The following is a 144,179-nucleotide window of genomic DNA, read 5'->3' on the forward strand; positions in this document are numbered from 1 at the left end:
AGGAAAAAATCTAAACCGGAAAAATGTCATAGCCCTGCTTCATTGTGTGGACAATCTAAGAAAGCTAAGAAATGAAGATATAGCAGTGGTTGAATACATTGACGAAGAACGCGTGGACAAAGTTGTACTACATCTGAAATCAAGAACTCTCAAAGAACTAATTTTAAAAGATGGAAAAGAGTTGCTGAAACGAGGCTATGAGATTCGAGAAGTCTTAAATATTCCAAAAACAGATGACAACATGAGAAATGAGCAAATACCACGTGAACAAAAAAGAGCATCAAAAACTCCAGTACCGCAAAAGGGAGCGGACAGAATACTAAAAGAAAAAACAAGAAGGGAGCACTTGAGGAATCGGTGAAAGGCGATACTAGAAAAAGAGAAAAAATAAATTGGGACAGAAAAGACAGTCTGAAAAGGAAGGTAGAGCTCCAAGAAAACTGGCTATGGTTAGCAAGTTCCCTATCCTCAGATGGAAACGACCGATAGCAAAGAAAATCGGAAACAAGAAATGAGGAATCACTGGTCTCCTGGAATACGAGGGGATTTAAGCACTTGATGACAAAGGAGAACTCACTTCTGAACAACGCCACAATAATATGTTTACAGGAGACCTGGATACGTGAACTGCCGGCATGCAGAAACTTCGAGATCGCCATGAACCCCGCAAAAAAAGAACGAGATGGGAGACCCTACGCCGGTCTAATTACATTAATAAGGAAGGGAAGTGGATGGCGGATCACGGAGAAAGGCAATGCAACCCACCTTATACAATGGACTTTGTTAGAAACCGATAGTGACTCCAAGACTATGGAAATGTCTTCACTATTAGTGATAAACGTTTATTGGAACCCAGCAGGAATAACAACCATCCAGTTCCTGCAAGCAATAACAGACATTATAGTCAAAAGAAGGGAACAAAACTCAACTTGCCAAATAATCTTATGTGGTGATCTAAACATAAAATGTCTGACAAAAAACGGGCTCCCGCGACTAGAAGAACTGCAGATGGGAAAATCAAATGCGGCCAGATGGGCACAGATGACAAAAGGTTTTAACCTGCAGATGCTAAACGGTCAAACACGTGGTGATATTCCAGGGAAACACACGTGGTCGAATGGCCAAGCATCCACAACAATAGATTACAATTGGGTCTCTCTACCCCTGATGTTGGAAATAGAATACTTTGAAATACTTCTTCAAAATGACAGTGACCATAACATCCTTAAAACATCATGGAGGAGAGAGAATAAAAAATCTAACGGGAACTGCACTAATCTAGCCTTAAATCCGTCGGCAAATCGAATAAGGCTAACAATGAAAAACATTCTTTCGCTGAAAGAGGTCTTCGTAGAACCAGAAAATAATACGACGGGATACCTCAATTACGAAATATTACTAGAAGCCTATAAAACAACGAGCTCAGGACTTAAAACCGATGCTTTAACTCACAAGCACAAATATAGCAGAGAATTAGTTGAAAGGAGGAAACAACTAAGAAAGGAAGTAAGAGTTTGTAAAAAAAGTATAAAAGACTCAAATATAGACAAACAAAGGAACATCAAAGTACTCCAAAATCAATATAAAAACTGGCTCACAGACTTTAAAACAAGACGACTTCAAGAGCAAGGGGAACTAATGCTAAAAACTCTACAAAACTCCAACACCAGAGAAACATGGGACCTAATAAATAACTGTACCCTGAACCATCAAAGTAGATTAATTTGTGGTGTATCTGAGAATGACTGGATAAAACATTACACAGAAGTCTTCGCTGCCAGGGCTGACGACGTAGACTTATCAGAAGAGATAACAACACTTCCATGGATGAAAATGATGGACGAGAAAGAAATTGAAATCGCAATTCGGAAATTAAAAGACTCCTCTGCTGCTGGCCCTGACGGGCTGACGAATATCCATCTGAAGAAAGACCCAAAATCATGGTCAGAGATAATAAACATCTTATTCAAGAGAATTGTACTACAAAGAAAGATTCCAGAAACATGGACAAAAAGCATAACAGTGCCTATATATAAAAAGGGTCAACGTGATTTGCCTATAAATTACCGACCTATTTCGTTACTAGCATCCACAGGAAAGCTTTTTGCAGCAGACTTACAGAAAAACCTGACAATATGGGCAGAGACGAATAACATCATCGACCCGCGCCAAACAGGGTTTACAAAGCGTACAGGAACGGACCTAAACCTGTTTATTATATCTATGCTAAAAACCAACGCAATAGAATACAAAAAAGAACTTCATTTGGCCTTTATTGATCTAAGCCAAGCTTTTGACACTGTAAACAGAAGAAAGCTATGGGAAAAGCTAAAATCTTGGTCTTGCCCTGCGGAATTACTGAACCCAATAAGGGCGTTACACCAAAACACAACCACCCAAATCAGAGTAAACGACCGAGGGGATTTGACGGCCAACATCAGAATCAACAAGGGAGTGAAGCAAGGTTGCCCGCTTGCAGCAACTTTGTTTAAACTGTTTATAGCCGACATTCCTGAAATAACATCATGCATAAGACATTTCAGTCCAAAAATTAACAATCAGGAAGTGGCGATTTTATGCTATGCAGACGACATAGTATTACTAGATGAAACAAGAATCGGGCTGCAAAGACTCATAAACAACCTACAAACCTACATGCAAAAAAATGATCTGGTGATCAATGTGGGAAAATCAAAGATCCTGACTATAAACGGTAAGAACAAAGCCATAATGAAAAAATTTAAATGGCATATAGCAGGAGAACCTCTTGAACGAATACAGATGATAAAATATCTAGGAGTAGGACTCAACGCCTCCACAGTGGAAAAGAGCTGGGTAGAAACTCTGCTTGTAAAAGTCAGAAATCTAAGTGCACAAGGAAGGGTCCTAGATGGCAAATACGGAAAATTTTCATTGGCACCAGTAAGATTGTTTTATGTCCAAAAAGTCCTGCCGTCCTTAGCACACGGAAGTGAAGCCGGTCTGAATCTATCACACAAAATATGGTCGAAATTGGAAAGTGCATTTTGGAAACCAGTATTGAAGCTTCCGAGGAGCACTCCGATAGTGGCAATAAGAGCGGAACTGGGCCTCGAGTCTCTTGAAGCCACAATGAAATGGAAATCTTTATGCCTGTTGAGAAAAATATGTGAAACTAGCCCGGCCGAGAGTTATAAAATACTGGCTACTAAAGGAGTAGACAAAAGCTCAACTTACCTTAATCACTGGAAAAGAGAATGGTCTCAAGTACTAACACAAATGGACTCATCCAAAGAAGAACTGCTCACAAACCCCAACAAAGTAAAAGAAAAGCTCATGAGACAGGATTGGATTGCAACAAGAGAGGCCAAAATGAAGTTAAGGAACATAACCACCATGGCAGCCGAACATAGAAAAAGAAATGTGCTTCCAGAGTATCTACTAAAATTTCCATCATACGCACATAGAGCAACATTATTAAAAATCCGGCTGGGAGTTTACCCTACAAACGAATATAAAAATAGAACGGGAGGAAGAGGTAGTAACGAGGGGCGCTGCAGGTTTTGTCAAAAAGAGTGTCAACAAGAGACTCCGATGCATCTTATGATGAACTGCACCGCCGTTTCAAAGGACAGAAAGTGCTTGTTATCAAGGTATATGTCAAATACAACACAATGTAATGATGAGGAACGATGGGACTATTTTATTCAAGGACATAATCCCCGATTCTCGTGCGCGGGTATAAACTTTTTGGACAAAATCCTCAAAGAAAAAGATGATGAACTAGCAGAGGAAAACGTGCAATCATCTGGACACATCAAGTGAACAAATAAACATATACCTTAGGAGGTGACAGTCGTAAAGATAGTCATGATGAAACGAAAGGAAAAAAAAGGAATCGAATTGAAACGGAAAGTGTGATAAAGGTTTAAATGTAAACTAAAATACTACACTTTAATAAAAAAAAAAAAAAAAAAAAAAAAAACTGCTTAGCTGTAGATATTATTTCGCTTCAATGACCCAAGGCTAAGAAACATGTTGAAACATTACACTGGAAAGCCAGACAGAAATGCCCGATTCCCTCCCTCACATATCCTTGAAGGCAGGGAGCAAGGCATTTTAATCAGTACACGAATGCCAGCGAGTCTCCTGAAAGAATAGCAATGTATGAAACTAGCATTTAAAGAGTTGAATTATGTTCTTCTTTACGGCCCCCCTTTCTGAGCACAGTGAGGCCCCGGAGAGCGGGCTGACCTCTAGAGCGAGAATCGAAACTAAGAGATAGTGAGGCCTGGTAAGTGCCAGTCTCCTACGCGCAGCTTGCCCATGAAAATAGAAATGCTGTGTTCTCGCAAATAAAGAATGGTGTCTGTAAAATTGGAGATTGCAACCCGTTACTAGATATGGTGGTCTAAGGTGTCATATTTGTCACAATGGTCAATCATCGCCTCTAATTCAAAGGGAAATGAATTGGGGGCGGCATTGAATGTGTCAGACTGTGTCATTGCTGATTGAAAGGTGCTCTTTTTGTATATATGTAACTGATGTATGTCTCTCACTCACTTGCGTCTCCGAGGTCTGTTAGACACACGTCGCGGGGCGTGGGACCATTTGGCTAACTGGGACTAATTTTGTATTGCAATAAACCCTAGATTTTGGGAACAGAACCTTGTGTCTGGCGTATCCATTCGTGTGTGGTGATTGTGCCTTGTTTCCACATCCGAGGGTCCCTCAGGGGCCCCTTCGATACAGTTCTATTTAATGATAGCCTTTGTTCAGGTCTAGGCGAGAGAACATTTTAGCACCATTGAGGAGGTGCATCATGTCGGTGATGTGCAGGGACTGTTGGTTTTCTCTGAGTATGGCCTGATTGGGCACCTGCATTTCTACGCACAGTCTTATTTGCCCTTCTGGAACCTCCCTCTGGTGCTGCATTGTGCAGATGTAGGGCTCGAAATATCATTTGTTCAACTCCCCTTGGGCTAGTATATAGGCATATCTGCCACTATCCCTCACTCCCAGGGCTTGATGTGGTACCTTATGACAGTCGCATGACTTAACTCCTCTCACTCAGGTAGGCTGTTCTTCACACAGGAAAATACCATCCCTTTCACAGGTGCTCCGGGTCGATTGGGCTCATCAGATGCAGGCAGGTGCAGTAGGCTGCGTTATGCAACTTGTATGCGCCCCTGCCGGAGAAAGACAAAGCAGTCACTTCGTTCTCACCTCGAGACCCCGCTCACTGCAGGAGAAGTCACCCCCTGCCGGGAGTGCAACGGTCGGGAGTGCAAGCAGGCAGCTGGGCTCGACTTCGTCGCAAGTGTACGATACCAGCTTGGTTCCTGATATGCCTTGAGTTGCTACCAGAAATAATACACACAGCCACACAGGTCAACGGTACAAATCAGACAGCTTTATTTGCGCGCCTTGCATGGTCACATTAACATTGGTCATGTGACTAAGAACTGGGGCGCTACACGCATGTCCCTGGGATCAGGTGACTGCGCGTGACGCCACACTACCAACTAATATACACAATATTTATAGATAAATCTGCTGCATGCCATTGCGTGAAGGCATTATGCTTCTGAGGATATTGCAGAAGTGTGGCATAACATCTGGGCGGTTACAATGATAACTGCACTGCATGATAACACCACATTTGCAGTCCAATAGAGAGGTTTACAGAGGGTGATTATCTGCTTACAAATATATTCACAATTTCAAATTCATTGTACATATACAACTAGAGTATTGCAGCAGATGGGTGCATTAAAAAGGTCTAACACAATGTATGGGTGGTACAGTCTGTGCTGGATGGTGCTGAAATGTGGGTATTTAAATGCTGAAGATGGGTGGGGAGCCTTCCTCCTGAACCCCTACCAAATTCATGACAAGGAAGAAAGCCGGAAAACACTGCAATCACCAATTCTATTTTGGACGAATTCCCAGAGAACCCATGATTGACATGTACGTCGAGAGGTAACCCCTCAGCCAGCCATACCGACCAAGGGACATACAGATCTATCCATGCGTGGATTAAGAGCACAGGCCATGATCAGAGACACCTGTATGGACAGCTTGCACTAAACACCAAGAAGCCATGTTGCTGACATTGTTAGAGACACCACGACATAGCAGTGTTAGACATGAAGCACATGTGCCATCCACACTTTGGGACACAAACACACACTCGAATACATGAAGAGCACAAGCGTACAGTTCTATAGTCAGAGGACAGATACATATACATACTGTCATTGCTTTTATTATTTTTGCCATTAGCCAACTGCACCAACGCGGAAACCGCAAGGCGCAAGAGATCCCGAGCAGAGCTTGCAGGAATAACCCTATGAAACTGCAGGAGCACCTATAGGACCTGACAGAGCCAAGTGTGACTAACCTATGGAAATGTCACATAGCATGAACACTGTAGAAACCGCATTATAAGGTTTAGGAACACTAGAGCAGGCCTCTGAGCAAGAGACGAGCTGAGCTAATTCAGGCTGGACAGAGAGCAAGACGTGTAAGACAGGACCTGCATCAAGGTCAAGAGATTCGGGTGACATTCCAATCCTCAGACGACAAAGGGACCAGCTGCAGAAAATACTAATAAATCCTCATAATTCAGAGCTGCACAGCTCAAATTCGTGGTCATTGAACACGTGACGCGGCCGAAGCAGGCAATGGACAGTGAACAATGGTGGGAAAGAGAGCCGCTCCCAGCTGAAAAAAAGCACAGACGGCAACATTTATTGCAATGCTGAGGCACATTCTCATGAGCGAAAGGTGGTAAACACAACTTACAATGCAAACACATAGCCATTCCCATCACCTTGAAGAGGTGCACAGGGTTCTGTGAGCTAGTTCAAGTCCCAGGCCTGGGGACGACAGCACTGATCAATCACAGTTTAGTATCCAGGGGTGGATTTAAGGGGGACAGGGGCCAATGATGAGACTATTACTCTGCAACAATGTAGAAGATAAACATCATGGGGACGGGACAGGCCAGCCACCTGAAATGCGAGGGCCAGTAGAATAACATATATAATGTCCTATATAGGTAATAGAATACTCAATACCCAATCTCTTGGCTCGATAGCTTTTCTGGAGAGAGGCCCAAGTTGTGACGGAGTGCTGACGCCATTTGGAAATAAAACCGGCCTGTGAGCCGAGGAAGAGCGAGATGTGCATGGATATTTTCTGTTCCTGTGCTGGGTTTTGTCTGTAATAAACCGCAGTTTGAACTTGCCATTGACTGAATCCTCCATGTATCCTGGGGAAGGGTGTTGGGCCCTCCAAGTCCGCGGACTTCCAGTGTCCCTCTGGCATACCTGGAGGGACGTCCCCAACAATGCTCTTAAGTATGCCCAGGTCACTTCCAATAGAAAGTTTTTGTAACAATTGCAAACGCTAAAAATTAACTCGGTACTTCGAATCACTTCATAACCGTATGCCTTAATAATGTGTATAATGCATACCAATGAACTGTCCTAAATGAGTCTATACTCACCTGCCCGTCCCGTCTGCAGGAACCCGCCAGTTATGTATTTGTTGCGCCAAAACATACCAGCGCCTAATAGTGCTTGCACCCTGTCGGTTTTTTCCAACGGGCTACGCCGACATTAAATCTGCACCCAAACGGTCGCACCGAAACATCTGGCGCCAGAACAGCCGCTCCAAAATGTCCTGCTTCGTGTCCAAATGACATAAAGCTCAATATGTTAGTTTCTTCTGCCCTCATGTGGCCAAAATTAAATAGTGCTTTATCGCCCGTTAAAATATATTGTTTAATTTGTCTCTCAGAAATGGTAATTGTGTGACCTCCTATTGCACGATTTGTAAAGTTACAAAAAGAAATGACGTCATTCAAGGCACATTTCTTTCCAATTTTTGGAATCTGCATAATTTTCCAGGGTATCATTCAAATTTGAAGAATGATCTGGGGGGAATGACACGAAATGAACAATATGTTTGTCCAATTTTGTGAGGATCCATTTTTCTGCTCTGTTTGGTTTTTTAACTCAGACCTCAAACGAGCTGGAATAGCGGCACAAAGTAGTAAATAATCAATTTGCCACCTTATGTTTAATTTTGTATTTGTGTTTGGTAACATGAGACCTGAAATATGCTGTGCAGAAAGAATAGGAACCATGTTACCTCATTATGCACCAACCCCAAATTGCGATATTGAAAGTGCACAATGAAATATTGCTGAACGCAGACACTGAATGAAAACGGTACGTATGATATGAGTTGAAGATTATTAAATAATACGGTCGGTAGAAATATATTTTTTTGAGTATTGTAAATCATGAATTGAAGGCAATAACAGTATGTGCTTATTATCAAAGGTACATTTTGAGTAGTGAGCATTGGAATGCTAAATCTGTCAGTGGCTCTTTGTTTAGGCCCACGTGCTTGAACCCCTTACCGGTCGCACATAATAGGTTACACAGAAGAAGGGCAGTTTCTAGCCAACTTGGTACCCTGGGCGAAACACTAGAATGCACCCCGACGTCCCCCCACCACCGACGAGCAGACGTCACTCCCAAACTACACCTCTGTGTCATGCAACAAAACCCCTCCTCAACATTACTAAATAATTGCTATATAAATGAAGCTGGTTTCATTACATTGTAATTGAAGTACTTTACAGAAGAAATATTATGTGAAAACACAGCTATTGCTGCCCAAGTAAATGTTATTCTCTCACCTGCTCTTATGGAAGGCCTTGCCTGAATGCAGTTTCAAATTGTCTGTACCGGCACACTGCGGTGGGACCAGCCTGCCAGGGTCTGAGGGCCCACTGGCCACTGGCCATGTGTTGCAGGCGTTCTGTTTGTACCACCTCCCTTGTATTTCGCAAGGGGCAATACTAGACTTACCATATGAACTATTTTCTGATAGAAGGTTATCATTCCAAGATGGACAGTCTGGTACAGTATTATTATACTCTTTCAAAATACATTTATGAGAGTGGGAAAGGGGGCAAATAGCACCAATGAGGGTTCCTGTATGTTTTGCATTAAATCACAGAGCATTTTAGTAATATAACAGTGATCAGAGATCTCTATATTTCATCAAACAAGTCTGTGATAAAAGGATTCTATGTGTGAATCTCTAAATTCATAACAGGCACATGGCTTGGTGATCACATCATGGTTCACAACACTCACACTAACATTCAAATGTGTGTAACCATGAACCATACATACTCATTCAGACTTAATACATCTAGGAAGGTCGGTAGGGGTTTCATAACAGAAGTCACACCACTGTGAAAAAATATTCTGCTACATTTGAAAATAACTCACTATCTAGTTTTTGAAAAATATTATTAAGAACACCTCTTTTGCATATTTCCACCCAATATTAGTCTCATGTCATTGAACTGAGTACTAACGCTGAGAAGCCACCCAGCAGTTGTTGTGCAGTTGAAAATGTCATATAACTAAACATTTCAGGATCTGGTTGACTTGGCCACAAGCCAAATAAGTGAATGTGCTGTGCTCAATACTAAAGGTGCATTTAAGGTATTTTAAAGTGGCAGATATCTTCTTGCCTAGAAAGTCATAATGTCAGCATCACCATTACCCCAATGCCCAGTCTTTGTGCTTGTATCCACTTTCCTCCATCTCCTTTTATTTAGGATGGCCTTTCTGCCAGGCCTGGGAAAAGAAAGATTTTTTTGGCTCAGGGATTTTCCCTGAAGAATCAGGGAGCAGTGACACTACAGTCTAAAAAAATGCATATGAATGCAGAAGCAAATTAAATGCTAAACAGCTCAGCATCCCACTGCCACCCAACTTTCACCAGTGGTCAATGTTAGTCATGACTGCACAAAAAGGACTAGGTTGTTGAGTGCAAACCTGGTGCCACAACTACTTGTCATTGATCTACTGCGCTGTGAAGTGGAAGATCCAAATGTGTCCCTTATGACCCCCACCCGACATGCAGCCCAAAGACAGAGAAATTAGAGATGCACATCACTCTTGGGCCCTTAATCACCATCAGTGATGTATCGCAGATGTGAGAAATGCTACTCGCTCAGACAGCCATTCAAACCATACCCGACTGACAATATGGAAGAGATACAGTGGCTATCGATTGAACAAGTCGACTGACTATAACCTTGAGAAGCGGATGGCGTCACTACGGACATCACAACGTAGATGCTTTAGACATGAAGCATATAGGCATCCATGCATGAAGCTACGAAGACATTGTTAGTTTATTGCAGATAGACATGAAAAAAATACTTATGACTCCTGGAGATAGGGACTAACACACATACCTACATATCTATCCTTTGCTAAACCGAAACAGCAGGATGCTAGGAATACATACAATTAGCTTGCTCATGCCTAATTGCGACTAAAATGGACAGCCATAAGATCAAAGATGGAAGCCATAGGTGCGTTGAAGTGAATGGTAGAAAGCAAGATGAATTTCGAATACATGGAGAACCTGACAGTCTGATTCATCTAAAGGCAGATAGACAGAGCTTCCAGCACAAACACGATGCATATCCTAGCCAAGGAAAGCAGAGATGGAAAGTTTCCAGTTTACCAGGACCACAAGGCACCTACAAGCACATTGGCCTAAAAGCCTCATAATTAAAAGCAGGAGAGCTTCCTTTCATGGTTCCTACACACGTGACCTGGAAGAACGGGACAATGTCTTTTCACTTGAGGCAGATGGAGGAAAGCTGTTCCCATCAAACCAGATGTGGAAAGATACAATTACTATACAGGTTTAAAGCTGGATGTATGTTCTCAGGGCTCAGGCGATCAGAGATAATAACTTATTGGGAACACACAGCACCCTCGTGATAGTTCCCATTGTCTTGAATAGTTTCACTCAGTCTGGTAGCTGTCTAAGGTCTCATGACTGGGAAGACCTGTTCTTGAATAGTTTCACTCAGTCAGGTAGCTGTCCAAGGTCCCATGGCTGGGAAGACCTGTTCTTGAATAGTTTCATTCAGTCTGGTAGCTGTCCAAGGTCCCATGGCTGGGAAGACCTGTTCTGCCCAATCCATAGCTACCTTTCACGTTAAGCACACAGTGTTGCAGGGGCCAATATTTTCCTTGTTAACCTGCAACTTTGTAATTGTTAGATGTGGTCCTAGGAGGAGCCACCAGATATGGCGATCCAATAACCAGACTAACCCCTATAAAGTACATATATAGTTTTCCTCTACCAACCAATGCCCATCCCTGATAGATTTTTTGGGACGTAATTTATTTTTAGGACATCACTAACCTTTAAAACAGTGTAACCCATGTTTGGAGGACGAGAGCTCTGGAAACGATATGCTATTCTAGTGTGATCCTTGTCATTTGATTGATACAGGACTGCAAGACTTGTCCTTGGCCTCAAGCCCAGGGATCGTATCTCGCCAGGACTGAAATCTCTGCACTGGTTCCCAGTGGCGGCGAGGATTAAGTTCAAAACCCTCTGAATTGTCCACAAGGCCTTCTGGGGCCTGGGGCCGCAATACCTTCAACTCTCTCTCCCTAAATATCTTCCTTCTCAAGCTCTTTGCTCATCCGCCTCCAACTCCTTCAGGGTCTGTTGCTTCTTCAAGCAACTAATTGGTGGTAGATCTCTCTCATCTGCTGGCACCTTCCTCTGGAACAGCCTTCCTGCCTCTCTGAAACTTGATGAGAACCATCTCTGGTTCTGGAAGCACCTCAAGACCTTCCTCTTTGCTTCTGCTTTCTCTCCCCTGCTCCCTTGCTGATCTCCTGGTTGAAACTGAAACTGCACTGGTTTACCTGGCTACCCTATGACCTCGGGCCCAGGTCCCCTCCCCGCCAGTTGCACAGCTGAACTGCCCCCCTGGCAACCCTTGCACTCGGGGACTGTTTCTGTATCCCTACAGCCCGCTACCAGTACTTGACACCTGATGTCTGCCCTTACCATGGCACTTGCCACCAGCTGGCTGCACTTCTTTTACTGTCCTTATTTATTTATTTATTTATTTATTTATATTTATTTATTTATTACGGTTATCTTATGTACTGCACTGCCCCTTCCCCTTTCTCCCCCATACTTCTCCCCTTGCCCCTCCCCTGCACTTGCGCGATCTCAATGTCACCTGGCCTAGTAAGATCGCTGTCTCTGTCTTTTCTCTGTTCCGCCTCCCTTGCCTCATCACGCCTTGAAACAGTTGTGTATATGCGCTTTAAAAATGCCATATCATATCATAATAAAGACAGTAAACTTTGCCCTATTGGGGCAGCGATATTGTTGGGGCCAAGCACCAGCTTGCTGGTAATTGGGATGAATGCTAAGAGTGCCCTGCTGCTCCTTTACAGCGGTAACAGACTTAGGTATGCTGCAAGGTGTATTCATTTATTGTTATTATTATTTAATTATTTGGTACTTTAGTATTTTTGTATCAGAGCACAGCATGACTTCAGGGCAAATATTGTCTCGGTAATCACTGAACACTGCAGCTGAGATTTACCTTGGAGGCTAAAATTAATAGGAGAGCAGAATCTGTGACCCGAAATATGTAACTTGGATCACTAATGCCATGCTGATTATATAATTCTGCAGCAGTATTGTAGCCTGAATAACACATCGTAACTTTCATTAAACAAATACTTCGGCGCAGCCATGCTTTAAAGAGGACGTTTTTAACCACTAAAAGATTTTTCTAGGTCTGCAGAACCCATGTAACTGAACGGGTTATCAAGTTTCATTTGCAATATGTAGCCAAAAGACCACCACAAGGTAATGCAGAAACGGAACGAGGTGGAAGGAAAGGGGCTTGAAAACTGAACTCGAGAAAATCCATTCTGTTGGCAGATTTTGGCTCTACCAAAGGCCAGACAGATTTATTTTGCAACCGTTTTGTCTGCCTTATCTGTACACAAAGGATGTTAAATGCATTGATGCATTTTAATCAGTGCAGCTTCACTTGAAAGAGTATCTCCCATTGCTAAGGATTTTACGTAGCGCGCCTTCAGACAACAGTGTATCGTTATTCTTTTCATTTCTATTGGGTGTCGTTTCACTGCCCGCCCCCCCTATAACTTCCTGAGAGGACATCCCCCATTAGCATGTCCTGACAGCGTCCCCTTGATGTATCAGTGATTGGGGGATTTGGGGGCCGGTGTCCCTTGCGCTGGTGAAAAGGTGCTAACAGCCCTTTTGTCCAGCCCTCACTGCAAGCGCCTACCAGGTACCCTGCCTATCTCCTTTGTCCGCCTTGGACTTCGACCTTCATGGCAGCTTTCTGGGTGGGCCCCTTCCTGCCCCCACCGGCATCTTCCTGCGCCCACCCCCTGAGCTCTTTAGCTCTGCGCCTTGGGCCGTCGCGCGCTCCGACCGGGCCAAGAAACAGGTCTGCACAGAACACACATTTATTTGAATTTGGGCCAAGTGACCACATGTCGGTAGGGATGAGCACTGGATACAACTCAATTATCTCTGTCTGAGATGGTCAGAAGACAGATCCCACGGTCATTGCCCCTGTTGGCCCCCACCCATGCCTCTTATCTAGCTCAACTCACGTGACTCTCAGTCATCACTAGTCACTAGCTCCCTGTAATTCTCAAAGTAAATGTAAGGGCCCAAAACGATCTCATTACTTACAGGTAATCTTCATTACTCTTCATCATCACAGTACTTGTCTGTAAAGGACTCAGCCTTGTGCCAGAAGCCTAGTCTACAATCCCTTTTCTTGTAATAACCCCTTGTCCTGGCAACTGAAGTACAAGGGTCCCTCGTTCACCAGTATTGTCTTGTTTTATACCAGAGGGGGAGATGGTGCGAATTTCAGGTTGGGAGAGGGTGGTGTCAGTGCCATCAGAAGGTTGCAGAAGTAGGATTTGGCGTATGGAAGAGTACCGATAAGTAATCAGACCATCCCCCTGACAGTCGTCTTCCTCGGCCAGTTGTTAATTAGAAGAGTAGCAAAGACGAAAGATTGTATCTGCAGAACCTCAAGAAAGAGATGCCTAAAGTTAGTGCTTCAATTCCAGTGAACTTTATTTGTTGCTGTACCAACCATGCAAGCTAGGGTGGCCTGAAGGATCCCCGTCCCTATCCAGTAATCATCTGATTCAGGGATATAAAGATGGTAGTATTGCTCCTGCCCAGGATGCTGCTGTACCTCTGTTGGATCAAGCCTGGATCCCTCCTGGAAGGGGAGTTTCTGAAATGCTGTAAGGCAGAGAGATGGTATTCCTGAAGCATCTGCAGATTAAAGGGAACAGAGCTGTTCTGCTCCTATTTGAAGCCCCAAGCGTGACAAGCATAACATGTGGAGCAGAAAGTGGCCATCTGGTAAGGTAGCTCAGCAGAGCTTGTCTTGCGTCTAGAGTCTTTCAGATTCTCTCCATTCCAATGGGGTGGATCGGTTATGGAAGAAAGAAGGATCGCCTGCGACATGTGGATCATGGACACGACTTTGGGGTTGAGGGAGGGCTTGCACAGGCAGTGATGCGAAGGGGGAGAGCAGAGGGAGCTGTACAGTTACCCTATCCAACATTCAGATGTTATTGCTAGCAGAAGAAAATATCTTCATGGTCAGCAACTTAATGTCTGCCAGAGCTAAGGGCTTGAAAGGGGGATCCTGGAGGCTCCTAAGTACCAGTGGCCTGACAGCAGGATTGGCGACGGGAGAAGCTCTTGTGTAATCAGGCAATGATGGATCCATCATCTGGCCTCCCTCCCCATGGCTCCCTTAATGCCCTGAAGTGACGGTGCCAGCCTCTGGCTTGTGAGGGCTAAATCCCTCCCAAATGGAGGAGGTTGCAAGCATCACTCTGCTGTGACAATCATCCTGGGCTCCAATCGGAAGGGGTCATACCACAAGAGCATGTAAAATGTCTCACATGGAAGAGCAAACTATTTACGTTAAAACAATAATTAATATGGGAATAACAGCAAATGTACAGAGGAAGTGGACAAAAGCCTGTCCAGGTGATATCTCTGTACGCCCTATGATGAGGCCAAAGGCTTAACTACTGGGCTCAGATGTTAGATGGCAAATGTGTCCAGTGATTAGAAATCAAACCTCCCCTGAATTGGGGTAAAAGATGTGTCTAATGGGCCAAAGGAAAGTGTAACATTTATTCGCACCTGACTGAAGGTGCTTAGCCAATCATGTGGCTGGAAATGTGGGTGAGAACTGCCATTGTACCCCCCCCCCCCACTACCTCCAGTCACTGAGCCCCTTACCCCGGTGCTGCCATCTTGTTTTCCCCAGTTCACCCCAAGGCCCGCCTTTTCCTCTCTCGCTACATCCCTTGCCCCCACCAGTCCCTCAAAACATCCCACATTAGCCCCACCCACCTCCCTCGCTTACCTTTTTGCCTGGGGCTCCTGTCCTTCTCTATTGGACCACCGTTATAGAATTTGCTATGGTGGCGGCCATCTTTTTTTCACAGGAGATTGGTCCCCTCTTTGGGGGGGCTTAAGGGATCAGTAACAGCCTTGAGCCCTCACCAAGGCACTTGTGCCTTGCGAGTTGTTACCAGCCCCGAACATCCAAAAAAGTAGGGGTAATAGCTATATTCATCCATCTGGGCTCAGAGGAAGGGGGTCGACAGGCCAATTGGTTAATGGCCCACTCCTGGGCATCTTTCAAAACTGTCATCCAGCCCCTCAAAATGATGAGGCTGGCTCCTCCACATATCCTCTGATGGCTGGCCATCGAGCACCGAGAGATGTTGTTAATGTTAATGTTAAAGGATATTTGTACCGGAGTGGTCCCCTGGCGCTAGGCGGGTCTGAAAAAAAGGGAAGGGGTTGCCAGGTGAGTTAGTGGGAATGAGCTGGAAAAGTGCAAGAGAGCAGAGATGTGCTGTTGGCAGTCTCAACCTGGTAACTCCGTTGGCTGGACTTGGGATGTTTTCTGGTCAGTAGCCATTGTGTACTGTTGTGCGAGTCTATGTGGTTTGTTTTGTTCTTGCAGTGTAGTGAAGTTTGTGCGGATTGTTGTGTTTATAAGTTTGTGGATGTTTTTGGTTCGAGTTTGAGAGGTGTATGCAGAGGGGTGAAATTGTTGGTGGTTTGGTTAATTGGCATAGCTAACATTCACATTTCTATCCAATTGTGGCACATGCTAACATTCATATTTCTATCTAGATGCAACGACTAGTGTCTAAGATTCCATCTAAGCGTGGCACATGCTAACATTCCCATTTCTATCTAGATGCGATGCAACTTAGTGTGTAAGATTCCATCTAGGCGTGGCACATGCTAACATTCCCATTTCTATCTAGATGCGATGCAACTTAGTGTGTAAGATTCCATCTAGGCGTGGCACATGCTAACATTCCCATTTCTATCTAGATGCGATGCAACTTAGTGTGTAAGATTCCATCTAAGCGTGGCACATGCTAACATTCCCATTTCTATCTAGATGCGATGCAACTTAGTGTGTAAGATTTCATCTAAGCGTGGCACATGCTAACATTCCCATTTCTATCTAGATGCGATGCAACTTAGTGTGTAAGATTCCATCTAAGCGTGGCACATGCTAACATTCCCATTTCTATCTAGATGCGATGCAACTTAGTGTGTAAGATTCCATCTAAGCGTGGCACATGCTAACATTCCCATTTCTATCTAGATGCGATGCAACTTAGTGTGTAAGATTCCATCTAAGCGTGGCACATGCTAACATTCCCATGTCTATCTAGATGCGATGCAACTTAGTGTGTAAGATTCCATCTAAGCGTGGCACATGCTAACATTCCCATTTCTATCTAGATGCGATGCAACTTAGTGTGTAAGATTCCATCTAAGCGTGGCACATGCTGATATTCACGATCCTAACTAGGTGCAGCGCAGTCTAATGTCTAAGATTCCATCTAGGTGTGACACATGCTAACAATCACATTTGTATCTAGGCGTGGCGCATGCCGTAATCAACAGTTCAATCCTGGTGTGGCACCTGCCACCATCCGCATTCCCATTTAGATGCATCTATGGCCAATGTTCACAATTCCAATTCCATGTGGCCCATGTTAGCATTCACAATATCATCTAAGTGTGGCACATGCTGATATTCACGATCCTAACTAGATGCAGCGAAGTCTAATGTCTAGGATTCCATCTAGGTGTGGCAAATGCTAACAATCACATTTCTATCATGGGTGTGGGACATGCTAACATTCACATTTTTGGTGTTGGGCATGCTAACATTCACATTTGTATCTAGATGCGATGCAGCCAAGTGTCTAAGATTCCATCTAAGTGCGACACCTGCTAACAATCACATTCCCATCTAAATGTGGTACATGCTAACAATCACAATTCCATCTAGATGCGACGCAGCTTAGTGTCTAAGAGTCCATCCAAGTGTGGCACATGCTGACATTCACAATATCAATGCTAAACACAGTTAGATTTGAGAGTCAATTGAACTGTTGAGTGCAATACTAAGCACAGCTAGATTTGAGAGTGTGGGAGGGAGGCAGTGGGAATAATCACAGTGTTTTAGATAGATTTGCTTAAGCAGCTAGGATTTGAGGATAGAGTAATTGTTCTACTCCCAACCCAAGCTGCATCCTACCGTACTGGTCATAGTAGTTGCTGGTTGACGGCTGGCTTCACTGGCTTCCCCTGCAGACACCTGCAGACACAACCTGGAGCCGCCTCTGCTGGAGCCGCCCTTTACCTCGGGTCCTTAGCCGCAGGGCTGCACGGGCAGAGGGCTACCCTGGGGAGGTCGGTTAAGACCGCCCTAGGAGCCAATCAAAGCGCAGGGGAGGCGGGAGGAGCTGGAAGAGGGAAGCCAGGGTAAGGGGGAGCATACAGGGGGCAGGAGGGCTACTAAAATGGCCGCATCTGGTTAGATCATGACCCAGGAGGGTCTGATGCTGCCCACCACTCACCTGCCTCGCCGGGGACCAGAACGAGCGAGCAGGGAACTCTTTTGTAATGTGGTACAACAAACAGGCCATAGGAGCCAATCAGAGCGCAGGGGAGGTGGGAGGAGCTGGAAGAGGGAAGCCGGGGCGAGAGGGTGCATACAGGGGCCAGGGGGCTGCTAAAATGGCCACATCTGGTCAGATTATGACTCAGAAGGGTCTGATGCTGCCCACCACTCACCTGCCTCGCCGGGAACCAAAAAGACGAGTGTACCAGATCCAGTTGGGACCCCTACCAGAGAGATTTTTTGATGTATGTGAGGTAGCACTTAAGCAGAACAACATACTTTCTTCTGTATTTCTTCTGTACCTGTCCAAGAAGGAACACCAGTTGCCTGTATACTGAGGGTGACCTTCCTGGAAAACCCACGCCTCAGGAGTTCTTACTTCTCAAGAGCCACTACTCCCAGTGGTAGTTTTCTGAGAAGAAACCTCAGATATCCCTTACCAGGGATCCTCGCTCAAGCAGGAAATGGTGTGAAAAGCCATCAGCTTCTTCTGTATGTCGGTGTGGAATTTGAGAGTTAGGGCATACAAAAAGAGAGACTGATGGCTCAGTTTGTGCAATCTAGGAGGCAAGCAACATTCGCTGTGTACAGCAGACATTGTCAGAATGTCATGCACTTTTGTGAAAGGAACTCGGTTCAGGTTCTCCAGTCTGGTATACCTTCAGTGTTAAAGTTCATCCAAGATGGCTTTCCAGTGGGCTTAGCAGTATTAACACTAAGAACACACTGACAGGCCAAATGTGCCTTTGTATTGACGGTCCAGAAAACAAGTTACTGATAACTTAATTCAGGGTTCCAAATTGAGGGTAGCTTGGTGCTATTTAGCGGCTGCTTGTAGCTTAGAAATTCCTGGTTAGCTGGACACCAACAGCTGCCAGGAGCTACATTTCACTCCGCATGCCAACTGATGCCGAACAAACACACCCATGTGAATTTAACTCTGTGCATTTTGGACAATCTATACATACACATCTAAACAACATTTAAAGCATAAGGGGTCATAAATAAAGGAAATATTAGATTTTTCCATTTTATGTGCAAGGTAGATTTGCAGAACGTAGTGTACTAGCTCCTCCCTTCCTAGTGGTAGTCCCACGTCACTATGTAATGCTGCTTATCCAATCTTACTTTCGAGCCCTGCAATTACTAAAGAGCATTTCACTATGCCTCCCATGGACCTGTGTTGTAATGTGCTGGTGCTGTGGAACCTTGAGTTGGTGGAATGTTGGTGTGGAGTGTTGTCCTTTGAGTGTTTAGATTCTAGGGGACAGTTAGACAGAGAGAGTGAGGTGAGCTATGTGGATGGGCCAGTGTGTCTTCCCTGTGTACTCAAGAACTTACCTGTACATCTGGGCACAGTAAACCTGTACACACAATAAACTACATGTAACTTACCTGGTTCCTGTTTGGTGTACGGTGGAAGGACCCCACCTTGGTTACTGACGACAAGGAATTACTTGCCAAGACCAGGACCAGGAGCTGCTGCGGGTGGAAGACACTGCCCCCAAATCTTACCCACCCATCAGCAACCCAGGTTTGGATACCCTGCAGGCCGGGCGATGCAAGGAGGTGCTGACAGGTGTCCTAGTCTGATGGTTGGCCTGAACAGAGCGGACAGTGTGAGGGACATGCTGCCTTTGTTCTGTTGGAGCAAGCAGCCTTTCCACTGCCGGTGGGAGTTGGAGAGCCCTTGGAGTTGGCAGCACTTCTGCTGTCAGTATGGAGTGGGGGATTCCTATGGAGCAAGCAAACATTCCGCTGCTTGTGTGCGTCAAAGAGCCCTTGGAGTTGGCAGCATTTTCGTTGTCACTATGGAGTGGGGGGCGTCCTGTGGCCGGGCGGTGCAGGAAGAGTGTGTCCCCTGCCTGGAGGTTATCTGCGGTCTGCAGAACAAGGAGCAGCACATTGGGGGAGTCCTGTCGCCCGGTGCCCGCCGCTGTGAGGAGGTGGCAGATTGGGCAAAGAGACATGCAGAGTCCCATGCTCTCTATGGTGAGGCGGAGGCAGACTGGCCAAGGAGATGTGCAGAGTCCAGTGCCCACATCGGTGAGGCGGGTGCCAATGCGGACTGAGAGCAGGAGTGCAGAGAGGGGACGAGGTAGCATGTTGTTCGGCTGTGATCAAGCAGCCGTCAGCTAGGAACTGGACAGAGAAGTATTCCCAGCGGCTGCTTCAAGATTAATGGTGATGTCAGAGGGACATCAAGTGGAGATGCAGTCGCGTTGGGAGGAACAGTGCATTTCAACGGCACGCAGCGCGAGTTTCACCATTGAAATGGAATGCAGTGTGCGTTCCAATGAGGAATCTCTTTGTGCTGCCGGCAATGTAAGATGTCGGGATCTGCTTTGGGACCACGGTTCTGGTAGAAAGGGGACAAAGAGGCATTGGGGACTGCAATGGAGTCTCCAGTCAGCGAGTGAGGGGCAGAACCAGAACAAAAAAGGAGTTGTCAGAGGCATGAAGAGACTGTAATGGAGTCTCCAGACTCCGGTGGGCCCCTGTGAACTGGAGGCTTTCAGCCCTTTACGATGAGTAGCAATACACTGGAGATGGATGGGGATGCAGATTTTAATCAAACATCAATAATTCAGATGACACAAATAGCTTGGCAAAGGTTTGTCTGTTTTGATGCAAGTAATTAAAACAGGGAGTACAACAAACATCAGCAATCGCTCTGTACTCAACTCTCTCTATATTTCATAAAAAACTGGGTTCTTAAACCCAAAAATGGTCATAGCTGAGGTGCTGACCTGCGTCATTACCAACATCATCCTACGTGGCAAACTACTAAAACTATCGGGAAGCGGGATTGGTTCCAAGTGAATAACTAAGCATAGGTGTTATATCTGTATAGAGTAACGGAGAGAAATAATTGGATACTTAAAATCAGGTGGGGCAACTAAGCCCTCCCTTCAAAATGGCCACTGTGAGCATCATTAAATATACGACGTCCCATTGGCTACACAAACTATAGGACCCCCAACTACGTGGTGCCCTACAATTGGTTGGCTTCTAACCCCTGTCAGTAACTTTCCACCTACGTGAGCAGCACGCAGGCCGAACAACCAGGTGCGGGTAAGCTTGCCTTGATACCAGCTTCCCACTAATTAAAAATACACTCCTACATCACCTCAATGGTTCAGTGTCAATTAGCACTTTGAAGATGGCCTTGAGTCTGTACTGTTCTCTGATAATGTTAGTATGGGTACTGTCTGGCTTCCGTGCGTAGATGTGATCTTCTCATGCGTCCAACTTCCTTCCATCACGTGACTGGACACCATGATTTGAGCCTTTTTGTGTATTTGATTTTATTCTCCAATAGTCCTCTGACGTCTTTTGTTTTTGCTTGACCTTCTTGAACAGGAGCTTCTGTTCTTTCACGTTAATTGTATTCAATGTCAGCCAATTCTAGTTCTGATAAGACCTTGGCTTTCTTGGCTCAGCCAACTCCTTAGCTGCACTATATTCTGTTTAATTCAATTGCTTTTGTAACTGTGACACTGAATTAAGGCCTTCCTCGTTGCTCAAGACTGCTTTATACGTAGTGGAACATTAATTCTTTATTCAATGCATATGTATCTATGAGGTATATGTGTGTATGTTGGCGATTGCCGTGATCTATTCACTATGGGCATGTGGCTAGCTTCATGATTGCTTTGCTGCTTGCATTTCATTGCATCTGTACAGGTTTAACCTTAACTAAATATCTTCATCTTGAACCCAAGACGTCACTTATCCATGGCACTTCTTTGTTCTTCATAAATTGTCTGCCTCTCTGATCTAGTTATCTTCTATATGGATCAACAATGGGGGGCTGTTCTGACGTATAACATTTTCTGGGGACTACTATTTGACTTGAGTAGGCCTAGGTTATTTCTATTATGTCAAGATTGTTGATCTAGTATTTCCAGCCCAGTGTTCTGCCGTAGTCGGACTATCCCTCCAGTTACCACCAATCTTCTATATGGAGTCCATTCAGTTTCGTATGACGTCACCATTCATCCTGGTCATTCAGTTTCTTTGTTTCATCAGGAATCGCGTTCAAATGGCCATCATATTGTCTTGGATGTAGGTATGGTTTCCTCAATGGTTACTTCACTTCCCATATTCTCTTAGGTATAGGTATTCTTATAGGTACTGCACCGAGTCATTGCTCTTCTTCCTGCTTTCTTATTGGTGCAGTATACGTCACATACTTTGGTTCATACTTTTCAGGTAATGTAGGCGGGGCCAGTGGAGTGGGGGTACTTAGCTCCTCCTCTACACTCCCCCTTCTGGGCGATTTATCGACCACTCTCACATCGTCTTCTATTCCTAGAAATCCTGTTCTGAAGAAGCACCTCTTAGGGACCCATGTTGTTATGACTCCCTTCAGGAATCCTGCTGATTTCACATGCTCATCCTTGTTCCATGTCATGAGCGTGCACTGTCCACTTGGACTGCAGTAGATCCATCTTCCCACATATTTTCTGTGGTCCTTTGGATACAGGAACTTTGTTCCCTCGGGGCATGGATACTAGACTTCACAAAGTCTATGAAATCTTCATCGGTCAAGTCCTTAGGCTTCCATCCTGGTTCAACATCGATCATGATCTTCATCCCTATGGCCTTCTTTGCTGTCTGCTTGCATTGTGAGATTATTACCTTGATCACACAGAATCCAAGCATCATTAATAATAGCAAAGCTCCAGGAAATGTGAACATATCTGCCATCAATTGTGGAACCCATGAGAAGAGTGATCCAATCCAGCTGTCATCAGCAATATGTTCTACTTCTTGTATCATCTGGCCATGGAGTTTCGTCGGCATGTCTATGGCCTCTGTCAAAGTTCTATTCTCGTCATCGTGAGAAGGTATAAATGTGCAACATGATTCTCCAATTTTGGCACAAACACCTCCATCCATGGCTGTGGTCATGTCCAGGACGTATCTGTTCTGGAGAGCCATTAGTCTTACAGCTCTCAGTTCTTATCTGATTGCATTGAATCCTTTTTATAATTGTGTTAATTGTTTGCAGCAATTCCCATCTGGTGATTTTTAACCACTTGGTATTTGCTCCAACCTGGATTCTTGGCATGACGATCATTGTGAACACTGATGAGGTCTGGCTGAACAGCCTGTCTTCATTCGGGATAGCATAAAAGGCTTCTATTGATTTAGCAGGGAAGTAGTTCTCTCTCTTGGTTCGATTTATCAGTTCTACTGATCTCTTCTTTCTTAGATGAGCATCTGCTTTTGGAAAACTATTTATATTCAGGTCACCTTTAGGAATCACTAAGGCAGGAACATGGACATTCACCAATGTGCAAATTCCTCCCCAATTTTTTGGCAGTCTGATGTAGGCTTTTGATCCACAAGCCCAATAGTGATCCATGATTACTGCTGTTCCATGCGTCATTCCTGGTGCATCGAATATTCGTCCACAGTTCTGATTTTCCCCCATTTTTCTTGTACCATTGTTCCTGAAGCATAATTTAGAACTTTCCAATGGTACTATCTGCAAGGGTCCTTTTCTGTCTTTGACCCATGTTAATAGTTTTGCAAGTCTTGGCCACAATGGCTTGCATAACATTTGTGTATTCTTAATTGTTTCTTTGTAGTAACCAATAATCATCCATGTTCTGCAGATCACCACTCCTTTCTCCCATCCGTCTGGTGACAGTACTGTTCCCCAAATTTGTATTTGTCCTCCGTTCTTCCATCTTTGAGTGTCTTCTGCAGATTTTCCTTTGACATCAAGTTTTTTTTGTCCACTTCCCATCTAATGCCAGCTCCTTTCAGTCCTGGTTTCTCATATCTGATCACATGATTTCTTGTATGTGCTCTGTTTCTTGTTTTTATATCTTGTATGTAGTCATCTTCATCTGGATCTGTCTTTTCAGTTGCCCATTTAAGACAAGCATCACTTCCCATAAATTGAACTCTTGTTTTGCAAAGTGCTATGTGCGAAAGGCAATGAACTGTCAAGGGATCAATTTCAATTGCTATGAAGATCTTTGACTTCCCCATGCTGTATGGCAGGAGTGCACATACGAAGCATTCTTCATCTGACGTCTTCTTCCAACTTCTTTCATGTGTTGGTACCATATCTTATTTCCCAAGCGTGCTGTGCTATCTAGATAATAATTCAGATTGTAATTGTCTTCTTGGGTGCTTCTTTTAATTCTAAAAGTCTTCATGTAGTTTTCTATAACCACATCTCTGAATACATCGGTATATCTTCTTCTGGCTGGTTGATTTTCAGGAACATCCATCTGGGTTCCCTGAGTAAAAGAAGGTTCCGCAAATCTTTCTTTATCCCTCTGTTTCTTTCTGGCAATAGCTAAAATTGGCCATATACATTCTGCTATCATCTCTGCATGCAATTTCTCTGTGGGACTTGTGCTTGGGCTTCGTGTTACTGGACCAGGTGTGTCTGCATGCATTATGTGTGTGGGCCTAACCTTTGTCAACCCCTTATTTTGCCTGCTCCACCGACCCTGTCTCCGGTGTTCAAAAGTAGGGTTTGAAACAAGTGCTCTGTGTGATGTATTACTAATAACATCCATTTCGATCTCAGGTATCTGTCCATTTTTTCTAGGGACGGGAATGACTATGAATGGCCTGGGTTGCCTTGTAGTTGCCATGTTTACCTTTTCCTTCTGCTCAGAAACATATCAGGACTCTTTGCATAATGTGCTCCCATATAAACTGCACTTCTAACTGTCAGTGAAAGCATCTGCTTCTAGGACAACTTGCTCGTCTGTCCTCTTGGGGCAACGCAAAGTTGCTGCTTTGATTCCCCATCTCGATCATTTGATGCTAAGGAAGGAAAAACACTTTTTAATGACACTGTATTTTTATATTGCTTCTGGAAACTTGTTGTCTTCTTCAGCACTCATCCTCGATCAACTAGCTGCTTTCTGGAAGCAATTCCTTCACCAGTCGCGGTGCAAATGTTCATTTATCGTGATGAAAAATGATTTCTGCGAGCTTCTATAAATTCTGCTTCATTAACCAGTTCTCAATTGATGCCTGGAATCTGCTTCAGTCCAGATGACTTTGTAGCTTCCCTGTCAGCATGAACAAAGTTTTAGGTTTTATCACTTCCTCGATCTGTCCCTCGGAGGAAATTTTCTACACAGCTCTGTGATTTCTTTCAGAATGGATTGCCACCTGGATGATGATTCCTTCCAGGATCACATTCAAATTTGCAGTATTTCTTGGGTCTCTAAGAAATGTTATCACATCAGTGTGTCTTCCAACGAGATGCGGGTAGTCTTCAATTAAACAAAAGAACACCACACTGACCAGTCTATGTGATGCTTCCAGTGATAGGGACATTTGTGTTTTCCTCACTGTACTCAGGCAATTTCAAAAACTCTTCAGTGATGATTATGAGCAATCTTCTAATGAGCTTTTTGTTATGAGAATTACCAATAAAATCTGGAATGCGGCAAGTTCTCCCCACCAGTGACGATACGAACGTAACATCAACTCAAAATACATAAGTATATGCCTAGAAAGGTCATCACTGGGTAACACCATGAGTAACACTGAATAAGAGCTCTGTATAGAAGGAATCAGGGTACTGTATGCTTTTTCAATTGCTGTGTCCACGATCAAAATTTGGCATATCCTTATTCTTGTCAAGGCTTAAGTGTGCCTCAGTCCAAAGTTAATAAACCTTTCTCACTTTTCTTGTTATCAAGGCTTAAGCATGCCTTAGTCCAAAGTCAATAACCTACTGTGGCTTTCAAGAATGCAGACCTTCTGTTACTCTGCAACTTAGGATGCACAGGGTGTTCGAATGTGTCCTTTTACCCGTTTATTTATATGCTGGAAATGGATTGTCCAAATTAAGCCACAGTCCAACTAAAAGGGTCTTCACGATTTCCACTTGTCGGGTTATGTGTCCTTCTTCTTCGTCATGGATCTTGTCTGCACGTGCTGTAGTTCTTCCCCGATGTTTGTAGCTTATTCACGGTGGGGTGTAAGCAGAGACATCTCTCTGGTGTAGATTTTAGTGTCTCGCAGGAAGATCCACGCTCGCTTACCCAACACTTTGACAGCAGATGATGGCAAGTCCTCTACAATGAAAGGACTGCAGAATCTGGGCTCGTCCCACTTTTTCCTTGTGTGATTACGAATCAGGACTTTGTCTCCTGGGTAGATTCTTGGGCGTAGAAATTCGGGAGTTTGAACTGTTGAAGCATCTCCTTCTGTGTTCTGTACTGCTTTACACCTTTGTCTCTGCAACTGTCCTGAAATCACAGAAAAACTAGATATGAAACAGTTCAAGTAGTTTTGTAATTCAAGGCCTAACATTTGTGACGTTGGCTGAGCATCACTTCTAATTTGAGATGGAGGCATTAAAGGTGTTCTCATTGGCCTGCCTGTCACAGTCTTGTGCGACGTAAAATGGTGGTCAGAACCTGGTTGGTTCCTCAATGCATACAATGCCAGTGGTAGGCAGTGCAACCACCCTTTTTCAAAGTAAGCTTCAGCTTAGCTATTCTTTCTTTTAACAGGCCGTTGAGTTTTTCACCGATATCGTTCCCTTGCGGATGATAAGCTGAATAAAACTATATATATATATATATATATATATTATACCAAGCAGCGAGGTGATCTGCTCAAAAACTGTATTAATAAAGTGAGGTCCATTATCTGATCTCATTACTTCACACACTCCCCATCTAGGAAACACTTCAAGCACCAAGAACTTGGCTGCACAGGTAGAGTCTGGGCACGTACATGGACCGACTCTAGCCATCTGGAGAAAGGACATACTACAACTAATAGGTATCTATATCCATTACAAACTTGTATCATGTCGACATAGTTGACATGCAAGTGCTGAAAAGGGCCATTGGGTCTTGGGATGACACCCTTCACTATGTGCAGTGTATGCCCAGCCGTGAATTGCTGGCAAATAATACAATTTACCATAAAAAATGCAACATGCTCCATCAGGTTCGGTACGAACCAATCCTCAGCAATGGTTACAGCAAGATTCTCCCTAGTTGCATGCACTGGATAGTGTAGCTGTTCTAGCGCTACCCTTAGTAAGGCTATAGGCATCACTGGTTTACCAGTGCTGTCTTGTCGCCACAATGCTTCAGAGGGGTTTAAAGAACACCCTCTTCTCTTCCACAAGTTCTTTTCCTCTTGCAGTGCCTCCCCTTGGAGCTCCACTATTTATTTTTTAGGCATATGATTGTATCCCTCATCCACACTTGTCATCGCATTCATTCTTTCATTCACATCAATGGTTTGGATATTCATCATTCCTATATCTGTATTTGCTATGCGCTTGGCTTCAGTGTCTGCTGCTTGATTTCCACGCGAGATAAAATCTGTTCCTTTCGTGGGAGCTGCACATTTAACGACTGCTAAGCCCACTGGGAGTTGTAGTGCCTTAATGAGCCTGTCCAATAAGGCTGCATGCTGCACTTGCGTGCCTTCCGCTCAGAGGTAGCCCCTCCTTTTTCAGCACACTAATCCTGCGTGCACTGTCGACATCACATAGGCAGAGTCGCTGTACACTGTTACTTCCTGGTCTATGTAATTCTTGACTGCAAGTATCAAAGCCAATAATTCTGCAGCTTGTGCTGAATAATGAGATGGCAATCAAGTACTCACAAGCACGTGAAATTCTCCATTTGCCAAATGTGTCACTACCGTGGCGCCTGTATATCTTTGCCCATTATTTTGACCAATTCGCGAAGAGCCATCAATGAAGACAATCCCTCCCCTGTGAGTGCATTCTCTTTTACTCTAGGGAGCTCAGCACAGAACTCTTCATAGTTCACACGATCATGTATAGGTTCTCCTTCGGTAATAGGCTCAGCTATAAACATAGCTGGATTCATTATTTTACATCAGACTATTTTGCTCGCTGGAGTCGATATGATTACCTCATAGGCAGAAGCCCTTTAAGTAGTCAATGTGCCTTTTGGTTTTTCCAGAATAGCAGATAGTGCGTGTTCAACAAATAACGTCATAGAACATCCCATCACTATGCTTGTAGCCTTCTCTATGGCGAACACGGCGGCTGCCAAACTTTGTTCGCATGGAAAGTGACCTCTCATTACTGGGTCCAAAATTCCACTGTAATATGCAAGGGGCTTGTACCCCATGTGGTTCTCTGTGTGAGTACTGCTGTCATGAAGGTATCATCTATATGCGATAATAAAAATAATTCCTCTGCATAATTGGGGATCCCTAGAACTGGGGCTGTGCAAATTGCTTTTTTCAAATCCTTCTTCCATTGCCTCAGTCCACATGATTTTTTGCCTGTGCTTTCTTTAAGGCCTATAAGAGAGGCCTTGTATACGAACTGTAGTCAAAGACCCATGCCCTGATATAATAGCACAATCCTAGAAAACACTGCATCTGTTTTATCGTTTGTGGCTTGGCTGTTTTTAGAATGGCCTCAGTTCTTTCAGGAGTGGCCTTCTTTCCCTCATGTGAAATCAATTGGCCTATGTACAACACTTCAATATTGTAACTTTTCCTTGTCAACCTTATATCCTTTGTCAGCAAGTATAATCATTAGCTGAACAGAATCGCGTCTGCACTCTTCCTCAGTGGTGCTGCAAACTAAAATGCCATCTACGTATTGCAACACAACGCTTTCTAAAGCAATATTGCTCAAGACCATCTGGAGGACTCTATTAAATATTGATGGGGACTCACAGTACCCCTGAGGCAGCCTCATGCTTTTTAATCTCACTTGTCTAAAAGTGAATGATGTCAAATCTTGTGAGTCTTTGTGCAATGGGATTGAGAAAAATGAATGTTTTAAGTCAATCACTGTGAAATATCGTGCATCAACAGGTATATTACATAGAATCGTAGACGGGTTCAGGACTAGAGGGAACTCGGCCTCTACAATCTTGTTTATTGGGCAAAGGTCTTGGATTAGCCTCCACGACCCCCCTTTCCCTTTTTTCACTGGGTAAATAGAAGTATTACATGGTGACTCTGACGTCACTAAGATACCTTGGTCCATCATGGCAGAAATTGTCTTGAAAATGCCTTCATCTGCCTCTCGAGACATGGGATATTGTCGTGCTCGAGGTAAAATCGCTCCTGGTTTCAATTTAATCTTCACTTCCCCAACTCCTTTCAGTAAGCCTATGTCATAGGGGCCAGTGGTCCATACTGAAATTGGCACTTTCGCCATATCTTCATCAAAATATTCAGGACGCTTCTTTGCTAACATCATTCTCTGTGGGACCTCTTTCTTAATGACCCAATAAGTAATGCATATTTCAAATATCACAAAATCGTCAGATTTGTCATCTCCAAAAAAATCTTCATCGGTGATGTCAGTCACTCTGCAGGCTTCCTCAATGGCAATTATTGTGCTCCATCATCTACCCTTATCATCAATTGCATCAAGTAAAGCCATATTTCCTCGCACTATAGCTGCTTCTAAGGCTAAGGGGAAAATTCGCCCCTCTTCTTCATCCATAGGTATCTGTGGTCTAAATAGAAACTCATCTGGAATTATCATGGTTCTGCCTACTAGACCTGGCAGCCATGTTAACAGAATGCATATCCCATAATGGAACACTTTGGGTTCCAATGGTATTGCTCTAGGCGCTATTTGTCCTGCATATGCCCTGATCATTTCGCACACATTTCAATAGTGCGTTCCCGGTGTTGAACATACAATACCATTTTCTGTAAACAAAATGGTCATAATCATTTTTGTCATTAAATCTTATCCTAATATGTTGACAGGTGTTTGCCTTGAATAAAGCAGTGGCACCTTCATATCACATGCTCCTATGGACACTGGTAATTCTTCTGTAAAAGAAACTCGAGTCGTAGCTCCTGTAAAGCCTTGAGTATTCATCACATCGCCAGACATTGAAAATTTGCCCTCACGTATATGCGAGCATGTTGCACCCGTGTCCACTAAGAAGGAAAAAACCTTGCCGCCTACAATTACATCTACCCTTGCCTCCTCATGAGGATTCAGCATAATAGATAGGACTGAACACATCAGGTCTCCCGGTGAGCTGTCCTATTGCGGGTATAGCCTCACTCCATCACTCGTGAATGGATTTCCTCCATCAACAGTGACACCTCCTATTCTACGCATCATAGGTTGCTCTGTGTTTGTGTTCTGCTGAAGTTGCATAGGAGATTGCTGAGATTGTCCTTGCGGTTGCGCAACTCCATTTCCGCTCTGCTGCGAATATGCAGGTGGATTTGGCATTCCCTGTTTTGAAAACTGAGCATTCTGCACCATCCCTTGGCTTCTACACATAAAAGCTATGTTCCCTGTCATTCCACATGTCCAACATACAAGCAGTTGTCTTCCCATCTGCCCATATTGCATGTTTAGATTACCATTTTGCATATTGTGAAACCCTTGTTTTCCATTCAGAAAACTACCCTGATTATTCTGCCAATACCCTTGATTACCTTGCAACCCTCTCCCTCGATATCCCCTTCCTCTTGGAGCATATACATTATTTGTCTGATCAAACTGTCTTTAGTTATTTACTTGCTGCTTAGGTACTGCCTGCTGCGAGTTTGATCCACCCGCGTTAGTCAACATTGCCCCTTCAATGGCATACTTGGATAACTTTTTCTGCACTAACTTTACTTCTTCACCTTTATGTGCATCGTCTTTTTTGAGATTCTTATCCTGCAGAAGTCTGCAACAATGTGCAATGGTTAACTGAATTTCCGACCATGGTTTTGCTTCTATCCCCACTAATTTCTTGAGCTGTTTCTGCACCTGCTCTGGCAGCCCTTGGCATAATATATGATAAAATATGGGTATAGACTTCCCCCAAGCTTCACGTTTTTCAAGCACCCATGCGTCTTGAAAATTTTGAATATAAAGCAACGGGTCCTCTCCTTCTTTCCTTTTTCTTGTCATTATAGCTCCCATATCGGAAGTATCTGGATATAGTACTCGAAGTGCTTTCCAAATTGCTGCTCTACAATTGTTAAACGGTGCTCCATCATGCACGGTGTTGACTGTAGTCACACCAGGGTAACCTGCCCGTGTCCATACGTCATCAGCTCTTTTACCAAGTATGGCGATTAGAAGACCTTTAATATCCCCTATAGATAATGTATTCCCTCCCGTAATTTTTTCCAACTCATGTATCCATTTTCCTGCGCCGGAAGTTAGATTTGAGAGTTTACATTTTAAGTTTTCCCTCTCCATCTGGGGCCATGGTATATACTGCGGCCTGGCTCCTCCCTTTTCTAACAAGGGGAACTGTGATGCTCCAAACTCATTCCCATCTCTCATCATTTGTCTATTTACTGCTGGAGTAATATTCCCACATCGCCGTCTACCTAGCAATGACCTTAGCCTGCTTACATAGGGCGGGGTCTCCCCCCTCGGACCATGGGGTTGCCTCTTATGTCGGTCTGACTGTGTCAGTGGCTCTGATGCCTTGGACATAGGTATCTTTAGATCTGACCATCTTACTTCCTTATCCAAAGGCAAATGTTCTTCTAGATCACATATATCACTCCTAACCGCCCTCAAGTAGGTTTCCCTTTCCTCGTCTGATACTTCTTGTGCCCAACTTGTGCAACTCCTCTTATCATCATCTCTATTTAATGTTAATCTGTCTAAAGACAGCTTCTTCTGTCTCATACTACCTGAGGCTTCCTCTGTTTCATACAACTGAGTACTCTCGAGACGATCATTTTTTGCCTTCCTTTGTGTTTCTTTCTGGGCTTGCGTTTCGTGGTATACTTTATCAATCGTTTCCCCAATGCTTTCCAAGTCAAATTCATCTTCTAGACTTATTCTATACGTACTTTGTAATGGCTCGGGCTCGGAAAAGAATTCCTCTATGTCTTCCCATGCTACCCGTGGATTGGGATCTCTTACTTCCCTTTCCAGATACTCAAGGTTGTGTGCTCTCTGTCTCCTTTTGCGTTCCGTGTCGTCATCAACTTCTCTGTGCTTTCTCGCCTCTTCTCTTATTCTATCTTCATCTTTCTTTCGCATATCCCTTCGTTCATATGCACTTCGGTTTTCCTCATCTCATCATCTCTGTATTCTTTTCTCTCTTATCCTTTCCTGTTCATCGGCTTCTATTCTTTTCTCCTTCAGCCTTTCTTTTTTATCGACTGTTCTTCTTTTATTATCACGCTTTCTTTGCTCTTCTGCTCTCTCTTGTTTTTTAGCTTGCTCATCTTGATATAACTGTTCTTGTCTTCGTCTATCTTTTCTTTTCGCTCCTTCATCTTTCAATCGTTCCTTCCTTTATTTGTCTTTTCTGTCTTTTTTGTCTTGATCTCCCCTTTGTCTTGCAACTTCGATGCCTTTACCATCAAGTTTAAGTGAAATCTGACCTCCCAACCATTCGTTCTTTACAAGCACTATCTCATCAGTTTTATCCTTATCTCCCTTCCATCTCTTTATTTCTCTCCTTATGTCTAGAGATGTACTTGCTTAATCACTTCTCTCCTTATCACGTCTCTCCTTGTCCCACGGGACTATGGAGGTTATATCTTTCTCGGCATCTTTCTCTGGGCCCTCGTCACTACTTTGCGTAGGTGACTCGTATGACGGATTTCTATATCCCGTTGCTGCTTTAAGTTCTCTTAATGGGTATAACCCTTCATCTTTCTTAGTTTCGTCTTTTATTTCAGATGGGGCAGGTGGAGCAGAAGGCTCTTCACCCCCCTCTTTGCATATATTCAGTATCCAATCTAAAGGAGGCTCTTCCTCCTTCCCGTGTGCATACATTTTCCAAAGCTCTACACTCGCTAGGTGCTTTTCTCACTATTTTCCTGTATACGCACCATGCAAATATGTCGTCATATGATGTAGAACTGCTCTCCATAATGATCCACCTTGTGACAATGGCATAAACATTTAGTGTGCGGTCCCTTTAACACATTCTGCACTGTATTGGTTAAGTTTAAGCACATGCTTTGGTAGCTGTTTGCAAAGATGCACTAATGGCCTAACCTCTTCCATTTTTAATTTGTACTTCTCTTTTTACTACCACTTCACTTATGCTTTAGTTACAGTTTTCAATTTTATGTTTCAATCAACATACACTTATGAGCGAGCACCAATCGTCACAGCTCCAATCCCGTCACAATGCATTTTTTTACTTTAATCTTGCTAAAAAACAACCATCAAAGGTAAATCTTAAAATAATCACTTTTCGCATCTTAACGTCACGTTTATCTATCACTTAAAACATTTCTTTTTCAACTCTGACGTCATCATCCCTTGCAACCACATAAAACAAAACAGACAGACTCGACTGGCCATATGTTCGTGCACCTCACAATCCTCTCTTAGGACTCGTCATACCCTCTAAATTCTGTTCCGATTGGAACTTAAGCCGATTCCTTTAAGAAAGTCTTTAAACTAGTCTCGTCTTCTATATGTTCCACATAAGGGGCTCTGAATTAAGCTCCTCCTAGCACTCTTTAAAGTCTAGAAACAGGGCGTATCCTCATAGCGTGGCTATACCTCACGACTATTTTCCTCATATATTACTTGGCAACACTCAAGTTGATATCTTTTCCCCATATAAATATATATATTACACTCTTACTCTTGGATTATATTTTATCCCGCCTCACTCTGTTACTCTCCGTTATTTACTACGCATGCATCCCTTTTGCCACACTCTTTGGTCTTATTCACTCACCGTTCACATGTTTTTCATCTTCGGACCCTCGGGATCACCGCCTTCATTACCGCCTCTTCGAGCTGCTTTCCGATCCGCTTCTCGTAGATGTGGGAGGGGTTTCTATTGAAAATAGGGGTCCCGTCACACCGTCCTTGCAAGGATATTGTCTTATTCTAACCACGATCTACGGGGAGCTTCACGTCCTGACAGCCGAATGGCAAAGGTCGTGCGATCTAGCCGAGACTATAAAGTTACTTATGTCGACGGTCAATGGTATCTTATCTAACCATCAATCTCTGCTACGAAGTGAACTGGAGGCTTCCAGCACTTTAAGTTGAGCAGCAATATCCTTCAGATCAGATGGATAGGAATGCAGATTTTAATCAAACATCAATAATTCAGATGACACAAATAGCTTGGCAAAAGTTTGTCTGGTTTAATGCAAGTAATTAAAACAGGGAGTACAACGAACATCAGCAATCGCTCTATACTCAACTCTCTCTACATTTCATAAAAAGCTGGGTTCTTAAACCCAAAAATAGTCATAGCCGAAGTGCTGACCTGCGTCATCACCAACGTCATCCTACGTGTCAAACTACTAAAACCTATTGGGAAGCGGGATTGGTTCTAAGTGAATAACTAAGCATAGGTGTTATATCTGTATAGGGTAACGGAGAGAAATAATTGGATACTTAACATCAGGTGGGGCAACTAAGCCCTCCCTTTAAAATGGCCCCTATGAACGTCACCAAATGTACGACGTCCCATTGGCTACACAAACTATAGGACCCCCAACTACGTGGTCCCCTACAATTGGTTGGCTTCTAATCCCCGTCAGTAACTTTTCACCTACGTGAGCAGCACGCAGGCCGAGCAACTAGGTGCGGGTAAGCTTGCCTTGATCCCAGCTTCCCACCAATTAAAAATACACTCCATCATCACCTCGATGTGTCAGTGTCAATTAGCACTTTGAATTTGGCCTTGAGTGTGTACTGTTCTCTGAGAATTTTTAAGGAGTATGGGTACTGTCTGGCTTCTGTGCGTAGGTGTGATCTTCTCATGCATCCAACTTCCTTCCATCACGTGACTGGACACCACGATTTGAGCCTTTTTGTGTATTTGATTTTATTCTCCAATAGTCCTGACGTCTTTTGTTTTTGCTTGACCTTCTTGAACAGGAGCTTCTGTTGTTTCACGTTAATTGTATCCAATGTCAGCCAATTATTGTTCTGATAGGACCTTGGCTTTCTTGGCTCAGCCAACTCCCTAGCTGCACTATATTCTGTTTAATTCAATTGCTTTTGTAACTGCAACACTGAATTGAGGCCTTCCTCGTTGCTCAAGACTGCTTTATACGTAGTGGAACATTCATTCTTTATTCAATCCATATGTATCGATGAGATATATATATGTATATGTTGGTGCTTGCCACGATCTATTCACTATAAGCATGTGGCTAGCTTCATGATTGCTTTGCTGCTTGCGTTTCATTGCATCTGTACACGTTTAAACTTAATTAAGTATCTTCATCATGCTTATGGCATTAGTCTCTTCATCTTGATCCCAAGACGTCACTTATCCATGGCACTTCTTTGTTCTTCATAAATCGTCTGCCTCTCTGGTCTAGTTATCTTCTATATGGAGTCGATTCAGTTTCGTATTACGTAACCATTCATCCTGGTCATTCAGTTTCTTTGTTTTATCAGGAATCGCGTTCAAATGGCCATCATATTGAGTTGGATGTAGGTATGCTTTCCTCAATGGGTACTTCATTTCCCATATTCTCTTAGGTATAGATATTCTAATGGGTACTGCACAGAGTCGTTGCTCTTCTTCCTGCTTTCTTATTGGTGCAGTATATGTCACATACTTTGGTTCATACTTTGCAGGTAATGTAGGCGGGGCCGGTGGAGTGGGGGTACTTAGCTCCTCATCTACAACTGGACATGGGGAGATGTTCCCTCTGTACCGTGGGTAAGACTTCTTGCGAGGAGTTCTGTGGAAGGTGCAGCAGTTTTGTAGAGAATTTGAGGGAGCTGGATCTATGGGAGTTTTATGTCCAGCTGAAGGCCCTCAACTTGTCTGACGACTAAGTAACATAGTTGTCTGGGTGAGGCCAGTGCTTTTCTTGTTGTGAGTTGGTGTTGTGGCCTCTGAGTTAGTGTTTGCTACTGGGGTGGACATGGGTTGATGTTGCTTAGGGCCGGTAAGTGTTGTGGTGAGTGTTCATGTTGTGGCCCTTGTTATCCCACTAGTGTTCAATATGTTTTGCTTTTGTGATGTGTTTCACACTGTTTCCATGCTTTAATGTGTACTTCCTTACTAGGGGCAATGTGGACTTGTGGGTGTGGGGTGTTTACCTTATGGGACACTCTGTGTTTTTTTTGGCCGGGAATGTACCTGTCTTTATGGGTTTAATTGGTTGTGTTTTACAGTGTTGCCATGCTTTAATTTGCATTTCCTTTCCAGGGGGCAAACCTTGGACATGTGGATGCGGGGTATGTCCTCAGTGTTAGGGTGATCATTGCCTTGCTGGATGCCCATTGAAATCACTGGGCATATTAGCGTAAAAAAAATGTTGTAGTCATGCTGTTGTGTTAGTATGCGCCCTATGTGTTGTGTTGAGTAGTGCGCAGAGAGGCGTTGAATGTTCACTGTTGGTTACAGTCGGAGAGGTTGTGTGTGCAGTGTTGTGCTTTTGGGTACTGCAGGTATTGTTAGCCGTTGGTTACAGCCAGAGTTTTGCATGTTGGTCACAGTTAGAGAGGTTGTATCTGGTGTTAAAACTGTTGGTTACAGCTAAGGTTCACTGTTACAGTCGCAGAGGTTTTGAGTTCAGTGTGTGTGCTGTTATGCTGTTGGTTACAGCCGGAGTTTTGACTGTTGGTTACAGTTGGGGAGGTTGTGTGTGGTGTTAAAACTGTTGGTTACAGCTAATGTTGGCTGTTGGTTACAGTCGCAGAGGTTGTGAGTGTGGTGTGTGCGGTAGTGAAGTCTGGGAGGTTGTGTGTGGTGTTAAAGCTGTTGGTTCCAGCTAACATTGACCTTTGGTTACAGTCGCAGAGGTCGTGAGTGCAGTGTGTGCTGTGTTATGCTGTTGGTTACAACAGGTATTGTTAGCTGTGTGTTACAGCCAGAGTTTTGACTGTTGGTTACAGTTAGGGTGGTTGTGTGTGGTGTTAATGGTGTTGGTTACAGCCAGTGTTGACTGTTGCAGTCGGGGAGGTTGTGTCTGTAGTGGTTAAGACTGTTTGTTACAGCTGGTGTTGATTTTTGGTTACAGTCGGGGTGGTCTCATGTGGTAGTATAGAAGTTGCCCTTGATTTGGGGTGACGTGTCATGTTGGCGCATTCCCACTGCTAGCCATGTTTTAACTCCTGTGTCTGGCGTACGGTGTGGGTTGTCTACATTTGCAGTGTTTGCAAAGGTGTTGTCTTCTGTGGGGCCGTGCAACATTTTCTCGCAATTGGTGTTTGTTGTCTGTGTTTTTAATGATTGTAGGAGGTGGGTTATATTGGGTGTTGGTGTACATCTTGGGAGTGGGGCACTAACGCTATATTTGAAGCGTTGCTCCTTTGATGTTTCTGCTTTCTCCATGACCCCACTATTTCCTCCTCCACTCCCGCTTCCACATTACTACTACCACCACACTACCCCTGGAAGTTCTGTCTCCCTTCCAGGTTTGCCCTGACTGCACTCTGTACATTTTGGACACAATCCCCTTCCTGGTGGTAGTCTCACTGATAGCTGTTAATGGATGGGAGAGTTTTGATAGGACCCTGGGATCTGCACAAATGTCCTTCAGCCTTAGATAGTCAAACACTGTCACCCCTTCTCCCTCAACACCTGCCTAATTTGAACTGTCCCATATGGAAGAGTTGTCCCACCCTCTCCAGACCCTTGTCTGACTACATTTGTGCATTTTTAAATCCTCTTTTACCTAACTCTATTGGTGAACCCCACCCATATTGAACTTAAAGGCAGAGGCCAGGAGGCAAGGTACGCATTTCGCCCATCATTCTTCCATAGTGTCCACAGTACCCCTGAGACTTATTGGCACCGACTTGGTTGTTGCCCACAGCAATATGTATGCGTGGGGCGCATACATATCCTCCAGATAAGACCAGAATGTGCCCATCTCATCTAGGAGAAGGCACAGTTGAGCTGCTTTGTAATAGAAGTAGAAGTCTGGCAAGGCAAAGCCTCCAAAGTCTCTGGAGAGAATGAGGGAAATCTTTTGACTCTGGGTCTCTTCCCTTGCCATATGAATTGGGAGATCATAGAATGAAGTCTCTCGAAGAAAGTGTCTGGGAGGTGGGTGGCGAGTGCTGTAAATAAAAACAAAAATCTGGGAGGACCGCCATTTTAATTGAGGTCATCCTGCCGTACCATGAAAGGGACAAGGGGGCCCAGCGTGAAATTTCCGCCTCCAGTTTGATGAGTGCAGGGAGGAAATTGAATTCGATCAGACAAGACAGATCGCAGAGGAGAAATATCCCTAGGTACGTTATTTCTTTGTTTTCCAGCCTCATCCCCTCTTAGTGTTGCCTGGGTTATCCCGTGGGTTTGTGCAGGCTGTAGTGGCATGACACTAAACTTTGTGTTATTAATTTTTAGTCCTGAAAATGCCCCAAAGGTGTTTATTTGGTCTAGTACTTTGGGGAGGGATTGATGCACTTCAGACAGGTAGCATAGAATATCGTCCATGAACAGTGAGATTTTAAACTCAGCTACTGCGCACCCTATCCCTTTTGATGTCTGGGTTGTTCCTAATTGCTGTAGCCAGGGGTTCCATAGAGAGAGCATATAGGAGAGGAGAGAAAAGGACAGCCCTGTCTAGTTCCCCTAGATAAGAAAAGAGCTTGTGATATCGTACCATTAACTAGAACCCTTGCGGTCCGATCTGTGTAAAGTGCGTGATCCATTTCTGGTAGTTGGGGCCCAATCCCATTCTTTCAAGACCTTCCACATATACCCCGACTTCACCCTATCAAAAACTTTTTCAGAATCAATGGAGACTAGGAAGCCATCCAAGTCTGTTCCTGAGCTAGGTGCATCAAATCAATTGTTTTACGGATATTTTCTGCTCCCTGCCATCCCGTAATAAAGCCTACTTGGTCTCCATGGACTAACAAGGGCATGAGCCCTTCCAGTCTAATACTTAACGTTTTTGAGAAATGTTTTGCATCTGCATTTAACAGGGGGATAGGCCTATATGATTGTCATTGTGTTGGGTCCCTAACCTCATTGGGGAGAACCACTATCAGGGCCCTTAATAGGGAGTCTGGGAGGGCACTTGATTCCAGTAACTGGTTAAACAGTCCAGCTAGGAAGGGTGCTAGAGTGGTACGGAATGTCTTCAAGAAGCAGACCGAGAAGCCATTCTCCCCTGGGGATGTTCCCGATTTCATCTTCCCTATAGATGAGTTAATTTCATCGGCTGTAAATGGGGCCTCTAGTGTGGCTGCCTGTTCTGGGGAGATGCCTGGTATCGGGAGAGCATTGAGAAATTCGTCTATCCGATCTCCTTCCCCCGTATATTCAGTCGAATAGAGGTCCTCAAAGTATTTACAGAACTCCTCTGCTATTTGTTGATCTTTATAAACCCTTTTGGAATCTGTTTGGCGGATGGTCCCTATTACCTTGGCATTTCTCTAAGCTCGCAGTTTCCAGGCTAGTATTTTATCCACACGTTCTCCTTTATCCATATATTTTTGCTTGAGAAACACTAGCTTTCTCTCTGTTTGATACAGGAGGAGGTCCTTCAACTGTGTTCTGTATTTTTGTACTTTTACCATGTTATCAGTGGTCTTTATCTCTTGAGTGCAAGGTGAGTGGATCTTAAATCTAGCCCCCTATGGGGCCTCTGCCGTGCCTTTGGTAATGTTTTCTGTTTGTTTGAGCCCATTCCCTTCCTGCCCTCTCCCGATCGCACTTCCTCGTCTGTTCTCCCGCCTCCCAGCCCCCCCACCTCCCCTGATTGGTAGTTTGTGCCATGTGCCTTGGGCTTAGCAGCCCGTGGTCTCTCTGTGCACTTGTCTTTATCTCTTTAGTACAAGGTGAGTGGATTTTAAATCTAGCCCCCTCCGGGATCTCTGACGTGCCTTTGGTAATGTTTTTTGTTTGTTTGAGCCCATTCCCTTCGTGCCCTCTCCCGATATCCACTTCCTCGTGCCTTCCCTCCCGCCTCCCAGCCTGCCCACCTCCCCTGATTGGTAGTTTGTGCCGTGTGCCTTGGGCTTAGCAGCCCGTGGTCTCTCTGTGCACTCGTCATTATCTCTTGTGAGCAAGGTGAGTGGATCTTAAATCGAGCCTCCTTCGGGACCTCTGCCGTGCCTTTGGTGATGTTTTTTGTTTGTTTTGGCCAATTCCCTTTGCGCCCTCTCCCGATCCCACTTCCTTGTTCCTTACCTCCCGCCTCGCAGCCCACCCACCTCCCCTGATTGGTAGACACACCCAGGGCAGCCCTCTGCCCGTGCCGCCCATGCGGCTAAGGGCCCCAAGGCAAAGGGCGGCTCCTACATTGGCGGCTCCAAGGTGTGTCTGCAGGTGTCAGCAGGGGAAGCCCTTGAAGTCTGTGGCCAGCCGTCAACCAGCAGCAACAAAGAAATATGTATGGCATGGTTGGGGAGTAGAGCAATCACTCTACTCCAGAAAGCCCTGCAACTCTACATTTCCTTACCCAAGAACATAGCTTGCCAGGCGAATATCACTTACATCACTCATACTTAGATAGAATTGTGAATGTTAAGTAAAAGCCACACTCAGATAGAACTGTGGATATGAGCCCGCATTGCATCTAGACAAGATTTTGAATGTTAGCAGATGCCACTCTTGGATAGAATTGTGAATGTAAAGTAAATGCGACCCCTAAATAAAACTGTGGACATTAGCCTGCATCACATCAAGACAGGATTTTGAATGTTAGCAGATGCCACACTTGGATAGAATTGTGAATGTAAAGTAAATGCCACACCTAAATAAAACTGTGGACATTAGCCTGTGCCGCATCTACACAGTATTTTTAATGTTAGCAGATGCTACACTTAGATAGAATTGTGAGTGTAAGGAAATGCCATACTTAGATAGAATAGTGAATGTTAAGTAAATGCCACACTCAGATAGAATTGTGAATGTTAAGTAAATGTCACACTCAGATAGAACTGTTGACATTAGCCCGAATCGCATCTAGACAGGATTTTGAATGTTAGCAGATGCCACACTTGGATAGAATTGTGAGTGTCAGCAATTACCTCACTTGGATGGAATTGTGAATGTTAGCAAATGCCACACTTAGATAGAATTGTGAACGTTAGCAAATGCTGCACTTAGATAAAATTGTGATTGTTAAGTAAATGCCACACACAGATAGAATTGTGAATGTTAAGTAAATGCCACATTCAGATAAAACTGTGGACATTGGCCCGCATCACATCTAGACAGGATTTTGAATGTTAGCAGATGCCACACTTAGATAGAATTGTGAACATTAGCAAATGCCGCACTTTGATAGAATTGTGAATATTAAGTAAATGCCACACTCAGATAGACCTGTGCACGTCTGGGCACGATTTTGAATTGTTAGCAGATGCCACTCTTGGATAGAGTTGTAAGTGTTGGCATGCGCCGCACTTAGATAGAATTGTGAATGTTAAGCAAACATGGACTCTCAAATCTAGGTTTAGCCTCCCCTTTGTCTACTGTATAGTGAAACGTTATGTATTAGGATACCTAGGCCTATCTCCCGCTCTGCAAGACTCTTGAATCTAGGTGTGGCCTCCGTCTTGGTCTGTTATATGTTGAGACCCACGTATTGTGCAAACTAGACCTTTCTCCCACTACAGAGGACTCTCCTATCTAGGTATAGCCTCCATCTTTGTCTGCTATTTGGTGAAACGTAATGTATTAGGAAACCTAGGCCTCTTCACAACTTTGCATGACACTGGAGTTTAAGTGTGGCCTACATCTTTGTCTATTGTATCTGTGATAGTACTGTGATAGTACTGTGAATTTACTAGTCTTCGTCGCAGTCAAAAATTCCAAGAAACTATTAGCATTACATTGACTCACTCTTAGAAAATTCTTAGAAATTGTTAGCATTGCATTGAACCAAATCTAGAAAGTGCCCACTGTGATAGTACTGTGAACTTACTAGTCTGCATCGCCTGCCTGTGCCGCTCTCCTAGAACTGGTCTTGTTAAAATTGACTCACATCTAGAGGGTGCACACTATGATGATACTGTGATTTATTTACACACTTAGGAATTGTTCTTGCAAGATTGATTCACATTTAGAAAGCTACTTTAACTCACATCTTGAAAGTACCCCCTGAGATAGCACTGTGACTCACTTGCATGCGCTGCACATTTAGAATTGCTCTCACTCGCTCGACTCACGACTAGAAAGTGCTGCCTGAGATAGTTCTGTTATTTACTTACCTATGTTTTAGATCATAACTCAACCCAAACTCTCAGCTCCCATATCACTAGGCTTAGTCTCTTCTCTACACCATCACTCAATTAGAGTGCAGCTATCCCCCTCAATCAATTTTGGCCTAGCTGCTCACATGCAAACATTAACACATAAACACCTCCCCATTCTGATAAAACGCAGCTATACTCCATGACAATCCAGCCTAGCTGCACACATAAGCATCCTACAGGCCCAACACAGCCAGAACCCAGTTTTGGTGTCCACCTGCCAGACTGCAAACATTCAATTGATATCAATACCACCACACCTAGTGCTAGGATGCACCTACCATCAGGCTATTACATCAGCTGCACACATAACTGGTGCACCCAAGCACCCTACGACACCTTATTCTCGCAACTGACTAGGACTCCGGTGCCCGAGGCTGTTCAACCTACCAGCGCTTTCAGGCCATACCAATGATATATACGGCGCTATATAAATGCCAAATAACATATATTAACTTAACATCACTCATTTTTACCGTAACATGCTCTGGTTTTATAGTATGCCAGTTAGGATACGTGGTTACTGTTGCGATTGTTGTTTGGGGCAGTTGCAGTTTGTCTACAAGTGTTCTTCTGGGTGCCTCTGTAGCTGCAGTGCATTTTGCTGTTGCTGTGCAATTTGTCTTATGTAGGTGCAAGTTTGATCTGGTTGGTTCGGGATGCTATTTGTTGGATGCAATTTGTGTTTTCGGGCACTGCATTGTCGTGCAGAGTCTTGTTCTGGTTCATGGTCTGCAGCAGCGTGTTGCTTTTGGCCCACTGGTTCGGGTCAACATTCTGTCCTTGTGGTTTGTGTTAACTAACGGGGAAGAAGTCGTAATGTGCTGGTACTGTGGAACCTTGAGTTGGTGGAATGTTGGTGTGGAGTGTTGTCCTTTGAGTGTTTAGATTCTAGGGGACAGTTAGACAGAGAAAGTGAGTTGAGCTGTGTGGATGGGCCAGTGTTTCTTCACTGTGTACTCAAGAACTTACCTGTACATCTGGGCACAGTAAACTTACATGTAACCTACCTGGTTCCTGCTTTGTGTAGAAAAGCCTGGTTAGCTGGACACCAACAGCTGCCAGGAGCTTCATTTAGCTCCCTAGGCCAACTGATGCTGAACAAACACACCTATGCAAATTTAACTCTGTGCATTTTGGACAATCTATACATAGACATCTAAAGAACATTTAAAGCATAAGGGGTCATAAATAATGGAATCATTTGATTTTTCCATCTTATGTGCAAGGTAGATTTGCAGAACACAGTGTACTAGTTCCTCGATTCCCAGTGATAGCCCTAGGTCACTAGTTAATGCTGGATGCCCAGGAGCTGCTTTTAGCTCCTATTTATCCAATCTTAATTTCGAGCCCTGAAATTACTAAAGAGCATTTCACTATGCCTCCCTGGGACCTGTGTTGTAATGTGTTGTAATGTGCTGGTGCTGTGGAACCTTGAGTTGGTGGAATGTTGGTGTGAAGTGTTGTCCTTTGAGTGTTTAGATTCTAGGAGACAGTTAGAGAGAGAGAGTGAGTTGAGCTTGGTGGATGGGCCAGCGTTTCTTCCCTGTGTACTCAAGAACTTACCTGTACATTTGGGCACAGTAAACTTACATGTGACTTATCTCGTTCCTGCTTGATGTATGGTGGAAGGACCCCATCTTGGTTACTTCAAACTGCTTTTGGTCCTTAAAGCAATATAAAGTCCTCCATGTGCACATGGAGAATCCATCAACATAAACTATCCAATGCCACATGTTTGGTTGCCATTACTGGGGTTCGTTGACTGGGTGAAATTGGGGCTCTCCTGTGCAAGGGTGCGATCATTTCTTTCTCCCGAAGAGGGTTTCAAAATGGTATCCAGTCATTTTATTGCAAACAAAACAGAGTGGTAAATTTCAGAGCGGACCATAACACCGAAAAGCAGTGCAAGCATTAATAAAATAAATAAAGAGTAGTGGGGTAAGGTATTAAAATGGGTGGGATGGGGTTGGGGTGGCGTTGAAAGGTTAAAAAACAGGGTCATTGGGTGTTTTGTGTGCAATTAAATTTACCACTCTGTTATTGTGGTTGGTAAGATCACATATAACCTTTCAAAATGTCTTATGTCCCAGCACATTGCATTGCCTGTTTTCTACCACAACCACTGGTCTCCTGAAAAGGTTAGTATTAGCTGGCTAGAACAGAAGAAAGACTTCCAGAAAATCTGAGAGAAATGCACGGGGGCGTCCATCCGCAGGTGAATGAGAAATACTGTGTATCTCCATGGCATTCTCTTCGGCGGGCATGGGCCCATTCCCCCTGCCCTCCCACACAAGTAAACAAGGGAAATTAAAAAGAAGAATCACAACTTTATGGGTGGAAGCCCTGGGGGTTCCTATCGAGGATATCTGCAGACACAAGCCAGTTCGCTAGACACTGTTACTCGATTATTCACAGTCAAGTATTCTGCTCCTTTGGCACTGGTGTGTTGAGAACAGGCATTCATGGAGGAGTTTGAATGATAGCTACTGCAGACATGAAAGAGGTGACACGGTGTGGAAGCAGCGTACTTAGTAGTCTAGGTGGTTTTTCATAGGTCCATCTGTCACTAGCTTTGGTATTTGTGACGAGGAATGGGAAAGGTGGGCGCAATGCTCAGCATATTTAACATTAATCTTGATTACTCTTAGTCTTACTCTTTTTCTTCCCAGTACTGGGGGGTAGTACACACTTAGAGGAAAGGGGCATGAACTAAACGAAAATAATAAATGGGTTCCTGTCAAGGGGTTTGGTAACTCAAACAAGTTCTGTGACGATAATGACCCAGATGCTGTGGCAGTGAATTGGGCATCGAGACTGCTGTGTCACAGATTAAAGCCCTTAATTTGTGACAGTGATACGAGATCTATGTCTTGGGAGGATAGCTCAGGGGCAACGTGCTCGCCTTAAAAACAAGACGGCACGGAGCAAGACAGGTTTGATCCCCGGGTTCGCACTTAGACACCTCTATTAAGCGCGTTATAAATAACCTATCCTATCATATCACAGCTGCCCACGCTCAACGAGAGAGACATTGGGCCTCATTAGGACCCAGGCGGTAAGGGGTTTACGGCAGCGTAAACAGCGTCGACCCTTACCGGCTGATTCCGAGGTCCCTTAGCGCCATGGCGGATTTAACACCTGCTTTTAGCAGGTGTTAAAATCCATGGCGCTAAGGGACCATGGAGTTAATTACGCCACCGTAATTTACGGTGGCGTAATTAACGCCTTCCCCACTCCCATTATGCCCTATGGGGCAAAAATGGGAATGGGGAAGGGTAAATGGGGATTGGGGACTTACCGCCCCGCCAACCTCGGAATGGGGCGGTAAGTCCGCCAACCACCATGGCATAAACGTAGTTTACGCCATGGTGGTAAAGTCACGGCCCAGGCGGTAACTTACCGCCTGGGTCGTAATGAGGCCCATTACCTAAAACTGTGTGCTGAGTAATAATGCTCTTGGATTGCTATATAAAAGAATAGGATGCAAGAACACTATATTTCTCTCTTTAAATTGGGTGGTATAAAATGACACGAATGGTAAAAACCTGGCAGAGACAAGCTCCCTACTTTTTTTTTTTTTTACACCATTTCATGTGGATTTCACTGAAGAGTTATAAATACTCTAGCGGCGTTTTCCGGCTCAGTGAGGGGGAAACCACAGATCTCTCCACTCGCATTGATGTGCTGCTGTAAATAGCTGGCAGAACCCACAGCTATTCATTGTAATGCAGGCGAACGTGCACGCACATGGCGGCCGGCATTAGTACTTCTTCTCTGGTCAAGAAGTAGAAAAGGCATGGGAACCTGCACCACCCGTATTAACGTTTCTTCTTTTGATGTTTTTAAACCTCGACGAGAAAATTATCAAAATCCCATGGAGAGGGCCATGGGCGTGATCCTATTCCTATCTGTGCAATGAGCCTAGCGCCTAAAATTAGACTGCATGCTGTAAAAATAACAGTGACATTGTTCTTACACAGAGGGGATTTCGAAGAAGTGCCCTGCACCCCAGCTCTTCCTCTGCTTACACTCCTGAGCATAGCATGCTTCCTGAACCCCACAGGGCGCTGGTAGTCAGGCAAAGGAGGAGTTATGGACTATGCCTAAAATTATGACGCACTCCCTCCACCCATAGACTTGGTATGCCCGTGTCAAATTTAGGGTCACGAGAGTATGTGGATGGAGTGTACATGGGTGGCTGTATCCTCCAGGGGGCGTGCTTCCTCCACCTGTGCTCCAGGTATCACCACTCAGTTCCCATCCCAGGGATGAAGCTCGGCGCTAGGCGGGGAAGCCCGCATACTTGCCAACTCTACAGATTTAGGCAGTAGGCTACTGCTTTTTTCAGCAGTCCTATTCCCTACTGATTTGGGTGACAGATCCTACTACTTTTTACAGTGGCAGGTAATTTATGTGACTCTGAGGCAGGCTGCAGGACAAAGCGTGCAACACATTAATTAGTCTGTCTGTACAGTGGGCTGGTAGGTGATTACTTTGATTGGGCTCAGACTACAACGCTTAGGTGAACCACCAGTGAAGGCAAGTGGCAGAGTGTAACACCCTCACACAGCATCTGCCTATCAGACTGAGGGGGGTATCAGCCTCCATGCCATTCAGTGTTCGACTTGCACTGGAAGAATACATATGTATTGCCCAGGCTGTTGCCCAGGCTGTTGCTACAGAGCAGTGGCAAACGTTGTCTAGCAGCTCTGTGTGAAGTTAGGTAATTGAATTTGGTGTTAACTTACCATTCAGAATTATACATTTTTAACATTTGAAATGTTTTCCATGTTGTGCTGTTTGATGGGTTGTGTATTTTAGAATGCTGCAATGGTGCCAACAATGTATGTTTTGTATTTTCCATGCGAATTATTATTTTTGAGACTTGTCCTTATAAAATCCTACATCTTCTTGGTCACAGAATGTTGGCAAGTATGAGCCTGCCTCTTATCCCCCTACTCAGGCAGGCAGGTTCGTGCTGTTGTTGTCTGCTGCAGGAAGAGGACACATCACTGTTTGCTTTTAGCCTGTCTGTTATTTTCCTGTAAAATTCTCAGGCTATTGTCTTCCCTCCCAGGCTCAGAAGCCAACAGGATGTCCGCTCTGAGTAGAAAGGTAGGTACGGAATGACGCAATGACGCGCACGGGAATCTGCTGCTCGACGTGTAAAGCCGTGTTGTGCCCAAGTGAAGCGCGGCGGCACCCAGCTAGTGAGGGCTTTTCAGCTCCCCTGAGAAGCGCCTTTGGAAAGCCATATTATGGGGCCGAACTTTGATGGAGCAGAGCGTACAGATCTATTTGGCCCAACAGGGCAAACCGATTTAAGAGGACATATCTTTAGTCAGGCTGTTTGTAGTTCTTTAATACATGACGTTATACAAAGTCAACTGTTAAAACAAGAAAAGAGCAAAATCATGTGAATATACAGCCGAAACGGGGTATGTAACTTTCAAAAGTTTGCCAAAAGGTCATAAAAAATGTCGTATATTTTACCATCATTTGTTTTGTTGTAGCTAAAATCTATAAATGAAATAATCGATAACAGACATTTGCATTTTGCAATGACGTCACACCCCTCCCTCTTAATCGGGTTCCTTCAACATCACTGCTTATTGCACCTTGAAGTGCACCTCAACAACACTTGCCAATTGCACATTCAAACAATAAAAGACGGGTCAGTTGTGTTTCTCAGCGAATTGAAGCAGTCTTTGGGGATACAACTAAATATAAAAAAGAACAAATGAGTGCCATCAAAACATTCTCTATTAATCCACGTTTGACAAAAAAATCAAATTTGTATACAGTGCTTCACGTCAGTTTCAGCGGTGTGGTGGGAGTTCCACTGTCCCATGTCTAGGGTGGGGGGGTAGGTGAGGGGCAGTTCGGGGACTGCCTCAGCCCTGCCCTATCCAAAGTCAGTATGAGGGTTGGGCTGGGGCGGACTGTGGCTGTCTGGTGGCTCAGAAAAGGGCAGCTCCACCTCAGGCTCCCCTGCGCGCATCAGACTGATGTGCACAAGATAGCTGGAGGCGGAGCGGCCCAGTGTCCACGCCTCCGGCTCCGATCCTCAATGCAGACAGGAAGAGGAAGCTCTTCAGAACGTTCTCTTCCTGTCTGTTTGGCGGCGGCAGCTGGAGGCCTGGAGACGGAGCATCGTGGTGGACCCAACTATGGAAACAGGTAAAAAAGTGTGGTTTTTGTGTCTGTGTAATGTTTGTATGTGTGTAATGTTTGTATGTGATGTGTGTGTGTGCGTATCTGATATGTATGTATTTATATGTATGTGCATGCATGTGAATGATGTGTATGTATGGGTGTGAGTGTGTCATCTTGTGAATGAGAATGCAGTGTGTATGATGTTCTTAGTGAGTGTGCATGTGGAGAATGCTGTGTGAATTTGAGAGAAGGTGTATGGGTGAGTGACTGATGGGTGGATGGGTATGAATGTAATTGTGTGTTTGAAGTTTCTGGGTGGGCCCATGAGAACCCAGTGCAAACGTTCTGGTGCATGTGTGAGTGAATGTGACAGAAGGTGTATGGGTGAGAGACTAGTCGGTGAATGGGTATGAATTTGATTGTGAGTGTGAATGATCCGGTGGGTGCTCCTCTGGAGAATGCAGTGTGAGTGAATGTGAGAGATAGTGTATGTGTGAGTGTTAGGCAGAATTATATGCAGTACCCTTTGGGAACACCACAAACAGTTAAAGTGGTAGCAGTGGCTTAGCAGCCAGACTTATCTAAAGAGTAAATGAGCAGTATCAAATACTCCCACCATACTCCCTCCTGGGTCGTCAATTATTTTGACACCTGGCCTAGTAGGATCGTTGTCTGTCCTCCCTTTGTCCCCCCCACTTTCCTCATCGCGCCTTGAAACACTTGTGTATAGGCGTGTTATAAATGCCATACCATACCATATCATATCATATCAAATGGTTACACAAAGGACAGCAATTACTATGATTCAGGCAAACACTGACTCAAGGTTTTCAAGTAAAAGAATATATATTTATTTCACTCTTCAGTTGTATAACATTACACTATTATAAGCAGCCTAAAAATCACACTCTTAATACACCACATCACTTCCCTTAAATTCCAGACAAGTTAAGCTCCCAAAATGAAGTGGGAGCTAAATGGCACTCCAGCAATTTAAAAGGGAGGGAAAAGACAGAAGTTAACAGAAACTGAATGACACCAACAGGTAAGTACTCAGGGCAATTGAACAAGAGAGACTACAATGATAACATCAGATAGAAAAGACTTAGGGCCAAAGTCAATGGTTCAAAAGTCTTTTGCTCAAGATAATACAGTTCAGTGTAGTTTGCGGTAAAGTTCGTGCCACGGATTACGGCCGAGGTTGGTTGGTAGAAAAGTTAGTTCAAAGAGAAGAGAAGGACAAGCCCTCGGATTGGAGAAAGATTTCAAACATTTTTACTGCGGCTGAACGAAATGAACCACCGGATTTGCACAGTACCTTAAAACGGAGAGGGAGCTGTAGCTGAGGCAGACGTTCCTGGTAGTTCTTGCAGGCTCACGGTGTGGAAACAGAGAAATTGACATGAGGCCGGGAAGCCCAAATGGAAACACACCAACACAGGTAACAAAGGACCATATAAAGCGCTTTATTTCAAAGTTACAAAGTTACCAAGTTATCAAGGTCAATTGACATGCGAATAGCTATTCGGCCCTCTGACTAACACACGAACCTTCAACGTTAGGTTCGCACTGAAAGTGGGAGAGACCGATCATCGGGATGCTTGGGTTTTTATACATTTAGTACTGCATTGGCCAGCCCTCCTACAAGTTAACCATTTCTGGAACCATGGCTAGGGTTCGTAGCCAGGTCGAACATGCAATCTCCATATATTAGATCGGTTCCGCTGATACAGTTACATATTTACACCTAGGTTAAACAGAGGACAGGGTCTTAGTTCATGACCCTAACAAGTAGCCTGCGGACATATTATTCATTCACGTGTGCGGAGGTCACCATGGCCGAAGTCTTACTCGCAATGTCATCCGGCCTCCATTTTGTGATTCGGGGTGACTTCCACACTGCAAGAATACCTAAAATGGCGGCTAGATCCAAGATGGCAGCTTACACAATATATTAAGGTCAAGACCTTGCCGCGGAACCTATGTTCACAATATTCTTTAGACAGCTTGGCGTAGGCCAACATACATTTGAACAATGCGATTGGGGTCACAATATTATATCGATTTCCACAGACCCTCCTTTTGGCCTATGCCAAGTGCTAAAACATAGTTTTCTAATACTTTCGAAAATACTTGAAGGCATTATCATTCATAGGTTCCGCATCATTGTCTGAAATATCAATAGCCATAAGGTCGTTCGTAAGAACTTCTTGCAACATGAACTCTTTAGATGCTGTCTTCGGAGTGTATATCTTTCGCCCTATTGCGCTCATTACCTGGGCACAACATTCCCCCATCATTCCGCATATACTTGGGAGGCATTGAAAACAACAGCAAAGAAATAACAGAGTCCCTAAAATACCTAAAATGACAGAAAGCACCTTCCACCCCCAAGATCGCAGAGAATCCCAAAACCAGGTACTAAGGCTCCAGTCTCCTACAGGGATATGGACTTCAGAGCTAAGAATGTGTAAGTTCTGAATTGCTTTAAATATTGTTGGTGAAGAATCTGGTACGAAAACGCAACAAGCGGACCCCACTAATTTACATACTCCACCTCGTTCGGCTAAAATGACATCTAATGCCATTCGATTTTGCAGTGCTACCAATCTTATCGCCTTTTGCTCTAAGGTCATATTGTAAAGTATGTCCGTGGTCCGGTTGATCGTTTTCTCCAATACCCTTGCTAATCCCCTAATGTTTTCTGAATTTGCTATTTGTCCCCAAAAGGGGACTACTGATTTGGCTATATCTCCGAACACTTGTCCGGGGGTATCTCCATCACTATCTCGTCGCGGGCGAGCCTTGGATACCTCTAAGGTACTGGCTATAAATACACCTGGTAACAATATCCCTAAATAACAAGTCCCCTGCCAATCCTTGGGCAACCAGGGAAAAGCTAAACTACCACAAACAAAATAAACGGGTCCCCCTACATACAAAGGCCTATTTTCCCCAGTCAAATTTACAATATGTATACAAGGCTCAAAATCTCCCATTGGCCTAGTGCCATTTCTTTGTACACAGAAAGGGACAGAATCAGGATTGTGATTTACAGAATAAGAAGGAGGCATGGCATCCTTATTGCCTATCGGAGCCATCTTGAAAGAAACTAGATTTTGGAAAGGAAAGGAAAGTTTATCAGACGGCCTAATAGAAGCGATATTAGGTCTACTCCTATTTGCGAAAAGCGAGCATCCCAGGGGAGTCAATTCACGTCTCTCAAATTCATTCAAATTAGTGCCATCGAAGTTCCCTGAGATGCTATCATTCCATCGGCCAAAGAAGAGTGCTCTAAGAGAGGCATAGCAGGAAGTCGTTAGAGGTAAGGGATGTATATACCATCCCAGTCCCTTGTTCCCATGTTGTGGCAAATGCGTGCAAATCCAACAATTACTCCTATTAAAAATAGCATGCGTAGCATTCATCACTATCATCAGAGTGTTATTATGATATTTCTGTCTATGCCGAGAGTCCCTAGGGGACAGAGTGTGAAGGTGTACAGAGGGAGTCAAAACAGTTGGTACAATTTCGGTCGGTAACAGAGGCTTCAAAGGATAAATCTCTTCAAAGTACCAAAGTCCCACGGCAGCAGTTGCAAAACTAACAATAATCAAAACAAGAACACAACAGTACGTTTTCAGGGCCCAGGCACATTGTCCATTGTTCGAACTGGTCACCTCCTTATCTAATAGTTCAATACGAGGAGCAGCGGTGAAGGCGGCAGGCATCATGGTTGTCCCGATCGACGGCCCCAATGTTCGTTGCTGGCGGCACTTCGGCCGCGCGACTTCTTAGTCCTTCCCAACCCTAGCCAACAGAACCCTCCTTTTCCAAAAAAGGGAAAGACAATAGTATTCCAATCACTCCTTTTTCTTCCAGATGCACGATACTCGTGCAACGATTTTATTTTCGTGGTCGAAGGTTGTACCTGATGGTACCCAAGTTTTCCGAATAAGTATCGTCGCTCCCTGAGGGGAGCGTCACGTCGGTGGCGACGGAAGTCGCAGAACTTGAAACTAGAGTTTCCGGAAGTGATTGATCAAGGGAGTGCGGAGACAAAATGGACGGCTCCCCGAGCTCCTCAGGCTCAGAGAACTTCTCCGACGCACTCACAACGCTGCTTGCTACTCCGAGATCAGCAAGTGCAGCATCAGCAAGGGGTTCTGTTTCTTCTGTAACTTGTGGCGTCGGGTGAGGGATCTTCTTGATGTGCGTTGCATGTATCCAGTTCTTCTTTCCTGCCACCCGCACTGCCGTCCTGGTGGCCAATAAAACCTGGTAGGGTCCCCGCCAGCGAGGCGCGAGACAGGAAGACCTTTCGTAGGCCTTTACCAGGATCCAGCTGCCGGGCAATATATCGTGTCCTGGGCCCGTAAACCGTACAGGTAAAGCGGCCTTCACCTGGTGGTAAATGAAATACAGGTTTTTAGTCAATTGATTACAATAATCTACAAGCAATACATTCTCCACATCCCTCAGGGCTTTAGGTTTAGGGAGGCCCCAAATATTAGCAGGCCTTCCCATAACTACCTCAAATGGAGCAAGCCCAGTTCTAGTCTGGGGTGTGGTGCGCATAGCTAATAATACAATAGGTAAAGCATCTGGCCATTTTAATTTAGTCTCAGCACATGTTTTTGCAAGTTTGTTTTTCAAAATACCGTTGTGTCTTTCTACCAACCCCGCACTTTGAGGGTGCCTAGCTGAATGAAAACGTTTCTCAATCCCTAAGGCAACACATATTTGCAATATTACAGCTGCGATGAAATGTGGGCCGTTATCCGACCAGATTATCCTCGGGAGCCCAAATCGAGGAAAATATTCTTTCACCAAGATCTTTGCGGTGGTCATGGCGGTAGCATCTTTGGCAGGGAAAGCCTCGACCCACTTGCTAAAAGCACAAATGATGACAAGAACATATTTCAAGTTATTACAACGTTCCATTTCAATGAAATCGAGGTGAATGGTTTCAAAGGGGACAGAGGGGGGCCCGAAACTTCCCCTTGGAGTCACTGTCCCTTTACCCACATTGTGTTGTAGGCAAATCATACAATTACTAACGTATTTTTTTGCAGTTTCCAAAATTTTATCATTCACCCAAACCTGCTGTAATATCTTCGCAATTTGCTGGGCACACACATGTGTTGGACCGTGTGCCATTGTGACCATTGCTAATACATAAGAATCAGGAAGCAACCATTTCCCGTCAGATGCGTCCACCCAACACCCTTCGTCATCCAATTTCCCCATGCCTTCAGCCCATTTCCTAGATTCATCAACAGAGGCATCAGTCTGAATATCTCGCACAGACCCAATGCCTTCATCTATTATACAACCATCTCTCACTTCCCTTGAGGTATACATGTTTGTGCTAAGGTCTGTAGCTGTTTGTCTAGCTATCGAGTCTGCAAAAGCATTTCCTTTGCCCACATCATCTATGACCTTACGATGAGCTGCACATTTCATAATCGCTAGTTGTTTAGGGAGTGAGAGTGCTGAAAGTAACTGTACTATTAAGGGACCATGCTGAATCTTGGTCCCATGTGAGGTCAGAAACCCTCTTTCCGACCACAATTTTCCGAAGTTGTGAGCCACCCCAAAGGCGTACTGACTATCCGTATAAATATTAACTCTATGCCCTTGGGAGAGCTCACAAGCACGAGTCAACGCTATAATCTCTGCGGCCTGCGCAGAGTTATACGGAATCCTTTTAGTTTCTACGATCTTGTTCAAAGTAGTAACTGCATAAGCAGCTGTAGATGTGCCATTCGGAAGTTTAAAGCAGGAGCCATCACAAAACAGCTCCCCTTCCGCATTCTCCAAAGGAGTATCTGAGAGGTCTATTCTGCCCTTTGTTTCTTGTTCGGTGGCGTACAGGCAGTCATGTGATCCATCATCGCCGCAAGCAGAAGTTTGCGGGAGAGGCAAAAGTTCAGCCGGATTGAGAACACAACACCTTTTAATTTGGATATGAGGAGCAAATAGAACTAATTCATACCTGGTCAACCGGGCAGAAGTAAGGTGTTGTGTTTGAGTTTTATTCAATAGAATATCAACAGAGTGAGGTACCATCAGAATCAAATCGTGGCCTAGGACCATCCCCTCACTCTGTTTTACAGACGCAGCAGCAGCAGCAACAGCGCGCAGACATCGCGGCAAAGCGCATGCGACAGGATCAAGGGCGGAGGAATAATAGCCGCACGGCCTATTCTTCCCTCCATGTTCCTGCGTTAACACAGACAAAGCACATCCATTACATTCATGCACAAACAACACAAAGGCCTTATCGTAATTTGGTGTACCCAGAACCGGTGCTGAACACAGCGCGGCTTTGAGAAGCTCAAATGATCGTTGATGTTCCGATTCCCATGGCAGTGGCAAAGAAATGCCCTTCCTCGTCAAAGCCAACATCGGTTTTACCACTAGGGCAAAATTCGGGATCCACAGTCTACAGTAGGACGCCATCCCTATCAGGGCTCTGACTTCCTTCTGTGTTTTTGGGACAGACATGCCAGAAATGTGTTTTATTCGTTCAGGTGTCAATCTTCTCCCCTCCTTTGACAGGAGGTAGCCTAAATAGGCAACCTCCTGGCAACAATATTGAAATTTCTTAAGTGAAGCTTTGTGACCATGTTCAGCTAAATGAACAAGCAACAATATAGTGCCTTCTTTACAAGCTTTCTCAGAGTCTGCAGCTAAGAGCAAATCGTCTACATATTGAAGCAGCGTGCAAGTAGGTGGCAGTTCAAGGGTGTCGAGCTGCTCTTTTAAGGCTCTACTATATATACTAGGACTTTCAGTGTACCCTTGAGGTGCTCTTGTGAATGTAAATGAGCGTCCCCCCAAGGTGAACGCAAACAAATACCTGCTCTCCTTGTGTATCGGAATACTAAAGAAGGCGTTTTTCAAATCTACGACACTGAAGTGCGTAGCCGTAGCAGGGATCATTGTTAAGATTGTTGTTACATCTGGCACTATTGGAAATTGTGGGGCCACTACCCGGTTAATAGCACGAAGATCTATTATAAACCGGTACGGAATTGCATTGTCGCCTTTCTTATATACCGGTAAGATCGGACTATTACATAAGCTACCTGTAATCTCTTCGATCACTCCACGATGTACAAAATCGGAGACAATGCATTTCAAAGCGCGCTCGCCCTCAACTGAAATTTTATATTGCGGAATGCGCGGCAGTTTAACCCCATGTTTCAATACTATCTTAACGGGCTCAACGTGCAATATTCCGACATCATTGTCGTCTATTGCCCACAAACATTCTGGGACAATACCGAACTCGGGAGGTAGAGGTCGGGTCAAGTACTGGGAGTTAAAAGGTTGCTGTGGTGAAACTGTCAATCTTATTCCGTCAGGGGTACAATGGATCACTGCATTCAGTTTCTTCAACAAATTCAACCCCAGCAAGTTTTCTCCACAGTTTGAAGTAAGAAGAAAAGGGCACTGGTCTGTAAAAGGGCCCAAAGAAACGGATACCGGCGCAGAGACCGGACAAACAGTTGGTATACCAGAGAACCCTATAGAAACGTTTGTTTGCCCTGACAGGGGAATGTTTGGAACCCGAGAATGGTCAATGGAGCACTTCTGCGCTCCAGTGTCGATCAAGAACTGATGTTTCCTATTCCCCACCAATAATTCAACATAGGGGCCCTTCTGAATAACGGGAATAGGTAAAGGTTCCAAACGCTGCTTCGGGCAATCCTAGTAAGGCAGAACTTCACCAAAGGGAAGTTCCTCAGAAAGATAGACAGCGGAAGGGTGATCAAATATATTTCTTGAGTCCATACTCGAAGTCTGATTTTCCTGCGAAAAAGGTTGCTGGGGATCTCGTAGAAGCTGACCTCTATCAGGACCCCCTGCTCCAGGGCGGCCCCGTGGTCGCCTACCCATACCTCCGAATGTGCCTCCTGACCTCTGACGGAGGGCAGGGCACTGTGCTCGCCAGTGACCTTCCTGGCGGCAATAAGCACACTGATTAATATTAATAGAATTTAGAGGAGTATTTCCTCTTGGAATGTACTGACCTCTAGTTTATGTCGTACCTCCTCTGGGGTGCCTGACAATTTGCTGCAACAATACCTTAGTCTTTAGGTCACCCCTTCTTTTTTTCGATTTTCTCTTTCTCATTATTAACCCGATTCTCATAATACTGAGCCATATGCAAAACCTCTGACTGAGATTTTGCCTGCCAAGCGCTCTCTGAGGACATAATTTGTGACTGGATGTCGGGCAACAATCCACGCACAAATTTGTCCACAAACAACCTCTTCCCCGACTCTGTACCCAAATCCTGTCCACTGAAGTCGGAGAACACCTGTTCAAACCTATTAAAGAATTCAGTGGTACCTTCAGTTTTTCCTTGGACACAGGCCGTAAGCTTGTCCCAAATAATCCTTTTTTCTGGAATTATAGTTTTTAATTTGGCAACTATTCTATCAGGTAAAGTGAGTATTACCTGGGGTGGTTTCTCACCAGCTGGTCGTTCCCCATCTATTCTAGTTAGATTTACCCATGTATCCCCTAACCCCGGCACATCATCTACCGTCCGTACCTGCTTCCATACATCAACAGGTAAAAGCACTGGAAACAATAAATCCATGTCACTTAAGGTGAACACGGAAGACTGCAAAACGGATTCTATTTCTTTATAAAACCCTGTCGGGTTCTTCCTAATATCAGGGACTGATTGTCTGATCGTGTTCACTTCCTGTCGAGAGAACGGGACGTGAACAAACTGTGATACGTAATGTGCTGGGATATCCACCGCGGGAGCACCAGTCGCCGCGTTGGCGGGGATTTCTACTTTTGGGACAAGGGTCGGAGGGACCTCTCTCATAGGCAACTGAGATATAGGGACCTCCGACCGCTTACTGAGTAATAAGGCCAAATCAAGCGCTAAAGCAGCTGTGGAAGTGTCAGGCGAAAAAGCTCTTTTACAAATACCTAATAACTCTGTGGGGCAACCAACCTTCTTTCTTATACATTCTTCCTGCAAGTGCTGTACCATCACTTGAATTACCTTCCTTTGCATTTCTACCGTATATTGACTATATGTATCGTATACCTCATCCGGCGGTATTGATGAATCCGAGATCCATCGAACCGCATCTCTAGTACAAATCCGTACTTCCTCGGGTGCTGATCTTCGGCACGAAAGGAACCGTTTCTGCATATATATCCTATCGTCCTCATCATCCTCATTTTGTAATCTTTCAAAATCCTGTCTAAACTCAAACAATCTATCAACATGTCCATATACTTTCTGTTCGGTATCCCTTGAGAGTGCCAAAGCGTTCAGATCTCTCACCCCTTGTGGGAGATCCGAAGTCTGCAATCTACCCCACATTACACCTAAATGAATCCCCAGTCCTTCAATAAAAACGTTTTTCTCAGGAAAATCGTGCAAATTAGATAATGTTGAAAATACCTCAGTTTGATCACCTTTTTCCATGCAATGTTTAGCCCAAGCAAATAGTTCCTGTTTCCTGCCCGCAGGAACAGTACTACGAGTCACTATCCCCGACCCTGCACCAGGATCTGATTTAATAAACACAGGACTCCCCGAAATCGAAAGTGTAGGTGAACCTAACATGGGTGCAGGGGAAGGAGGTAAAGTAGCAGACGAAATAGACGGAGGAGCGACAACTAAGGAACTAGGGGTAGTAGGCTGTGTAAGAGGAGTAGGAATAACGATAGGAGCAATAGCAGGAATGGGAAGAGCGCCCACAACAGGAGCATACGGAGGTGGCGCTGAAGAATCAGGCCTCCGTTCGTTTAATATTTTCTCAATAAACTCCTCGGAAACATGGAAATCTTTAGAAGGGTAAATTTTCTGGACTCCGAGCGAAAAAGCTCTGTCCATTTTCTGGGTTTCATCTAATCGTTTTTCCTTGTCATATAACAATGCCTTTTCGGCATTCGTTTTATGACGTCGTGCATGTTTATCCCTACTTTTAAGCTGCTGTAATGCTTCCTTTTTCCAATTTTGTAACACATCAAAGGCTGCTGGCCTAGCCTTCTTCTTAAGCAAAATCGACTCTAAGTATTCAATACGGGGGATCTCAAAACTACCATTGATTGGCCACTGAAATTCTGAGGCATTTCTGGTCTGTCTGTGCCAAATGTCATTAAATACAATACTACCAATGCCATACTTACAGTACATAGTACACGCCGGCGACCCCTCCTGTGGTGCCGGACGGCTAAATTCCAAAGATTGTCGATCGCTGCGGAATAGAGCCCTAAAACAGCTAGACAATTTCCCAGGCATTTCTCAAAGAATTGGTGTTACCTGGTCCAATAATTGTGTCTGCAGATACAATACGCCAAATTCAAATTGTCAGGGTTAAATTAAGAGCCGGGTCACGACTACACCTGACCAAACCTAAGGAGGACCGTACGGTTTTCAAAGGACTTCAACTAACAAATTTTACCTGTGTTCAGTGGTTTCGGCAAATCTGCCCGCCTCGGATTTGGACCCTCGTCAAGATGCCGTGTCAGACCGCACGACTATCGCCCAAGGATCGGATCGTGCAGCGCTGCCGAGGTATCGCGTCTCGATCGGTCGGGCCCGCAGAATCACACCGTCCGATCCCGATTCGATAGTCTGCGTCAACCTTCAATGATCCGGCATCAATCTTGAGGGTCCCTATTCGGGCGCCAACTGTGGAAACAGAGAAATTGACATGAGGCCGGGAAGCCCAAATGGAAACACACCAACACAGGTTACAAAGGACCATATAAAGCGCTTTATTTCAAAGTTACAAAGTTACCAAGTTATCAAGGTCAATTGACATGCGAATAGCTATTCGGCCCTCTGACTAACACACGAACCTTCAACGTTAGGTTCGCACTGAAAGTGGGAGAGACCGATCATCGGGATGCTTGGGTTTTTATACATTTAGTACTGCATTGGCCAGCCCTCCTACAAGTTAACCATTTCTGGAACCATGGCTAGGGTTCGTAGCCAGGTCGAACATGCAATCTCCATATATTAGATCGGTTCTGCTGATACAGTTACATATTTACACCTAGGTTAAACAGAGGACAGGGTCTTAGTTCATGACCCTAACAAGTAGCCTGCGGACATATTATTCATTCACGTGTGCGGAGGTCACCATGGCCGAAGTCTTACTCGCAATGTCATTCGGCCTCCATTTTGTGATTCGGGGTGACTTCCACACTGCAAGAATACCTAAAATGGCGGCTAGATCCAAGATGGCAGCTTACACAATATATTAAGGTCAAGACCTTGCCGCGGAACCTATGTTCACAATATTCTTTAGACAGCTTGGCGTAGGCCAACATACATTTGAACAATGCGATTGGGGTCACAATATTATATCGATTTCCACAACGGTTCCTGAAGCGACTGTCGGACTGATCAGAAGTAGGAAGACTGGAGGGTCCTGCACTACCCAGGGAAGAAACCAGCAGCAAAGCAAAGCAACGAATTAAAGGTGCGCTCCTTAATACCCAAGCAGGGTCCCACCTTCCTGGCTATCCGGCCCACTGTAGCTCTGTACAGCAAAATCGACCAGAGGAGGGGTCCTGGCTTGCAGTTTGGTCGAACTCAAGCTCAAGGCTCAAGGGAAGAAGTTTCCTGGAGGATCTTCTCTGTCGTTGGATTCTGAAGATTCAGACCTGCAGCAGGGCTTCACCGGGCGGTTCAGTCGTTGTAGGGGTCCTCTTCCATTAGCTCCTCGTAGGTTCTTTCGTTCCAGTGGCGACTTTGCTCTTCCAGTCCCAGAGACCTGCTTTTTATGCAGTTTTCCCCCATTCATACAGCCTGGCTGTCAATCACACAGCAGGGTGGCTGTCCTGGCAAGGACAGTCACCAGCCAATCAAACAGGAGTGCGACTTGGGTTACCAAGGGAACCCATGGCAGGGGTCCTAAGACCCCTCCCTCACATCCTGCCTACCCAGACTTTCAGGCACCTTAAGGAGGGCTTCTGTGCAGAAGCCCGCGAAAAGACGGCAAACAAAGGGACCAAACCTGGTTTGGCATGCAGAGTAAAACACGGGAAAGACATTTACAAAAAGAAATGGTGAATAAACCCATCCAGAACCGTAATAAAACATATATGGTCAAGCGGGTTTATGTTTGAGGCTAATATAATGGCCTAAAACAATACCATGGTTATTTAAGATAACCGCGGTATAAAAAATAGGGTAGATATCACTGCCACCAGCCAAGTCTTAGTGTAAAGGGAGCGAAACAATGCTCCAAGAGACACAGACAAAAAGGGATAGGAATGACCCCTTTCCAATACTCCATGTAAGATGGGGTGTACTGGGTCTGTGGTTAAAGTGACTATTATAAAGTTAAAGGATAGTTCCGGGACTTTTTTTTTATTGTCCCTACGGGTCGGCCATGTGTTTGTAAGCATAAATCGGTAGATCGTAGGAAACTTTCCTATGGACCTTACCCGACTTTTCGCCCATTATCGCACTCGAAATCAGCCTCCATTTTGTGATAATCCTATCATTCCGCCGCATCGACCTGGCTCACCTGCCTTTGCGGCACTAAATCAAATCCCCCGCCCCTGAAACAGACTTTATCAAAACATTCATATTCCCCGCCTCTATCCGTGACGTGACTGAGCTGCGTAGGCAAACGCGCCCAGGCGTCTTCTACGCGACTCCACACAGACCCCGGAAATCAACACAGATCAGCTCACAATACAGCGCACCACAATTCAGAATATGAAACTGTACTTTGAAATCAAACCGCAAGATTGTAAATGTGGTAAAGTACATTTATTTGACATCAAATGTTTAGAGAATATTCAGCGATTTGCATTTTTATTTGCTCATGTTCCAAAAAGTTCGTATTGAGGAACGCGATGGTCCTTTGCTGTACACAGGGTCTTAGAGCATCTCACAATACACCACCACAATTCGGAATGTGAAACCGTGGTTTAAAAGCAAACGGCAAGATTGTACATTTGGCAAAGTACGTTTATTGGACATCAAATGTTTAGAGAATATTCAGCGATTTGCATTTTTCTTTGCTCTCGATCCAAATTAGTTCGTCTTGAGGGAAGCGATGTTTGTGTGCAGTACACAGGGTGTTGGTTTACGATAAAAATAAGCTCTTCTGTCGCACTGATAATCGCATGGCTGTTCCAACAACGAGGCACTAGGCCACCACAACGGTAGGTATGTTGCATCTAACCGTTAGTACCGCGTAAGGGCATACTTGTACTTGGCGATCGTCCCATAAAATGGTCAGGGTGGTAACGTTGTTCACGCGGAGAAGCAACTGGCGGCTGTAGAAGCCGTCCGCCGGTGTCTGGTACTCGTGACACAGACAGTAGTGAATGATGTACCTAAAAACATAAAAAATGAAATTAGTCTCACCATCAGATCCTTATTAAAATTATTCATTTCATAGCGAGGACAGCGCTACTGGGTGTACACAAGTGTTTAAAGGCGTGGCGAGGCATGGAGGGGGGGGGGAGTGGAGTACAAGGTAAGTAGCATAAAATAATAAATAAATAGGGCCAGCTGGTGGCAAGTGCAAGGTAAGTGCAGAACAAGTGCTGGGAAGGGGGGGCTGTAGGATACTGAGACAGTCCCCCAGTGCAGGGGTTGACAGGGAGGCAGTGCAGGTGGAGAGTGGAAGGGCCCAGGACCGAGGTCGCAGACAGTGGACCAGTTGTAGCAGGGGAGAGGGAGAGAGAAAGCAGAAGCAAAGAGGAAGGTTTTGAGGTGCTTCAGTAAAAGCAGATGTTTCTCCTCCAGGTAGAAAACACTATGCCACATAGAACGAACAAGTACAACTGAACCCGTCTTTAAAGCCACTGTATAGTAATGAAATTGCGGTATAAACTCATCAAAAGTTACTTACATTATATTTGCATTTTCCATTGTGTCTCTGTGTAGGGCAGACCCGAAACACCACTCCTTCTTTGCCGACGTTACTTCTTCTAATGAACGTGGCTCATCGTTTCGTTTCTGAAATTTTATTCATTATCTTTTCTTAGTCTTTCAGGATGGTCCCGGCCTGTCAAGGTCAAATCACAATAGAACCTTATATTGGGTCGTGGGCCGTTCCGCCACCCGAGCAAAACATCAAAGCAGCTGACCTTCACTTTGAGCGAGCACACATTTCTAGTTAGCTGCAGTTAGTTTTAGGGACATCTTGTCTGCGTGCCTTTTTTTTTATTGTCCCTATGGGTCGGCCATGTGTTTGTAATACGGAAACATTCTATAATTTTTGTAAAAATGATTTATATTACTGTTTGGTTTAATTGCAATGGGCCTGCAACATGAGGAGACTCGAGAGAACAGACAATCGAATTACAATCATTTAAACCGTGATGTGTATTTCTCAATGAGCTCTGCTTTAGGTGGACATGGAACAGAGGCAATGTTGGGTGGCAATGCAGTTGTCCCCTGCATAGGTTCGTTCACCACTCCATGTATGTGCCTATCGAGGACATCTACGATAAGTCTCTCAATAAACTCATATTGCATATCCTCAAACACTGGTTTGATCACCCATTGTTTACTTCTTTTAGTGAAGGCCTTATTGTAGCGAAGCGTCCCTAAAGTTCCGGTCGTCCTACTTTGTTGACGGCCAACATTATGGTTATGTGCCAAGACCGCTAGAAGAGTCCGATTTATCATGCCTTCCATGCCAAAATGCAATCTTTTGGGCCTGTACTTTAGGCACATATTGTGGAACACCTCCAAATCTCCTGTGTGGCAGAATTCTGTGAGTCCCCTCAAATCTCTTGTTATAGTTTTATCAAATACAATCTTTTCAATGGCCTTGTGAGTGGGTGATGAAGGAATCAACCACTTCTTCTTCCGTGCCTCCTCTGTGGACAAATGGCCATGTTCACATTTGTGGAAATGCTCATTTGTCGACCATCGATGTACGTTGCTACAGTGCAACATTACTGACCGCCATTTTTCCAGTAGAATTTCCAACGACCCTTCACATGTTTTTGAGCTCCACCAAAGATGGTTGCTGATTGACTTGGACCACTGTGAAATACCTTGCATATCTTTTTTTTTTCCTGCAGCCGACAATTTTTTATTGATTGATTTTGCAAGATGCCAAACGTCAAATTGGTGATTTATATTTTTGTACTGTTCTCTCATTGTCTTGGCAATTGAAACGTGTCTGTCCGTGGCTATCAGGTCGATCACCATTCCCCGCGATTGTAGTTCTTGCAATGATGCTACAAAGCCAACTTTCTCCATGGCCACTGAGGATGTACTTTGTGACACCTGCACGACCACCGAACTCACAATTTTCTTACTTTCCATGTCCTGAAAGTGGTAGGTGCAGTACTTGGCTGAAAATCCTGGACTGTCGCATTGTCCATCACCGGCTAGCCTGAAGCGTTTGCCCGCGAATGTACTTTCCATTGACATTTTTTCCATTCTCCAAGCTTCGCTGATGGCTGGAAATAGATAATCGGTTTGGTATTTGTAGAACTGACTTTTCGCAATGAAATGGATTCCCACAAACTGAAAGAAATACTGTAACTTTTTAAAACTTGAACCACTAAAAAGTGCGGCCGCTGCACAAAGTAGATTGCCTGCTGGCAGTTGCCCCAGCATGGGTTGTGCAGACCATGCGAACGGATGATATTGTGTACAGGTGGCATGTATTTTAAGGTTAGTGCCTCGAATTGCACGAGTCACATTAATCAATGGCTCCCCACATACTTCCCCACCAACCCAATGCCCACATTTCATCATCATAATAATATCCATCAAACAGCTATCGAATACAATGAATTTGGCCTCTTTCCTTATACTGTCACTCTGCATCCCAGCTGGTTCGGCCTGTAACGTTGAGGACATGTCACTCGCATGAAAGGTACAATCTCTGATATCGTCTTCCGCTATGCTGAGTGATATTGATGGTGTTTCATTGTCGTCCACTTCATTCTCTTCCATTGCAACATCTGTTCCTTGTCCGGAGATGGGAGAAAAAAACAATGTCTTCAACTTTCGCGTGCTCTTATTTTTTGCGGGTGTGGATTCTGTGAATTGATCTACGACTGCATCCAAACTACCAGGAGGACATTCACTATCAATGGCTGGTGGTGGTATAGCTCCGTTGTCAATCACTTCATATTCTTCCCATTGGCACGATGCATCTCCAGTCTCAAGTCCCTGCCAAAAGGTTTGACAAGCAACATCTCTCGTTCGCTTCACTGTCTGTGTAGATCTAGTTCTTACACCCACTCGCAACTAGAGGACAGATTAGAAAAGGGATGTTCAGTTTAAACACAACTTACAGTATTGAACTATTGACAGTGAAAGACAACATAATATAGTGAACAGGACACTAACCTTCTTTTGCTTTCTTTTCTTTGAAACTTTCTTTCCTCGAACTTCAACATCTGGACGCTGTTGCTCCGACTCGTGTGTGCATGTCTCCACTTCCTCTCGCGCTGCAACGACTATACTTTCATGATAAGCACATCCATCACTCACTGAGGCTCCATCGACTCGCTGAAACATAGAACTTTCATTAGTATGTATAATAATATTGAAAACACAAAATGTACTTGGGGACCAATACCCATACGTACATCTCAATAGCAAAACACGAATGAACGCATTGTGTAGAACATTCAAACGACAATAGTTCACGCATTGTTGATCTAGTTAGATTGAACTGTCAAGATCCATACCTCGGGCTCCGCATAGACTTCCATTGATGATATTATTGAAGATGAGGCTTCAGCAACTCCCTGAAACACAGTAATTGCATTAGTATGGTTTTGTATTTTGTTTAAAAGAACATAAACTTTCTGCAGGTGTCAACGGCTCATCTAAATAGACCTGCACAAATGATCAGTTGTCTAAAATAAATAATGGATATCTAAATATGATTCGATTTGCTCCATCGTTGGAAGTGTCACCACCCAGAGATCTGCATCAACTACTAGGGGTGATGTTCTTGTTGAAGAAGCTCCGTCAGCTCCCTGAAACATAGTACTTGCGTTAATAAAGAAGGAAGTATAGCGGATGTAATCACGTCATTTGATCTCGCATGATTGATCTGTCAGTATCCATACCTCGAAATGCATAAGAACATCAAGGGACGCTGTAACTGCGGTGCACACTTCTGCAAGCTGTTGCGCCGACCCGTAACTGCATGCTCCCCCTTCCTCTTGGACTAATGCTCCATCGACTCCCTGAAACATAGGACTTTCATTAGTAATGAACACAATATTGAAAAAAGAAGACACATAGGAGGGCGACGACAGAAGGACATACCAATGGCTAAAAACGAAAGAAACATTGTGTGTAACAATCACGCTACAAGAATGCAAGATCTGATGATCTCCATCGATGGAACTGTCCGGAAACGTACCTCGAGCATCTGAGTGACATCTACGGTTGTCGTCAATGCGTTGGACTCCTCAGCATCTCCCTGAAAGACAGTACTTGCATTATTTTGGATAACAATAATTATAACTGAAAACAAAGACTAGAGGACGAGTACTGTGGTGTACCATTAGGTAAAATAATTACACGATCAATTAAAACTATTGATTTACATGCCTAAAACAAGTCAGTGTCAGAATAGCTAAGTAAGATTACCCGATAGGCGCTTGAAGTGGCTGATGACTGCAATAACGACACGGATGGAGAATCTTCAGCCTTCATATTGAGTGGATACAAAAATGGGGAAATTATTGTTAGCTAATGCTACACACTACCGCAATGCCGAGAGATAAATACGTAAACTTGACTCACCAGTGGAGGGATGTGGACGAATAGAGTGGGAATAGCGGTTGAGAGCAATTTTCGCCTCGCTCGCGGTGTTTTCGTCCTTATTAGCAATGATGTGGAGTACATGTCTGGGCTAAAGTGCCTGCTGCAGATGCGGTATCGATCACCCCTCTTGTCCGCAAAGACTTCTAGGACTCTACTTTCTATCTCAGAGGCTGGATATCCGCAATATCGGACCCATTCTCTTATCTGATCTATTGTCTTAGGGAAAACATGCATTATAGTACCTTCAGATTTGTTATGGGTCTTCGAAGGGCAACCGCCAATGGAACAGGCAGGCATTATGGAAAGTTCTGAAAAGTAAAGATCAACAATTCTCTATGAATACCAATGTGTTAAAACATTAAATGACACATAAAAGGTTCAATGCAAGGTCCGTTTTGGTTCTTGGAACTATACACGTTATTCACATGCGGATAAGTATTTCAATAACTTTCAAAAAATAGAAAAAGTAATTTGACTAAACTCAGAACATGTGACTAGTTCCTTGCATGTACTGTCGTGAACGAAAAGAAAACATGGATGCAATTTGATGACTACTAGCAAATAGATATAAATTAAAAAATTGGACGCAAAATGATTATGGTACATGGACTTACCTTGACGAACAAACAGTTAGATGCAGGGATCAGAGTAGTTTCTTGTCGTAGAACAGGGAGCAGTTCACAGGTTGCAAACTGACGAGTTTGCTCAAAGTGGTCACGGAAGTTCACAGAGACGAAGAGCAGATAACCAGCACCTTCACGGGTTGACTAGCAAAGCGCAAAGAAGTTCTCATTAGAAATATGAAGTGGGTTATAAAGAATTCGAAACAGGGGTGTGTTTGTGAATGAATGACGTGTATATGTCGTGGCATTATGCGGTCTGCAGGGGGCCGTCCAGCGTGAGGGGGGATGCTTGGCAGGAGACACGGGGTCTGTAGGTAGACATGGGAACAACAACCCATGCTCTATAGACCACTTTGAAGTGTACATGGTCTTTGGCACCTCTTGGCCTTTATCGCTCCCTGACAGCTCCACTTGCCAGCACAAGTACCCCGGTGCGAACTGCCTTTGATAGGGCGGGGGGTGGATCGGGGCGGTGGTCGTGCAGACAAGACACAGGAAGACTCGTGAATGGAGACACACTTATGTGGATTGCAGGGGGCCGTCCAGCGTGAGGGGGGATGCTTGGCAGGAGACACGGGGTCTGTAGGTAGACATGGGAACAACAACCCATGCTCTATAGACCACTTTGAAGTGTACATGGTCTTTGGCACCTCTTGGCCTTTATCGCTCCCTGACAGCTCCACTTGCCAGCACAAGTACCCCGGTGCGAACTGCCTTTGATAGGGCGGGGGGTGGATCGGGGCGGTGGTCGTGCAGACAAGACCAGTTTGCCGCAGGGCCTCACCAAGGAGAGGCCATCTAACTGAATGTAAGAGGATGGCTGCAGGATCTACTACATGGAATGCAGGGGGGTGAGTTTATAAATACCTCACCCTCCCAGGAGAATATACACTAGATTCATTTAAAAAATCAAAACAACCATTGTTAAAATATATGTTGGGCTTTATTTTAGATTTTAATTAAACATAAATAATAAACATTACACATTGTAAAGTTGAGGTTGCAGCACATCGAGGGAAAATCCGCGGTATTGTCCACTGTCACTGGGGAAATGTTGTCTAATGGCAAGTACCGCACAGGCAGGTATTACTCTCCGAACGCGGTGTCCGAGCCTCCCGTGAAGCCACCAAGTGAAGCAACGATAGGCCACCAGCCTGTACCACCTGTGAAAAAAAAAGATGCAAACTGTATTAAACTGACCAAACTTTCTTATCAATGTCGATTCAGGTAACACATGTCATTTTTCTTAGAAAAAAATTATATCTAGAAAATGCACTATATGGAACAAATTTACATGCGTTCGAATGATATGTAAATGTAATTTTATATGTGGGAGACGACCATGAAATAGTGGTGGCATCACTGACATCACAAACAGAGTATACTTACTCGTTACTCGGATTACGCGGACGAACAGTGCCGCGAAGTTCGTGCATAAGCACCATCATCATCCTCAACACGGTCCGTGAGAGGCAGGCTTCCCTGAACTCTGGCAGCTCGGTGATGCATTGCGGACTTTGCTCGCCTTCCTGCAGACTTTGCTCGCTTTCCGAAATGTAGGCCAAGCACCCGGAATTTTCACGGCAGCAGCAGTTCTCCTCCTCAGTTGGCATTAGCTCGCACCGATTGCACGTGCACCAGGTGGAGACGCCGTCCATGCGACATGGTCCAGGCTCTTCATCCGTTGACTGGTCCTCCCAACTGCCGTCCGAATCCCCATCGTTTTCGCGTGCTTGACTTTCCAGTAGTTCTTCCTCGGTGTACTCGGGCTCGTACATATACGGCATTATTGTGGCCATTGTGCGGTAAAGATAGTAAAATAATTTACAGAGATGGTACAGGTGTTCACACGGGCTACAAGCGGCGAAGGTAGCTGACCAGAGCACTGAAACGAGTCACAGAATACTCAAAGTAACACAGAGAGAGGAATGGAATCGAAAATCTGCTGCTGTGTGTTGTGAAACGGTCTGTTTATACTTATTGGGGAAAGAGGCGTCCTGCCATTTCCATGGCAACACGTCAATAGCTGAGGCGCAGCGATTGTTGACACGAGACGTGCTTGAAATGGGCAGTACGCGTCTGCTGATGTCAGGCTCAGGGGCGGGGGATTTGATTTAGTGCCGCAAAGGCAGGTGAGCCAGGTCGATGCGGCGGAATGATAGGATTATCACAAAATGGAGGCTGATTTCGAGTGCGATAATGGGCGAAAAGTCGGGTAAGGTCCATAGGAAAGTTTCCTACGATCTACCGATTTATGCTTACAAACACATGGCCGACCCGTAGGGACAATAAAAAAAAAGTCCCGGAACTATCCTTTAATGGCAACTTTATCTTTTCTGGGGGACAGTAGTCAGCCCCAGAAAATGGAGTCAGTGGGAAGTCAAAAAGACAACCCTGTGTCACTGCACTGAAGGTGCTGTGTAACATACATGAAATATATGGTGCCCTGGAGTAGGTGAGGCTCCAGTGCCCAAGATCACACAAAAAGTAGAAATACACACAGCAAAACACATGTAAGAGTGGGAAAAAGGCTCACACTCTTACCAGGTGAACAAAATAAACCCTAGAAATCCAGCAAAGCTGCTGAGGGACTCAGTAGGTAAGGGAAATTAGCCATTTATGAGAATTCTCCCTAACAGTGAGTGACTGGTGGGTGAATGGGTGTGCATGTGAATATGTGTGTGTAAGCAAGGCACCACTGTTGACATTTCCTTAAAGTGACATGGCATGTTTTACTAGCATTTTTGGACAAAGCCAAATTGATGAGTGTTATTACTTAGCTAGACTGGCATTTTGGTACTGCCAGTCTAGACATTGTTTAATGTGGCATGACATATTTAACTGGGCATTTATGATAAAGCAAGCATGATAAATGGTATTACGTGGCTAGACTGGCCTTTTGGTTTAGCCAGCCTAGCTATTTTTTACTGCAGCATGACATTTTTCTACTGAGCATCTATGATAAGGCAAACATGATACGTTTTCTTACGTGTCTAGACAGGTGTACATTGGAACCAGTTTGGACATATTTCATATTGTGGCATGGCATTATTAATGGCAAAGCCAACGGGAGTATGTTCTTACGTGGGGGTACTGGCATACATTGGCAGGGTCACCTTTAGTATCATTACTGCCATTATGCTTAAAACAAACATGAGTATGCGCCTATATGGGAATACCGGCTTTATTGGTGCAGCCAACATGGAAATGTATGGGTACAGACAGCTTGAAAATGGTTTTTATACTGGTACATGTTGTGGGGAAGGGCACACACATGCGTTGGGAAATGCTGCTGTGCACTGTTGGTGACTTGCATCTATTACATTTTTACATGTGTTATCTAACAAAAACGATTGCAAACTGTCTGGCATTTTACCCATGTTTGTACTGAAAGTATGCTTTATAATGCCAAATGTAATCCCTTATTCCAGAAAGGTTCACAGGGGGAGAAATCCACCCCCTCACCAAACTCCCTTTTGATTTTTTGGGCTCCCTTTCTACACTCAGCCGCTATAGTATACTTGTGGCAAATATGTACGCCCCTACAATTGAAGAAAATCACCAGCCACCACTGGTGGCTGGTACATTTGGGCACCATGGGTCAGACAGCACCCCTTGTTTCTAGGCGAAAGATTTAAGAATCAATTAAAACACATACTTGTATCTTTCACCCAGCGCAGTGTGCGTGTGCCCTTGCGGCAGCATGATCATCATGGGCATTGCGCATGCAAGGCGGTCCAGGCCGGCCCATCAGTATGGCGTGTACTGTGCTTTGTTGAGGAGTTTGGGGGGAGATCAGCATGTCTCGCACGGGGGGGCACATTTTGTGTGACACCACTGGTCAGATTCTGCTGTTATATGTTTTATTGCTGTCCAATATAATTGTACTCAGTTTATCGACTTCTGAAGGATGAACAGCTGAGTCAGACCTGACAGAATTAAAATCTGAGACTGGACGCTAAACACAGATTTCATAGGCAGTCGTTAGTATTTGTATTTGTATTTATTTTGATTTATATAGCGCTTTAATCCAAAGCACTTTACAAGAGGAACAATCAATTACAACAAGCAATACATGACAATTGAATCAAACCAGAAAACAGTACAAAGAACAATTTACAAAGTTGAGGTGGTTAAACTCTAATGAAAGGAACAATAGTAAGAGAAGGGGTAAGAGGGGTAAGTAGAGGTAGATTCAGTCAAGGAAGAAGAAGAAAGAGAAGTTAGGGGGTGAGTGGAAGAGATAGGATTTAAGAGAAGTGCGAAATGAAGGGTAGGAGCTGATAGAGCAGACGGGGAGGGGTAGGTGATTCCAATGGAAAGGAGCAAGAAGCTGGAAGGAGCGGAAGCGGGAGGGGACACAGGGTGGAGGAGGAGGAGAGAGGAGTAGGTTTGTACAAATCTGAGCAGTCTGCACCTAACCCCATGGAGCAAAAGCTCACCTTAAATCTTTCTGTTTGAATATTTTATAGAAAAAGGATGGGCCCAGGACACCAGATGCCTCTGGAAAATACAACACACCTCAAAAGTTGTGATCTGCTTTGGAACGAAAAATCACATTGTTATCATTCAAGCATAACTCTTTGGGAGGTAAGACCTGGGTTTGGTTGGTCTAGGAGCAGGAAAGAAGCGTATTTTACCTACTCTTGTCAATACTGACATTACAACAGGAGAGCGAGAGAGAGAGAGAGACTGACTTATCATTTCGACATCTGTGCTGTATCTATTCTGCATGAGTGAAGCTTGCCCCTACTAATCCTGATCTGAGTAGGAGGAGGCTTGCATTTATGCTGCCGGTGCTACACTAAATGTACGTTTTTGCGATGAGAAGGGGAGACTGTAGTATAATACTTGCAAATGATGACAGGAGGCTTCTTGATAACAGTGATGTCCTTTATTCAGCACTCGACATAATTCCACACTTAACGATGGGTAGATGGCAAGTCCCTTCAGTTAGCTTGCTCCTAAAATAAGAGGTTACAGCTGGGAGGCCGTAAATGACTTTATTTAGGCCGTGGCCTAATTCTCGGAGGAGCCGGGAGAGGACGTCTTTACACGTCCTTTGCTGCTCCCGAAAACGCGCGCTGAACGCGCGGGGGCGGCCCTAGTGGCCGCGGTCGAGATCTCGCGAGAGTGGGAGCTCTCGCGATATCTCTACACACCTCCCCCTGATAATGCAAAGGCAGTTTATTGCAGTATATAGTCGTTGTATCTCACCGGTCTTCTGTGTTCTCTTCTTGGCCGGTCACCTCTCTCACTGTGGGCATCCTGGTGTTCCAGTTCTCATTCTGCTGTGGGTACATCCGGTTCCATCTCTGTTTCCTCCCTTTCTCTGTCGTCAATCTCCGGCTCACGTTCTACTTCTCTCTCGCAGTCCATACTTCCTTCCGCTTCTGTTCTCTCCGGGGTCCTTGCTCTCTCTTGTCTCTTCTGGAACAGGGCCACTCTTTCCAGGTTCCACGTGCGCCCGTCTTCGGAGCGGACGTGGGGTTCCTCTGTGGATCACTTTTATTGGCCTGCTGTAGCGAGAGCCCGTGATCTGATCCTTTGTCGGTAGACGGATTTTGATCCAATCTCCCTCTTTAATGTCTGACGCTTGTTTGGTTCTTCTTCTCCTGTCACTCCACATTTTCATGCGTGATTTGCTGTTTTCGATTCTCCACACCACCTCTGACATGTCTACTTCTTCATCTTCCCTTACTTTGGTCAGCCATGGTGGTATAAGCGTCGAAGCTGCTCTTCTCCCTCTTAATATACGGAACTGGGATATTTGAGTGATCCCGTTAGGAGTAAGTCTGTGGGCCGCTATGGCCTCTTTGGTTGTCTTGAGCGGGTCCATTCCGGAAGCTGATGCTAGCTGGATGGCACCTTTTATAAACCTGTTCGCTCTCTCTACCAATCCGTTGGCTTGAGGATGATACAACGCTGCTTTCTTCTGGTGTATGTGGTGCTTCCTCAGGAATTGTTCCATGTCCTTTGAAACTAGTTGCACCCCATTGTCCGTTACCACTTCGTTGGGGAGTCCTTCCCTTTGAAAAATTTCCGTGAGGACTTCAATAACTGTCGCTGTCGTGATGTTTGGGACAAACTCAGCCTCAACCCACTTTGATAAGTAGTCCACTAGTACGATGCCATAGCGATGTTCGGGTGTCATCGCCTCCAAGGGTCCTATAAAGTCTATGCCGACATTTGACCACACCGCTTCTGGTACTTCTGTGGGAATCAGAGGCGCCTGTCTGACCTTTAAGCGCTTGTCGCTGTTGAGGCATTCATGACATCTCTCTATCATGGTGCGAATCTCTTGATCCATGGACGGCAACCAGTAGGCCTCTCTCACTCTGCGACGGGTCATAGTGTTCCCTAGGTGGCCCGCGTGGGCTCTGCAGAGAATGGTCCTTCTCATGCCTACGGGTGGGATTATCTGGTCCGTTTTCAATATAATGCCATCTATTTCTGATATCTCGTCTGCTACCTTCCAATAGGGCCTCATGCCTTCTGGCATCGCCTTTTCATTTGGCCACCCTTCCCTGATCCATTCTCGTATTCTCGCCATGGTTGGGTCCTTTCCATCTTCTTCGGCCCAATGCTTCTCGCTGAGTTCTAAGTAGTCCGGTGCTTTGAGATCTGTGATGGATGCCACGATGCATTCCTCTTGCAGAAACGTGGTGGCCTTGTCTTTACCCTCAGGTAATCTTGACATGCAGTCTGCCTGCAAATTCTTCCATCCTGAGATGTGCTGTACCTCAAATGTGTACTCCTGCAATTTGGCTGCTATGCGTGCCAGTCTGGGGGTTGATGCTTTGGTGCCTCCTGGGCTGAGCATGTGGATGAGGGGTTTATGGTCTGCTACCTACCTAAATTTTGTGCCCCACACGTATGTTCTGAAATGTTCCACCGCCCATGCACATGCTAACATTTCCTTCTCTATGGTGGAATAATTCTGTTCGGCCGAGGATAAGGCCTTCGAAGCAAAGGCTACCACATGTTCCGTGTCACCTTTCTTCTGCGTTAGGACAGCTCCCAATCCGTACGCACTGGCGTCTGTGGTGATGACAGTACTCCACTCGGGGTTAAATGGTTGAAGGCACGGTGCTTCCATTATGTGCCTTTTTATGCTTTCTATGGCTTTCTTTTGGGGTTCTTGCCACAAGTACTCCGACCCCTTTTTGAGGAGTTCGCGGAGGGGTGCTGAGGTTTCCGAGAACTTAGGAATAAACTTTGCGTAGTACTCCGCCAGTCCGAGGAATGACCTTACTTCTTCCTTGCTGGTGGGTTCCGGTGCCATTATTATGGCCTGCAGTAAATTTTGTTTGGGACTTATCCCTTGCTCAGATATCTTGTACCCTAAGTACTCAACTTCTTTCGCCTTGAATACGCACTTCTCGTAGCGTAACCTCACCCCAGCTTCTTGCAGCTTGGTTAGAACCGTTCTCAGTGCGGCATCGTGTGTCTGTTCATCCCTTGCATAGACAAGGATGTCATCCTGAAAATATGCCACATTTTCGACCTTTCGTAGTAGGACATCCATCATTCGTTGAAACGCCGATGCAGCCGACGGTAAGCCGAAAGGCATCTTGGTAAACTGATAAGTGCCAAACGGAGTGATGAATGCTGTGAGGGGTTTGGATTCCTTGTGCAATTGTATTTGGTGGTATGCATTTCTCATATCCAATTTTGAGAAAAGTTTTGCTTCTTTCATCATTAGAATCAGTTCATTTATGCTCGGTAGCGGATAACTGTCCGTAATGACTTCCAGGTTTACACTGCGGAGGTCAATGCAAACCCTTAGCTCTGGTGAGTTGGGTTTCTTTATGAGCACAACTGGGCTCAGCCACTCAGAAGCTTCGACTTCTTCAATGACGCCATCCATCCTCATTTTGTCCAATTGACTCCTGAGTGCGTCTCTCGCGGTTGCTGGTACTGGCCTCACGCGATGTTTGACTGGGACCGCATTCCTTTTAAGCATTATTTTGTGAACAAAGCCTTTGATATGCCCCGGCTCCTCCGAGAAAAGTTCAGGATAATCGCTCTTGACTATCGGTACGCTTCTCCCACAGACAGAAAGTACTTGATCTTCCGTGCTGGGATCCAGTTTGATTTTCAGTTTATCTTGGTCGTCCCATCCTAACACTGCTGGGCCCTCTTGGCTGAAATATACTCTGGTGGTGGTTTCCCTTCCTTTAAACTCAACCTTCCCATTGATATAGCCCAGAAGGTCGACTGACGCACCTCCAAAAACCGTGGGTTTGTGCCGTGTGGTGAGCACTTGAACCTTTTCCATCCCCATCATTTCCTTATATGTGCGTAGGGGAATTATGGTGAGGTCGGAACCAGAGTCTGCCATGACTTTTGTTTCCATCCCGTCAATTTTGATAATGCAATGGGGTTTTTCTCTCCTGGCCCGTGTACTGTTCACCATGATGACGGTGGGTCTCCCTTCATCTTCCGAGGACGACTCTTTTTCTGAGTTGCGACTCACGTTGACATTTGTAACTTTCTTGTTCCTCCACCGACACACAATTGAGAAATGGCCAATGCGTCTGCAGATAGAGCACTCCTTATCTCTGGCCGGACACTCCCTGTCAAACGCCAAATGTTTCGTGCTGGTACACCTGTGGCATTTCAGTGGTTCTCTCGTGCCCCCTTTGTCCTCTTTCATGTTCGATGCTTGTCTCTCTTTCTTCGGACGAAACGCCACTGCTTGTATTTCAGTGGAGCTGTGGCTTCCCGTGAGTTCTTTACGCCTCCCAGCTGTTTCCTCGACTGCTCTGGCAATCTCCACTGCTTTCTCTAACAGCAGTTCTTTCTCCATGATGAATTTATCCTGCACTTTCCTGCTGTTGGTGTGAACCACCAACATGTCGCAGATAAGACTCTCAGCATTGTCGCCAAAGTTGCATAGCGCTGCCAATTCGCGTAGCTTCGTGATGTAGTCGTCAACGGGTTCTGAGGCTTCCTGTCTGCGACTATAGAAACAAATTCTGTGGAGAACCGTGTTCTCTTTACTGGCGAACCTTTTTACGATTCTTCTTACCGCTTCCTCAAATACGTCATCGTTGTCTCCAACCACCTGGCCCGGGGTAAGACTTCCAAACACCCTCTGTCCTTCTACCCCTAGGGCGTTAAGCAACATTGCCCTGCGCCGAGCAGCCGAAAATCCCGCACCGCCCACTGCTTCTATGTATGTCGTAAATAGCGGTTGCCATTGCGGCCACGGGATGGCGGGTTTACCTGGAGTTTGTAGGAAGGGCGGAGGTGGTGTCGCGCCTTGCATGGTTCACGTGGGTTGTAGTGGTGATCCTCGTCGCCAATTTATGTAGTATAATACTTGCAAATGATGACAGGAGGCTTCTTGATAACAGTGATGTCCTTTATTCAGCACTCAACATAATTCCACACTTAACGATGGGTAGATGGCAAGTCCCTTCAGTTAGCTTGCTCCTAAAATAAGAGGTTACAGCTGGGAGGCCGTAAATGACTTTATTTAGGCCGTGGCCTAATTCTCGGAGGAGCCGGGAGAGGACGTCTTTACAAGTCCTTTGCTGCTCCCGAAAACGCGTGCCGAACGCGCAGGGGCGGCCCTAGTGGCCGCGGTCGAGATCTCGCGAGAGTGGGAGCTCTCGCGATATCTCTACAGAGACATATCCAGTAGTCCTGCATGTCCACAGTGGTCGAAGTGTAAGAGGTAGTGGAACTATGTTCCCTGCTGGCCTGACCTCGCTCCCCACAAACCCCATCGCCGCTCACGTGCAATCCAAACCCCCAAACAAACGTACCTGCTGTTTAAGGGTATGTTCAGTTCACTGCACTGAAGTGCAAATGTTAAAATCTTCCTACACTTTTATTTTAAAATGCAACAATACCGAAATGGTTTCTTTTGAAAGTAAAAGTATGGGAACAGTAAAACATAATTAAAAAAAAGTAGAGGAGCACTGCTACCGCCCACTTAGACCACTGTCTGTCCATCATCTTTTGTTAGCCGTGCCCTCATGCCCTAGACACTACTAAAAGGTTTTAGTTTGCTTGTTATGTGCATTCGCAAAATGACGCATTGATTGCGATAGTTTTGGGTGTCACTGGGGGCAGAGTCGACTAGGATGACCAGATGTAAACATGAAACCAGAACACCACGTTTCCACCCGTGAGCTTTTCTTTCACAAATCACTGGTATTAAGTGCTAAGGCAAAGGAAATAGAAGAAGATTCTAACTTGCACAATGCAGCAGTTGGTTAAATGAAAGTACATGATAGAAACATGGTTACAGGGTGTCATTTGGTCAATCTAAATTGGGCATAAACTCCTTTTCACTCAAGTGGGCACAACGTATGTACGTTTGGATAGCACTGGCTTATACAAAGACTGGACAAGTGGGGAAGGATTTGCTAAAACAGCATCTGCAATGAATCCAGTCTGACATGTTAACAGAACAAAACAATACTCAGTCAATACCATGTTTTATTGACCCGTGACCTAATTATGGATCTGTTACAGTACCTCTGATTGCTGTTTTTTGTTGTGCCGGTCATGTTTGCGCTACTGTTCCCCCGGGCAAGTGTTTATGCGCAATACAAATATAACACAGGTCCCAGGGAGGCATAGTGAAATGCTCTTTAATAATGGCATTTATTGTACTTTTCTGGTAGTAGTAAACCATGGCTGACAAGTGACAGTGCCATGAGTGGGCTGAGGGACAATTCAGCCCATGGTAAATTATCAATATTATTTTGTTTACATTTGGAGCCCCACTGTGGGCTGCTAAACCATATTGTGGTGCTTTGTATGACGCACACCTAACTGAATCAAATCTAGGTGATCATAATTTTGACAGCCAGAGAAAATAATACCCATTAGACTGATTATTATCATAAAATGTTGGACAAATGGGCAAGCCAGTTTTTGGCCTCAAGCTACTCAAGGATGAAAATAGAGTTTGAACTCGGAGTCCTCGAACAACGGTAGTGAGTGCCTGTACTCCCGTGTATTCTCAGAAACAAGGATACTTTGCAAGGCCAAGTTCAAAGACAATCTTCATGGCAGAAGACTTGGGTGAGGAGAGATTTTGGGCAAATTGGGTGGGGAGGTAGAGTCAGGCCCACCTCCTTGCACCTGGGTCTGGGTTTACATGCTGCTAAGCGAACCGAATGTTCCAGGCATGGCACAAGCGTGCCAACCAATTGTAGAGGTCCATATAACGAAGGACCTTATCATTTGAGAAACCAATAAGAAACCGTACACCTAATGTTTTTGAAGATGGCATGTTTTAGAGGTAGGCATATGTAGTCCACCTGATAGTGGGCAGCCAATTACAATCCCAGTTCCTACAGATTGTATACTTAGATTTATCCTTTAAGCCTATCCCGATCCCCATTATGTTTTTCATTATTTGCCATGTATTATGATGCCACCTCTAACATGTTTTTAGTATAAAGCTTATGTTGTGGGAACAGATCGCTGAGAGAAATCGAGCGTACGTCCGTTGATGTTTGTAACTCCCTGTTTTAGATAATGGTTAATAAAACAGTATTTTGCCATCTTCCTGAGTTCGTTAGGTTATTGGACTCAGAGTTAATCTGTATCATCCATCCATTACATGCACGTTCCTAAAGGGCACTAAGCTCACATGGTAGCAGAGAATGGTTCAAAAAGATCCAAACTAGTTTGTCTCCAGAGTATCGGACGATCAGGCATCCTCTGCCGTTAGCTGGAAGATCGCAGAGTTTCCTCTGTAGAGCGGCCGAATAGAAATAAACTTGCAAGAAGAACCAAGACGGTGGGCAGGTCCCCCTATGAAGAAATCCCTGCCTGGTTTCCACGCATGCTCTGCGGACGGAAGGCAAAGTTTTCGGATTGGAGGAGGAGTCGATACCGAAGGCCTCGAGTCAATTAATGAATGGTGAGTAGACTAAGGGGAATGGAAAATAAGGGGACGGGATTCTAATAATTTCGAGTAACATGAAATAGTTGTAGAGATAAGAGAGACCGCCCAGGAAAACCTGATTCAAAGGAATCAGAAGGAGACATTTCAAATCCCAACAGGGGTAGAGTGAAATATAAAACGCAAAGTCAGGACTACATAAGGTGATGACTCAAACCCTCTACAGGGTAAAAAGTAAAGGTGAGGGAAGAAGTGATCACAGTGTTTTATAAAGTGTAGATGTCTGACTAGTCTAAATGTTGTTTGTTAAGTAAAATATCAAATAGCGATAGAGATTGTGAAGAATTGAAAAAGCAACAGTGAGTAACAGTGTAGTAAAACGATTGGCACCAACCAAGAGAAATAGATAGGCTATTGAAATAAGAGGATTGAGCAGCGATCAATGTTACTTGCTCATATTTGTTGTTTTAAAACGTTGAAAAGTGGTGATTTAAGCCAATGTATAAGGTTTATTTAATGGTTCGGTAAGTATTGACAGTCAATTGAGACTTGTCATTATGGGGGTTACTCCTCTCATGCACCTATGCAAGACACTGCCAAAACACATTCCCAAATTCAAGCAGTACAGTGCAGTTTGGGTAAAGGGCACAGCAGATAAAATGTTCATGCTGTGGCTACAAGGGGGATCATTGTCAAGAGCGGTATTGCAACACATGACCACATACTTGCACGCTGCGTACACGGGGAAGAAATTAGAGAAAGAATTTGCGATTTTAGAGCTCTGGAAGATGTATCAAGTCGAAAGAGAAGACCCACCGCCTGAGGAGTGGATGCTTAACCAGCCTAAGGGAGAACGCGTTTAGCCCTTAGCTTTCCTTATCTTGCTTGAGGCAAAGAGCGTTGCTGCTGAAGAACTAAGAGTGTATCCTTCAAAAGAATTGAGAGCAGTGACAGGCTACAGTAATCCGATATATGGACCCCCCCCCGCTTATAGTAGACGATAGTTCAGAAGAGAATAAAAGAAAGGAAGCGATTTCCAAGATCATACAAGACAAGGAAGAAAAAAGGGAGCGGTTGAATTTGTCGACAGAAACAGACACCCCGAGATATGTGACATATGATGAACAAATAAACCAGCAGAGAGCTGCACTATGGCTCTGCCCATTGCCCATCAGAAGAGCAATGCCGATTGAAGTGCCAATAATCAGACAACCATGGGCAGTAAGGTATCCATTGAGACAACCGTACCAGCAGCTGACACGAAATGAAGACTACTTGCAAACTGTCCCAGAAGAGGCCCAAAGGGCCTTAATTGAAGACGAATGGTGACGGCACAAGGGCCCGGACAGACTCACAGATGAAAGAAACGACAACCAAAAAGGTGATAAACAAAGACGAAATATTACGAATAATGACGTAATGGACTTAGAAGAAGAGACAATGTTGAAATAATAAAGGAACGTAACTATAAAGCAGGATGAAAATATGCAACTAGCTAACGCCTGTAAATAGGCTTGGAACGCAAGAAGCTAAGAAAACAGTACTGCTTGCTATGCTTAGTAGAAGAATAGAGCGGCAAGCGCCAAATTTATGTCTACCTCAACGAAGCACATTATATAGGTGCAAATCCATTTTATACAAAAGCAGAATTAAACCCAGATTGCTAGGGGTCAAACAGGCCAGGATTCGTATGCCAGCACAAAGCCAGACGAAAGAGCGGAATCGAAACTCAGCAAGAGGCAGCTCGTGCCTGAGAAGTCGAGGTCAAACCAAGTGAGGGAGGCAGACAGTAACTTCGGAGAATCGAAACTTAAGAACAGAGCAGCCTGCCCCGCGAAGGTCGAGATAAGGAGGCCCATGCAGGTGGCGGGCCTAGAGGAGAATTAAATGCACAAATAGAAGGAAAAAAGAAGCAGATTCACGGTGTGCTAACACGTGACCAGCCGAGAGCGAAGAGGTACCAATGTCTGATGTCACCCAAAAGCAGCAGATACCATAACTTTTCCTGACAAGAAGCTACAGTTTCGAGGCCATCCTCAGCCAACTAATTGACACATAGCCCTAAAGTACTGATTGATGTAAGGGAGGCAGGGTGAATCATGGGACATGCTGCATCTGGGTGACCATTCTGCATGCTGCTAATTAAAGTGGAGATTTATGCTTAGGGTTGTAGCCAGCCCAATCACAGTGGGCCAAATAATCTAAGGTCCTATAGATAGTAGTACCAATGAGACGTCATACTTTTAGTGATGTTTGCATGAGTAACGTAGAGGGAAGGGCTAGACGCCTACCCGATAAGAGTTATCCAATCCTCACACTCCGGTACCATATACAGATAAAGCACCTACACTTAAGTTACCTTTTCCAACCAATAGAATTGTATGACACGCTTTTGAGTGTTACACGTCAATGATGATGAATTTTTACTATAACTATTGCTGTTTGAATGAAGATTTTCGGGAGTTGAAGCGAGACGGGAGATCGCATCACTGTTGGTTTCCATGTTTCCCCGTTTCTTGTACTTGTCATTAAACGGACTTCCCTTTGCCAAACCAATGAGGTTTGATTGGTGTTGGAGTAAGAGAATCCCGCACCTCATCCACCTCAAGGTGCAGCTATCTCGTCTTAAAGTACTCGAGGGTGAGCTCTGATCCTATGGGCCCGTCAGAGGTCACTCCGTCCGCCTGTACACTTGGTAGCGGAGTGGATGGTTAGACCATCAATTATTGATTATTGATTAAAATAAGACACCTATTGACCGTCGACACAAAGTAACTATAGGTCTTCGGCAATATCACAAGTCCTTTGCTATTTGGCTGAGTAGACTGTGAAGCTTCCCATGGACAATGGTAGTATAAGTGATCCAAAACTGCAGTGGGCTTGAAGGGACCCATTTTAAAAACATAACCCTTCCCATTCCTACGGGCAGTCGATCAGGCGAAAGACTGAAGGAGGCAGCAACGGAGGCGGTGATCCCGAGGGTCCAGAGAGGAACGATGCGAACAGTGAGTGAAACTAAAATTGAGTGCTTTGGCAAATGTCATAGGCTTTAGAACAAGTAAAGGGAAAAGGTAACAGAGGGAGGTGGAAAAACAAAATAGTCAGAAGTAGAGAAGACTGTATATATATAAGGGGATAATGACTCGAGAATAATTGAGAAGAAAGAGGTTACCGGGGTAGACATCCAAGAAGAAAAAGGTTACCGGGGTAGACACCCGAGAAGAGAGAGGTTACCGGGGTAGACACCCGAGAAGAGAGAGGATTCCAGGGCGGACAACTGAGAAGAGAGAGGATATGCCTTATTCCTGCGCTTTAATATAGTGGTCAGAAGAAACGTGAACTCAGAGCCCCACATAATAGGGAACGACTAGGTTACCACCACGTTTATAGACGTCGTGAACGGGGTTCGTTTAAACTCCATGTAGGGGTAATGATTAGAGGCAGAGATATTTGTGCCCAGTTGGTGTCTGTCTAGTCTGTTAAGTGTCTGTCGTATGTGTTCTGTTGTGTGTCACATGCAGACATTTTTTTGTTGTTTGTTGTTCAGAACTGATCAGGATTTTACGCGATTCAATAGTTGAGAAGGAATCGCATATGAATTGATGGTTTTGAGTAAACTGGGGAAATAAGAGATTTTGGCGGGAAAACATTGGATTGGAGCTTGCAGTGTTTGGTGCTCGCTCATATTGTTGGCAGTGGTAAAGTTGCATGAAAGCATTGAACATTGTTGTATAAGAGGGAAATAGAACAGATTTAAGCATGGAAGACATTACTCCATTAGCACACTTATGTAAGCAACTGCCGAAACATGCACCCAAGCTTAAGAAATATAGCACCGAGTGGGTTAAGGGTACTGCCCACAAGATGTTTATGCCATGGCCACAAAATGGGTCTTTATCTAAAGCCGTCTTACAGCATATGATAACGTACTTGTATGCCACATATACAGACAAGAAGCTAGAGAAACGCATTGCTGTTCTAGAGCTTTGGAAAATGTTCGAACAGTCGAAGGAGGAAGAGCCACCAGCAGACTGGATATTAAATGTATGCACGGAGAGGGGTGAGACGCCTACCGTGCCTCCTGCCCGTCTGAAACAGAAACCGAGGGAAGTAAGCCTGAGGTACTCTACCCATTAAGGGAGCTTAAAGCAGCTACAGGGGACAGCAACCCCACATATGAGTCACCTACATACAGTAGTGATGAAAATCGAGGGAAGGATCAGGAGAAGAATCTTACCTCTGCAGTCCCGAGGGACAAAGAGAGATGCGATGATGAAAGGAAGGATCAGGCACAGACTAGTGTATCTCTCGATAAGGAGAGAGAGGGAAAGAAATGGAAAAGAAGTGAAGACAGAACTGATGAGATAGCATTCACAAAAGACGAATGGATGGGAGGACAAATACTATTGAAACTCGATGGAAAAGGAGGTGATGAAGTGAGACCTAAAGAGAGGTTAGATGAGGCACAGAGAAAGGAGAAAGAGAAGGAGTTAAGGGACGAAAGGATACGAAGGAAAGACAGATAGAGGTGAGAACAGCTATATCGCGAAGAGCGAGAAAAGCAGCTTGATCGCAAACAGAGAACAGCCTATGAGCACGACAGACAGAAACAGGTAGGGCTGGAAGAAGAGCAAAGAGAATGCGAAAAAAGGATAAGGAGACGAAGGGATGACGAAGTTCGAAGGGCAGATGAACGTAGAAATGAAAAGAGAAGGGAAGAAGATAGAGTCAGAGAAGAGGCGAGGAAGCGCAAAAATTCAATGATGATGTCGATCGTAAACGTAGACAGAGGGCACACGATCTTGAATATCTGGAGAGGGAAGTTAAAAAACCCGATCTAGTGGTAGACTGGGAAGACATTGAAGAATTCTTTCCTGCGTACGACCCAGTACCAGGCACGTCTAGGGCAAATATTGAAGATGACTTCGACACCAGAAGCATCGGGGAAACGATCGATAAAATATATGATGAAATGGGGCTAGAACAAATATCCCAAGGAGAGGGGGAAGACGAGCGCTTGGAAAGCACTCAGCTGTATGACACGGAGGATGTCACAAAGTGGTGGGAGTAGGAAACTGTCCCTGGACAGATTAGAGATCAGTAGAAACGATGATGACACAATGAGTTGCGTGAATTGGGAGCAACCAATGTCGACTCCGAAGAGGAGGAGTACGAGACAAATGAAGAAGGGAGATGGCGCGAAAAGCGGCTCCCAAGGGACAACGGGGTACGATGGTCAGACGCTAGCGAGTCCGCACCGAGGACATCAGAGGCTGCCGCACAGTCTGATGGGCATGAAGGAACACCCCATGGTCAGAGGGGGGTGTCAGCACCCGCCTATGTAGACAGATTGAGGACATTGCCAGGCAGACAGCGATGCAAGAATATTACCCCTGCAATAGACAGGAGATCTATGAGAGAAGAGAAAGAAGGCTGCACACTCCAATTTCCGCTACTAAAAAAGGGGGATCAAGACCGCAATATATTCCATGGCCACACATGGATCGAGAAAACCTGAAAAACAAGCTTCCAATGCTGACATTGGGAGCTGGGAAGTGGATACATGAGTTAGAAAAAATTACAGGGGGAGTCACGTTAGCTATAGGGGACATTAAAGGTCTCCTGATCGCCATACTTGCTGAAAGAGCAGACAATGTGTGGACATGGGCAGGCTACCCCGGTGTAACCACAATTAACACTGCGCACGATGGAGCACCATTTAACAATTGTAGAGCAGCAGTATGGAAAGTGCTAAGAGTGCTTTACCCAGACACTTCCGATATGGGAGCTATAATGACTCGAAAAATGAAGGAGTCAGACGATCCGTTAATTTTTATCCAGAATTTTCAAGACGCATGGATACTCGAAACGCATGAGTCTTGGACGAAATCTATACCAGGATTTTACCACATATTGTGCCGAGGGTTGCCAGAACCAGTGCAGAAACAGCTCAAGAAATTGGTAGGAGTTGAGGCTAAACCTTGGGCTGAAATACAGTTAACTATCGCACATTATTGTAGATTGTTACAAGAAAAGAATCAAAAAAGGAGGCAACTCGAAAGGGTGAGGAAGCGAAGCTGGTGCAAAAGAAATTATCAAAGCATGTTCTCGAAGGAGCCATGCTAACTAACCCAGCTGAACAAAACCTGCAACAGGTGGCTAATCCACAGCAGAATAACCAGGGTAACGTAGGACTGTACCCGAGGGGAAGAGGATTTAGAGGAAGAGGATGGCAGAGCAATCAAGGAGGTTTCCAAAGTAATCAAGGAGGCTTTCAAAGCGTGCAAATGGGCAACCCAGAAATGCCAAATGGGCAAACAATCCGACCACCGCCAGTATGTTGGCTATGTGGAATGGCAGGGCATTTGGCGTGCACGTGCAGAAGTCAAGGCGCATGGCAAAATAGCCAAGGAATGGGAGCAGGCATGGCGAATCCACCTGCAGTCTCACAACAGGGTGTTGCACAGAATCAGGTGCAGCAGCAAGCGCCAGGCATGCAGCAAGGTGCGCAACTAGGGGTACAACCACCGAACATGGGACATTTGCCACAAGGGCAATCCCAACAGGCACCACCGCAACGCTTTCAGGGCGCAAACTCCGGAAGGGGAGGCAACACTGGGAATGGAGAAAATCAGCAAGTGTACAGTGGGCCGAACTTATATATGAACTAGGACAGCTCACTGGGAACTCTGATGTGCTCTATCCTATCAGTGACACCAGACCCTCATAGGGAACCTAGGGTGAATGTCGTTATAGGGGGTAAAGAATATTCTTTCCTAGTTGACACGGGTGCAACACGCTCGTGCATACAAGAAGGCAACTTTTCCTTGTCCGGCGAGGCCATAGATACTCAGTTTTACAGGAGCTCACAGTCGAGTTCTCTTTACAGACGCACTCCGAGTCTCCGTAGGAGAGTGCAAAATTAATGTACCTTTGTTGTATTCACGTCAGACCCCAGTGAATATCTTGGGTCGAGACTTAATGACAAAATTGAACATGACGATTTCGTTCACGGAAGAGGGCATAATATGCTCCACTCCGGGAATGCATTACTCAAATGTATGCAAAATGATTAGAGCATACTCAGGACACATAGCCATGATGGCCGCACCATTGGAGCCAGAGGTTTCCGCATATGGCATGCGTGTACTTATGGCGGGATGAGGTCATGAGAACCCCTGATGAGTTTTTGTTCAGACCAAAAATACCTATGCATGAAGAGGAGGTACAAGTATTTCCTTTGATGATACATGCTGCAGCAGTGCGAGAGAAGGTAGCATTGGTCGAATGCTACGATGATGAAGGCAGACAATGGTGCGCGATTATCGCCATTGAAGAAGGGTATCGAGTGACTGACGTCACCGATGACGATCTGTTTGAAGAGCAACCAGATTCAGAAAAGTCAAGGGTGGAAGTGAGTCTCGTATTTTGGGTAAACATGATCAGGAGAGAAGTGCCTCAGAGAATGATGTTGGCGCTGATACGTCCAGAATATTTTGATGACGACATGGCCCAGGTGCCTTTCTCAGTATGGACTACAGGAGCCTATGACGTAGGCCTCCTGATTGGGGTGGGAGAAGTGAAAATTAAACTGAAACCAGGAGCAATTTTACAGAGAGCCCGACAATATCCCATGTCCAGAGAGGCGGATGAAGGGATCGCGAAGACAATTTCCGCCATGATGGACCAGGGCATTTTAGTGACATCAGAGTCACCATGTAATACAGTGATTTATCCTGTCAAGAAATCATGGCGTTAAATCCAGGATTTAAGAGCATTAAACGATATTGTTGAAGCCGAGCTCCCTTTAGTCCCTAATCCAACTACAATTCTATGTAATATATCCGTCGAGGCAAAATATTTCACAGTGATTGACTTGAAAAAGGCTTTTTTCTCAATCCCGTTGCACCGTGACTCACAAGATCTGACGTCATTCACGTTCAGACAAATGCGCCTGAAAAGCACGAGACTGCCACAGAGGTACTGTGAGTCCCCGTCCATTTTCAATAGAGTCCTACAGATGGACCTAAGCAATATTGCATTCGAAAGTGTCGTCTTGCAGTACGTGGATGACATTCTAATCTGCAGTACCACAGTAGAGCAATGCAGGCTCGATTCTGTTCAGCTACTGACTAGTCTGGCTGAGAAAGGATATAAGGTTGACAAGGAAAAGTTACAATATTGTCAACAGGAAGTGTTGTACATAGGCCAGCTGATCTCTCATGAAGGAAAGAAGGTGACCCCAGAAAGGGCTGAAGCAATATTGAACACGGCCAAGCCACACACGATAAAGCAAATGCAGAGCTTTCTAGGCCTGTGCAACTACGTTAGGGCATGGGTTTTCGATTACAGCTCATATACTAAGCCTTTGCTTCAGGCTCTAAAGAAGGCCCAGGTGACAAAGGAAAAGATTGAATGGACTGAGACGATGGAAAAATGGTTTGCAGAACTCAAGAGAGTGATTTGTACGGCTCCAGTTCTCGGGATTCCTAATTATACAGAGGAATTCTACCTGTTTTCACACACAGATGGCAGCGTTATGATGGCAGTGCTCGCTCAAAAAACCTTGTTGGGGTACAAGCCCCTGGCATATTACAGTGGGAACCTGGACCCAGTAATGAGGGGCCACTTCCCCTGCGAACAAAGCTTAGCTGCCGCGGCGTTCGCCATAGAGAAGGTGACAACCATTGTGATGGGATGTTCCATGACGTTATACGTCGTGCACTCATTATTTGCCATTTTAGAGAAACCAAAGGGCACATTGACATCTCAGAGAGCTTCTGCTTATGAAGTGATTATATGTAATCCATCGATCAAAATAGTTTGATGTAAAACAGTGAACCCAGCCACATTCATAGCTGAGCCAGTCACTGGAATTTGTGAGAGGCTCAACGGCTTGTTAAAGGAAAGGATAGCCAAATTGAAGCTTACTCTAAAGAGGGGATGGTTGCACTGCCTTCCATTGGCATTGTATGCTCTTCGGAACCAACCAGGCTCCGACCATCATTTTACGCCACATGAGAAAAGTCACAGGGAGGAGGACGAAGACTCCTCTTACCCCTCCAGATAGAGCTGGATGTGATGCTCAGCCAACCCGAGAGGTCCTGGGATCCGAAATGCAAAATTACTTGAACTGCATGACATCCAGCCTTACTGTAATTTCAGACCAACTACAACGACGACGAAAAGGGTGCAACGCAGCACAAAATACAGAGGGAGATGCTGCAGTAGACCCAGTTCACGGTCTACGTGTTCCACTCGTCTTTCCTGGAGATGCTGTGCTGGTGAAAAACCACACAAGGAAAAGGTGGGACGAACCAAGATTCAATGGTCCTTTCGTCGTGGAGGACTGCACTCCATCAGCTGTGAAACTACAGGGCAGGAGAATATGGATTTTTCTCAATGACATTAAGCCCTATATCGGAGAAAGCCCCCTGCCTGCACCCCACCGCGAGGAAACTACAGACAACGGGGAAGAATCACAGCACGTGCAGACGAGATCCATGACAAGGAAGAAGGACGCGTGAGCAGTAAAGCAAGACAGGGAACCTTTTTTCAAATTGTGGCTTAAATTGGACATTTCCTCTGAAGAAAAAAAAAAGAGGATAAGGACATAAAAACAGACACTCTGTGCATCCTAGTCGCAGGGTGAAGAAGAAAGTTGCGCATGTAAGCCACGGCACGTTTGTTAACATGAACTTTTGAACCAAGTCACACTTAAGCCTTGTTGAGGAAAAAACTATAACAAACATTGATCAAGGACTTTTACATTGAGAGCAAAATACAGTATCCTGAATCATCCAGCACCAAGACTTTGTTTGGCAGCACTTATGGTGTCCCCCAGTAGGGACATCACAAAGGACGTGCTTACCTATTTCCATTTAGTATTGGTATCATATCCGTCGCTGGTGGGAAGGGTTACCAATGTCACAGACTTTATCCAAGATCCTGCCACAAGAAAGTAATCTGGCACCTGCTTACTGTCATCGCGGAAGCCTTCATTGTACTACCAGAGTACAGCGAAAAGGACACAAATGCTTCCACCACAGACGATTCTAGATGAACTCATCAATACACTTTTCTTTCGCATAATCGAAGATTGTCCATCTATTGTCGAGAGAACAACTGATACTCTGACCTTTATTCGAGATCCAGCAAACACTTAACATTTGAGCCAGCTGTTAAACAAAATTAGTATATTGGTCGCAATCCATGTGTCCGGACAGTGCAAACATTGTTCACGTCAAGAAAAGAACTTATAATCCTGGACCCAGCAAGGCAGGATTATCCGAAGACAGCAGACTGGCACATAATGTCCTTTTTCGCCTAGTCACTGACTTTCCAGAGATGGTGGGGAGAAATATCGAGGTAGACATCCTCACCTTCATCAGAGATCCAGCTAATGTCGCACAGATGGGTATGCTCCTCCATTGCATAATGTTACATGTGGAGCTTTCTAACTTTCAGAGAGAGTATCTGAGGAGATTCTGAAGAAACTTTCCGCCGAGGGACAGATCGAGGAAACAGAATCAAAAACTGTTGTTTGTTGTATTTGTTGATGTTTTCCCTATTACTTCACATCGATCAGTGTCCAGCATGTCCTCAGGACTGAAGCACATTCGCGGGGTGGACTTGGAACTCACGTACTTTGAACATGCACAGTAAAACGCGTCTCACTGAAATGTTAGTCTAATCGATTTTTCCCATAGTAGCAATGGAACTGTATCCTGTATCACGAAACAATTACCTTCCGCAAGAGGGGGGACACTTGTGAAGCACGTGACACTTTATGACACAAACTGTGCAAAGAACGATATTAAGTGAGTGAAAACAATAACATTGACATTGAGTAAATGATCGAGATGGGGGCCCAGAACAGTAACCTGTTCCTCCCACAAGAAAAGGGGCACTCTCGCTTCTCTGGAAGGAAATGCTGCCGTCTTACTTACCGCACTATTATGTATTTATGCATTGTGTTTATCATTATTTTGCTGTCATTGATAATCAGAACTGCATTCTTTATTGGTGCATGAGGCGTTCCAATTTCAGTGCACCCACCTGATGATGTACGCATGAATCCCACAAAAGCACCCAGACCATAAATAGTTATTCCAGTACCAAGAAAATCTGATGGTAAAGTAAATGAACTTGAAATGAACGTGATTGATAATGGTATGCACACACGTGTGCTAACAAAGCAGCAGGAAAGCCGGAGACAGGGTCGGCTCGAAAAAAAAATGAAGACAAGGTACTGACAACTACACACACACACACTGAATGCACACGAACCAGGCCAGATGACAAGAGCAGCAGAACCGCAAACGAAAGCAACAGAGAAGATGAGACTGCCTACCAAACAACCAGTCCCAGAAAATAATGAGAGAAACCGAGAAGAATCAAGAGAAAGGCCAACAAAAGCAGTCATATCAGAAGCCCTTACGAAGACAGAAGCGGCTGCTGAAAAACTCACTGCAAATACACAAATGTTAATAGATCTTTTATTCCCGTACATAGCTTGAGTGAGGAAACTGCATGAGGAACTGAAAAATAAAACCACAGAGACTGTATTGACAAGCACACAAGCTCCAACACGAGGGACAAGTACCAGGCCTACGATGCAGCCATACACTGGGCCAGTAACAGGCTGGTGGTTGATAAAGGCACTTATAGATGGCAGGAAAAGGATGCAAGAAGAGAAGGAGAGAATTGCAAAACCTCCACCTACCTCATCGATGCAGATAAGGATACCTGCACCATGGACCAGAATGCCTGATAGTTCTCCAGTAAGAAAAAGCGATACAGAAGTATTTAGGGATGTAGTTATAGCAAACTACAGAAATACACTAAGGATCAAGAGAAGCCTGCATGAAGATAACAATGATCTGAACGACTACCTGGACAGCACCGCACTCTTAGGGAACAACATTTGGTACCAGCACATGAAAGAAGTTGGAAGGCGAACTTCAGAAGGAGAATGCTTCATTTGTGCACTTCTACCGTACAGCACTGGAAAATACAACATCTTTGTGGCTGTAGAGATTGATGTCCCAACAGCACATTGTCTGTCACACGTAGCAATGTGCAACACCAGAGGCCAGTTCATGGGAAGAGATGCCGCACTGATATGGGCAACTGAAACAGATTACCCTGATGAAGATAATTATGCTCAGGACATTAAGACGAGAAATAGAGCTCACACTAGGAATCACGTGATCAAGTATGAGAAGCCTGAAGTTAAAGGAGCAGGAATAAGATGGGAAATAAACCCAAAGCTGAACATCCAAGGAAAAACTCCAGAAGAGGCTAACATTTGGAAGAACAGAGGCCAAATGCAGATTTGGGGAACAGTGCTTTCACCAGACGGATGGGAAGAAGGAGTGGTTATCTGCCGGGCATGCATGGTCCTTGGAGCCTGCAAGGAAGCAATAGAAAACTCACAGAGGTTGTGCAAACCTCTATGGCCAAAACTCACAAGATTACTGACATGGGTCGAAGACAGATGAGGACCCCTGCGGATAGTGCCACTAGAAAGCCCAAAACTGTGCTTCAGGAACAATGGCACGAGGAAGATGGGAGAGAATCAGAACTGCGGATGAATTTTTGAAGCTCTGGGAATGACTCACGGAACCACAGTAATTATGGATCATTACTGGGCGTGTGGATCCAAAGCATACATAAGACTGCCGAAAAACTGGGGAGGCATATGCACAATAGTGAACGTCCACGTTCCAGGACCAGTGATCCCGAAAAGGGACCTGAATATTGACAGTTTTCCGAAAGCAGATGCTCACCTGAGGAAAAGGAGATCTGTGGAACTGGTATCCCAAATAAAGAGAGAGAGTTACTTCTCTGCCAAATCAGAAGAAGCATTCCATGCAATCCCATATGAACACAGGCTGTTCAGCCTCACCAGCGTTCGCAACAATCATCATGCCAAGATTCCAAGTTGGAGCAAACACTAAATGGTTGCAAATAACCAGATGGGAATTATTGCAGACCATCCACTCAACAATAAAGGGATTCAACGCAATCAAGGAAGAGTTAAAGGAATGGTTCGGTCAGAAATTTTTATTGGCCCTACGGGTCGGCCATGTGTTTTCAAGACTAAGTCGCTCGATATTAGAAAAATTTCCTATGGACCTTACCCGAGTTTTCGTCCATTAAACGCACGCGAAAACAAGCAGCAGGGCGCATCCATTTTGTGATAATCCTATCACTTGCCCCATCGCCCTGGGTGACCTGCTTTTGGGGCACTAAATCATATCCCCCGCCCCTGAGCCTGACATTATCAAAACATTCATATTCCCTGCCTCTCTCCGTGACGTTACTGTGCTGCGTAGGCAAACGCGCCCAGTCGTCTTCTACGCGACTTCACACAGAACCCGGAAACCAACACAGATCAACTCACAACACAGCGCGCCACAATTCGGAATATGAAACTGTACTTTAAAATCAAACAGCAATACGGTACATTTGGTAAAGTACTTTTATTTGACATTAAATGTTTAGAGAATATTCAGCAATTGGCATATTAAATCGGAATGGAATTTTTTTTCTTTGCTCTCGATCCGCAAATCCTCTAAAGTTTATCGTGAGTCACACGCTGTTCCTTTATGGTACACAGGGTGTTGGATTTCATTAAAAGAAGCACTTTGGTTGCACGGTGAATCGCAAGGCTGTTCCATCAACTAGGCACTAGGCCACTGCAAAGGTTGATATGTTGCTTCTAGCCACTAGCACTGCCTAAGGGCATATGGGCCCTTGGCGATCGTCCCATAAGATAGTTAATGTAGTGCAGTTGTTTACAAGAAGATGCAGCTGGTGATTGAAGAAGCCATCGGCCGGGGTCTGGAATAGGTGGCAGTCGCAGTACGGTAGGATGTACCTGTTTTGAAAACATAAAAATTGAAATTAGTCTCGCCAGCCAATCTTTATTACTATTATTCATTTCATTTATTAGGGCCGAGGTGAAACTATTTGCTTGCGAGGATAGTGCAATGGAGTATGTTCGGCTCTAAAAGCAATGCGAAAACTGACGAAATAAATCGAAGTTAACACACAATGGCCCTCATTACGACCCTGGCGGAAAGGGGAAAACGATGGCGGAAATGCAATACCGCCATCGAATAGCGCTCGGTGCGACTATGACCCGTCACCGCAAAGTACGAAGCCATTAGCGACACCGTAGTGAACGCCAACGCTAACTGCACTAAGCACGCGCGCGCGCGCCATGCCAAACCGCAAACACCACCATGGTGCAACGGTACGCCAATTCCGACCCTAGCGGACATGTACCTAACGCCATCAGGCATGGCGGAATGGACCATTCCGCCATGGCGAGAAGTACGGCATCGCGAATCAACCGTAAACGGCCCCACTGAGTGCCTGTACACCGCTCCCTGCCCACAAAGTACAACTCCCTGTAGGTGCAATGAAGTCACAATGCAACCATTGAAATGTACAAAGCACCCATGCATGCCAACGAACAAAAGCAACACAAGAGGGGCCAATGGGAGCTGCAGGGCACAGATGGCACGAATACAGAAGCCATCCCAATGGACATGACCACAGTCCCCCACCAAGAAACGCACGCAAACACAGGCACCTGTGCCCAGCAACATTCCGAAAATCACATCATTCCACCAGTCCACCTGGCTGACCGCCATCTGTTACACAAAACCCAATCCCCCGCCCCTGAGCATGACAACATTCAAACTGTCATATAGGCAGCCCCCATCCCTGACCTCACGGGCTCAGTAGGCAAACGCGCCCAGCACAGTACCACGCAACTAAACCCCGAAGCAGGAACCCAATGCAGATCTCCTCACAATACATCACCCCACAAATAGGCACATGCCACATCACTTGCAAAGAAAAACGCTACACGGGCCAAATCAGAATAGAAATTTAATGCACAACAAAATCACCAAGCCCATACAGCCATCAGGCCATGAACTCCAAAACACATTTCACCATTGTGGGCTGCATCCGCAAGAAATGACCAGCCACTACTTGTGTGACGCCCTGTTCCATCATGGTACACAGAGCCACAATCACGTACGAAAAGGCAACATGGAAGCGCACACAACCGCAGGGCCGTCCCAATGGGGAGGCACTAGTCCAGCTGAAAGGCCGAAATGTTGCTCCGAGCCACCAGTACTGCGTAAGGGCATGTGGGCCACTGGCGATCGTCCCATAAGATCGTAATGCTGCTCCACCGATTAACACGAAGCAGCAGGTGTCGGGAGTAAAATCCATCTGCAGGAGTGGCATACAGATGGCAGTGGCAAAAGGGGAGGAGATACCTGTCAACCAAAAGAAAAGAACAAGAACAGAATGGCCATCAGAACTACATTCGAACAACTCACTTCAATGAGCACACGAAATCCACAGCCATATGCATGCTAGCCCACTCCAAAGGATCATCACCACCCCAAAGCCACTTGCGACTCATAACCATCTATACCTAGGTGTAAACACCATCACGAACGAGTGTACCTGTGCATGCGTCTGCCAAAACAGAATCCATCAGATGGGAATGTTAACGTGCATGGACACAAGTGTCTGAGGGCGCGTCGAGACAGGGAGGGCTCAACAAGGCCAGATAGACGATGGTCCCACTATGGCAGCCCTGCATCACATAGCGTAGGGGAGGCGGATAGATCCCAAGAAGCCCTGTACATGGCAAACTCTGCATCAAATCACCTGCCCATGCATCCATTCATCATTCCCTCATCCCGGGATCAAAACGCCTGAATAATTACTCACATGACATTAGAAACATCCATTGAGTCTGTGCGTAATGCAGCCTGCTAAATCCACAGTGCCCCAGCCCGTAAATCCAGTGTTGTGAAGTAACATGTATTTGGGAATGGCCGGCCTCATCGCCCACGTAGCTATTGCGCATCCCAAACTATTCATATCAATCATTGCTCCCTCGCCATGGGCCCTGTCTCAAGGACATAGAACAATAGAACGTTATATTTGCAGTCAGACCTGTGGGCATCTCCTCGCCGCTAGCTGGAAACCGAAAGCGCCGCCCTTCGAATTCCTCATTTGCAACATCACGTCGAGAAGGCATCTGTGGCCGTTTGAGATCACTAATTATTCCATCGAGTGCGGCTGTGTGTGAAAATGGCAACTGCCTTCACCCACAAATGGGACGCCCCGCCCGTCGTTGCAACTCGGTACAGTGATGCATGAGGGCCCACCGTTACTCGAGTACTACGTTCCACTGACCCTTCACAAGTCCGTTCGCGACTGCACAGATAATATGGGAAACAATGGGACCACAGCAGAATGAACATATCAACCAATCTTACACGGCCATCGGGTACAAATACATGAATGCAATAGCAAGATACAATTACCCGATTTGCAGCGTTGTGCGCGGGACATGCTCGGCCAAAGGGGAGAGCAGTTTGCACAGGTGGAATCAATCACCACAGGTGGAGGCCATACAGCCTGGAAACACATAAATTGCACACCCAGTCTCCTCCCACAACCACACCGAAATGCTACCGGCAGGACTCGCGATGTTGGCCCTGGGGGACCTGATAGCACTGCAAGTGCTCCGACTCCAAGAAGAAGACGAACAACAACTACAACCAGCCGCACGGAGGAGACGCAGGAGGAGGAGGAGGCCAAGGCAGGGCCAGCAAGGCCCAGCAGCACAGCCACTACCACCACGCAGGCAGCCCGCAATCCCACGCCTCCGAGCACATCCGTTCAACCTCACTGATGAGCAGATCCACACCCTCTACCGTCTGGACCGGGACACCATAGCCGCCATTGTGGACATGACACAGGCTGACCTAGTCAGCATGATAGATAGCCCAACCGCCATCCCACCCCTACTGAAGGTGGTGTCTGTACTCCACTTCCTGGCCACAGGCACCTACCAGCACACAGTCGGACAGTTGCATGGCATTTCTCAGCCACTGTTCTCACGGACACTATTCCAAGTGCTCGATGCCCTCCTGCAGCACGCAGACGACTACATCTCTCTACCACGCTCGGAGCAGGAAATAACCAACACAAAAGTGGGATTCCATGCACTTGCCGGCATACCGGGTTGCATTGGTGCCATCGACTGCACCCATGTTGAATTGGTCGTCCCACATGCCATGGAGGCCCAGTACCGCAACCGAAAACAATTTCATTCCCTGAATGTACAAATGGTGTGTGACTCCAACAGGATCTTTACGCATTGTTGTGCCCGATTCCCTGGATCAACCCATGATTCCATGGTCTTGAGGAACTCTACCATACCACGCTACATGGAGCGACACGCAGGGAACAGATCCTGGCTACTCGGTGAGTCTCATTGCATGCATGATGATGTGGGGTATGTGATTTGGCAATGTACTGGCAGGAAGGGGGGGGGGTGTGCGTACGTATCAATGGTATTCCACATCCTACGTTTCTCGTCCACATACAGGTGATGCTGGATATCCACTGAAGAGATGGCTCCTCACACCAGTCCGGAACCCACGGGACCAGCATGAGGAGGACTACAACCATGCCCACTCACGTACCCGTGTAGTCATTGAGCAGGCATTCGGCCTACTGAAGGGCCGTTTCCGCTGCCTCAGCAGGTCTGGCGGGGCACTCCTGTACCGCCATGAGAAGGTTGCAAAGATGGTGATGGCATGTGTCATGCTCCACAACATGTGCGTACGTAGAAATGTGCCCATGCCCCCTGACGCAGAACTGCAAGCACCGGATGATGGTCATGATGAGGGTGGGGATGTGGCAGCACCTCAAGGAGTCTGCGAGGCACCGGAGGCCCGTGACATTCGTCAGCATCTCATTGATGTATGCTTCTAGCACTCATGCCTGGTGGCTGATACATGGACACGGGACACGTGGCACTGTGTGTGTCTGGAACATGCACAAAATGGACTGTACGCCTATGATGGCCTAGTACACAAAGATCAATGTCCACACATCTCATTGGTTGATCGTGCACTGTTTATGGCATATGTGATATCATGTTGAACACCCTATCGACCCGCCACCCAAGTGAGCCCAACACACCCCCTCCACCCTCCTACCTCCCCACCGAACACCAGTGTTCAAAGATGCTCATTGTCAGTGGGCTGTCGCTATTGCATGCCCCCTCTGCGGGTATCAGGGGCACCCCTGCCTGTGGAGCGCCGGGTCCTCCCAGATCTACGTTGGGGGCTGCCCTGGACGGAACTTGCAACGGATGATGTGTCTGCCTGCTCACGTCCATGCATGTCCCTAAGGGTTTGCGAGAGCTCAGTGAGCACACGGCGCACTGCGGCAAGTTCGGCACATACGTCTTTGGACGTCGCATGCAGTTCCCCCCTCAGGCTCTCGGTGCTTCTCTCAATTTGTGACCTTAGCGTCTCTGTGCCTCTCTCCATTTCTGCCCTAAGTGTCTCAGTTGATGTTTCTATGTCTGCCTTGGTGCCCCCACATTCATCGGCATGGTCCTTGAGGAGTGTGGCCAGTTGCTGCTGTTGTTCGATCAACTGGTCGAGGGACTGTTGCCTCTGCTGGGCCATGGCCATTTGCGGGGGTGTCGCAGAGGGGCTGTTGACCTCATGTTGCCTTGCCACAGGGCTTGGGGGGGGATGGCCAGTCGTGGTCTTGTGGGTGCCCCTGCGTGGTATCCTCATGTTGTACGGGATGGGACAGACAGGGGGATTGGGACAGGTCATGGATGGATCTGACTTCGGCATCCCCGTTTTCTGTGTCCGAGCATGCTGCCATCAATGGGGTGTCACCTATGGTGCTGCTGCCACCAGAGGCAGTGCCTTCTGTGGCATCCATTGGGGGGACCTGTGGTGGTGGTGTTGTGGGCATGCTGGCTGCTGGGGTGCCTGTTGATGTTCCCTCCTCTGTGCTGCCACCTGATTTGTGCTGCTGCCGTGTCTTGATGCGTGCAGCTGAGGTGGAGGGTCTCTGGCCGTTGGTCTTGGCCCTCTTTGCAGGTGTGCTGGTAGGGGTGTCCTGTAGCTCGTCGTTTGGATCGGACCCTGTGGTGGAGTAAAGGAGGGCGAGGGTTATTGATGGGTCTGTGGGAATTGGAATGGCATTGTATCACATGCTTTGGGGTGGTACCTGAGGGTGATTTGGGTCGGGGCCTTGGAGGTGCTTTGATTTGTGTGTGGAGTGAGGGTGCAGTTGTTTGGCAGCCTGCAGTTAGGGTGTGCCTGCTGCACGTGTAGTGCGTGTTTTAGGGGTTTTTAATTATTTATGTATTTATTGTGGTTTTTAACGTGCGCTATCAGGCCGATGTGTGTGGACGTTCTCCTGGACATGTGTTTCTGTTGCACTATGTGGACGCATGGTACTTCACATGGATGGACTGTGTGGATTGTTTTATCTGGCCCACCTACCTGAATCTTCGGATGTCTGCACTCCTTTCTCCATCCCTCCGACTCCCTCTATGCTCTCCATTCCGATGGTGGAGGCACAGATTTCTTCCCAGGGGGTCAACTTGATGGGTGATTCAGGACCTCCCCCGGTGGCTGTGGCAATGTTGCGGTTGGCAGAGAGTATGCTGCCGACGCGTATCCGCAGGTCGTCCCATCGCTTGCGGCATTGCTGTGGGGTGCGGGGTGCGGTCCCCACCGCACTTACCCGCTGTGCCACCAGAGCCCATATGGCCTTCTTGTTTGCAAGTGCCGTCCTGGTCATTTGCATGGAGAAGACGACGGCAGCATTCTCCTGGAGGGTCTCTGTTAGCACGGTGAGTTCCTCACGGGAGAAGTGGACCTGCCGCTTGCGGTCGCACGCTTTCTTCGCTACTTTTCCCATTTTTCTTGGTTTCGCTAGGGTGGTTGACGGGGTGGGGTGTGTCTCAGGGTAGTGTTTTTAGTGGTTGTGTGGTTTTAGTGTATTTATAGGTGTACGCCGGGATGTTTCCCGTTCCGGGCCCGTGTTTTAACTTCCGTTTCCGTATATTTCCGGCCACCGTACTTTCCGGTAGGCGCACACTGCGGTGACCGCTAAGAGGGGTGGCGGTATTGCACCTGGGGCGCCGTACGGCGGCGGTGTGGGCCGTTTTGGGGTCATTTCCGCCATCGCAGACTTTGCACTTCCGCCATGCCGTGGTGCTCGTGCCCGATGAGTCGGAATGGGCCGCACTTTGCTCCTTCGTGCAATGGCGGAAACGCTATTTACGCTGTGGCGGTCCGGTCAGTCGCTTTCCGCAAGGGTCGTAATGAGGGCCAATGTAATGATTTATTAGCGTTGAACCACTGAGAAACGACTGTTTGTCTGCATGCATGTCGAATGGGCACATGCATGCCCATGTGCCCGGTAGAAAGACGATCCCCCAAATGTTTTACTTGCTCTTCATTATAATATGCCACACAGAACGAACAAGTACAACTTAACCTGCCTTTAACGGTACGCTATTGGTATTATATTCCGGTATAAAATTGTCTAAAGAGTTACTTACATTATATTTGCCATTTCCATTGTGTCTGCGTAATGCAGTCCGTAAAGCCCACTCTGTTTGTGCCAACGATTTTTCATATACTGAACTAACATGAAACTCAGTGTAGTTTCAGAATTTTCAGCCTTATCGTCTCTTACGTTATTGCACCCCTCCTTCAAATGAAGCCCTTTCGGCATGGTCCCTGTCTCTCAGGGTCAAAAAACAATAGAACCTTATACTGCCAGTGCGAGCCGTGGGCCTCTTCAGCCCGCAAGCAAAAAATCAAAGCCGCTGACCTTCACTCTGCATGAGCATACATTCTTACTTTGCAACATCCCGTGTAAAGCCATCTATGAGAACTTGAATTTTCGACTCCATCTTTCTACTAGGCTTCAATGTGCTAATGCGAACTGGCTTCTCTCCCATCTGCAACGCCTTGCTTGACGCGTTCTAAGGCCCCCAATTTTGTCCTCGTTGTCCGTGAGCTTTGCAGCCCTAGAGAACCATAACTATGGAAACATTGACTTTTTGGGGGAAGGTCAGGAAAAGTATAAAGTACACGGGGAGTTGAGTTGAAAGTGAGATTTATTGTTTGTTTGTTTTATTAATTACAATGCGCAAGCCTCCCCTCAGTTAACAGTGTGCAGCATTTACATGAGATTGCGAAGCTTAGTTACAGCAACAAAAATATATACATACACATATTGACAAGGTCAGCGATATGAGGTGAATAGAGAGAAGTCAAAGATGACACCCAGGTTGTTCGCCACCCAGGATGGTGAAGGGAGGGGTTAGGGTTAGCATACGTTGTATGTACACTGTACAATAACATTTTTTTCAAAAAGACAATCAGATTACAATGATTTAAACCGGGATTTGTACTTCTCAACGAGCTCTGCTTTGGGTGGACATGGCACAGTGGCAATGTTTGGTGGCAATGCATCAGTGCTCTGCACAGAATTGCTCAAAATTCCATGTCTGTGCTTCTCTAGTACATTAACAATAAGGCCTTTAATAAAGTCGAACTCCATTTCCTCATATACTGGTTTCACCACCCATTTCTTACTTCTTTTTGCAAAGGCCGTAGTGTAGCGAAGCATCCCTACATTTCCCGTAGTCCTAGATTGTTCACGGCACACATTCTCGTTATGGGCCAAGACCGCTAGTAGAGTCCTATAATTCATGCCCTGTATGCCGAAATGCAATCGCTTTGGCCTGTACTTTAGGCACATATTGTGGAACACCTCCAAACCTCCTGTGTGACAGAATTCTGTCAGTCCCCTCAAATCTCTTGATAGAGTTTTATCAAAAACAATCTTCTCAATGGCTTTGTGTGTAGGTGAAGATGGAATCAACCACTTCTTCTTCCGTTCCTCCTCTTGGGACAAAGGGCCATGTTCACATTGGTGGATATGTTGGTTTTCTGTCCAGCGGTGAACGTTGGTACAGTGGTGCATCAGTGACCGCCATTTTTCAAGTAGGATTTCCACTGACCCTTCACAAGTTTTGGAGCTCCACCAAAGATGGTTGCTGATAGACTGGGACCACTGTGAAATACTTTCCAAACCTTTTTTTTTCCCTGCAGCCGAGATTTTCTTATTGATTGATTTAGCAAGATGCCATACGTCAAATTGATGTTTAATATGTGGGAACTGCTCTCTCATTGTCTTGGCTATTGAAACGTGTCTGTCCGTGGCTATGAGGTCGATGTGCATTCCCCTCGTTTGTAGATATTCCAATGATTTTATAAATCCTAGTTTCTCCATGGCTACTGAGCATTTATATTGGGACACCTGCACGACCACCGAACTCACAATTTTCTTACTATCCATGTCCTGAAAGTGGTAGGTGCAGTTCTTGGCAGAAAATCCAGGGCTGTCGCACTGTCCATCGCCGGCTAGCCTGAATCGTTTGCCTTCGAATGTACTTTCTAGAGACAATTGTTCAATTTTCCAAGCATCACTAATGGCCGGAAATAGATAATCATGTTGGAATTTGTAGTACTGCGTTTTGGAAATGAAATGGAGTCCCACAAACTGAAAGAAAGACTCTAACTTTCTAAAACTGGACCCACTAAAAAGTGATGCAGCTGCACACAGTAGATTGCCTGCTGGCAGTTTCCCCAGCATCGGTTGTGCAGACCATGAGAACGTATGATGTAATGTACAGGCGGCATGTATTTTGACGTTACTGCCTTGTGTTTTAAAAGTCATATGAATCAATGGCTTCCCACATACTTCCCCTCTAACAGAATGCCCACATTTCAGCATACTTATAATATCCATCAAACAACTGTCGAATACTATGTATTTGCCCTCTTTCATTAGACTGTCATCCTGCATCACAGCTGTTTCGGACTGCATCGTTGCGGACATATCACCAGAATTGAAACTAATATCGCTGATATCAGATTCTGATGCGTCAGTGAATAGTGCTGCTGGTTCATTCTCTGTCATTTCAACATCTGTTACTTGAACATTGATGGGAGAACACAACAATGTCGACAGCTTTTTGGGTGGCATTTCTTTTGTTGGTGTAGATTGTGTGAATTGATCTGCGACTACTTCAGAGCTATCTTCAATACATCCAGTATCATCTTCTTTTTTTTTTTTTAAACTTTTATTTTTGAACGGCAGAAGTACACAAGGCACACACAAGGCAATAGGTGCATAGCAGTTACATCATGGAGCAGCATATCATATAGGATATAGCAATCACAACATGGACAGCCGGGCAGTATCTGAGAGGGAGCATACCAATCCAAAAACAAAGGAACAAAGGAGGGGCTCATCCAGTGGGATCAGAGCCCGACGGGGCAGGAGACAGACCAGAGTCGGGGGTGGCCTCGCCCCTGATACTAAGGTAGGTGTTGAATTCAGCCCAAATGTTCCTGGGGCGAGACTGGGCGGGGAGCATAGACAAATATTCTTCCTCGCAATTGCGTGACCAGGTGAGTAAGCGCAACCATTTCTGAAAGGCCGGGGGAGCGGGGCTTTTCCAGACAGGAGTATACACTTTTTGGCAATCATACAGCCTATGTTTAGGATCTTAGCTAGGCGTCTGGTTCCATCGGTTTTCCAGACCCCGAACAGAATCGACAAGGGGTCGGGATCAACCACAGTTTCAGCTATGTCAGAGAGTGTTTTCAAGATGCATTCCCAGAACCCAGATAGCTCCCTACAGAACAGAAACATGTGCAGGTGATCAGCCCCCTCAGATCCACAGCGAGGGCACCTGGCCGCAGCGGCTCGGGCGAACGCCGAGGTCCTGTGTGGAGTATAGTAGAGCCTATTGAGGAGTTTGTACTGTATGGCTCGGTAGCGGAAGTTGAAGGAGACTTTTTTGGTGTGTAAGCACATTGCGCCCCAGTCGCCATCAGACAACTCCAGGCCCAGCTCATTCGCCCAGCCGCCGCGCGCCCCAAGTGCTGGAGTTGTGATGGACTCCTGAAGAATCCTATATAGCGAAGAGACGACACTGCGGGCGCCGCCTGAGTTGGCAATGTATGCGATCGCCGGGTTATCCGGGGGATCATCGGGAAATGAGGGCCATGCAGTGCGGAACGCTGCCCGTAGCCTATAGTACTGGAGGGTCTCCAAGGCGGATCTGGTGTGGCCCTGCTTCCATGTTTGGGGGTCAATGAACTTGCCTTCTGGGTAGAAATCGGACAGTGCTTGATACCCCAGCGTTCCCCAGTGTTGGGCCAAGGCGTTATCGTGTGTGGGTTCCAGGTCAGGCAGGCGCCACACCGGGAGCCATCTGTAGTAGGGGGGGAACCCGTCCGTCGGACTTAGCAAGCGCTCCCATGCGTGGATGGTCGTGGCGACAGGGTCAATGGGTGAATCAGGTGTGTAATGGCGATGTAATATAAGGGACATCATGTTGGTGCCGGCGGCTGCTAGTCGCTCTAACTTGACATGTGGACGCGTTGGGGAGCCCGGGTACCAGTGGGTGGCATGTTGAGCCTGGGCCGCAGTCCAGTAAAGTAGCAGATTCGGGGCAGTGAACCCCCCTTGTTTATAGGGGAGCGCCATGTCAGACCACTTCTTACACACTGCACCGGAGTGCCATAGGAACTGAGCGCATAGTGTATGCAATTTAGTGAAATAGGCCTTTCCAGGCCACACGGGAACGTTGCTAAAAGTGTAAAGAAGCTTGGGGAGTAGGATCATTTTAATTAGGGAGAGACGACCAGCCATGGATAGTGGGAGCGATCGCCATCTTGACATCTTGGCCTCGGCAGTTTGCGCCGCGGTGGAGTAATTGTCGGCTATCAGAGTAGATTTAGTCAAGGATATCCGCACCCCCAGGTATCTGACACCGTCCGGGGACCAGCGAAGGGGGTACTCAGTGATAGGTTGTTGGGTAGATTTTGTGAGCGGGAAGATATCTGACTTTGAGTAATTGATCGTGAAGCCAGAGTAGGTACCGATACGGGTGATGTCCCTAAGTATGGGGTCAATGTGGGTCGCGGGCTCTCTAATGTATAATAGCACGTCATCCGCGTATAGAGATATGATTTCGGGGTCATCCTTCAGCCGTATCCCCTTGCGGGCATGCCGAGCACGGACATAATCCGCCATTGGCTCAATTGCGAGGGCGAAGAGGATCGGGGAGAAGGGGCAGCCCTGCCGGGTACCCCTGAAAAGTGTGAAGGGGTCGGATGTCAAGGAATTGGCCCTGACCCGGGCCACAGGGGAGGCGTATAGTAGCTTAATGAACCCGATCATGTTTGGGCCAACTCCCATCGTCTCCAGCACCAGCCACGTGTAGTTCCAGGAGACCATGTCAAAGGCCTTTTGAGCATCCAGAGTAACCGCCACGGCTTGGGTATCTTGATTTATACGGGACATGACATTAAACAGTCTCCTTATATTATGAGAGGTGGACCTGCCGGGGACGAAGCCCGCTTGGTCCTCGTGGACCAGATAAGGCATAATGGGGAGAAAGCGGTTAGCTATGGTCTTAGCAAAGATTTTCGTATCTAGGTTCATGAGGGAAAGGGGCCTGTAAGACCCACATTTGTCGTCCGGTTTGCCAGGCTTGAGTAGTACCGTGATGACGGCCTCACGCATGGACGGGGGAAGAATAGAGGAGCGGAGCGCTTCGACCCAGACCTCGAGCAACTTGGGAGCCAGTATGGACACGTGTTCTTGATAAAACTCAGCCGTGAGGCCGTCAGGTCCCGGCGGCTTGCCTTTGGGCAGGTTAGATATGGAGGTTACTATTTCGTCCAGCGTTACCGGGGAGTCCAGCTGGTCGCGGGCAGCAGGGGAGATTTCGGTGGTGGGATCTGAGCAAGCAGCTCGCGCATGTGTCGTTCGGAGTGTTCGGGAGACTGGGAGTAGAGGGACCTGTAGAACTCGGTAAATATCTCCAAAATCTGTTGGTCAGCCCACTGTGCGTTGCCAGATGCATCTTTGATGGAGGTGATCTGAGCTCGGCCAAATTCCCCCCTCACCACTCCTGCCAATGTCTTCCCCCGTCTGTCACCCTCGCCATATTTCCTGGCAGCCTGTGGGCGGCTGAAGTACTGGACTTCATTGGTAGCGAGCGCATTGTACGCCTGCAATTCCTCGCTGATTTGGAGGAGTAAGGCGGGATCGGCGCCAGTGGAGCATTGCTGCTCCAGCTGTTTCAATTTAGCTTCAGAGCGATCAAGGCTGGCTCGGATAGCTTTCAGTACCCCGGCTTCCCGTGAGATGGACATCCCCCTAATGTATACCTTAAAGGCCTCCCATCGAACCGCGGCTGTGGTGTCCTGGAGAGAGTTGTGGTCGAAGAAGGATATAATGTCTGCAAGGATATCAGCCCTAAAGACAATGTCCCTGAGGGCCTCAGATTTGAAACGCCAAGTGCTCAGTGTCGGGGTGGGTATACCCAGCCTCACAGAAAGTGTGATAGGAGCATGGTCAGACAGAGTGCGGGGGAGAATCCAGGACCCCTCCACCCCTCCCATGGTTTCACTGGACACTAAGAACAGGTCTATACGAGACAAACTGTCGTGGACAGATGAGTAATAAGTATACTCCCGGGACAAGGGGTGTACTGTCCTCCAGGCGTCGCAGATATTGAGCGTCTGCATATGGCCACGCAACCTGCGTGCGGCACTTGTTAGGGCTCGAGAGGACGTGCCAGTCCTGTCCAGGACAGTGTCAAGAATAAGATTTAGGTCACCTCCCCATATGATCTGGACCCCCATGTAGCCCAACAGTATGGCAGTTACCGCATCGAAGAACTCAGGAGAGTCAACGTTAGGGCAGTACGTGTTAACAAGTAGGTATTCTCTATTCACCATCGTGCAGTGTAGTATGACATAGCGACCCTCGGGACACACGTAACTTTTGTGCAGGATGAATTTGATCGATTTGTGGATCATTGTGAGGACTCCCCTAGATTGGGAGGAGTAGGAAGTAAAGAATCTATTGGGACCCCACGACGGGGCCATGGTGCCCGGAATGTGGGCATTGGAGTGTGTCTCCTGCAGGAGTAGTATCTTACAGCCATGTCTATTAGCAAAGGCCATGATCTTGCGGGCCTTGGTGTGATTGCTTAATCCGCGAATTTTCCAGGACATTATGACGGTAGACATGTCAGTGGCGGATCTCTACTCCCGGTATACCCGTATCAATGAACATCCCAGGTATAGCAGCAGTGCGCACTATCGGGGTTGAGGTCGGGAGTGCGCTTATGTTTTGCCAGTGTGCGTGCCGTGGGCCCTAGTATGCCGTTTTTTCCAAATACCCCATTCCCACCCCCCACCCTCACCGCTGACCCAACTACAGCAGTGTAAACAAGACCCACCCTCAACTGTGCAGAGCCGGGCCGACCCCAACATGGCCCAGACTGCCCAAAAGCCCAACAGGGGCTGACCCAGAATAAGGGCATATGCAAAAACAGTGCAATCGCAGTGGGGTGCGCCATTGCCGTGCGGTAGCACGCTAGGAACCAATTGGTTCTGTTATAAAACGAACATTATTAGCGGGCAATACGTGGATACCCCAGTCCCACTCCATGGAGCGCAGGGAGCAACACACATATCACGGAGATCCAGCAACCCAGCCCAGGCGGAGCTATGAGAGGAACCATGTTCTAGTGGTCGTAGATAGAGGGCAACGGTTGCAACCAGACCACGGGAGCTGTGCATGTTAAAAAGCAGCAGGAGTAAGTGTGGGAGAATAACTTGGACGGGGTGACAGTTGCTCCTCAAGGAGCAATAATTAAGCCCACATAGGAGAGCATTGTATACAAATGGATACAGAGGTGTGATCACTCATGTATATGAACTGAGAGTGGCAGGACTAAATCCACACAATAGCATAGTATCAAGGCATCGCAAGGCAATCATAGAATTCACTCATTATTCATATTGTCATCAGCCGGAGGGTGGAGCGGAACATGTGCCTCGATGAATTTAACCGCCTCAGAGGGCACTGTAAAAAAGTATAGTTTGTCGTTGAACGTAAACTTCAAGCATGCAGGGAAGAGGATGGCATAGGGGATGTTCCTTTCCCTGAGGAGTTTCTTCACTCCAAGGAACTGGCGACGTTCCTGCTGAACTCCGGTGGAAAAGTCAGGGAAAATCCTGATGACCTGCGAGTCAAATCGCAACTCGCCTTTTTCCCGTGCGAGGCGGAGAATTAGGTCGCGGTCTTTGAAGCTCAGAACCTTGGCAATGATGGGTCTCGGAAAGTCACCGGGTTTAGGCCGGGGTGATAGCACCCTATGGGCCCTCTCAATGGTAAAGAAGGGAGACATATCCGGGTTACCCAGTAGTTCCCTCAAGAGATCCTCGATCGCCAATTCCAGTCGACCCTTCAGCGCATTTTCAGGGACACCAACGATGCGTATATTGTTTCTGCGCGACCTAGATTCGAGGTCATCACATTTGGCTTTAACCGCCTTCATATCCGAGACCAGAGTGGACACCGTGCCCTGGAGTGTAGATATATTATCTTCATTGGTCCCAATCCTGTTTTCGGTCTCTGTGATTCGAGCCCCCTGCTGATCCAGTTTGGCTCTTAGTGAGGCTACATTGGCATTGATGTCATCGAGCTTTTCATGAAAGGCTGCAAAGTTTCTAGCCATGGACTCCATTATCGCTGTGAGGTCAGTAGTGGGTGCCTCGGCGCATGGCGGTTCGTCAGCTGGGTCGCACGGTGCGTGGGCCGAGTCGGGTCTCAGGGCGGCTTTAGCGAATTTGTCCATGGCCCCGGTTTTATTGTTATTCCTCGATCTGTTGGACATCGTGGATGATATGGCAGGGCCCTGAGCGGCCAAAGTGAAGACTCGTGTGGGGAGATGCAGAAGAGGTTCAAGGCAAATGACAGTGGTCCGGCCCGCCGATTCAAACTGATCCTGACAGAGGCGGCAGGGGCTGCGGCATCAGGAAAGTATAGAGTAGCAGCAGGGAGGGCGCGATCCAACCGCCCTGGAGGGTGATGCTGGTGTCCAGAACAGACCCCGAGTGAGCACCATAAAGAGTACCAACCGAAGGAGTGTGGGCCTTAGTGCTTATGCGAGTATTGCATGGGGCCGTGGAGGTGATGACCAGCAGGGAAGCCGGGCCGCGCCAAAGTGTAGGCCCCAGTATTAGTCCGGGGTCGCCGGAGGGTGGCGGCAGCAGGCCGACCCGAGTCCGCCGGGACGCAGGGATACGGGCCCAGAGACAAACCAGAGCGGCGCGGGAGCTAGCCGGGGCCACCCGGCGCGGGGACAGAGGCCCAGGTCGAGGATGGCCTGTAGCGGATACGGGGCCTCCGGCGCGCCGCAGCCCCAGCAGCTCCTCACCTGGTATGCAGCCCGCAAGTGTCCAGCCAGGGAGTAGGTGTAGCTCCTCAGGTCTTCGGGTGTCGCCGGGGGTAGATCCGGTCTCAGCGACGGTACAGAGCTGAGGTCGTAGGGCGCAACCAGGCCGCAAATGTCAGACCAGCGGGGCCCCAGTCAAGCCCAGCAGCGGGCGGAGCTCATCCAGGAGGGGCGCACCGTCCAAGTGTCGAGCAGCGCGGAGGAGGGACAGCCAAGGGCCCCCCAGTACCGGGCCCCCCAGTCGGGCAGACCGGGCTAAGCGAGGCCCGAGGGCCCCGGCCCCAGAACGGGAAGAAAGTCCAGGATGGCTGGCGGCGCTCCTGGCACAGATCACAGGGCACCGCGATTTGCGTCTCAGCAGGCGGGTCAGTGGTGGGATGCGGCCGGGAAGGCCTCAAGGATCTCGCAGAGTAGATCTCCGGTTCCCAAGGTCCGATCCGAGCCAGGATCACAGCGACACGTAGCCCCAGCTATAGGGATGCCAGTGGGTCGGTCAAGTAGTCGCAGCACTGCATTAGCCCGCAGATGTTATCGGATGAAGAGCGGCTGTGCACGGAGCTCAAGAGCTAGGCAGCAATCTTGACGGCTGCTCAACAGCGCTCCCAGTATCATCTTCTTGTGGTGGTGCAGTCGCACTGTAGCAATGGTCCAATAAAACTTTACTGGATTCTCCAGACACATTCAATTCATGTTCTGGCCATTGGACATGAGCATCTCGAGTCTGAACACGCTGCGCCTGAATTAATAGTTCCTCCATAGTGTAAATGGTCTGGCAAGCAACATCTCTCATTTGCTTCACTGTCTGTGTATGTATAGTTCGTACACCCACGAGTAACTAGAGGACAGATTGGAAAAGGGATGTTCAGTTTAAACACAAGATTTTTATTTTTTTATTTTAAATATTTATTTTTAACTTTTTACTGCATCAAATAAACAGTGCTCCAACAGGGAGCCACATAATGCAATTCCCAACAACAGTTCCCCCGCCCCTCCGCCCCCCACCCCCACATGTCCACTGTAACTTTGATTGCCTCCATCCTTTGTCTGAGTTGGAAGGAAAGCTTTCCACGTTGCCCTTGTGTACCTTCATCCCATGGCCTCTCACTCTAGGGGCTCGGATTGTCCGAGTCTGAAGCTTCAGCATTGTTCATCAGGTAAGTGATGTATGGCCCCCAGATGTCGGGAGGGCGCGCATGCAAAGGCAGCGTTCGAATAAATTCGGTGTCCATATCTTGGCAGTATGTTATATCCTTTTCCCAGTCTACAATCTTGGGGAGTGAGTCACGACCCCACGACATAGCAATTCTTCTTCGTGCCAGCACCATGAGGAGTGCCGCTAACTTGCATGACGCTGGCTGTAGATATTTAGTGAGGCCGAGGAGCGGTCCCAGCGGTAAGGGGGTCATCTGCTCACCTATAATGTCGGATGTTATTTGTATAACGGAAGTCCAGAAGCGCTGGATGCCAGGACAGCCCCATGCCAGATGAAGAAAATCAGCGTTGGCAAATGCGCATCTCTCGCACTGGGCTGACGCTTCTGGGTGGTGTCTATGTTTCCTGACTGGAGTGTAGTATGTTTGGTGCACAAAGTTAAAGTGTATTAGCTTATATCGAGAATTTAACGCTACCTATTGAGTCTGTCGAAGAATATAGGCCCAGTCTTCCTCATTAATCGGTTCTTGTATAGCCGATTCCCACTTTCGTTGCACTTTAGGTTGAAGTTTCCGGGTGTCTCTTAACAAAGTTTTGTACAGAGTTGACACCAGTCTACCTTCACCTTGTGCTAAAATTGTGCTGTGTAACAGATCCCACATGGGGGGTTGCTTAGGGAATGTGGGAAATAGCCCCTGAAGGGTGTGGCGGAGTCTAAAATAGAGAAAGACCGCCATTTGAGGGGTCAGAAAGGTGCCCTCTGGGAAGAGGTCTCCCAGCGATTTTATCCCTATTTTATCTATCCATATCAGGAATACTCTTTCATTCGTGAGGGGGATGCCGGGGATGAATTTTATCGGTAACGGGGGAAAATCGTATAGCCACTCCGTATTCGCTAGCGATCTTCTTCCATATCGCATATGTGGATAGGACTGTGTTCAGCGTTTTATGCGGCACGGGAATGTGGCTTATTATGACTGCAGCTACCAGGTCGGGGGAAGCTAGGGCCCGTTCCACTTGCACATGTGGTCTGATGTAGTGGGTTGAGTACCAGTGGCTTAGGAATTGGGCTTGGGCCGCCCAGTAGTATTTCTCTATATCGGGGAGAGCCAAGCCTCCACTTGATATTGGTAATGTAAGTGTGTTGTACGCTACCCGTGCTGGTTTCCCCGCCCATAGTAACTCTAGGATCAAGCTCTTGATTTTTGATAAGAAGGATTTGAAGAGGAGTAGCGGGATATTCGTAAAGAGATACAGAAGTTTGGGGAGAATAACCATTTTTGTTAGTGAGGTCCTGCCCCACAGCGTTAGTGGTAGAGATTTCCATCTCTGGATACGTTCTTGTAATAACTGCAGTGTAGTTACATAATTGTCTCTAAATATCTCGTGATGGCTTCGCGACATATTGATCCCCAAATAGCGCACCTTCGCGTTTTCCCATTTAAACCCGTGGTCATCTGCAAACTCTGAAGTGCAGGGGGTCAGGGGGAACACTATGGATTTGGAATGATTGGTTTTGAGGCCTGACATTAACCCGAATTTTATCACCTCTCGCATTACAGGGTTGAGATTGGTTTGGGGGTCACTGACGAACAGCATGACGTCGTCAGCATATAAAGAGACGATTAGTCTGTGAGGACCCAGCTTTAACCCTCGACATAATTGCTCGGCTCTCAGCCTTGAGGCCAGGGGTTCCATCACCAGGGCAAAGATAAGGGCCGAGAGTGGGCAACCCTGTCACGTTCCGCGCTCCAATGTGATCCCTGTGGATCTGGTGTTCCCTAATGTGATGTATGAGCGTGGTCAGTTATATAACAAAGCTACTAGTTTCAGGAAGAAGTTACCCAGACCCATCTGCCTTAGTGTTGCGAACATGAAGGGCCACTCTACTGAATCAAACGCCTTCTCGGCATCTAACAGAACTGCTATTGCCTGTTGCGTCGGGTCCAGGGCCTCAATGACGCCAAATAGTCTCCTGATGCCGTATGTTGTACTACGCCCCGGGATGAACCCGGCTTGGTCGCCCAGCACCAGTGCTGGCATCAAGGGGAGTAATCTGGTCGCCAGAATTTTAGCTAGGATTTTGTTGTCTAAGTTGATTAGTGAGATCGGCCTGTACAAAGCACAGTTTTCTGTAGGTTTGTCAGCTTTGTGCAACATCATTACATTAGCCTCACGCCTCGTGGGAGGGAGTTTCCCTCGCTCCACCGCCTCTTCATAGACTTGAAGAAGAAGGGGGGCCACCATTTCCACGTGTGCTTTATAGAACTCACCATTGAGTCCATCAGGTCCGGGGGCTTTGGTGTTAGGCAAGGATTTGATTGCTATCTGAATTTCTTCGAGTGATATGGGCGCGTTCAAGGGTTCGCGCAGGTCTTGGCTCACCCAATATAGTTCCGTGTCATTGAGGTACTCTTGTATCGCGTTGGGATCTGATGCTCCTTTTGAGCTATACAGGTTTTGATAGAATTCTCGGAATACGTTGGAGATCTCCTCTTCTGTGTAAACCTTCTGACCTTGCGTATCTGCGATACATTCAATGCGGGGTGGGACTTTGTCTATCGTTAGTAGCCGGGCCCGCAGTGCACCTGGTTTTTGCCCCTCTCCGTACTGTCTGATCTGTTGCCTGCGACCCAGGAACTTCAATTCGCGGTCCGCTGTCTCCCTGAACCCCAAGAGTTCTTTTTTGAGCTCGGCTTGAGTGCGTGGATCTGGGGCATTGGAGAGTTTGTGCTCTAGTTCCTTCAGACGAGGCTCTTTACTGAATAATTCCCCCCGGATCGATTTCAATAAGCTATTTTCTTTAGTCAGGCAAATTCCTCGTACATAGCACTTGAGCGTTTCTCAGATGGTGCACGCCGAGTCGACTGAGTCTTGGTTGATGTCCAGGAAGGAGACTAACTCTTGTCGTAGTTCTGCTGCAAATACGGCGTCTATGAGTAAACCGGGTTTGAACCTCCAATTGAGGCCAGGTACTGCTACACCCGCCAGGGTAACCTCTAGTACAACCATCGAATGGTCGGAGTAAGACCTTGGAAGGATATGGCACGCACCCCATTTGAATGGGCTATGGGAGGATGCCAGGATATAATCGATTCTGGAACTGGTGTTGTGCACGGCTGATCGGAAGGTGTAGTCCCTGCTGTCTCGGTTGTGTCTTCTCCACATGTCAGATAGATTGAAGGTCTGACAAATATCTCGAACCTGAGTACTGGCCTTGGATGGGTTTCCCGATGTATTACGGGATTTGTCGAGCCTGGGATCAATTGTAGTGTTGAGGTCCGCACCCCACACCACAGTCGTTGCGTTGGTCGCGTCTAGATGGGACATTATCCAGTTGAAATGATCAGGTCCATCTGTGTTCGGTGCCTATGAGTTCACAAACACCACCTCTTTCCCGGCGATTATTCCTTTCACCATTAGGGCCCTCCCCTCAGCGTCTTTCTTTGACTCAATAAAGCTGAAATTAGTTCTCTTGTCGATTAGGATCGCGACACTTCTGGCGAATGAGGAGTAGGATGAGAAGTACCGATGGCATCCCCATGATCTGGCCCAATGTTGTTCCGACGAGGGCAGCAGATGAGTCTCTTGGAGTATCGCTATGTTAATTTTGTGTCTCCGAAGATATTGAAGAATTCTCCTCATTTTCGTAGGCTGGTTGCCGCCACGTATGTTCCAGGTGGCGATTTTCAACGTTGCCGATGCCATCTAGAGGGGTCAATGTAATCATGTCGAGCCAGGGCTCGCGGGATTGACTGGGGTCGCTTTCCATAGAGGAACAGGGAGGACTTGACAGTTGTTAGGAACATAGTTCTTCGTGTGACTGTCGTGGAACGGGGGTATGCGGGTTGTGGCGGTTTTGCTGAACTAACTTCCCTCCCCTGCACGGGCAACCCCCAACAGGCCCGTGATGAACAATCCCATGTTAACAGTACAACTAGCATTGCTGTGCTCGGGGCGCAGGTGGCCCTCCAACAGGAGGCTGGCTCCCTTCTTCGGATGCAATATTGATCTGTGGTGGTTGTTTCTAGTCAACCATGAAGTCTTGTGCCGCCGCTTTGGGTATCCTATGGGTAAATTTTACGGCGGGTTTCTTCTTGGTCTGTCGCCCCTTTGTGGTCTTCCGTTGAGAGTGGCGGGTCTACAGCCGGAGCGATCCAGGTAGTCGCTTGTCTCCTCTGGGGTGTTAAAAAACTGAGTTCTGCCCTTGTGTTGAATACGGAGTTTGGCCGGGAAGAGCATGGAATATTGTATCTGGTTCTCTTGTAACCTGCGCTTCACTGCTGTAAACGATCTTATTTGCACTTGGACAGCTTGGGAGAAGTCCGGGAAAAACTGGATCTTGTCGCCATCGTACTGGAGATCCCCTTTTTCCCTAGCCGCCCGTAGGATAGCATCTCGATCCTTATAGTTGAGCAATCTCGCTATGATTGGGCGGGGATTTGCCCCCGGGATCGGTCTGGTGTTGGGGACTCGATGAGCTCTCTCCACGACAAACAGTTTGGACAGGATGTCTGTACCAAAGAGGTCCATACATAACTTTTCAACGTAGTCTTCCATTTTCGCGGTGAGTTGTTGTTCCCTAACTCCCACGATCCTGATGTTGTTGCGCCGAGAGCAGCCTTCCAAGTCCTCGTTCTTTGCGTTTACTGCTTTCATTTGCACTTCTAGGGAGGCCACTCTGGATGTTAGGGCCGCTGCACCATCGTCGAGGTCAGACACTCTCTGCTCGACTGTGTCCAGTCTGTCGGCGTGTTTGTCCAGCCGGTGCTGGAGTAGGTCGACCTTGGAGGAGAGTGCGTCGAGTTTGCTTCCTAGACCCCCGATCCCGGCCTTAAATTCAAGGAGGATTTCCCTGATGTCGAACCCGTGGGCCTCCTCTTCATCCTGGGCTGCAACCTGGATGGGAGATTGCGCTCTGCTGTTCGAGGTGGTTGCTTTGGTCGTGAAGCTACCCTCGAAGTTCAGCTTTTTTTGAGATATGTCTGTTTTCCTCGAGGTCGCCATTGGTGCCTGCGTTGCGGGAGCCAGGGGGCAGAGGGAGGCAGGTCAGGGGTCCGGGGTCGCCCGGTTTGTCGTTTTTCCAACGGTGTGACTTTCTGTAAGTCTTGCCGTTGGGCCGGTTCGGGCCGTTTGGCCACAGTCCGTGCTGTATATTACGCTTCCTCGAGTTCTGGCGGTGTTACACGGAGGTGTCAGGGATTCACATGGGATCTCTTTTGCGAATGAGTGCTTGCGAAAGCGGGGGGGGGCGCCGGTTTTGCCTGCCGATCCACCGTGGGCGTTATATACAGCTTGCTATCTGCTGAGCAGCGCGCCCGTAGGAGGCCCTGGGTCGCGTCACCCCGAGTATGTCTTTCCGATATGTTGTTTACTGTTCACGTGGGCCCAGGCTCGTGGACCCCCGCGCTCTTGCACTTTCTCGTAAACTGAATGTCACTCGGGAGAGCCGGGGATCCACCTGGGACGTGCGAGCGAGGGTGCGAGGGTGCACGGGGCGCGCGTACCTGTTCCTCTGCGGCGTTCGTGTTGGTTCTTCCAGGTCTCTGCAGGATTTTCCTTCGTCTCGGCAGCTCCGCGCCCGCCGACTCCTCGGGGGGCCAATGCACCGACGGGGCTCAGCCGGCGCCGCCCGATCGGCACCCTCGAGTCTCAGGCCCGCTCCGCTGCCAGCAGTCCTCCTCACGCGGGCTCCTCTGCGCCTGGCCTGTGACTGTGCCCAGCTCGCACGGGGATGAGGGGGGGGGAGCTCTTCACCGTCGAGGAATCGGGACTCGGCGTCCGAGGGTCGACGGATGAAATACCACGTTCTGCTCGGTTTTGCCTTGGCTACAAACCGGAGGCGACTGCGGACAATTTGCACACCACAGATGCTTCGATTGGTCAGGATTTTAGGGGAGCTCCGCGGAGCTCACAGGGAGGCCGCCATCTTGGACGGCTCTCTAGCGCCCTCCTTAGTTTAAACACAAGATAAAGTATAGTACAATTGACAGAAAAAAACATAATATAGTGCCCAGCACAAAACGATTTCTAAAAATATGACCTGTTTGTAACTAACCTTATTTTTGTTTCTTTTCTTTGCAACCTTCTTGACTCGAACTTCAACAATTGCACGCTGTTGCTCCGATTAGTTTCCACATGTCTTCCCTTCCTCTTGCGCTGCAACGACTATATTTTCTGGATCCGCATAGACAGCACGGAATGACGCTCCATCAACTCCCTGAAACATAGTACTTTCATTACTAGGTATCACAATATTGAAAACATAAAACACACATGAGGACGACTACACAGGTACATCTCAATAGCGAAACACGAATTAAACATTGTGTTGAACAAGCGACAAGTATTCGAGCTCTGATGATGTAGTTCGATGGAACTGTCAGTATCCATACCTCTGGCTCAGCATAGACTGCCATGAATGATTTCATTGGAGAGGGCGCCTCAGCAACTCCCTGAAACACTACTTGCATTAGTATGGTTTTCAATATTGTAAACATAACACACACTTGGTGTCGACAGGCACAGGTACATATAAAGAGATAACCACAAATGATGCATTGTCTAAAAGAATCACTGGATATCTAAATATGATCCGATTTAATCAACTTATTTCTCCGATTTCTTTACATCTGCATCATCTACAAGGGATGTTGTGATTGTAGAGGAAGCTCCGTCGTCTCCCTGAAACACAGTACTTGCATTAGTATGGTTTTCAATATTGTAAACATAACACACACTTGGTCTCGATGGCACAGGTACATATAAAGAGATAACCACAAATGATGCATTGTCTAAAAGAATCAATGGATATCTAAATATGATCCGATTTAGTCAACTTATTTCTCCGATTTATTTACATCTGCATCATCTAAATGGGATGTTGTGATTGTAGAGGAAGCTCCATCGTCTCCCTGAAATACAGTAATTGCGTTAATAAGGAAGAAAGTATAGCAAATGGAATCACATTATATGATCATGCTCGATGGAGCTGTCAGTATCCATACCTCGTGCTGCTGAAGAATATCTATGGATGTTGTAAATGTAGTGCGCACTTCCGAAAGCTGTTGCGCCGATTCGTATATGCATGGTCCCACTTCCACTTCCCCTGGAATTACTTCTTTAATGTTAGGCTCCGCATCAAGTGCAGGGGTTGACACTCCATCTACTGCCTGAAACATTGTACTTGCATTAGTAAGGATTACAATATTGAAAGCATAACACACACTTGGGGTCGACCGCACAGGTACATATCAATGGCTAACCACGAATGAAACATTGTGTAGAACAATCAAACGACAAGTATTCCAGCTCTGATGATATCCGCATGTCTCCCCTTCCTCTTGCGCTGCAACGACAATATTTTCTGTATCCGCATAGACAGCACAGAATGAGGCTCCATCGACTCCCTGAAACATAATATTTTCATTACTGTGTATCAAAATATTGTTAGCATAAAATGCACGTGAGGACGAACACACATGTACATCTCAATAGCCAAACACGATTTAAACATTGTGTGGAACAATCAAACGACAAGTATTCGAGCTCTGATGACCTAGTTCGATGGAGCTGTCAGTATCCATACCTCTGGCTCTGCATGGACTGCCACGAATGATTGTCTTGAAGAAGAGGCATCAGCAACTCCCTGAAACACAGTACTTGCGTTAGTATGGTTTTCAATATCGTAAACATAACACACACTTGGGGTCGACGGCACAGGTACATATAAAGAGATAACCACAAATGTTGCATTGTCTAAAAGAATCAAGGAATATTTAAAAATTATCAGATTTAATCGACTTATTTCTCCGATTTCTTTACATCTGCATCATCTAAATGGGATCTTGTGATTGTAGTGGAAGCTCCATAATCTCCCTGAAACACAGTACTTGCGTTAATAGGGAAGAAAGTATAGCAAATGGAATCACGTTATATGATAATGCTCGATGGAGCTGTCAGTATCCATACCTCATGCTGCTGAAGAATATCTAGGGCTGTTGTCAATGTGGTGTGCCCTTCCGAAAGCTGTTGCGCCGATTCGTATCCGCATGGTCCCGCTTCCACCGGAATTACTTGAATGTCAGGCTCCGCATCAAGTGCGTGGGTTGACGATTCAACAACTGCCTGAAACATAGTATTTGCATTAGTAAGGATTACAATATTGAAAACACAACACACGCTTGGGGTCGACCGCACAGGTACATATCAACGGCTAACCACAAATGAAACATGGTGTAGAACAATCAAACGACAAGTGTTCCAGTCCTGATGATCACGGTCAGTTGAGCTGTCAGTATCCATACCTCGGGCTGCTGAAGTACATCTAGGGATGTTGTCAATGTGGTGGACGCTTCAGCATCTCCCTGAAAGACAGTACTTGCATTAGTATGGATAACACTAATTATAACTGAAAACAAACACCAGGGGACGACAACTAAGGTGTATATCAATTGGAAAGCACTAACCAAACATTCAGTAAAATAATTACACGATACATAAAAACTATTACTTGACATGCATAAAACAAGTCTGTAGCGGAATAGCTAAGTAAGATTGCCTGATACGCGCTAGAAGTGGTTGATAACTGCATGGATAGCCAAGCAGTTGTAAAGGTAAATTATTGTTTGATAATGAAATGCCAATATTAAAAATTGCCATGTCCAGAGAGGCGGATGAAGCTGACAGAATACTTGAGAATAATGCTATTGAAAATGCGCAATATAGTACAGTTCCCTGTGCCCATAAATAGATTTCTTTTGGGGGTTATAAAATCGAAAAATAATTTATTGATAAATGTCATTATTCAAAAAGCTATATACTCAAATCGATATCGAAAGTATTAGAAGGGACACAACACCTAAAATATCAATTAATCCATTCGGCTACCTACACACTACCGCAAGGCCTAAAGCTAAATCCGGACACTTGACTCACCAGTGGCGGAATGTGGACGAATAGAGTTGGAATAGCGTTTGTGTCATTCGCTGTTTATTCTTCTTTGTTACCCAAGATGTGGCGTACATGTTAGAGGAGAAGTGCCGGCTGCAGATGCGGTATCGATCACCCCTCTTGTCCTCAAAGACTTGTTGGACTCTACTTTAAAGCTCATCCAATGGATATTCGCAAAGTCTGACCCATTCTCTTATTCGATCAACAGTTTTAGGGAATACATGCATTGTAGTGCCTTCAGATTTAATAATAATAATTTGGCATTTTATATAGCGCTACAAACCCTCAGGTATCAGAGCGCTGCTTATTATTACCCACGGTGCCTGGTTAACATGGGTCTTCGAAGGGCAACCGCTAATCGAACAGGCAGGCATTGTTGAAAATTCTGAAAGGTAAATATCAAGATTATTATAAAACCTTGACGAATAAAAATGTCATAAAAAAGTAAATGAACCATACCATGTTCAATGCAAGGTTTGTTTTGGTCGCTGGAACTATACCAGTTCATCAAGTGCGGCTTAGTATTTGCATTACTATCACAAATAAAAAAAATGATGGAACTAAACTCTGAACATGTGACTCGTCCCTTGGATGTACTGACTTGCACAAGAAGGAAGCATGCTTACATTATAGACACGACCCGCCAAGGATGCAATTCGATGACCATTTACACAGATGAAAATAAATAGATCTATTGATAGCATAACAATTGAAACTCAAGTCAATAGCAATGAGACCAATGAACATAGCACTATTGAGTACTCTACACGCAAATAGATAGAAATTTAAAAATGACCGAAATATGACTGTGATACATGGCCTTACCTTGACCAACAAACAGTTAGATTCAGCAAGCCCAGTAGTTTGTGGCAGGAGAACAGGTAGATGGCCGCAGCTAGCATACCGACGAGTTTGCTCGAAGCGCTCACAGAAGTTCACAGATAGCACGACGACTGGCAGATTAGCATCAATCTCAGTGGTTCTCAGGTAGCACGTTCAGGAGTTGACTTGCAAAGCACAAAGATGTTCTTATGAGACATATCAAGTGGTTTATAAAGTATTAGAAACAGGGGTGTGTTTGTGAATGAATGACGTGTATGTGTCGTGGTATTATGTGGTTTGCCGGGGGGGGGGGCCGAGTGAGGGGGGGATCCTGGCCGGAGACACGGGGTCTGAGGAGGCCATGTGAGCGATGGCCCATGGGCGTGGGAAACCTTTTGAAGTGTAGATGCTGTTTAGCACCTTGGCCGTTTGCGCCCCTGACAGCCCCCTAAGGCAGCGAGCATCCACTGGCGCGAACCGCCTTTGATAGGGGGGGTGGATGGGCAGGTGGGCGTGCAGGCAAGGCACAGGAAGACTTCTGAATGGAGACGCACTTATGTGGATTGCAGGAGGCGACCAGAGGGGGCATCCTGGCCGGAGACATGGGGTCTGAAGGTGGACATGGGAACAATCACCCATGAACGATAGACAGCTTTGAAGTGTACATGGTGTTTGGCACCTTGACCGTTATCGTCCCTGACAGCACACCATGGCAGCGCTCATACCCAGGTGCGAACTGCTTTTGATAGGGGGGGTGGATGGGCCGGTGGGCGTGCAGGCAAGGCACAGGAAGACTCTTGAATGGTGACACACTTGATTCATTTAAAAAATCGAAACAACCGTTGTTAAAATATATGTGGTGGTTTATTTTGTTTCTTATTTTGATGGCACAAAAATACAAAACTTTACACATTGTACAGGTCAGGTTGCAGCACAGCGAGGGAAAATCCCCTGTACTGACTGCTGTCACTGGGGAAAGTTTGTCTTATGGCAGCAACGGCACAGGCGGGTATTACTCTTTGAACGTGGTGTCCAAGCCTCCCGTGAAGCCACCATGTAAAGGAACGATAGGCCAGCAGCCTGTACCACCTGTGAAAAAGAATGATACAAACTGTTTTTAAATGACCAAGATCAGTTTATTAAACCTTTGTTGTCAATGACAATTCTTGTAACTAATGGCATTCTGCTCGGACAAATGCTGTCTAGACACTGCACACTATTGAACGACTTTCATGCGTTACAATGAAATGTATATGTAATTATGAATATAGGAGACGACCATGAAATAGTAGCGTCATCACAACCATAGTATACTTACTCGTTACTCGGATTACGAGGACGAACAGTTGCGTGAAGTTCGTGCATAAGCACCATCATTATTTTCAACACGGACCGTGTAAGGCAGGCTGCCCTGAAGTCTGGCAGCTCGGTTATGCATTGCGGCCGTGGCTCGCCTTCCGAAATGTAGGCCACGCATTCCGAGTTTTCACAGCAGCAGCAGTTCTCGTCCTCGGTTGGCATTAGCTCTCACCGATTGCATGTGCACCAGGTGGAAACACCGTCCATGCGACTAGGTCCATTGTCTTCATCCGTTGATTCGTCCTGCCAACTGCCGTCTGAAACCCCATCGTTTTCACATGTTTCCCTTTCCAGTAGTTCCTCCTCGGTATACTCAGGCTCGTACATGTAGGGCATTATTGTAGCCATTGTGTGGTAAACAAACTAAAATAATTTATAGCAATGGCACAGGTGTTCACACGGGCTACAAGCGGTGAAGGTAGCTGACCAGAGCACAGAAACGAGTCACAGAATACTCAAAGTAACACAGAGAGAGGAATGGAATTGAAAATCTGCTGCTGTTTGTTGTCAAACGGTCTGTTTATACTTATTGAGTAAAGAGGCGTCCTGCCATTTCCATGGCGACATGTCATTAGCTGAAGCGCAGCGAATGTTGACACGAGACGTGCTTTGGCGTTCTGAAATGGGCAGTACGCTTCTGCTGATGACAGGCTCAGGGGCGGGGGATATGATTTAGTGCCGCAAAAGCAGGTCACCCAGGGCGATGGGACAAGTGATAGGATTATCACAAAATGGATGCGCGCTGCTGCTTGTTTTTGTGTGTATTTAATGGACGAAAACTCGGGTAAGGACCATAGGAAATGTTTCTAATATCGAGCGACTTAGGCTTAAAAACACATGGCCGACCCGTAGGGCCAATAAAACTTTCTGACCAAACCATTCCTTTAAGAGCCATTCGACTAATGACTCTCCAGAACAGATATGTACTTGACATGATCACAGCGATGGATGGAGGAGTTTGTGCAAAAATCGGAGAATCATGTTGCACATTTATACCTTCTCATGACGAAGAAAATGGAACCTTAACAGAAGCCATAGGTATGCTAACAAACCTGTAGAACCAGATGATCGGCGAAACTGACGAAGTTGATGATGACAGCTGGTTTGGATCACTATTCTCATGGGTCCCACAATGGATGGCAGATATATTCAAGTTCCTGGGAGCCCTGCTATTGATGTTACTACTAGGATTTTGTGTTATCAAAACAATAATCTCACAATGCCGAAAACTGCGAAGAAATCCATAGGGATGAAGATCATGATCGATGTCAAACCAGGATGGAAGCCCAGAGACCTGACTGATGATGAAATAAGAGACTTTGTGAAAGCCAGCGAATATGCGCCAGAAGGAACAAAGTTCCTGTACCCCAAGAAACATAGAAATTATGAAGGAAAATGAATCTATTGCAGCCCAAATGGACAATGTCAACTAATGACATGGAATATAGACGAACATGTGAAAACAGCAGGAAACTTGAAAGGAGTGATAAAAATATGGACTCCAAAAAGACATTTCTTCACACCATCATGTACAAACCCGGAAGACGAAGACATGAATACGGAAAAACCAAGTAAGAAGAACCCAAAGGAGGAAGCAGAAGTGGTCGGTGAACCGACCAGAGGGGGGAGTGTAGAGGAGGTCCCAGACATAGCCTGCACTCCAGCCACCCATTTTGAAGTACCAGGAACGTACACACCGAGATATGTGACATATGATGAACAAATAAACCAGCAGAGAGCTGCACTAGGGCTCTGCCCAGTGCCCACCAGAAGAGAAATGCCTATTGAAGTGCCAATAACCAGACAACCATGGGCAGTAAGGTATCCATTGAGACAACCGCAACAGCAGCTGACACGAAATGAAGACTACTTGCAAACTGTCCTAGAAGAGACCTAAAGGGCCTTAATTGAAGACGAATGGTGACAGCACAAGGCCCCGAACAGACTCACAGATGAAAGAAACGACAACCAAAAAGGTGATAAAGAAAGACGAAATATTACGAATAATGACGTAATGGACTTAGAAGAAGAGACAATGTTGAAATAATAAAGGAACGTAACTATAAAGCAGGATGAGAATATGCAACTAGCTAACGCCTGTAAATAGGCTTGGAACGCAAGAAGCTAAGAAAACAGTACTGCTTGCTATGCTTAGTAGAAGAATAGAGCGGCAAGCGTCAACTTTATATCTACCTCAACGAAGCACATTATATAGGTGCGGATCCATTTTATACAAAAGCAGAATTAAACCCAGGTTGCTAGGGGTCAAAGAGGCCAGGATTTGTATGCCAGCACAAAGCCAGTCGAAAGAGCGGAATCGAAACTCAGCAAGAGGCAGCTCGTGCCTGAGAAGTCGAGGTCAAACCAAGTGAGGGAGGCAGACAGTAACTTCTGAGAATCGAAACTTAAGAACAGAGCAGCCTGCCCCGCGAAGGTCGAGATAAGGAGGCCCAGGCAGGTGGCGGGCCTAAAGGAGAATTAAATGCACAAATAGAAGGAAAAAAGAAGCAGATTCACGGTGTGCTAACACGTGACCAGCCGAGAGCGAAGAGGTACCAACGTCTGATGTCACCCAAAACCAGAAGATACCACAACTTTTCCTGACAAGAAGCTACAGTTTCGAGGCCATCCTCAGCCAACTAATTGACACATAGCCCTAAAGTACTGATTAATGGAAGGGAGGCAGGGTGAATCATGGGGCATGCCACATCTGGGTGACAATTCTGCATGCTGGTAATTAAAGTGGAGATTTATGCTTAGGGTTGTAGCCAGCCCAATCACAGTGGGCCAAATAATCTAAGGTCCTATAGATAGTAGTACCAATGAGACGTCATACTTTTAGTGACGTTTGCATGAGTAATGTAGAGGGAAGGGCGTAGACGCCTACCCGATAAGAGTTATCCAATCCTCACACTCCGTTACCATATACAGATATAGCACCTATACTTAAGTTAGCTTTTCCAACCAATAGAATTGTATGACAAGCTTTTGAGTGTTACACGTCAATGATGACAAATTTTTACTATAACTATTGCTGTTTGAATGAAGATTGTCGGGAGTTGAAGCGAGACGGGCGATCGCATCACTGTTGGTTTCCATGTTTCCCCGTTTCTTTTACTTGTCAACGGACTTCCCTTTGTCCTTTTTGATTGGTGTTGGAGTAAGAGAATCCCGCACCCCATCCACCTCAAGGTGCAGCTATGTCGTCTTAAAGTACTCGAGGGTGAGCTCTGATCCTATGGGCCCATCAGAGGTCACTCCGCCCTCCTGTACAGAAGTTAGGCAAGGGGAAGATAAGGACGCACAAGAAAGAAAGGATAAGGAACGAAAGAAAAGATTGAAAGAGGATGAGCAAAAAAAGAAATGCAGGGAGCGACGAGAACAGATATATCAGGAAGAACAAGAGAAAATTGAAGAATGGGCAGAAGAACAGAGAAAGTATGACAATAGACAAAGAGCGATAGAAGAAAGGGACAGGAAGGAAATAAAGAGAGCGGAGGAAGAAGCACAAAGACTAATGGACAAAAGATTACAGAGACAAAGAGAAGAAGAGGAAAGGAGGGAAAGAGTAAGGAGATCAGAAGAACAAAGGCAAGAGGATTAAAGAATTAGAAGGGATGTGAGAAAGCAAAGGGAAGTAGATGAAGAAATAGAACGAAAGAGGAGACAGTGAGGTTTCAATGCCAGTCTCATTCGTAAAGAACAAATGAGGCAGAGCCTAGAAATACGATGGGACAGAGTGGAGGAGATTCTTCCGATAAAGGAAGTAAAGTCAGCAGTACCTACAGTAGCATTAGAAGAAGAAAGATTTGATGTGGAAAGCAATGGAGAGAGGATCGATAAGGTCTATCAACAGTTAAGGCAAGTTAGCGAGTATGGAGCTTGAGGGAACGATGATCGATCGCCAGTACCTCAATCACGAAGGGAGGAGGGAAACCTATTCAGCGAAGAACGTCGGTTATTGTCTTTGTTCAGACTGAACCTAGATAAGGGTGAAGGGGATGATAGTCACACCAGTTAGGGCCCAGACATGTCAGATGAGGAAAAAGAGTCCAGTCTTGGGGCAGAAGGAGGGAACACTTGCGCCCCTAAAGGAAGTCTACAAATGGAAGTGAGATGGTCAGATGTGGAACAGTCTAAGTATAGAATGCCAGATCCTATAGCATATCCTGAGCATCCCTGAGGACGATCGTGTAGTGAGAAAGAAGATTCTCCACCAAATGTATGCAGGTTAAGATCATTACAGACGAGGAGACAGAAAGGGGTGATTATTCATACCATGGATAGACTAATAGTGGGATCCGATTATGGAACCGGGTTTACACAGTTTCCTTTGTTAGTAAGGGGGGGGGCAAAACCGCAATACATTCCATTGCCACAGATGGACAAGGATAACTTAAAATGTAAGCGCCCTAGTTTGGCTTCAGGGGCTGGGAAATGGATATACGAATAAGAGAAAATGATAGGAGAAAACACGCTGGCCATAGGGGACATAAAAGGTCTACTGGCAGCTATACTTGGGGAGAGAGCTGGTGACATTTGGAGAAAAGTGGGATATTCAAGCGTAACTGCACAAAACACAGCGCACATTGTAGAGCAGACTTTTGGAGGGCTCTCAGAGTACAGTGTCCTGACACATGAGCTATGGGTGCAATTATGACATGAAAATGAAGGAAGATGAAGACCCTATTGCTTATATTCCGGAGAAATGGCAGCTTGAAACTCGCGAGCCATGGGAAAAGACAGTGGCATTATTTTACCATATTTTATGTCAGGGGTTGCCTGAGCCAGATTACTCCACAAACAGTAATTGATTAAAAAAAATTATTTAACAATTACATCTCAAGTGACATACTATTCCATTTATTGTACACTGAAAATAGTTTCCATGCAAAAGCTTTAAAGTGGTTTTGGTTGAACATTGTGAAGAGAGCCACACATCATTTGAATCTTGAAGTCAACCTTTCAACAAGTTTGGGAGGGCAAACCTCTTTTGCAATGTTCCGTGGTATAGACTGGGCCCTGGAAACAAAATCTGGATCAATTCCATGCATTTGCATGGCCAGCACATACAATGTCAGATCTTTCACAAATTCAAAATCCATCTGCTGGACGATTGGCTTTGCCACCCGCTGTTTGCTTCTTTTAGTAAACTCCTTGTTGTAACGAGTTATCCCAAAAATTCCTGCAGTTTTTGCTTGTTCCCTTACAATGTTCTTGTTGTGTGCAAGTACAGCCAGACTTGTTCTGGCCTCCATACTGTCTATGCCAAAATGCTACCTTTTAGACCTGCACTTTAGGCACATATTAGGGAACACCTCCAAATCTCCAGTGTTGCAGAACTCGGAGAGTCCCCTCATGTCTCTTGAGAGCGTTTTATTGTCATACACAATCTTGTCAAGTGCTGTGTGAAGGCGGAGCCAGGAGCCAGCCACCCTTTCTTATGCTCCAGCTCCTTGCTCAATGGTCCATGTGCAAATTCATGGAAATGTTTGTTTTCTTTCCAAGAGTGTATGTTAGAACAATGGTGCATGAATGAACACCATGTTTCATGCAGAATGTCTACAGATCCATCACAAGTTTCTGAGCTCCCTCAAAGAGGGTTGCTGATAAGACTGTGACCAATTTGAGATGTTTTCTTTAGCCTTTTTTTCCAGCAGCGGTCATTTTTTTAAAAAATTGATTTTGCGACGTGCCATACATCATATTGATGCTTTATGTTTGGGAACTGCTCTTGCGTGTCCTTGGCTATTGAAATGTGCCTGTCAGTGGCTATCAGGTCTATTTGCATTCCTCGGGATTGCATAAGTTGAATGGATTTAATTAAACCATATTTTACCATGGCAACAGAGGATGTACAGTCAGATACTTGCAGGACAGCAGATCTCACTATTTTTCTGGTCTCCATGTCTTGGAAGTGGTAAGTGCAGTATTTAGCAGAAAAACCTGGACTGTCACAATGTCCATCACCAGTAAGCCAGAGCCTTTTGCCAGTGAGAGCATTGTTAATTGACATCTGTTTGAGTGTCCATGCCTGGCTAATAGCAGGGAACAGGAAATCCTTCTGATATTTGTAGTACTGGGTTTTTGAAAGGAACTCGAAGTCCCACAAATTTAGAAACACTTCAAATTGTACTTTAATTTGATCCGCTAAACAACAAAGCAGATGAACAAAGCCAATTTCCAGCAGGGGCTTTTCCAAGTATAGGTTGAGTTATGGTGGTGTAGACAGCTACCCTTGATCTTCAGGTTGGTGCCTATGACTACACGAGTAAACTTCATAAATGGCTCCCCACAAATATGCCTATGCAATTTATGATCACATTTAATCATTTTCATAATCTTGAGCAGGCAGGAATCAAATACAATGTATTTTGGATCCTTTAATAGCCAATCGCCCTGAAGTATACTGGTTTGCGATTCCATGGTGGAGGATAAGTCCTCAACACTAGGAAGAGGGAAGTCTACATCACAAGCACAATCGTCAATCAGTAGCGAAGATGCTTTGCTTATTTCTGTGTGTGATATTTCCGATTTTTCCACATGTATTGGGGAAACAGGCAATATTTTCTGTTTCTTAGATAGCATTTTTTAGAGGGTGTGGATTGTTTGAGCTGTTCTGCAAGCACTTTTGAAACATATTCTGTGTGTCTGTTTCTTCTGTTTCTTCTGGGTGATGTTGTGTGCTGGAACAATGATCCAGGGTTACTTTCCATGGGTCACTGCTGACATTTAATTCAAATTCCGGTCTCTGGGCATCTGCATCACGACACTCAATCTTGCGAGGAACATGCTGAGCCTCAAAATGTAGCTGCTCCCAAGTGATAACGGTTTGGCAAGCGACATTATTAGTTTGTGTAGTTGAGTCTTTATGCTCCTCTTCTTCCTAGACCTCTAATCCAAGAGAAAAAAAAATGCTTAATTTATAGCACACATACAGAATATATAAATTACAACATGAAAATGTAATATCATAAAATAACTGATACACTTATTTTTTTTAAAACCCTTTCTGTTGTGTATCCTTTTTTCTGAATTTTCCTTGAAAGAGTCAAATTGGATTTGCCGACCAACAGACCAAGCTGAAAAACAGCATTTTGAAATTGTATAAACCTTAAAATGTTCTCTTCCATTTAAAGAATCATATATACATATATAACACAATGTCACTATGGAAACCATTAGAAGATATTAAACATTACATCACAGTTAAAATGGATAACTCATATTTTACAATATCTCATGTATACCTCTTGTCCATGTGTCTCTTCAATTTCGACCGCTTCAGTAGTACATTCCTTGTAGATAACAAATTCAAAGAACATTGATTAAATTGATTACATTTGAAAACTGTACCTGAAAACCTTCAGAGATGTTCCAGGGAGTTGGTGTGAGATAATCCTGAAAAATATATTGATTAAATTGTGGCCCCTTTGACGCATTTTAATGTTATTTTATTTTAACAATTCAATTTTTCGCTAAGCAGCTAAAGTGTATAAACAAAAACATACACCATTCATATAGTGAAAGGGTATATATCAGTGACAAAGTACATTTTTCTGGAGGTTTAATTTCATTGTTGCATGTATTTCTGTTATAAATGCATCAAGGTTGTTGATGGAATGTGTTGCAATTTGCTGACAGTATTGCACATTATCACACAAATAAGTTAAATGTAAAAAAATATTTTTATCAATAACTATTAGTATAAATCAATAAATTATCACTTCTCATCCTCCAGACCGGTTTCAGTAGAAGAATATTACGTTGTTGAAGTTCCAGGCTGCGCCTATATAAGAGTAATTGGAATAATGAAGATGTAACATAAAAACATAATTACATGTAGAAGATGCAATATTATCAAAGAAGCCATATAAGCCAGTTTGTATCAAAAGCTAATATTATACATAACAATAGTCAATATTGTTTTAAGTTGAAATTCAACAAATACATATTTTGTACAGTTGCATCTGAAGGAATATTCTAAAAGAATTACTTAAAAGGTGAGTGAGGTTGATGTTGATTCCGGAATAGTGGTTGATGTAGCATCACAGTCCTTTAATCAATGTATATATTCATACCATTGTTCAATAGAAAATGGACATTAGTATTATAATTCAGACCACGTCAAAAACAATAAAAGACATTTTGTGGGCAAGTTGCTTGGCCTCGCCTTTAGAATGTTGGATGTGTCTGCAATTTTCTCCTGGGTAATGGTCAGTAATTCCATCAGTGTGGTCTATGTAAAGACAGACATGGTCATTTTAAAAAAATGACCTATTTCTAAAGGACGCGATGTGAGTGTATGTTTGAAAAGGCTCTGATTGCACTGAACTATTCGAGTATCTCTAAAGTTGGGATAGACAAAGTAATCTAAAGTCCAAAGGAAACTTGGGTAATAAAATATCAATGGAAATATTCCTCAAACACTGAAAACCGTTCTTTATGTTACCTGTTCACAGACTACTTCAATAAATTGAGTATTAAGACATATTATACAGGCACATTTAAAAAATGGTAAAATACATTTAAAAATTCAGCGTACACTACTCAGCTGGGTCAGCATGTGCTGAAATTCAGTTGGAACTGCATTGGGAAGTAATTTGCGAAGAAGTCTTGGGCGATGCTTTTTAGTGTACTGTGATTTTTCGTACATATCTACTGAGAAGTGCATGCTCCAGATGCGGAATCCATTGCCCCCCACCTCATCCAAGACATCCTTGGCTCTGCTTTTAATTTTGCACACTGGAAATCCGCAACTCAACCGCCATTTTCTTATTACATTTAATTCCTTTGGAAATACATGCAGGAATGTACTCTGACTTTTAGCATGGCGGTTATTAGTGCAACCCAAAACGATACAAGGCATTGTTGGATTGTCCCTAGGATCTATTAAAGAAATATAAATAAATAGTACTATTAAAAAGCTATCACAGTGAGTAAATCAAACATCATATTCCTTTGATAATAAAAAAATGTACTTTATAAAAAATGGCACCCAAAGCAAACATACATTGAAAACATGCACTACGAAAGATTACATTTGGAAACAATACTCTCTAATGTTATGTGCAAATTACAGAGATAAAATTGTGTAGGACGGTTGATAATGGTGTAGACTTTTTGAATAAAATGGGAATAGGGTCTACATTGAGTATAAAGCAATAGAAAGTGGCCTAGCAGAGAACGTTGACACTACAAAAAACAATAGTAAAAGTTGACTAACCGTTACTTAGAAGAACAGATGATCAGAAAGCAAGGTAAAAAGTGGAGAGCTGGCCATATCCGTTATCGATCTCACAGATGTTTTCTTGTTAACTCCTACAGTGTTTATAAAGGATTACAGAAGTGGGTGTGTATGTGAATGTCTGGTGTGTTCGTTCACACCCACCAGGCCTCTATGACAATGTTTGACCTCAATCCTGCCAGTGCAGCCCCCTAGCGAGCGCACAACCACAGGTGTGAACTGTCATTGATAGCGGAGGGGGATGGATGTGGAACGACACAGACATATGGTGATTGCAGAGACAGGTTCTTCAAAGGGAGTCTGGAGACATTGGGTTTGGGGTGGCCATGTGGATAAAAGTATTTTGTCATTGATCCTCAAAGTTATATTGATGTAGGGGAACAACATATTATGTTAGCCGCCTTGGTCGTCAAACACACAACATATATAGAGTGAACTTACTCGTTACTTGGATTATGAGGGCGAACCGTAGCTCAAAGTTCATGCACAAGGACCATCATCATTCGCAACATGGATCTTGTAAGGCAGGCGACCCTGAAGTCATGCAGCTCGGTAATGCATAGTGGTGGTGTGTCTTCTTCGGCAATGTAGGCCAAGCAGCCAGAGTTTTCTCTGCAACAACAGTTCTCCACCAGAGTAAGCAGCAGCTCACAACAATGGCAGGTACACCATGTGGAATTGTGTTCCATGCGACTGGTTCTGGCTACAGAGATTGATCCTCATGAATTTCTTCTGATTCCACATCGTCTCAAGTTTTCTCTCTTTCAAGGATTTCCTCTTCAGAATATTCAGGCTCCTAAAGGTAGTGCTGAATTGTTGTAATAGTTCCTGAATAGTGAAGAAGCTCAGAATCAACAGTGAGGCAAATAAAAACTTGTTTGTTTGTATACATGAGAAGCAAAGAGGTTTCACATTAACATTGAATGTTAAAGAAAGACAAGTGAAGAAACAGCCATGTTACAAAAACACATTGTTAAAAGACAAGATTAATAGGCTCAAACTTTAAAAGTTCCCGAGGAGCCATGTTTAACAATGGTTTGGTAAAGACATGTGTCCATAATATAAGAAATGAAAAGCAACTACTGAGATAATTCATTTTCGGCAGTATAAGCACCGGTTCTCATGTCGTACTTGGCAGATAGCTGAACAGAGCAGAAACAAGTCAGGGAAGCTCGAAATGAAATACACTGACACTGACACGAAGGAAAAAAGAAACTCCAGCGTTGTGTGATCAGAAAGGGTGTGTTTAAGCTTGTTGAGGAACAAGGCTTCTTGGCATTTTCATTGAGACACGTCAATAGATTGCGCACAGAGGACAATGACATGGGACGTGCATTGGGGTTGTAAAATGGGGCGTGAGCGTCTAGTGATGTCAGCGTTAGGGGCGTGTGATCTGAATTAGTGCTGCGAGGGCACTTGAAGTTAGGGCGATGGATCAACTGATAAGATTGCCACAATATGGCGGTACCCGACCTGTCGTTTTCACACTTGTTAAAGTGAGAAAAACTCTGGTAATTTGCATTGAAATTGTTTGGGAGCACAATCGATGTATGCTCTAAAATACATGCCCGATCGATTGGGACAATAACATTTCTGACCAAACTACCCCTTTAACAAAGTAAAAGGTTGCCACATTAGCTGGGTTTCATAGCGCACTCAATGTATTTAGTTCCACCTTGTCATCACCATCCTCTGTCAGATTGCAGGGCCACGTAATCGTATCCTGAGATAGACTCTCCAAGGCGCTCTTGTCTGTGCTGCAAGGAAACGGGTGTAGGTGTGAGAGTTCATATTAAGAAGAGTGAGGTACCCTGTGTGTGTGGGGCGTCACAGGGGTGTAAATTATTTTTTGGAGTTTTAACACTTGGCCCTCCACTGACTCGTGATTACTATTGTACTGCTTTTATTGTGTTGATACTATGTACAGCGCTTTGGATTTCACATTGGGGAAAATAAAGCTATAATAACCGTACTCTTTTTGCTTTACACGTTTCTAGATACATGGTCAGGTTGGTTTATTATGGGATTTGTGCACTTTCAAGACATCTCACCTGTTGAAACCCAACCTTAATATTTATATGAACTGAAGCTGAAAACATAGTTGGTCAAGTTCTTAAATTGCCAAAGTGTGTGATCCTGGGCAAAGCGTTTAATTTAACTTTGTCTTATCTGGAACTACAATGATAACGTTTTAAGCTTTGTGTTGTATTGTGCTTGGTATGAATGCAGGTGCTTGGTGATGAAAGAGAAGAGTTTTGGTGTGTCAGAGAGAATGTTATGGTGTGAGTGAGGGAATGCTTGCAGTAAAGGTTCTAGACTGTGTCAGTTGGAGTGCTCCTGACTGGGTGATCGCAGCCAGTGGTTTTGTCTTACTGTAACCTCTTAATGTAACTTACTGAAGCTGATTAAAGTAACTTGCTGGAACCTACCAGATTTGCCTGAGGATCCTGCTTTATTTCACATTTGCTATTACAAACACTGAAGGTTAGGTAGACTATAGTGTTGCTCCATACATGATGGCAATAGTGACCATTCATATACTTGGGTTCTATGTTCATTTATCAACAGTAATGTTTTTCGATGGTTTTTTTCTCTTGAAAACCCCTGTCGAAATGTGTGTTTTTCTTTTTGGGGGATTCCCCTCTAAGCTCCTCTCCCCTATTAATTTAACACTATTGTCTTGGGAGGATAGCTCAGGGGCAACGTGCTCGCCTTGCAGGCAAGACGACACAGAGCAACACAGGTTCGGTCCGCGCTTAGAAACCTCTGGGTATTAAGCGCATTATAAATAACCTATCATATCATATCATAAGACTATTCAGACCTCCTTCCCCAAAAGACCTATTTTTTTCTATGGGATTTTTCAGAGAGAGAAAATCGGCACAAAAAACATTGAAAATGACTGTCGATAAATGAACGTCGTACCATATACTTCATAGCACAAAGGTATTTGCCTCTTGGCCTACTCATAGAAACTTTTTTGTTAGTATTCATGAGCCTCTCCGTTATCAAAGGCTCTTGACATGCCCTGTAATGTCATTTCTTGTGGTGTAACTTCTGATGGTGACAATATATATGCAAATTAGGGGCTTTGCATGTCTTTTGAAACACACACACACAAAGCATCGGAAATACCAGGCGAGGCCACGGAGAGAATGTCAATAGGTCAGTGCCCTAAACTGCCCTACAAATACATTTTTTGTGCTTTGTATGTATTAAAATGGCACTTGGTAACAAAACAGTGGTAAAATATCGTGCAAAATAATTTGGAAACGTTGCCCCCCCCCCCCGTCTGTATGTGATTCGTATAAACAGTCGCTGAAAGCAGGGAGTTCCTACAGCAGACTTCAATATGTAAAAGAGGTTACGACTCGTGTTGACAGGTATCTCAAGATCTTAGAAGCAAAATGTTTCCCCCAACTTTGCCCTTTCTCCACTGATTGCCACACCAGAAAATGTTAGGTGTTCTTAAGACCACCGTTCAATTAAGGCGACCAATTAATGTACTGCCGCTCTTAACACTTGCCACCGTCAAAGGTCACATTCATCCTTCCGAGTCCCAGGTGCAGAGCTGGACTTCCGGTTAATCAACGAACAGGAAGTACAGTATTCATGGGCCGACCCAACAGATTGTTTCTAAGTCATTGCAGTCTTCCTTCCGGGCTATTTCTGCTTTCCTTGCGGTTTCCTGTCTGACTGCCGCGAGCCATGGAGCTCCCATTGTTTGTGGATAAGCCCCAGCATTTAACCCCTGAGCAACCGCCAGTGCAGCAAAGATTTCGCAAACTCTTGTTTGGTGGACTCCATACCAGAATCTGATATATTTTGTGCAGACAATCGGGGATCCCCATTACCGTCCCCCTTCCCTCCACCTCGTTGCACCTAACATAATGTGCTATGCACACAAAGAAATCAGACAATAAATAATTGCACACAGTGACAGAAAATAAAGGCTCAAAAACACGGTATGGGATTAAAATGCTGCAACTAATAACTGAAACGAGGCAGTTCTTGTTATATTAGTTGCCACGGAATGGGCAAAATCCCCCAACTGATTTCACCAGCCACCAAGGCGATTGCATACTCTAAGGGACCCATGAACGCAGGGGGTGAGGCCAACAACATTGCATCGGACAGTGAATGAGTCCCAAGCAGTGGCAGCGCTGGGGGAGGGGAAAAGGGTGGCATTTGCCCCCTCTGGGTCACCTCAGTTCCCAGTATGCCCGTCCTGTGCCCAGATGGGCTGTGAAGGACCTGCTGGATAAGCATTTTTACAAATAACAAACCGGGGAGCACCTGCATGATAACGATGAATGCTCCTTCATTTCATTATAAATGTAACATTTTTATCTGCAGGGTGTAACGTCGGCTGTGGCCTGCATCACCGGGGCCTCTATGATCAGGCAGCCTGGACCCGCATTACGCTGCGCAAGAAATAAGGAGGCAGAGACGGAGCTTAGATCGCCACGTCTTTATTCATTCACCGCCTTACATGGTCTGCCTCTTCCTGCCCTCACGTCACTTCCCTCCCCACTCCCTCATCTCGCCCTCCTTGATACTAAACTACATTTCCTGACAGTACACCCCCCAAGTCTGCGGGTCTGGTTCTCGCCCTTTGTGGACAAATGTCCCCCTCCTCCAGCCTTTCACTCTGGCCATCCTGCTCTGCTTCATCCGACCCCGTTGCATCCGAATCTTTGCCATCTCCATTGTATGACTCTTCCAATGAATAGGCCCCTTCCTCATCCTGTGCCCCTTGTCATCGCGCCTGATGCTTTGCTGTCAGTCTTTTAAAGTGCAAGGAGTTCATGGTCACTTGGCGTCGGTCCCCTTCAGCTGTGAAGAGGGACCCCTTTTTCATGGTGATGATGAGAGGATCTTCATGGAAGAAAGCATCATCTTTGCTGGTCCGGGTTTGTTTCACGACCACCACGTCACCTGCGATCTGCGTATAATTTAATCTTTTCCTTTGCTACGGCATCTCCGTTCCGTATCTCCTGGTCCTCTCTGAGAGCCTCTGTAACAGCCTTGTAGTGGGGTAACCTGGTGCTGACATTCCGGCCACACGTGACTTCGGCTGGACACTTCCCTGTCGAACTGTGTGGGGTGCTTCCATGGTACCTCAGAAGTTGGTGCAAAACCTGCTCAAATGGCTGTCCTATTAACTGGGAGATTTGTAGTGTCTGCTTCAGGCTGGCCATAACGTGTTCAGTCATACCATTAGCTTGAGGCCATAATGGGGTTACCTTCCTATGCGTGAACCACATGTATGTCGTGATGGGTAGCCCGTTGTCTGATTTCACCTGCTTAGGAATGCCGTATGCTGTAAAGAATCTGTCTAGAATGGGGATGACGTGGTGAGCTGCCGTGGACGAGACCACTTGCGCCTCCGTATATCTAGAGTACTCGTCCATTAGTACTAACACATATTTCCCCCCTTCCATTGGGCCGAAGAAGTCCACGGCAACTTCTTCCCATACTCCTCCTGGCAGTGGTTACATGTTTAATGGTTGAGGATGTCAGGTGGGGGTGATTAGGCAGCACGTGGGACATTCTCGTAGCAGGTCTTCCACCATCTCGTCGTGTTTCGAAAGCCATACCTTTTGTCGCAGCATTCTCTTTTGTCGCGACAATCCCCCGGTGTCCCTCGTCTGCTAAGCCTAACACTTGGTGCCTGAGTTGGCTCTGTATCACAATCTTGTTTCATTTTAGCAGACGGTTGTCCTCTGACATGGCTAGTTGTTCCTTGACCATCAATAAACAGTCCACGTCCTTTCTTGATTCTTCTGACTCGCCTCAGCTCCTTTCCTTTGCTCTCTGCCATCTCCCCGTTCGCAGTCCTTCCGTGATGATCTGGAATGCAATGTCGCCCTCTGCCTCCTTTACCAGCTCCATGGGGTCTATGCCTTACGGGATGTTCTGTTGGATAAGTACCTAATGTATCGATCTGCCACCAATGGTTCTGGAGTGTTCTCCGATCTGGCGTGGTGCGATAAGAAGTCAGCCGGGTTGGCTTCATTTCCTGGCCTATTAATGATGCTAAATGCATAGTCTTGTAGACACAGACCCCATCTTGCAATGCAGGGTGGCATCTTCGATTGTGGGTTGTCATAGAGAACAAGCAACGCCTCATGGTCCGTTATAATCATGAAGGGCTTGCCATAGAGGAATACATGAAAATGATCCCAGGCACAAACGACTGCCGGGCTTTCGTTCTCCGGCCTGGAAGTAGGCATGCACTGTCTTTGATAGGTTTCTGCTTGCATATGAGACGATGTGTCGCTGACCTGAACTTCGAGACATTGGTGGGTGGTGAGGTTTAATTTAATGCATGCACCTTCTCTGCGTTGGGTGTCATCCCATTTGCGAGAAAATTTGGCCAAAGAAGCGAAGAGTGCTATTTCTGAATTCACATTTGTCACGGATCAAGTTGAGGTTGGCCGCTTCCAGCGCCATGCACACTCTGGCTAATATGTCATTGTGTTTCTCTGTTGTTGTGCAGAAGACCAAGATTATGCAGTTTCGGAATATGTTTTATGACGTGTATTTTGGCTTGAAATATATATTGTGGGTTGCCATAGAGAAAAAGCAACACCTGAAGGTCCATTATAATCATGAAGGGCTTGCAATAGAGGAATACATGAAAATGTTTGCAGACCCAAACGACTGCCGGGTTTTATTTCTCCAGCCTGGAAGTAGGCCTGCACTGTCTTTGATAAGTTTCTGCTTACATATGAGACGATGTGTCGCTGACCTGAGCCATCAGGGCCTTTCTGCGACTGTCAATTACGTCTCCCTGTCCTTATCGAAGTAGGCCATGTTCTCTGCCTTTGCTATTCTGCCGTGAATTGATGTGAATGCTGCTTGACAGTCTGATGACCACTGGAAAGGCGTGTGTTGTTTGGTCAATGCCCTCAGCGGCTCACTTATCGTAGAAAAGTCCTTGATATAACGGGCACAATAACTAGCCAGGCATAAGAAGGACCTGAGCTTCGAGACATTGGTGGGTGGTGACGTTTCATTTAACGCATGTACCTTCTCTGGGTCGGGTGTCATCCCATTTGTGAGAAACTTTGGCCAAAGAAGCGAAGAGTGCCTTTTCTGAATTCACATTTGTCACGGTTGAAGGTGAGGTTGGCCGCTTCCAGCGCCATGCACACTCGGGCTAACATGTCATTGTGTTTCTCTCTTGTTGTGCCGAAGACCAAGATATCATCTGAAGAGGGAAAATCGAGACCAAACCCATGCCCCCTCACCACAAGCGCATACATAGAAGAACAGCAGGAAGAACAAGGAGCGCACTTATCATTTGAACCAGGCCCCAGCGCACCCATGGGTGACAAATATGCTGAAACACACCCACTTCACCAACAGTGCAACTTCCATGCTACATTAGAATCAATGCTGCAATATCAGAATCTACAAACACAAAAATCCCTGTTTAAAGGCTTGCAAATGCCTATATGAATTAACATGGTCTAAATGCACAGTGTAAAATCATGTTTCAGGAAAATGACAGCCAAGTTCATTTCACTCACTGAACACTGGCTGCGGGAGCCTCATCAACATTCCTCGCAAAACATCCGACCTACTAAGGCCGCAAATTCAAGATAAAATTGCTTTCTGCAGACAAACATTCCTCGAAAAAACCCAGTCCGACCTGCCAAGGCCGCACATTCAAGATAAGACTGCCACAAATGCGAATAAATCACGGCAACCCAGTGTGTTTTTTTTTCCTTCTGGGAAAGAAAGACATTTTCTCAAGGACTCGCACAACATGTAAAACATAACTTGTAACAAGAATGGCGCAGCCCAGCCAATCTGCGCCCAGAGCACAGGTGCGAACTGATTGTTCAGCTAAAAAGTTATGGGAACAAAGTCACATTGCAACAAGTTAAGAATTAGATAATGGGGGCTGGCACAGCTAATTCAACCCACTGACGCAAGAGGTTAATATCCAATTATCAGGCTCTCTATAAGGGCTACATATGTAACCTACCACTTTGCAGCCAATAACAGGAGGAGATAGGTTTCTGGGAGCTGATCCAATTCTGTGAGGTCAGCCTGCAGTGTGATTATAAAGCTGACTTGCAAGCCAGCCCCGGGGGAGACGGCGCCTGAACTTGCGATGCACGATGCTCTGTGCTTTTCTTTTGTTTTTTTCTTTTTTCTTTGCCTAGAAATAAATGCAGTTTGAAACATGCTGCTGCCTGCTTGGGACTCTGTTGCATTTCTGGGGGCCATATGGGAGGTGTTGGGGCCTCCCATAGCTGGTGAGGGTATGGCTGCTGGCCCCCCACTGCCCTGGGGGGGGGATCCAGCTTCTCCCCAACAAGTTGGTGCCCTCTGTGAGGCTCATTGCTCATTGTAACATGGGTGAATGAGCTCTGCCTGCGCAAGCCCTGCGGTGGACTGAGCTCCCTGCCGCCGACTCAAGGAAGCTGTGGGACCCTCGCCTGCACCTGAAGACCACCGGAAAACGCGTAACCGGCTAAAAGCTTCGGGGCCACTTGGAAATACCCCGCTTGAGGGCAGGTGAGAGCCCTGCAGGAGAAGGGGTCCGGTGAAGCGCATTGAGGGGGTGTCCAGCAGCAGTGCAACTGCCAGTGCAGCATAGGAAAATGTAAGTCAACCAGCAACATGGGCTTTGAGGGGGGGAAATGTTTAAAGTAGAAATGTTAAAGTGTTTTGTCTGGGTAGAAACTGAGGGAGGGATTGTAAATTGGGTGGTGGGTGATTGTACATTGTCGCAAAATTCAGCGCATTGGTGGTGATCGGCACGTGAATTGTAGTTGGGACTGGGGTGGTGGCAGTGGTCCCTTCTTGTGTTTTTGAGCCTATTGGGTGGGGTAGTGACTCCCTACACATAGAACAGGAGTGCCGCGCTGATTGGTCTGGATGGTGATTTCATGTACGGGGTCTGGATTTCCTATGAATTGACGTTATAGATCAATGAGTAGATGAGGTTCCCTGCTAATTGAGCGTTTTAGTTCAGTGAGTGGATGATGTTTTCCCGCAGGAGGTAGCTAGATTGTTCCCGAGTGCGGAAGATAGTTGGCTGGTTAAGGTCCCCTGGTGAGGAGCGTATCACACGTGAGGCGAAGCAGCGTGTGCAGTCCAATTATAAGAGTTTTTGTGGTTTACCTTGTTCCAGTTGAGACAGGAAGACAGCTGTGGGGATTGTGGGGTTTTATTTTGGGATTTTTGTGGGGTTGGGAGAAATGGGTTATTGTTCTGTGTATGCACATTTGTCTGTCCATTTGCACTGTGTTTTTAGTTTGGTGACGTCACCTTCAGATTGATGCATAAGGACACAAAGTTTTGATGGTGAGGAGATAGTGGTGTGGTTTTGGATTTGGAGAATAGGTGACCCAGAGGCGGTGTGTGGAAGACACATGCGCAAGATTGTGGGGGTGTGCCGGAGAAGGCAATGGTTTGGTGAAGATGGGCTGCACGTGGAGTGCACTGGCTAAGGTGCGGAGCCAAGAAAGCTCACAGAAGTTGAAAAATGTTCAATTATCTTCTAACTTTTGCTCCCTGAACAGCGGACTATCGAAATTTTCGAATTGAATAGAGGTAAAATGTATCACACAATACAGAAATGACTCCCCTTCACCTGTTGTGTAGCACACAGCTTCCATGCCGAAATAAGTCAGTAAAATATAGTGTGCAAAGATTCAAAAGTACTGAAGGTAAATTAAAAAGACCATGGCTGCTCATAGGCGGCTTCTCCAGAAGCGTGCAGCAATCGCTAAGGACACACATACACAGCACTTACACAGGAATAGCTTTAAAAGCACATGGCTACAGTTGAACTGTGTGCACGAAGGAAAGGGAAAATGCGAGGGGTCAGCTGATGCTGAACCAGCACGAGCAGAGGGAAGAGGGGACTCACCCTTCTGAACCTCCGGGAGTGTAATATTTGATGACACAGGGGCAGAGAAAGGCAGATGAGGACAAGTAGGCACAAAATAAATCATTCAAGCATGCGATGGGAGGGGCCGTTAAAAACAGCTTCAACACACACGCACAAGAATGACAATAGCAGTGTCAACAATCACCACAATATGCACCGCCCATGTGGGGAGGATACATGGGGCAGGATGGGATCATTTCAGCAGACACCACAAGCACCAACGCAGGTACTGTCACCACTACATGTACAGACACAACAAATGACAGCACCACTACCCCAGGACTGACTAGAATGACAACACAGGGGCACTGCACAGCAGCCAGCACCCATACAGAACACTGACACAATAGCAATGGTACCGGTTACATGACTGGGAGGGGTCTTCCTGATGGGGAACAAATCTTTCAAAGGACATAGATTGACATTATACCGCTAATAGGACAGCCCAAGACAAACTTGATTTGACTCACTCTGCCACACACACTCATGCTCCACCTCCCCGACAGAGCGGGCGAGACGCGCGCCGACACACACACTCACGCACACTCAATAATGCAGAGGACAATTGCATAGGGGTGGTGATAGGTATCAAAACATTTTCTTTTCTGGGTGACAGTGGGGCGACTAGGCCATGCATTAGGGAAGAGACATTTGTGACATCATGAGCAATGTGGATATGACCACCTTATTAACAGAGAAATCCATAACTTGTTAAACACCAGACATACACATGTTGAAAGTAAGGACGATTGTTTAAGCATAATGGGGGTGCACGGTACAGAGGGGGGTGCATAATGATAGCGCATCACAAGAGAGTACATTTAGCTACATTTTGAGCACACATCTTTCAGTGAGGAGACTGGGCTCATGAATACACGATTAACACAGAACAATTAAATGAGACACACAAGGTGGAAGAAGGTGCACTTGAGGGGGGAGGCCTACATTTCATTGACAGTTCACCACAGGAGGAGAGAAATAGGGGTAAAGGGTGGATGGTCCATGTTCCCAACAGAATTAATTTGGCGACAAAATGACAGTGCAAGTGGTAATGCCACTAGCGCTTTTGAAAATAGCACTGGCACAAATGCATTAGCCAACACACATAGGGAAAGAGGTCATTGCTGCACGAACTGGAGAATGATGGTTGTATTAACATTTGAGAGCAGATATTGGGGGGAGAAATATATATTGTTTAAATGTAACAGTAATTACAGTAGTGGAGTAATAAAATACTAGACTAAATGAGTAATTAACAGAGTAGGTAGGCTTTAAAAAGTGGACATGGGGTGGGATAGAGAGAATGGGAGTAAATTGGTAGCGGATTTCATTAGTGCCAGCTTAAAGTGCCTGCAGTTCACTGCGAGGCACGCCCTGAGAAGTGTGAGAGGAGCCATAGAAAAAAAAAAAAAAAAAGATTTAAAAACCCTGCGATTATCTTAACTAAGTAACATGGTGCACTTAATTTAGAAACACAGCCACCCTATATGACAAATTTACCACCCTGATGTTTCCCTATTTAGCTTGTCAGTGCCTGATGCCCCACGGGACAAAGGCACGCACTATAAATAGCTTACAACAAAAGCACAGTAAATATAAAGATCCAAAGGCCCATTTGTACACTAGCACCCAAATTGCATATATATGATCCAAGTGTGTAATGAGTATCTTCACATAAATTAAGTGCCTACCCATTTTCTGGGTACATTCCGAATTGTGTAATAATTTACAGTCAGACCGCCATTGAACGCCACCAGGTGGTGACAGGATGGTGCATAGGTGTACCATTGGCTCCTCCCACTAGGACACTGAATAGTGTGAAAGTAGTGCAGAGAGGTTAGGTAAATAAATTGAAGAATATGTAAATTCTCAGGTCTCAAGCGCTTCCATTTCATTTCTCGCCAGATACAAAGGACCCAGGGCAGGCCTGAAGACAACGGACAACCAACACCCAATGGCTATGGACTACAGTGGGACATTTTCCCCTCCTGACAGACTTTGTTAGAAGCGTAAGGCGTCAAGCCCTACAAAGCGGTGGCCACCCTGGCAACGAGGGAGCAACGATCAACAGGGCCAACGCAAGAGATTTTCATGAACTGCAAAATGGTACGAACACTCCCGAGTTAGGGAAACATGGCCATCCCATGGTCCAACGCACACTAGCAACTAGAATAGGGACCGACATACGCATTTCCAAAGTTTAATTGAGTTTCATATTACATTTTGTGCACCTACAGCTGTAACACTGTATTGTTTCTTCTCTTTTCCCCGCACATGCAGGTTGTTGCGTATGTATGCTGTTAGAAATGTGTAGGAAATTTCCTTAATGTTATCTTCCATTAGAAACTGTGAGGCCTACTGATTAAAACATTGTGTAGCATTCCCCACTCAATTGCCCACCCTATCAAGAACCTCAGACCCCTTAGAGCATGTTTCCCTGAAGTATATTTCCTTGCTTCCATTGAATAAACGGCCCAAGATTTTCCCTACCCATATTGAGAAATTTTGAAAAGGCGAAATGTCCAGGGGGAGGTTTGATTTTTGCCCTTAGTGATTGTTTAGTTCGCGGAGCTTGAGGGTACTAACAAGTACTAACGTATTAACGCCTTTCTTGCGATTTTCAGGCGGGCAACTTTATCATCTCATCAGCTGCAAGGACCCAGCAGCGTAAGTGGTTATGGGCACGCAAATAAGGACTTTTACCTTCACGATGGTACTATTAATGATGAACGAAATTATGGGGGTGGTACTTTGAAAATTATATGTAATAGTGAGCATTACCGCTGTATCCCCTGCTAACATTCCCTAACCTAAGCAGGAAGAGTTACGGCGTCAGTGGGTGAGGAAAAGCTGCTGCTAAAGTAAGGAGAGTTAAAGGCAGACACAAGGGGAGTAAAACATACACATAACACACATATCAGAAGTGACCAACAACATGCCCACATGTACAAAATTGGTAGGGACACCACTGGAGAGAGCTGTCCTGACTGTTCTTTAACATATGCCGGAAGAGAATTAATTACAACAGAAATTACTACAGCAGAGCACGACGCCCATGTATGACAAAGTGCGAAGAAGATTGCAAGGGAAGACAGCAACATTGAGATTGAAAATAAATAAATAAATAAATAAATAAATAATAAAAGAAGAAAGAAAAACAAAAAGAGAGAAGAAAAAATAAAATAAAAGAGACAAAAATATGCTAAGTGCCTAACGGAGTGAGAGAAAGGAGCAAAGATGTTCACTGAAGAAGGACGTATAATGTTAAGGTACCAACGTTATGTTACCAGCACAACAGTGACAAGAAGTGGACAATCATTCTGGATGCGAGAAGGTTGAGCGAAGTTGCGAGATGAGAGCAGGAACATCACTGCTTATGGACTACTATTGAGCACATGCATCCAAAGATCAAGAGAAACTACCACTGAATTGGGGAGGAGAGTGTTCATTGGTGCGCATCAGCATGCCCTTGTTGGTGATGACCAAGGAAGATGTGAAGAGTGACACATTCACCAAGATGGAAAACAACGGAAGAAGAGAAACAGACAGAGAAGTAAAAAGAGGGGGGAATTACTTCTCGAGCGAGAAAGAAGAATGAGAGGGTGAAGTACCAGCATACCAAAGAATGATCAGCAAAAAATGCATCTGAAAAGAGAAAGCAAAGAACTAGCTAGTGCTTGCATGGTAATGGATGACATCATGACTGCCTGGTTGATTGAAGGTGATAACGGAAGGACGAGTACCGAGCACAGCACCATTGTACAAGATAGAGATACATTGCAAGAGAACAACAGAAGAAGTTATCGGAATGCAAATAAGAGACATGGTGAAAGGAAGAGCCGGACTAAGATAGCGGTGTGCAACATGGTTCCAGCAGTAATAAAGGTGGCCACTCCCTGTGATCAGAGGAAGTACGAAGGGAAGTGAATGTGGTGGAACACAGAAGGAGAACACTCCTATATGTACTGTTCATCGACAACAATGCAGAAAATTATGGACACTTCAAGGAATTGGCAAAGATATGCAGACCGGAAGGAGGTGAATGTTGCTTGGTGGTGTGGTCGACAAAGTCGACCAGAGGGGGGATTGAAGAGGGAAAATCGAGACCAAACCCATGCCCCCTCACCCCAAGCGCATACATAGAAGAACAGCAGGAAGAACAAGGAGCGCACTTATCATTTGAACCAGGCCCCAGCGCACCCATGGGTGACAAATATGCTGAAACACACCCACTTCACCAACAGTGCAACTTCCATGCTACATTAGAATCAATGCTGCAATATCAGAATCTACAAACACAAAAATCCCTGTTTAAAGGCTTGCAAATGCCTATATGAATTAACATGGTCTAAATGCACAGTGTAAAATCATGTTTCAGGAAAATTACAGCCAAGTTCATTTCACTCACTGAACACTGGCTGCGGGAGCCTCATCAACATTCCTCGCAAAACATCCGACCTAATAAGGCCGCAAATTCAAGATAAAATTGCTTTCTGCAGACAAACATTCCTCGAAAAAACCCAGTCCGACCTGCCAAGGCCGCACATTCAAGATAAGACTGCCACAAATGCGAATAAATCACGGCAACCCAGTGTGTTTTTTTTTCCTTCTGGGAAAGAAAGACATTTTCTCAAGGACTCGCACAACATGTAAAACATAACTTGTAACAAGAATGGCGCAGCCCAGCCAATCTGCGCCCAGAGCCCAGGTGCGAACTGATTGTTCAGCTAAAAAGTTATGGGAACAAAGTCACATTGCAACAAGTTAAGAATTAGATAATGGGGGCTGGCACAGCTAAATCAACCCACTGACGCAAGAGGTTAATATCCAATTATCAGGCTCTCTATAAGGCCTACATATGTAACCTACCACTTTGCAGCCAATAACAGGAGGAGATAGGTTTCTGGGAGCTGATCCAATTCTGTGAGGTCAGCCTGCAGTGTGATTATAAAGCTGCCTTGCAAGCCAGCCCCGGGGGAGACGGCGCCTGAACTCGCGATGCACGATGCTCTGTGCTTTTCTTTTGTTTTTTTCTTTTTTCTTTGCCTAGAAATAAATGCAGTTTGAAACATGCTGCTGCC

Source organism: Ambystoma mexicanum, chromosome 3q (assembly GCF_040938575.1).
Source record: "Ambystoma mexicanum isolate Mex_15411 chromosome 3q, UKY_AmexF1_1, whole genome shotgun sequence".
Lineage (NCBI taxonomy): Eukaryota > Metazoa > Chordata > Amphibia > Caudata > Ambystomatidae > Ambystoma > Ambystoma mexicanum.